We start from the raw sequence: 144,179 nt of genomic DNA on the forward strand, positions 1-144,179 counted from the left end.
ACTTTAACAAAGCATTTGCAGAGCTTTCCACAAGCTTTGTTGAAGATTCAGCTTGTAAACATTGAACACAGATCCTAACAGAAGTGCTGATTGCCACTTTAAACAAGCGGCTAGTAGGCTTCAGCACATCTTCAAAGCCTACTGAAACCTGCTAGCAGTTTTCTTAAAGTGGCAATCAGCTGTCCCATTCTAAACTGTTCCACATTTACAAACTGGTGCTGAGTGGTACTTTAAAAGCTTCAACAAAGCTTGCTAAAAACTCGGCAAATGCTTTGTCAAAGCTTGCTGTTCACACTGCTCTTATACAAGCTGAAGATATATGACAAAAAATGGCCCAGTGTAAATCCACTGGGACCACAGTGCTCCATAAAGCAGCCCTTGAATGGTTAGGTGACAAAATGGTAAAACCAAATGGTTAATGTGTAATATCAAAATTAGCAGTATACCGCCTAAGGATGGTAAAATCCGAATCCCCAGCCACCTGTTGGGGAATCTTATTTTTAAAATACCTGTCTTCCAACGATTCTCTACATTTTACTCCTGCAGCAGCTGAAAGTCAGTTTCTCCTCTCCCATCTGCCTGCATTCAGCTGCTGCAGGGGGGAAATCCAGGAGAGTGCTTCCAGTAAATGCCTCCCCTGCTGCCTCTCCGGTCCTTGTTCCTTTTTTTTCTGCTGCCCAGGCCCCCAGTGAGTTTTCCTTTTTATTAAAGACCCCCAACAGGGCTCCTAAAAAATATGTAAAAAATTATATTGTATAAAAAAATAAAATTGTAAAAAAGAATGAACAAAAAAACAAACCTTCCTCTGCCCTACTGACACCATCCTCTGCCCTACTGACACCAACCAAAGCTCTACTGACACCATCCGAAGCTCAACTGACACCGTCCGAAGCTCTATTGACACCAACCACTCTCTACTGACGCTGAACGCGCTCTACTGACACTGTCTGAATCTCTACTGACATCGACTGCGCTCTATTGACACCGTCCGATTCTCTACTGACACCGACCGTGTTCTAGTGACACTAACCACGCTCTACTGACACCGAACGCACTCTACTGGCACTGTCCGAATCTCTACTGACATCATCCAAAGCTCTACTGACACCGACCGCTCTCTACTGACACCGACCGCGCTCTACTGACACCGACCGCGCTCTACTGACACCGACCGCGATCTACTGACACCGACCATGCTCTACGGACACGGACCGCTCTCTGCTGACACCGACCGCGATCTACTGACACCGACCACGCTCTACGGACACGGACCGCTCTCTACTGACACCAACCGCTCTCTGCTGACACCGACCGCGCTCTACTGACACCGACCGCGATCTACTGACACCGACCGCGATCTACTGACACCGACCATGCTCTACGGACACGGACCGCTCTCTGCTGACACCGACCGCGATCTACTGACACCGACCACGCTCTACGGACACGGACCGCTCTCTACTGACACCAACCGCTCTCTACTGACACCGACCGCGCTCTACTGACACCGATCGCTCTCTACTGACACCGACCTCGCTCTACTGACACCGACCACGCTCTACTGACACCAACCCCTTTTAAGGTAGGCTAAATTCATATTTTTACAGTGACATTTGTTTTATCATGTTTTCTACGTTTTCCTTACTATTTAGTTAGGTCCTGTTAGTTCATTTCTTTTAAAAAGAAGGTCCAGAACCCTGGTGAGCTTTGAGGTCTTTCATGTGGATCAGGTGGATCTCCACCCCTCAAAGGGTGATTACCCTGCTCAGAAGTACAGGTAGCTTCAGAACAATGATTGCTTTATTATCATTTTGTGCTCAAAAAATCCTGTCCCCTGAGTGCACATTGCAAACTCTTCAGAATTTAACAAGCCAACCACAGAGTCCCATGTGCAACGTGCTCCAAGGAAAGAAATCACACGGAGGATTCTCACAGACTACTGCACAAGGACTGACAGAGGAGCCATCTCCAACCTGCAGGGAAGGACACCTGGCAAGCCACGCCTCCTCTTCTCATCTCTATGTACCTGACCGGATACGCCTTCCTCTCATCAGTGCGCTGTGTACCTGGCCGGGCCCGCCTTCTCTGATGTCTGCGCATGTGCGGCTCCCGTGCGCTGTTGGTGTTCACATACTATACACTGGCAGTGTGCAAGCATTGGTAGAGGAGCGGCTCCCTGGAGACGGACGGAGGCTTGGGTTGCTGTGTTCGGGGATTGAATGCACTCACTCGGGGACGTGGGTGCTGTGTACGGGCATGAGGAGTGTGAGCAGGTGAGCGGACTGTCATTGGTGATGAGCGGGGTCACTGTGCACCCTGGGGGGAGAGGAGTGATGGAGAGCAACTCTGATCCCCCCCCCCCCCAATCCGATCCCTATACATGACTCTGATCCCCCCCCCCAATCCGATCCCTATCCATGACTCTGATTCTCCCCCAGTCCGATCCCTATACATGACTCTGATTCTCCCCCAGTCCGATCCCTATACATGACTCTGATTCTCCCCCAGTCCGATCCCTATACATGACTCTGATTCTCCCCCAGTCCGATCCCTATACATGACTCTGATTCTCCCCCAGTCCGATCCCTATACATGACTCTGATTCTCCCCCAGTCCGATCCCTATACATGACTCTGATTCTCCCCCAGTCCGATCCCTATACATGACTCTGATTCTCCCCCAGTCCGATCCCTATACATGACTCTGATTCTCCCCCAGTCCGATCCCTATACATGACTCTGATTCTCCCACAGTCCGATCCCTATACATGACTCTGATTCTCCCCCAGTCCGATCCCTATACATGACTCTGATTCTCCCCCAGTCCGATCCCTATACATGACTCTGATTCTCCCCCAGTCCGATCCCTATACATGACTCTGCACCCCCCCCCCCAATCCGATCCCTATACATGACTCTGATTCTCCCCCCCCCCCAATCCCTATGCATGACTCTGATCCCTATACATGACTCTGATTCTCCCCCAGTCCGATCCCTATACATGATTCTGCCCCCCAGTCCGATCCCTATACATGACTCTGCCCCCCCCCAGTCCGATCCCTATACATGACTCTGCCCCCCCCCAGTCCGATCCCTATACATGACTCTGCCCCCCCCCAGTCCGATCCCTATACATGACTCTGCCCCCCCCCCAATCCGATCCATATTCATGACTCTGATTCTCCCCCCCCCAATCCCTATACATGACTCTGATTCCCCCATCCAATCCCTATACATGACTCTGATTCCCCCCCCCCTCAATCCCTATACATGACTGATCCCCATACCTGACTCTGATCCTGCCATGGGATGGATTGTTTATAGGTGAAGATGATGTAATGGAGATCTGATTACAATTTAATGGGCATGTGATTACAATGTATCGGCCATAGAGATCCGATTGCGATTTAATGGGGGTGTGATTACAATGTATCAGTGATTGGACAGATGGCTGGGAGATGTCCTGATCAGACTGGGCTGTGGGTATTGCGGATCGGCCGGTGTGTGAGCTGTCAGTGATTGATGGGAGATGCTGAGTGACCCAGATCTATGCTCCCTATTCATCCCCCATCCTGTGCCCTCTCCCAGCCTTCCTTGCAGGGGGAGGGAGGCCGGGCGATCATCAATGGGAAGATGGCAAGAGACTTCTAATAAGAATCACTGGAGAGGGGGTGACATCACCCCACATCCATCACTCTGCCCAGGGTCCTGATCACCTTCACCAGGACTGCATAGGGGACTGGCAATAATACATCAATCAACCAAAAATACAATGAAAGGGAAAACTTCTTTTTTTTTTTTTTTTCTCTCACATTTTGGATAGCGTGGACACGGATTACAACATCTGTCAGATTTTTTTATTGCTGTCTGTGCCCCTGTTGGGGAGATTCACCTTCCCTATTTGTCCTGTTTACCATCATCGCTGACAGCTAAGGAAAATTCCAGGTTTGGGTTGTCACCAGAGCAGGAATAGAGGGGATACTTGTTCTGGTGACAACCAGGGATCTCCACTCGCTTCCTATTTTGTCTGTGGGGCACAGCACCAACTGAAAGATCCAATTCTCCCATCCACACGTTCAATCCTCCAGCTGTGCTAGTGTGTTCTGACAACAAGGAGATTTCTCCACCATCAGAATACACTGATCAGTGCTATAGCCAGAGTCGGGAAAGGCTCAACAGGGTGGTTGTACAGAACTCGATCGGTAGATGGACTTGTGTACAACCAGGTAACCCACAGATGGATCGAAGTTTGACCAGTCCTTGCTGAACTGGGTGATTTTGGATTCATGTATGGCCAATTTTACTGTATCCAAATGTCTTTAGTTCTACTTTAAGCATCTAGTTCTGGATCCAGTGGCTGGGGGTTGTCTGCCATGGCACAGAGCCTTCTAGGAATGGAGACAGTCACTTCTCTTATTTCAGGAAGGAATCTACTAAGGGGGGGGATAAAAAAAACTTGGGGTACGTAGAATATTTCCTAAAATGTCCAGAGATGGAGGAGAAGAAGAAAGGTAGAGAAGGCCATGGGGAGATCAGAAGATGTGTACACATACTAGGGCCAAATTAGACAGGAGACAGTTTACATACCAGCATGTCTGGAGTGTGGGAGGAAACCAGATACTTGAAGAAAACCCACAGGCAGAGCATGCAAACTCCATGCAGATAGTGTCCTGACCAGGATTTGAACCGACAGCCCCAGTGCTGCAAGGCAGAAATGCTCACCACTAAAGCTGGCCACACACCTAAGCAAATTTTGCATAGTTATTGATGAACTGGCAAAAATGCAAGCCATAGGTGGTCCTGTCAACCTCCTCCTGCCCAACGTCCTTTAAAGTAGCCTGCAGAAAATTGCCAGTCGGATGCAGCCGCTGTGTGGGTGTTCTGACAGCCATCCATGGGAGCCAGCTGTCAGAATACAATAGCCCACACACTGCATAATCAATCCGTTCCAGCTTTACCATGCTGCCCGTAGTTATCAATACCTGTCTACGAGATGTTCAGTATTTGAGCATCTCTAGGCTGATGTCAGAATGGTGACTCTGCTGACAGTGATTTGTCTAAATCTCCAGTGGCAAGAGGCAGGATTGCTGATAAGCTTCTGGTTTGCCCCTATTGAAAGGCTCCTTCTTTAACTAGGCAGAGAGATGTCGCTCCCATCACTAGCGATCGAGGTAGAGCAGAGCTCCCTCCGGCAACAAAGTGGCATCTGTAAACAGAGGAGCAATTCCACAGGGATGGACAATGGAGAGGTGATCTCTATGGAGATCCTGCCACTGACGTTTTCTCTAGTCATAGAATCGCCCATCTGACATCAGCCTTGTGGTGCACGCAATCCGAAAATTGTATGAAAAATACTGCTTTCAAAGCGATCGTACAATAATCTGATCGTTAGTACACAGCTTTCGATAGCTGATCACGACAGTTCATCCAATATTATCCTATGCTGCATGCATGAAAATTTTTCCTTGTATGATTTTCGTTTAATCAGTACAGCTGTCCGAAAATTCAATACAAAACATGACATCACTTCCGTTTTTTTTTTTTGTGGTGTTGTACGAGAATTTTCGTAACTTTAGAAACCTTCATTTTTGATAAAATTAGCATGCAAAAAAAAAAAAGACAATCATTAGTCTGATAATCTCATCGTGTGTACCAGGCATTACTGTTCAATCGATCTTTTTCTTTTATAAAGGAGGTGTGAAGTACACTCGCACCATGAAATGCGCTTTAATTTCTAGTTGTCAGTCATAATGAATGTGTGAGAGTACTGAGGTCTGCTTGGTATGGATTACCCTTCGCACCGTCTTATTAAATGAGGCGGCGCAATGGATTCCGTATGACCATCTCCTATAATAAGAGTACACTACGGAAATAAGTATTGGTTACATACGGCGTGACTTCACTGCTCTTCCTTCCAGTATCGCATTGCTCAGACAGATGGAGTTACCTCTTCGGGGTTAACATTACTAGACAAATGTGCTTTGAAACGCGCGTCCTGGCCATGATCATAAAACAGGCTACGTTTAGCCTTTGCACAGGGATTATTTGAGTGCACCCGGTGGCAGATCCTGGCATTGTGTGTGTATGTGGCCTCAAAACCGTATGAGAAAAATAAATAAAAGTAAAGCCACTGGCAACTATCTATCCATCTCGGTCTTTAAAGCGAAATTCTTGTGTCAGGAATGCAGTGTTTTTATTCCCTGCCTATTGTTTATACTTGGGTATAGCTATAACGCGGGCACATGGGGGTATCTGTGTACACTCACAGTGAGTGGGCTTTTCTGTAAGGTATGTGTTTATTTTCATCCGCGTTGTCATTGTTTGTTCTCAGGGAAAGCCTCTGACACGCACATTCGCCTTCGCACACAAGGCTGTTGGCCCAGCTGTTTTACATGGGGCTTGGCATCTCACCTGTTTGGCACCTTTTTCCTGCTGCAGTGCCATGCAAAATAGCAGTTAAAGGAACCCTGTTATGGGACAACCATTGAGGCTGCCATTTCTTACCTTTCCTGAAAATGCATGTTGCCTGGCTGTTCTAACACTCTCTCTCGCTTTATTGTTCTGACCCTGAGCAAGTATGCAGATCAATAAAATTGTGTACGTGATTGTATGCACACAAGTGTGTGAATTAAAGCTGCTTAAATGTACACAGTATTGGGACAGCTGCCTTTACACACACATGAACTTTAATTGTCGCCTGCGGAGTGCAATTACGAGATTGGTGTAAAAGAGCTGATAGCGATCATTTTAGCCCTGAAAGAATGGAGATATCTCCTCGAAGGTACCACTGTGCCGGTTCTCATTCTTACTGACCATAAGAACCTCACATTCTTGTCTGAGGCTTAAGGCGTCAGCATACCAAGACATTTTAGACAATTTCATGCTTGAAACTTTGTGGGAACAGTTTGGGGATGGCTCCTTCCTGTTCAAACATGACTGCGTACCAGTGCATAAAGCAAGGCCCATAAAGACATGGATGAGCGAGTTTGTGGTGGAGGAACATATCTGTCCTGATCCCAACCCAATAGAACACCTTTGGGATATATCGAACAAACCATATTATGAGGTCAAACCTTAAGAGTTTCAATTTGTATGCAATCAGGCAGACCCTTGCACTACATGTTTTGCTAAATCTGAAGACAAAAATCTGCAAGAAATCGAATAGTGTGTATGGGGTGGTCTTAGTCTGTAGGGTTCAATATTGAGTTGGCACACCCTTTGCATCTACAACAGCATCAACTCTTCTGGGAAGACTGTCCACAAGGTTTAGGAGTGTTCCTATGGGAATGTTTGACCAATCTTCCAGATGCACATTTTGTGAGGTCAGGCATTGATGTTGGATGAGAAGACCTGGCTTGCAGTCTCCTCCTTAAATTTATCCCAAAGGTGTTCTATCAGTTTGAAGTCAGGACAGTCAAGTTCCTCCACCACAAACTCGCTCATCCATGTCTTCATGGACTTTTCTTTCTTACATTGGTGCGCAGTCATGTTGGAACAGGAAGGGCCATCCCCAAACTGTTCCCACAAAGTTGGGAGCATGAAATTGTCCACACTCCTAAACCTTTGTGGACGGCCTTCCCAGAAGAGTTGAAGCTGTTATAGCTGCATAGGATGGGCCAACTCAATATTAAACCTAATGGACTAAGACTGTGATGCTGAATGTGCGTGCCAAATGCCAATACTTTTGGCAATATAATTTATATAAAAGCATGCAGATCAGATCGTCTCAATCTTCTCCTGCATTCTTGTTCCAGGTCAGCAACTCGCATGTTTAGTGCCAGTTGGGCAGTGTAACAGCCAGGCATCTAGCATTTTTTAAAGTAGATAAGTAATTGCAGTCTGTGGTGTTTGTTTGTTTGTTTTTTTATATTTTTTTTTTTTTTTTTTCTTTGTTTTGTTTTTTTTGTTTTTTCTTCCCCTCTAATTGGAGGATTGTGTTAAGTGATTGTTCACACGGGCAATCGGAGGGAGATAAAAGCAGACAGTTGAGCCACATGTTAACTGCCCAGGTCAGAGGTCTCCAAACTTTCTAAATAGAGTGCCAGTATACCGTCCTTCAGACTTTGTGAGGGTGAGACTGAGGCCAGTGGGTGTAAACAATGGCTCATTGTTGGTGTCAGTAGTAGGAATAGTGTCCCATTATTGGTGTTAGTGGGAATAATTGTGCCCCATTATTGGTGTCATGAGGAGGAATTGTGCCCCTTCATTAGTGTCAGTGGGAGGACATATGCCCAACTGATGGTTGATCAGTGGAAGGAATAGTGCTCTGTTTTGTGTTGTAGAAATTGTCCCTCATTGTTGGTGTCGTTGGGAGGTATTGTGTCCCTTCACTTGTGTCATTGGAAGGACATATGCCCAATTGTTGGTGTCAGTGGATGGAATTGTGCCCCAGGGGCCAGATAAAATTAAGCAACAGCCATATCTGCAGTTTGGAGACCAGCTGGCCCAGGTAAAAAAAACAAACCAAGGACATGCAGCCTATTGGAGCTTTACATACGCTGCAGTTCTCTGCTTTGTGGTTGCAGCAACAATGAAATGACATTTTAAATTAGGAGGGCGGTACAGAATGGGACCCCTTAAAACTAATGAGGAGTGTCACAACCGCGTGCAATTTTTCAGAGTTAAAGTAGGCAGTGAGGAGGCAGCATTTCACCACCTCGGCACCTGTCAGACACCTTTGAAAAGCAGATTGCTTTTCGCAGGTACAGTAAGGGCTTCAGAATGTGAACATGCAATATGTACAGCACACGTTTATGAAGCAATTGTTTAAAGCCTTCAGCAAGCTTCAAGAAGCTTTATTGACAATAATTCCTGTATGACGATGTTGAGCATAGATCATATTGGAAGTGCTGACGATCAATTTAAACATGCTGCCACCAGGCCGTTGTGTTCAGACGTGGATAAATGCTACATCTGCACACAGCACTGCTATGACTGAAAGTGCATCCCTGCTGCAAGACCAGGGTTTTTATTTTATTTTTATTTTTTTAAATGTATTTATTTTGTTCTCCCAACTTTGAAAATGTATAACGAGGAACTGTGCCATAGTTTTCCATAGTGGCTCAGTGGGGCTGCCTCAAGCAAGTCATATTCAAAGTATTCGTCTGTGATAACACTGGATAATTATTAACCTTGACACTTAAATAAGTTCACCTGTACTCGATTAAAGGGCTTGTCCACTTCAGATCAACTCATAAATCCTTTCTCTTCCTATAGCAAACACAAGGATGACTAATTGACAGTTGGATAGTAAGAGCTGGATGAGGGTTATCCTCCCCTTTTTTTTTTTTTTTTTTGTGTTTTTAAAGCATTGTAGAAGGAGCTGACCACTGAGCCACAAAGTATCCTTAGTAAAAAATGCTTTCATTGCTGTAGCATTTAGGGTGGACTGAGAAGTACTAGTGCTTTGTAGTAGAGTTTTTTTTTTTTTTTTTTTTCTCTTTTTAATGTGAATGGAAGTGCACAAAAAAATGTAGGTAGATCTCTTCAATACATTTCTCAATTTTGTATCCTTTCAAAAGTTCCTGCAAGTACAGAAAAGTTCCCATTATTCTACAGATATGTACTCTGCTCCCTTTTTTTTTTTTTTTTTTTTCTGGCAACACAAAACCTGGAATTCATAAAGGGTAGACACTCCTTTTAGAATAATTGTACCGCCACGTAACGGGTACAAGAATCGTAGGAGGCATGAAGGGAGCTAAGATGTCCATAGTTGATGCCCCGTCCTCAGTGAAGCTCAGTAAGATTGACCTGGATACGGTGCCCATCACACATACAGGCGTAGTAGTGAGGAGCTGGTGGTTGGGCTGAGCCTGACGGAGATGCCAAGAGACTTGTTCGTAATAAGGTTTGCCTCTTTTATGATTAACAGTGGACGGATTCCAAATCTGCTAGACTAGCGCAATAGTGGCGGTTATATCTGCCGACTACTGTCAATCAAAGGGAAGGCTGACCTGATGAGGAGAGAGAGAAGGCCCTATTCAGCTTCCGGCTGGAAGATTCCCATCATTGACCAAGTATGGCCCTTGTCATACTTGAGTAATGTCAGCCAATCCCTGGCACCCTTGCTCACATTCATTGGATGTGTCAATTTTACTTCTGAATCTTTTTTTCCCCCTTTGTGAGATAACATTAATTTAACATTTTGTTTAATATTTGACATGAGCAGACCTGTCTCTGTTTGAGTTTTGTTACGTGAGTTGCATTTCTTACTAGATATCCAATTTATTATGCAGTATGTAATTTTAGCAAAGGTTACGGCCTCCTTACAAAATAAAAAATAAAGTGGCCTTGGCCCGCAGGACGCCATGTTTTTCTACAGTAGCAATATTTTCTTGCATAACTGCTTAAAGTTTTCACAAAGTTTCTTCGTGAAGAACATAGGATCTGATAAAGGTGCCCAGGAGGGTTTCTAGCTATGACATGCCACCCTTGCTTACTTTACAGGTAATGCCGCTTGTACGGTTCTAAGGACAAACACTCTTATGCAACCCACGCTTATTTAACACTTTGGTGTTGGGTATAAAAGGGCAGGGAGATGATAAAATGTGCTGAAATGTCAGAACCCTTCAGGCCAAAACTTTAATATATGTGGCTTTATTTTTATTAGCGTCTACTTGCTTTCCCAGTGTATTTCTTTCATTTCCTCTTATGAAGGAGATTGTGGCATTGTTCTCGTCTCAGGATTCCATGTGTAATCTCAAGGCTTTAAAGATTTAGCTTTGTTTTCAATTCATGGTGAAGTGTCGTCTTGATGGGTTTTCCATTGTTTGTTCTCCAGTCCACTCCCTGACTCTGCACTTGTATCTTATCAGTAGGAAGGATGTTATAATTGGCTTTTAGGACCTGAATGAGCAGTTTTACTATTCTTCCTTTTTGTTCAGGTAAAAAAAAAAAAAAAAGATTATTTTTCAGCATGTACCTGCAATTCCTAGAGGCTATACCCGACTCTTAATAAGGATTTTCGAAAACATGAGTGGATTTGCATCTATTTATTTTTTATTTTTTGCTCAATGATTATTTTGGAGGAAGTTTGAGCATTGCTTATGATGATTTGGCTTTGCAAAGTTAATATAGAAGTGACAAATGAGTATTAGTAGCAGGAACTAGTATTTGCATGAATTGTCCAGTGAATGGAAAACTCTCTGCATGGCAAATAGTAATCATCCTTTCCATTTTTTTTTAATGGAAAAAGGGAACAAGCCTTAACCAACAGTGTGACCCATAGTACCAGTGGCTAAATCGGGGATTAACTCAAGACTGGTCCTTATGGTGTACAGTTTGAACAAAGCTAACCAACTGTCATAGGTCACTCTGGTACTCGTTTATTTGATGAAGTAAAGCATGCACAATTCATTTACCTATAACAACCAATTGTCTTTCATGTTTCTAATTTCTTATAATAATAATGTGAAATTGGAGTGCATGCTATGAGTTAAGGTGGACATAATTGGATCGAAATTTGGCTTATTCAGCAGGGATTGGCTGAATCCATGTATGGGTAGGCTGGTTGTATACAATCAATTTATCAATCAACTTGTATACAGCCAGCCTATCAGGTTTTTCCTGAATGATTAGTGACTCTTGCTGTAGCCATCAGCACCAATTATTGTATTCTGATGGCTGGGAAGGCTCCCTGCACAAAAGCACAGCGGGAGGGATTCTCCCATCCACATTGAATGTGTGGATGGGGGAATCGGATAGGTTTTTTTCTTTCCAGCCAGCGGGTTAGAACAAAAAAACAAAAGAAAAATGGATTGTGCTTCCAATACTTCCACCAAATTGTCTCTTTTCAATCTATACAAACTGCTCATCAAATGACTCGCTTACAATATTCCTGAATACCCGCATACATGCAGGCACTTTTTTGCTTTATCTAATTGTTACCCCTGTGTGTAAGTCTTTGCATTTCAGGTACGGTTTTTATTCAAAGTTGAATTGGTCCAGATTGTACCAATTTAAATATACATATGCCATACCTGTGGGACCGATGAGGATTCGATTTAGAAGTTATTACTGCCAAGTTCTGGTCCAGTGCCGAACGGCTGCCCTTCTGCACAGTGAACACAGGGAGTTGCTTACTTGGCATGGCCGCCATCCTCGAACACTGCTTTCCAAAAGGGCAGCAACTTCGCAACAGGATGTGGAAGACCGTCGCTTTGGTAGCGGCAACTTCTACATTGATTCTGCGCTTCCACAGTGGTCACTCAGGTATGGTATGTATACTTATGCTGGACCAATGTAACTGCAATAAAAACTCTACCTGGAGTTAAAGTGGTTTCCCACTTAAACAAATTTTCTAAGCCATTAATTACACTACTAGGCTTGTTTTAGACTAGTTATCAAGACGTTCTGTGCTCTTTAATGTGGGATAACAGTCAGAGGGACTTCCCCCAGTAAATTATCTGTAGAGAGACATTCAGTAAAATGACTAATGCCCCATACACACACACACTATCCGATTTTCTGCTGATTTTTATTTTTTTTTCCGGATCAAACAGTCTTTTTACACAATGCAGAGGATTAACCCCTTAGGGTTTTTGCTTTACTGCATATACAGACTGATTGTACTATTCGGGGTTTAGTAACACTTTAAGCTTTGCATTTAGAGGCAGGGAAAAATATCCTTCTGGTTTGCGTTTTTTGATTGAAGCTTTCTGGCAGAAAAATTGCTGATCATTCAACGCACCTGAACGTGTGTACAAAATGACTCTTTAAGTGGTGGGTTTTGTTTGCCCAGTATGCAAGGAACCTAAAGCTTGTCTGCACTTTTTAATTTTATACAGAGTGGTTTTCTGCTATATACTTCTTCAAATGAGAAGGAAAGTGTCATCTGATTGTGCTAGTGAAATATGTAATAATGAACTAGGATTATGGGGAATGTAGCAGAATTTCAATTAAAGAGGGAGTCCACCCGAAAAAAATTATTAAAAGCCAGCAGCTATAAATACTACAGCTGACTTTTAATAAATGGACACACTCACCTGTCCCAGGGTCCGACCGCTGAGGCCGATCGATCGCACGGTTCTTGGCGGCTACCGCCACCATTCTTGGGGAGGGAATCGGGAAGTGAAGCGCTGCGGCTTCATTTCCCAGTTCCCTACTGCGCATGCACGAGTCGCGCAGCACAATGGGAATGGTCCGCGCTGTCTCTGGGACCCATGTGTGTCCCAGAAGACAGCGCGCCGGGACAGGAAGAGGCATAGATTCCCGTGGGAGTCTATGCCTGGAAGTGGGTGCAAATACCTGTCTTAGACAGGTATCTGCACCCCCCCCTCCCCCTGAAAGGTGCCAACTGTGGGGGGAGGGTTCCAATGATTACTTTAGGGTGGAACTCCGCTTTAAATATATACATTACCCAAATTCATTTTGTGATGCTTGTCTCCATAGATGTGCCAATTCAGATAATGCCGTTCTAACGGTGTGAACAGCGTTAAATTGTTATGTAGCATTTGCCCCGTATTAGTGAAAACTTGTTATTAGTAATATCCTGACTGGTTGCAATGAGCTTGAGTAACAAATTTGTGCGATTCATGTAATGGCTGCTTCTGCCAACGTATGTGGTCATTGTACAGTGCTTCTATTGCCCCCAGCCAGCTTTGCGAGTCCTTGCCAGATGCATCTGATTATGTCATTCACCTGTAAGAACACGTTTTTGGCACCCACTCAAGCTTGAATCATTACAGGCAGCCTAAATATTACAATAATTGTTTGGTACATTCAGTTCTACTGATACGCTTAGACTTTCAAGATATCGAGAGTTGCGGGGAGATTTGGGAAAACATAGAAATTTAACATTTTTCAAACCATTTCCCCTGGATCACACAAAATTGCCATCTTGAGTAAGGATACTAGGGTTGGTAAGCATTGGGATTCAGTAATGGCTTTATGTGAAGTACTTTGGCAAATATTCTAAGTATCAGCATGCTTATGTGGGGCACATACTAAGTGAAAGATTACTTGAAGCAGAACAAATAGCAGAAAACCCCCAATGGAAGAACTATTGACCTGTTACAACTGCTCAGATAATTTGGAATTTTTATTTATTCCCTGGATGGTCTAGGTTCCTCAAACAACATAACTAAAAGTATGTAATATTGCCTTACATAAGTCAGTAGATGGTTACCTGGCTTTTAGGATTTGTCTGTCTCTGGTAATTAGCATAAAGTGAACTTCTTGACCATTTAAAAAAAGTCCCACATAAGAGCGCACACAACACAAAGTGCTATTACTTTTGTTTGCTGATGCCTGCTACACACAATGAGATTATCAGACGAATGTTTTTTTTTTTTTTTTCATGCTAATCTCATGACTAAGAGTTTACTAAAGTTAGGAAAATTCTCGTATGACAGACTAAAAATTAGGAAGTGATAGACTGTTGAAGTGTATTTGAATTGTTTTTTCGAGGGACAGCTGTACTGATTAAACGAAAATCGTACTATCTGGTATCGAACGAGAGAATTTTTCGTGCTTGTCCCATCAGATAAAATCAGTTGCACTGTCATGATCGACTGCCGAGAGCTGTGTACTAACGATACATAAATACATTTTTTTTTCATTACCAAAAAAAAAAAAATAAAGATGGGGGGGGGGGGGGGGGAGCGGCTTTCTGGAATACAACTTTGAAGACAGACGCCAAGAATGGGTCAGTGACTGCATCCTCCTGATAAAATGCAGCTGCTCGGGCACGCACTTGTGATTCAGTTTCAGCTGTTTTAGCACTTTTCAGTTCTGCCTTGATCAGTGTCTACTCGATGATGTATGGTTATGGACTGTCCTGGTATCACAGGTGGGAAATTCCTGTTTCAATGAGCAGTATAAACACATTCATCTAAACCTCTGGCCATACACGCTTTCATCTCGCAAGTGAACTATAAATCGGAAGATGTCAATCTTCATCATACTTTCTTTGCAAGCGCTCTTTCCCTCCATGTGTGGTCACACATTAGGACTGGTTTTCTTCAGGGACTGACAGTACGGACAGTACTCAAATTTTCCCTTCAGGGACTGACAAATGGAAGTACTATAGGAAATGTAGAGGCAAGAGTCTACATCCCTGATGTTGAACCCGTAGCCCATTGCCACTATTTGTTTGGCCTTTCGAAGCCCACTGCAGACAACTGTCTGTTTTTTGTTGCTTACTCAAGCCAGTTAGTTTGGTTTATCTTTACCACAATATCTTTATTTTCTGTGCTTCCAAACCCCTTTTTTCCTTTCTTGTGTGTCCTTTTTATTTTGAAATGGATCTTGCTGAGAAGAATATCAATCTTTAAAAGGGGGGGCTGTAGGAAGCACCAATGTGGGAGCATTGAGTTTTAATGGGTCTGTAATAGCAGTGATCTCTAACAGTCTTATGTACATGTGTACACACATAGATATATCATTATTATACTGGGTAAAATAAGTATTGAACATGTCACCATTTTTCTAGGTAAATCTATTTCTAAAGGTGCTAGTGACATAAAATTATCACCACATGTCAGTAACAACCCATGCAATACAAAGAAACCAAAACAAATAAGTTCAGGAATTAAGTGTGTAATAAAATGGAATTACATGGTGGTGGGGGGGGGGGGGGGGGGGGGAGGAAAGTATTGAACACGTGAAGAAAGGGAAGTGCAAAAAGGCACGGAAAGCAGACACCAGCTGAAACCTACCAGTAATTGTCAGTGCAAATTATTATCAGCTGGTTCAGTATCAACTGATGGCCTATAAAAAGGCTTCTCGTTACCAAGGTGTCACACAAGACGCATCTCATGGTGAGTGAAAGCAAAGGGCTCTCAAGACCTTTGCAACCTTATTTCTGCAAAACTTACCAATGGTCTTGGTTACAGAAGGATTTCTAAACTTCTGAATGTTCCAGTGAGCACTGTTGGGGGCCATAATCCGAAAGTGGAAAGAACATAATCTTACCATAAACCGGCCAAGACCAGGTTTCTGCCTGAGAAGTGAAAAGAATTATTAGAAGAGTTGTCCAAGAGCCAAGAACCACTTGTGGAGAGCTTCAGAAAGACCTGGAATTGGCAGGTACAATTATTTCAAAGAAAACAATAAGTAATGCACTCAACCACCATGGCCTGTATGCGCACTCACCATGCAAGACTCCATTGCTGAAGAAAAAACATGTTGAAGCTCGATTACAGTTTGCTGCACAACATTTAAGCAAGCCTGTGAAATATCATGGAGGAATATAGTCTGGTCAGATTAGACCAAAATTGAACTCGTTGGATGCTATAATACACACCATGTTTGGAGGTGAAATGGTACTGCACATCACCCCAACATCATACCAATCATACCAACAGTGATGTTTAGAGGTGGGAATATTATGGTGCTGGGCTGTTTTTTAGCATATGGTACTGGCAAGCTTCTTGTCATTGCAGGAGGAATGAATGGAAACTGTAAGAAGATACAGTCTTGATAAAAAAAAAAAAAAAATCTGCTGCCATCTACCAGGATAATGAGGGTGGACATTTCAGAAAGTCAATGATCCCAAACACAGAGCGGAGGAAAAACTCTCCATTGGTTTCAAAGAGAGAGAAAATAAAGCTGCTAGAATGGCCCAGCCAATAGCCTGACTTGAATCCAGTAGAAAATCTATGGAAAGAACCAAAGATCAGAGTTCATAGAGTCCTACAGAACCTTTCAAGATTTGAAGACTGTTTTGTGTGGAAGAATGGGCCAAAAATCACACTGAGCAATGCTTGCGGCTAGCTTCTCCATACAGGAGGCATCTTGAAGCTGTCATTACCAACAAAGAATTTTGCACGCAGTATTAATACATTTCAGTTAGCGTGTTCAATACTTTTCCCTTGTGTCATTCCATTTTGTTACACTTAAACTTAATTTCTGAATGTATTTGTTTTGGTGTCTTTGTATGGAGTGCATGGGTTGTTGCCAACATATGGTGAAAATGTTACCTATTGGATTATGTCAGCTAGCCACACTGGTTTGTTAAAATGGTAACAGTGGCTGCATCTGTAGGGATGTCTGGCCAGCAATCTTCTGGCCATCTCCCTTTTTTTTGCTTGAGGGATGTAAGGTGGGAGATGGCCAAAAGGGCCACCCACTGAGCAAATTTGAAGGCTAGCTTGAACAATGGCAATTTCAGCATGGACACCCAGATAACAAAGTAATAAGCCAGCAACTGTCTATAAACAAACAACCCATCAAGGTTTATGGCTTCTTTAAACAGATATTATCACCCTCCTAGTAACAGCCTTGATTACTTGTATCCTGTTAAAACCCATGGTCTGTCCTTTGTCATTTTAAACACCTTAATTGCTGATGGTTATCTATTTGCCTAATGATGGAATAATCACCACCAGAAAACAAACACAATTCACCTGTTTTTCTGTGCAAAGCTGCATACACTTTGTATAAGAATGACGGGTGACGTTTCCTCCTACTAAGTGCACGAGCGAAAGTGCAAACCCTTCCTTAGAAAAAGACATTCCTACTTATCAAAACAGACATACAAATAAAATGATCCATAGTTAGCATTGCCTATGGGTCACCAGAGTACAATAAAAGGAGAGAATTCAATGAGTCTGGCTGAGAGTGGAAATGGGTGGATGTGGTGCCATAAAAGCTTTCTTTTGTCCACTGTGGGATCCTAGGCTTGTCTATTGAATACTGCATGATCAATAACCTTCATGGCTAGATTCCCAGATAGGCAGTCAAATGGCATCATGAACTTTACATGGACTCCTAGGATAACTACTCTTCCTTTTTTTTTTTTTTTTTTTTCTAAAACAAAAATCGGGATTAATCTTGCCAGATCACACAAACCAGGTTGTGCTTTGCTATAGATGTACATGCATTGAAATTTACTAATTTCCCAATGGGCGCAGATCTGTTGTCGGCTTGATCTACGCTGTGTGCAATAGTAAGCTTTGTGTTGATGTTGTTGGCTTGAACTACATTGTGTGCTACAGTGAACTTGTATTCACAAAAAGCAACCAGAATGTTAGAGACCGATTTTATTTTTCTGCAATGGGCCCCAGTTTTTATGATAAAACTCTATCTTCTTTTTGTTTAGGCATGTTAAACACTAGTGCTGTCAGTTTCTCCCTTAGCCAATGAAAATTCCTCAGCAGCCTGTAAAGATGATCTCGATGGACATGAGATGGCAGGTGTTGGGGCTTAGATGTAAATACAAAAAAAGTTAAGGACATCTGGGTTGCCCAAAAATCAAGCTTTGGGTGGCTCTGATTGCACCATGTGACTAAGCAAAGCTTGATTTTAAAATTTTGTAGTAGGGTAGATGAGGGGTGACCGGACAGTGACTGCATCCAATCGAATGCAGTCACTGTTTGGGTATTCAAGCTGCCATGGATTGTTTAACTTGGATGGAAGAATCCTGTTAATTTTCTCGATTTTACAGGTTGAATGAGAAATCTAGGCATGTATGAGGAGCTTTAGACAAGTGAAAGCAGATCAGAGGAGTACTAAAGTGAGACTTCTTATTGCTCATACATGATCATAAGAAAAATACCCTGCGTTCTGTCTGCAGAAAGGGATCCTGGATTGATCCCTGCTGTGTCCAGAATGGAAATGAATGTTCAATATGTGGCCCGTGTGTCCATTCTGTTCTGTTTTTTTTATTTTTTTATTTTTTTCCCCACGGTCTTGTGAAGGAGGAAAAATTGTATAATGTACTCCCTATGGGTGACTGGATGTAAGGTGGACGTGTGTCTTCCTGTATCCATCCACATCTGGTCAGGTGAGTAAAAGTGGACCTGGACATAAACTTGGTGTTTTGGTCTGAATAACCTCAATGGTTTAGGATGTGGCCGAAAATAGATGGATGTCCACTTTCACCCTGCCTACAAAAGGGAAACATTGGCCATTTTTGATCCATTTAATCATGGGTCAAAATGCAGTGCCAGAACGAACGTCTGTTTTAAATGGTATAGAGGAGACAATCTGTCCTTGATGATTGCCCTGTATATGGATGCTGACAGTCTTTCTGGGTCCTCTGTACCTATTGATGCAGTGTTTTACTTTTTTATTTTTTCCCTATATGCTTAAATAAAAACAGTATAGAGGTTGTTCACTTTGCAAGGTGTTTGTGTGTGTGTGTGTTGTTTAATTTTTTATTTATTTATTTTTTTGTTTCTCGTGATTTTGTCATTACCCTTGTTTTACCTTTATTTATTCGGATACACATTGAGCGTACAGCCCCTACTCCTAAAATAACCAAGCTGTGACAGAAGAAGAAAATGTGTGTGGTTTATAGCAGCCATAAAAAAAAAGTTGCTAACTTTTTTTTTTTCTCAGATTTTGGTAAATAACTAAAAATTATCTTTTAGGCCCCATGCACACGAGATGCTGTTAAACGCACGTTCAAAGGCAGTTGGACACTTTTTTTTTTTTTTTTTTTTCTCCAACTGCCCCTGAACTCGTGCAATGTTATCCTATGTGTCCATGTACACAGTCTCGTTTTTTTCCCATTTTTAGGCAGTTGCGTTTTAACCTCCATTTTTTTTCCAGGAGCAAAACTTTGCTTTTAAGCACGGCACCGCGTTTAGCCATATTTGCGTTTTTAAAGGTGTTTTTTAAAGGAACCCAATTTTTTTGGACCAGAAAACTCATAAATATGATGGTAAACCATAAAAAATATAAAAAAAAAAAATTGCCGCAAGACAATGTTAGATAATTTTAATAAATGTTATTAACATTTTTAAATTTGCTTCAAATAGACAATTGTTTAAAAAATAAAGGACAGATGAATAAATATTAATCTGTACATCTATAAATATATATTTTATAAATATATGCACATACCTGATCATCGCCAACAGGTGTTCCTCTGGCGGCACAGTTTCTCATTGGTGTCCATGCATGTCAGAACGGGTCGTACTTTTTCTAAGAGCAGATCAAATGTGACAATGGACATATGGGTAAAATTAAAAAAACTTGTCGGTAGGTATGCAGCTGCACATACATGTTTGAAATATCCAACGGCCATCAATGGATGGGTCCAATATCGACGAGCTCTGACTCTGGACCTCTCGCGCAATTTGCGACGATGTTGCTGCCTCATCAAGGGCAACATCAGGAGCATTTCCTTACATATATTCAATATGGGATCCATTTCCAAAATAAAACAGACAGAGCGGCAAGTGTACAAGTGCTCTCTCTCTGCTGCTGCTCACTCTGATCAAAATGGCAGAAATAGTTAATACATGCTTTCTGAGCTTGGGGAGGGTCTATGATATCTTTACAAACTCTTATAGATGCAAACGCGGCAAAACATGCCTTTTTTAAACGCAGGTTTCTGCTTTTTAAAACATGTGTTGAGCAGAGTTTGCACCGGCGTCTCATGTGCATGGGGCCTTATGGCGAAAAATTAAAATAAATTTTTACTAGATACAGGTTTATACGTTCTGTAGAGTTTAAGCAAGATTATATCTAATATCTATATTATAATTTGTAGAAAAATAATTTTTGCTTCCAGATTATGCATGTGGTGGGATAGAGTTAAACCGTTACTAAACCACAATATAATCGGTCTGTATATGCAGTAAAGCATGCTTGTTATACTCGCTGTGGAACCTAAGGGGTTAATCCTCTGCATTGTCTTCCACTGACCCCAAAACCAGGTCTGGATCAGGCCCTTTTCACACTTGTGCGACTTGTCCTGTGACTCGAAACTGCAGTCGCATGACAAGTTGTTCCCCATATTTTTCCAATGATTACCATTCATATCTGCGCGACTTCAAAGTAGTCCCTGTACTACTTTGATGCACGTTACACTGGCGTTCCCTGAAATCGCATCCACAAAATCACGTGACTTTGAAGTCTCTGTATCATGAAAGGGTCCTTAGAAGGAGTTACTGGAGTCAGGCTGCACATGCTCAGTTTGGTGTGTATTGCTAGAGGGTGTTTTTTTATTTTTATTTTATTTTTTTTTTTTTTCTGTGGCCTTGTGCTGATCACATGCACAGCGCTGTCCAGACTGAGGTTCAGTAATACTGCATCCTGATGGGACAGCTCATTGCAGTATGAAAACTCCTACAAGCTTTCACTAGACACTGATTAAAAATTGCAAGACTGCTATATGCTGCTGATGAGAAAAGGTATTCAGCAGTTTATATTTACTAAGCTAATTGCATTTCCATGCTCTGTGTACCGTGGGAGAGCAGATATAGTGAATGCAGGGTCCTGGGTTTAGTAACACTTTTAAGCGCTTTAATAATTATTTTTAATATTAAAAGTCTTTATATATTTTTTTTTTTTTTTTTTTGATTATATGTGACCAGTGATTCTATAATGAGAATACGTTTTGTTACATATGTTGCTTTGCATATATGTGCTATCCATTGATGGCTCCACCACTGTAAAAATTTTAATTCTACATCTATGAAGTAAACATTGTGATCTGCAGGTTTACATAATTAGAGGCTGGTTCTTTCTTGGAAAATACAGGCACAGATGGCTATTCATATGTGTATTTACATAAGTATAGACCTTTGTATATAAATGTTTGCTATATTTTGATACCCAGTCTAACACAAGCTTCTCAGCTGCACAGGGTATCTAACGTGTGTGTGTGTGTAAAAAATTTTTTATTCAATATAATAATGTTGAACCTCATGGACTTAAGGTGCGAGTTGCTGAAGGAAAAAGGGGTTCAGTGCTTATATCGCACAGCTTATTCTCCATTCTTCAAAGACTTTTGGCACAAAGTACATTTAGACAAACTGGCATCCCCACCATGCCTTCTGCTACATGGATTATGAATGGATGTCCAAAATGAGTTAAACCTACTACTTCATTTATATCATAGTGTAGATTTTAGGGTTGGAGAGATTTGGTAGTTGGCCTTTTACCAGTTGAAAAAAGACACATGTCCAGGTTCGACCAAGAAAGCTTGCATCACCCCACCCGAATCCTCAGGGGAAGGTAGTTGACAATTTTTATAATTATTTACAAAAAACATTGTAGTCCCTGCAATATATTCCCATAGCTGTGTGTTGCTTTGGCACATTTGCGTATTTAATGGCCTTGTAGCAAGTGACAGGGAAACACTGTAGCGGATAGATTTCCAGGATGTGTAAGTGCTACCTAGGAGTGGCAGCTCTTGTTTTCAACAATGTAGAAACTGACATCATGGAAAAGAAACCACTTTCAAACAAACTTTTGTGTCCCTGTCACCTTTTTATCCTTTATGCTGCTAGAGAACCAACAAAACAGCAACTGCTTGGATTTTTAGGCAGCTGACGGGTTATATCGGGTAACTATTTGCTTTGTAGGCTTCCCTAGTAGTGGAACATATACATTCAGAAAAGTCAGGGACTTGCATGAAAGGCAGAATCTTTGTATGTATTTTATCAAATGGTTTGGTCATTACTTTAGATAAGCGAACCGACCTACTGTGTTTAAAGATATTAAAATTGACCTCCCACTTCTTCATGACTTTGTTGTGAAAAGGGTTAAAATCTTCCATTCCAGTTCCCCGATTCAGATGCTGGGTCTCATGGTTATTCATAAAACACTTCTTGTGTTTCATTTTCAAGAGCAAATGCACTAGTATTGGATTTTGAAAGATTTGACCTGCTTCAAGCGGCTTTTGCTTTCTCCTAGACTTTCATGGGAAAGCAAAGCCCATTGACACAAGCCTTTACAGTGTTTCCTGTCCTAGGAAATGCATTTCCTCTTGCTTAACATTCTAAAAGTTATGAGTTATTAGAACCTAGATCCAGACAAAATGTTGTTAAATTGTAGACGGTGAATAAGGGTGCAAATGACTTCTCTCGGGTTTTTAGTGCAGTGACTCTTTTGGGCCAAATTCCCCTCACTTCCTGTCCCAGTAATGCAAGGACAAGCCTCTAGTCTCCTCCTCCCCCTTTCTTTTTCTCCTTCTCCTTCTCTCTCCTTTTTTTTTTTTTATTTTTTTTTTTTTTTTTTTTTTTGTGCTATGTATTTATTTAACTGATTCGGATACATTTTCTTCAGCTTCTCACCATGATGTCTTAGAATGTTTCTCCCCAGTAACTTCTTGATTACTATTGAAAAAGAAGGTGCATGTGTATTTTTGTGTGTCTGCCCATATTATTTCTTAACGTCAACTTGCATCTTACATATATAAAAAAACAAACCTTTTTTTTATTATTTTTTCTAGGTCTAGAACATGCAGAAAATGCTGAGACAATCTTTGGACTAGGATGCTGTTTTGCTGGATAATCTTCCACTCTCAGTGATGCGTCATATGAAGAAAGGCCTGCACCAAGATGCATGTTATGAACTGTGTCTCTTTGGTAAATGATAAAGAAAATGGTGACTGCAGTGTGGTCATCACAGACTTAATGCTTGATAACCCATTGCCACCTCCGCCTCCACCACCTCCTCCTCCTCCGCCACCTTTGCCTCAATCTGTGCCACCACCTCCTCCCCCTCCTGGAGCTCCTCCATTTCTGCATAATGGTAGTCATGGACATGGTCAGAATAAGAAGAAACGCATGCGGAGCTTCTTCTGGAAAACCATCCCTGAGGAACAGGTTAGGGGGAAAACCAATATCTGGACTATGGCTTCTAGGCAGCATCAATACCAGATTGATACAAAGACAATCGAGGAACTATTTGGTCAGCAGGAGGATGCAAAGCCTGGTGTTTTCCGGAGGACTGGGAGCACCAGGTCTTCTTTCCGAGAGCCAAAGGATGAGGTATATTTTTTTTCAATAATTTTTTATTTATTTTTTCTATGGCTGGCTTAAACTTGAGATTTATTGGGGTTTATAGCATTGTGAACAAACAAGAAAATCAAGCCTTTATTAAAGTGTCTGGGAGAAGAATTGTTGGTACTTCTGCACACCAGCCAGTCTGATGCAAAGCTGCTCTGGAAAATGTGAGATTTAGAATTAATTTGGATATACAAACAGTTATTTCGGAAAACTAGTGCTTGGTAGCAGTGACTGTTTTTGGCATTGGAAATGGTTGCCCCTTAACAGTGGCTCTTGTGGACCTGTATGTGGTTTGTGCAAGGAGAAGCATACAGGAGAATGTAAAAATGTTTTGCTTTACTTGGACTGTAATGCCAGGCTCAGTCTGACCTGCCAGAACACTGGAAGATCCTCCAGTGGGCACCTGCTGCCTTAGCAAAAAGTTCAGGCAATAGCATATTTGGTCTGTTATCATAGCATGCTGCATTGTTTGGTGTGATGGGTGTTGTTTCCGATGGACTTTCTAGCTTCTAAACAAATCAGAGGTGTACATTTAGTCCAGTCATATTTGCATGGATGACAGAATGAGTTGGAGCTCGCAATAAACCTTGGAAAAGGTGTATCTTAGTGGTGAGCCCAGCTTATGGGTATGTTCTGATACGTCAGGTTGGGTAAAAGTTTAAAGGAATCCTGTTATGATAGCAATATAAGAGCTAAGGATGCTGACCTGTTTCTGTTGGTGTTGGCTCCAAGACCCTTATCCTTGCTGTGTGGGTTTTTTATTTTTTTAAATTTTTTTTTTATGCAGGTAGTCGGTCTGCGAATCGCATGTAGTTTTGATGCGTTTGCACATTTTTAAAGACGAGTCTACAATGGCAACTCCAATATTTTTCTCCTGGCAGGATTTTTAATGGCTTACCGTCCATTTGAACCAATTTTACATATTTTGTCAATTTATTGAAAAAGGTTCAACATTTTTCATTAACATTTTTGGTATCTGATGGGAGTTATTATTTTTAATATTTTAGAGACATGGCTGCTTAAGGTCCTTGGTTCTGCCAGCCTTGCATTAAATCACACATGTCATGAGAGAAATATCGGGTCTTCTATTGCCAGTTGGCTTGCTATGTTTGCCAGGTCTTCAGGCCTGATTTCAAAGCATCTGCACAACAGCCAGGCAACTTGCATTTTCAGAAGGAGGTGTCAGCAATTGCAGCCCCCACTTTCTTGGTAACAGGTTTTGCACCATCATCTACCTTCAAAAGACTAATTATAATCTTTCCCATTTGTAGCACTTAGTAAAAAGAGGCACTATTACATAACTTTAATGAATGCCCCTTTCTCTGTGACATGTTTTGTGTTATTGATAATAGGAGGCATTTCAGTTTTGTGTGTAAACAATGGTTTCCTGTCCTTGATCCCACGTGAGAATATATCTACAAGCACAATGAGGACACTTTACCCAAGTCACGTTTTATTCAGTTTTATAGGCCGACAGGAATATGAATGGTGTTCTTCACTGTAAAATGCTTAGCTGATAAGAAAATACAAATCGCAGTGTGATGCAACTACCCAAAGCATCCAAGCGGATCCTAATAATTTTTTTTATTTTTTTGTGTGGAGCATCCACAAGTTGCTACATTTTGTATATTTGTCCTATTTAAAGAAGTACAGCCATTTGGTTGTACTCCTTTTGTGGATCACATGAGTGCAGTTCATTCTGCACTCATGTGACCCATTTTCAGCAGACAGCTGGCTGACATCACAGAGAAGGTCCAGGCTGGGAAAGGATTGTGAGCATATGGTCGGGATCTGCCCACATGCCTGGATCGGCACCTGGCTCAGGTACTCCTACTCCTACTACTGCTGAGAGCTTCAGCCAGCTGCTCCCGCCCACTCCACAGCCAAGCGCTCAAGGGAGTGCGGAGGGGCAGAGCAGAGAGCCGGTGACTGACCATCACCATTTCTCTGCTCATGGAAGCTGCGAGAACTGAGCGATTGGCAGTGTTTGACCACTCTGTTCTCAGTGTTAGAGCCAGTGAGGGACAGATGCAGCATCGGACCGATCCACCTAGGTAAGTATGATTCTGAAAAAAAGCAAATCCCATACTACTTTTACTTCTTTTTGGTACATCTCTGGAATGCATGCATGAAAGTCCAGAAAATTAGTGCCTTCCTCTTTGACGTGAAAATACAGTTCTGAATTCCTAAACATGTGGTGTCAGCCCTGCCTGCTTCAATTTTGATCGATTACCAATAACACAGACCTCTCCTCTTCTAACTCTTTAACTGCATTAAAATGTTTCATTTAAAGAACATTGTTTGTTTGATTTTCTGTTTGTTTTGTTGTCAACTGCAGTGACGGGAAAATGCAAAGGAGCAGGTTGGCATTACAGCTTACAAGTTTTGCACCCAGCTCCTTAAATTTTTTATTTTTTTTTCTGTCAGTTTGTCAAGTCTGGTCTTGCCGATAGAGCTCAAATTTTTGGCACTTCAGCAGGAATCGGCAAAACTTTAAGCCGTGCATGGTATGCTTAATGTGGAAGTAAACACCGCTTTTGATCTTGTACCTACAAGTAGGCCTACAATAAGGCTATTCACATAACATGCAGCCACTGACATCACCAGGGCATGCTCTCTGAAGGGATGGCATACTGTGCCAGACCTTCAGAGCTCCGTTCCAAAACCAGGTGCTCACGCATGTGCGGAAGTGATGTCGTCATGTAGCGGGAGCCTGCGAACCCAGAAGGAAGATCGGGTGAAGATGGCAGTGCTGAAGGGCTCTGTGTATAGGTAAGTCTGTCGTAATGTGCTAGTATCTGGTGAATAGTAGTACATTATGATTTAAACCTGCAGGGGGCCATTGTTTTTTATCTTTCTGTCGGTTTACCACAGTTTTCACCAGAACAGTCATCTCCTTTAGAAGATTTCACCCCCCACATCTTGTTCTAGTGATAACTTAAATGTTGGATTTCCCATCTCTTTCTGTCTGGGTGACAATGGTCACCAGGACAATTGGGGTGAATCTCCACAGCAGGGGCACAGACAGCAATAAAAATCCTTACAAAGGATGTTATTCCTTGTTGTTCCTGTATCAAAAAAGACAAAAAATGTTGGCTATTTATTCACCTTAAGAAGGTGGAGACGTTAACAGGCGTTGCACAGGGTGTAAGAACAGTTTATTCTGGCTTCTTGCATGTGGCACTACAAGGTGACTCACGTGTTTGGTTTGCTTTTCCCAGGGAAGCATGTTGCATCAACAGATGGTTCAAAACCACCAGGGGATAGAACTTGTTTCATGTTTGTAAGCCTGTCATGTTCAAGTAATCATTTCTGCTGTAACAGGAGTGAGTAAAGCACATATGTTTTGTCATCTATATATTCTACAATTTTCTGTATCCAGCCAGGCACCAGGACTGAAGTTCTACCATCATCCTACAATAAATAAATATCGGTGTCCTGAGATTTCCTTACCTGAACCATATTTTTTTTTTTTATTTTATTTTTTTTTTTTTTTTTTTATTTTTTTTTATTGTTGCCCCATTACAAGGGTTTTTTTTTTTTTTTGCTATTAAACAAATGGTTAAAAATAAAAAAAACCTTGACATTCACTACATGTAAGTGCAATAAATAATCAATCAGTGTGAGCTCAATAAGTAGAGATCTCTAATTTCAATTGAGGGGAGCAGTGTGAACATTTTTTGGCTCACACACATGCAGGTAGAGAACAATTGGCAAATTCCGTTTAAATGAAACGTGTAAATATCTTAACTATAATTTAATGAAGGATGCCTTTTTTTTTTTTTTTTTACCCCGCCCTATGGAGTTTATTTTTTTTTATTAATTAATAATGCAGTATCTGTTCTGTATTTCACTCCTATTGGGAAAATGAGAAGAAATTGTTGCTGCTACTGATGATATCATTATGTAATGCTGTCATCCGAATAGTTATATCATTCCCTACTGTAGTTGGAAAGTGTTTTGTATTTTAGGTACTTTTTGAGTTTGGCAATATGTTGCATTTTACCGCATGAGAAAAGTAAACATTCTGTGTTATTCTTCCTCTATAACATTTCGTTTTTTCATGTGTTGGTAGTCTTTTATGTATTGTTCTTTCAGATACGATGTAGCCATCTTGTTCTCTAAAGCAATATTAGCAGCATAAAATTGATTGAGTATATGCTGTGTGTGGGGTTTTTTTTTTTTTTTTTTTGTGAAAAGTTTGGAGTTTAAGTACTATCCTTTTATCGGGCAACTAAAAGAGGAGCTTCCGTCTCCCCCCAAAAAATGTATAATGATCAGGAACATACCGTAGCTGCTGGCGCTTTAATAAAATTACTTACCTGTCCAGGGATCCAGTCCTCACCTGGGCCATTTCTTTACCAGTCTTCAGGTCCCCAGTGTTGGCATGTTTGGACCTCACAGCCAGCTTTCCACTGCGAAAGCATGAGCCCCACTACATTTTGTGAATGAATGGTCCCACAGCCTTCTTGGGACCTGTGACATGTCCCAGAAGGCTATGGACAAAGGGGGGGGGGGGGGCAGAGGGCGATCAGAGTGGAAGTAGGAGCAGGTAGCTGTTAAAACTAGATACCCACTCCACCCTAAAAATTAAAAAAATAAGTGTACAAAGGTACCTAAAAGAGCCCCAAAACAATATATATTTATTGGATTCAAGGAATGGTAAAACCATAGATCATTTATGTATAAAGGGATCCAGTGTCTGAAAACATATAACGTATGTATATTTGCGTATAAAGCTTGAAGGAATCCAAGGGATGAAGGGATTCATTTTTGTACAAAGCCTTCCAAAGGGATCTCAAGCAGCTCAAAGCCATAGATGTTTATATACAAAGCCTGACAAAGGGACATAAGGAGTCCTAAAACATTAGATATTAATTTAATGTGTGAAGGGGTCTAATGAATCCCAAAAGCTTGCATCTTCAATAACTTAATAAAGGGTATCACTTTAACTTGAAACTTTCTAGATCATCAATGGATAGCGTGCTACAATACTCTACTACTTTTATTGCAATGCCAATGTAAACCATATTGAATCTTGGTCTGATGCACAGAATTCTGTACACACTACTGAGATGTTAATTACAATAGTATTGTCTTGAGGTGCCTGTTTACACTGTGATGTGTTACTAAGGTGATTGAATGAGGGAACCTCACACATGCACTGTTAGCTTGGTTGTTTACTCCCCTCCCCCATGAGACTTCCCTGTTCATTGCTGTGCCATAAAAGAGCAATAAAATAAGGTAAAATGGCAGTGGATGTGGATCTTCTTGGGAGTCCTGTGGTTATTTGTAGCATCCCCTTTGTTTCATTTACACCAAGAAGTTTAGCTTTTCTTTAGGGGATAGTATAAATTTAGTGGAATGTCACCATGCCCTCATTAAAGATGTCTGCTGACGTATAAGCCCTGAATGGATTCTCGATCACATCCTAGTAAATCATGTCCAGGAACACAGTGAATGTGTGTGGGCTTATGCGGCAAGTGATCGATTGTCAGTTTCGGCAAAGTGCTGCTTCTCAAATTCCATACTTTGTTCTGCTTTGCCTGTTGTCGGATATCATTTTCTAGTATATGCAGTCACTTGCACTAAAATAGCTAATTTATTACACATCTCCTGATTTTCTGGGATGTATTGGGAGTGCTGAGTGACTGTATAGTGAGTCAGAGCTTGCACAGCACAAGTCATCGGGTGGGAAAAAAAAATTGGCAGTTGTGGTGAGCTATTGTTAAGAAGATAACTTTCTTGGTCAACATTTTTCTTCTGTACTCTACTTGCAGTATGGAAGGCTGGGTGCCACTCTTGTAGCTTTGCAACTTTATTCCTTTAACACCACCCCACGGCCTATAGCAAAATGAGGGCCGGGCGTGAGTTCCATTGTTCTGACTGGACATCATATGACGTTCTTTAGAACAAGCTGCTTGTGTTCGCCTCCATGGGCGATCAGTGAGCACACCGCATCTCTTATTACAGTTAAGAGTCTATGACTTAGGCCCATTGTCATGTGATCAGTGTAAACAGGAAGTGCTGGTTATCGGCTTTCCTCTACTTGCGCCAATATTGATTGAGTGCAGTCCCATCAGCGATGTCTGCCAGTGCTGCACATCAATGTAGCCTCATCAGCGCTCATCAGTGTAGGAGGAAAAATTACTTATTTTACACAATTTTGTAACAGAAACTAAAACTTTTTTTTTTTTTTTTTCAAAATCTTTGCCTTTATTTATTTTTTCATTTTGTTTAGCAAAAAATAACCCAGTGATTAAATACCACCAAAAGAAAGCTCTATCTGTCTAAAAAAAAAAAAAAAAAAAAAAAGATGACTGCAATTGTCGTCCATAATGCGAAAACTGAAAATTTGCCAGGGCAGGAAGGGGGTGAGACTAAGCATGTTCTGTTGCTATTGAGTGGTTTGATTCCCTCAGTGCTTATCTTGCTTTAAGACAACCTGTCGCCAGACCATTTAGTTCAACAGCAGTATTTCCATGAGATTACATTGCATTTAAAAAAGTTTGTATAGTGTGTACACCACTTTGATTCAGACTTTCCAAACGAACATTGTCCCTTCGGCAAACTCCAACATTTTTCTCAGACGTGAACAGAACTAATAATTTTTCATACTGTTTTCGTACTCAGACAGAAAACGAAAGACTGCTCATGATCAGAAACAATTAAACAACAAAAAAAGCCTTTGACGTACGAGAATTTTCGTACATTAGTTCCTTCCTCTGTTTTGACTTGCTGTGAAACATCGAGGGGAAACCGTAAGCTCTTTGTGTGTACCCACCTTAAGAGCTTGTAACGCAAGTGACACTTTATAATCCCGTTTGCTCCCCCAGCAGCTACATAAACAGTTTGGGAATACCCCACTATGTGTTTAGGATGTGATCAAATTCACGCAGCATACATAAACCTTATAGAAAATAAAATTCTAACCCATTTATGTGTTTGGAGCAGGTCATGGGCAGTCTGCAAGCTACTCCTGAAAAATCTAAAAATGAGAGAACTCAAACTGTCCTTATGAAGGGGGACACTCTCCGTTTCCGATCCACACGAACATACAATGCAGGAGTCCAACTTCTAGATTTCTAACCATTTTGTTAGAACAGTGTTTAAACCTAGTTTACAACTAATAATGCAGTCTGCCAGCACAGTACTGCAGGTTAAAGACGTTCTATGGTCTCAGCATACACTTTCATTATCAGCACTGTAAGAGCAATACAAACAATAGGTATTCAAATTACATTATAAGCTTACTTGGAGGAATAAAAACTATATTCAAACCGAGTTCTGCCTGTCCGCATCTTTTCACAACTTCCTGGATTCCCTGCATGCTTTGCAGCTTCTCCTCTGCGGTTTACTTTCAATTTCTAAAGACTAAATATCCCATGGAACCTTGCTGCCTGTGTTCTGTCAGATTAGGCGACTCATCAGATTTTGTAATGGAAGTGACGTTCTGTCATGGCCACCTTGGTATGCCCGCCCTCGGCCACACTAAGCATACAGTCTGAAGTCGCCAAGAGGACATCTTTTTACACCCACTGAAAATCTTGCATTTCACAATTTATTTTTACCACTAAACTGAGCTTATATAGTCAAATACAGTATTTAGAAATCCGTGACAGTTTTGATGTGTTTTTTTTTTTTTTTTTTAAAAACAGCAGCAAGCCTACTGATATCACACGTTTGCTGATCTGACAGAAGCTTTTAAACAACATTCAACATCAAAACAGTGTCACGGACTTCTAAAGACTGTGTTTCACTATATAAGCTCAGTTTAGTGGTAAAAATAAGTGTGAAATTAATAACTTCGGTGGGAGTAAAAAGATGTCCACTTGGCGACTTCAGACTGCGGATGGGTGCAGGGTGTACCAAGATAGCCGTGACGGAACATCACTTCTGCTACAGAGTATAAAAAAAGAAAGGGCCATCTAAGTGTAGCAATAAGGTTCTGTTTAATGAAGGTACGACATTTTTAACAGCTTTCATGGTTGATGATTAAGAGGCACATCCAAGTATGCAGTCATCCAAGGTTAAGATGTCCACATAGATCATCCTCCACCGCCGGCTCTCACTGCTGTCAGTCTGTAATCGTGACCAGGAAAACTACCCTGCAGCGTGGAAGGGATGACTTCCATGGCGGTGCAGAGGATGGTCTATGTGGACAGCTTTACCCCAGATGCCTATTTTTAGTTATCAACCATGTGACTTGCTAAATGTTGGACCTTCATTAAATGTAACCATATTACTACATTTAGAGGTGCCACTCTTCTCTTTTATACTCTGTTGTAAGATGACGCTGCTTGTATATTAAGTCAAAATTAATTTAAATTTTGCTTTACTTTTGGCTTGTCCAAAAAACTCTCTCAAAGTTACTCTCAAACCAAGGTTTTACTGTACTATTATTTTATTGCTTCACACTGACCTGAAGATCTCTTCTTTCCTGCTGCTGGCACCACTCTGGAGACCGCTAGTTGGGAATAAGAGGTGGAGTACAGTTGGTATCACTCCGCAGGGGACAGGAGCCAGATCAGGGATCTACAGAGCAGGGATCGGTTTTATGTGGCTCTTGCACCCTACTACAGATCCATCTTTACAAGTAGTCCCTCTGCATTGTACTCTCTTTATGTTCTGGAATAGCGGGGAGCGCGTTCAACTTGTCGCCTGTTTAGGTCACAATCTATAGGTCGCTGACCCCTGAGCTACCGGTTCCTGACCCCTGTTCTACATCTATGACTGTTGGTTACATTAGGACCCCATAAACCATAATGTCTGGCTAGACAGAATTTTTTAGGGATTGAAGACATGAGCTTTTAAACAGGAGCAATGGATAGTAAAACAATGCTGTGTCCTCCGATAAAATCTCTTCCCAACGCACTGCTGCCTCAATGGTTTTACGTTTAAAGTGAACCTACAAGTCTGCAAAAAGCAATCCTTGACACGTCACAAACTGCAGCTGTTTAACCTTCATGGTGTTGCTTAGCCATTCAACCCCAAGGAAGGAGTTAAATGCGCCTGTGTTGCGGTGCTTCCGAATCGCATTTCAGGCACTTTGAAAGAGCTGCCCATTCATTTCAATGAATGTATACAGCGCTCCCAAACCACCCCAAAGATGATGCTTGCAAGACTTTTCCTAATGTCCCACAAGTGCACCACCCCAATGTGAAAAGTCATACTGAAATTATTGGGATGAGGTTTTCAGACGTTTTGAGGCTATTTCTAGTGCTAAAACGCCTGAAAACTGCCTTAGTTTGAAAGAGCTCTTAAATGTTAAGTTTTTTTTTTCAAAATCGCCTTCAAATCTATGTCGCTTTACTTAGGTGAAAGGGGCCTCAAAATTGTAAACTTTAACCACTTATGGCCCGCCATCGTTATACGTTGGCTGTTTGAAGAGGAATACCATTGTTATGGCCGCAGATAGTGACCATAACCCCAGTATCCTCTTATTCAGCGGGTGGTCCGCTTGCAGATAAAAGGGGTCGCAGCGGTGGATTCACGGCAAGATCACTTTTATCGGGGGAGAGAGAGGACCGCGCCCTCCCGCTGTTCTCCGGTTGTCTTCACCGGCAAAGTCGATCGGGTCCTCTCTCCTGTTTGGCTGGCTGCCGAGTGAAGGGAAGATGGCCCCCACTCGGCCCCATATCATTGATTGGTGGAAGCGAAGTCAAATGTCACTTACGCCCAGTGCTCCTAAAGGAGAATTTTATTTATTTGTCTGGTTAGAAAAATGTACAAACCACACATGTGAGCTATCACCGCGATCGTTGGAGGAAGAACAATAATTCTAGCCTTAGACCTCCTCTGTAACTTAACCACTTCCCGACCAGCGCGCGACGATGTACGTCGACAGAATGGCACGGGCAGGCATATTGGCGTATATGTACGTCCAATATTCGATGCCGCGCTCCCACGCTGGTCGGGACCCCCGTGAGTCCGGTCGCGGGACCCGCGGACTCGATCGCCGTGGGCATCCCCGCGATCGTCTCACTGAGCGGCCGAATGGAGGAAATGCTGTATAAACAACATTTTTCCATTCTGCCTAGCAACCAGTGACGCTGATCTCTGCTCCATGTGATTGGAGCAGAGATCAGTGTACACTAAATGAAAGCCCAACCCCCCCACAGTTAGTAACACACCCCTAGGAACACTTAACCCCTACACTGCCACCCACTGGTTAACCCTTTCACTGCCAGTGTCATTTACACAGGAATCACTGCATTTATATAGCAGTGATTACTGTATAAATGACAATGGTCCCAAAAATGTGTCAAAAATGTCCGATGGGTCCCCGACAATGTCGCAGTCACAATAAAAATCGCAGATCGCCGCCATTACTAGTAAAAAAAATAATAATAAAAAATTAATAAAAATGCTATAAAACTATCCCTATTTTGTAAACGCTATAACTTTTGCGCAAACCAATCAATAATCGCTTATTGCGATTTTTTTTTTTTTTTTTTTACCAAAAATATGTAGAAGAATACGTATCGGCCTAAATTGAGGGAAAAAAATGTTTTTTTTTATATATTTTTGGGGGATATTTATTATAACAAAAAGTAAAAAATAATGCGTTTTTTTTCAAAATTGTCGCTCTATTTTTGTTTATAGCGCAAAAAATAAAAACCGCAGGGGTGATCAAATACCACCAAAAGAAAGCTCTATTTGTGGGGAAAAAAAGGACGTCAATTTTGTTTGGGAGCCACATCGCACGACCGCGCAATTGTCAGTTAAAGCGACGCAGTGCCGAATCGCAAAAAGTGGTCTGGTCTTTGACCAGCAAATTGGTCCGGTCTGAAAGTGGTTAAAATGGTAACCTGTATAAATTTCTAAACGTCACCTATGGAGATTTTTTTTAAGGGTAAAAGTTTGTCGCCATTCCACAAGCGGGAGCAGTTTTGAAGAGTGACATGTTGGGTATCAATTTCTTCGGGGTAACATTATCTTTCACAATATAAAAAAAAATTGGGCTAACTTTACTGTTATTAATTTTTTAATTAAGGTGTATTATTTTTATTTTTTTTTTCAAAAAAGTGCACTTGTAAGATGGCTTCACAAATACGGTGTGATAAAGTATGACAACGACTGCGGTTTTATTCTCTAGTGCAGTGGTCATCAACCCTGTCCTTCAGGGCCCACTAACAGGCCAGGTTTTATGTATTGCCTTGGGGAGATGCAGACTTGTATACTGCAATCCGGGGGAGGAAATGATATCACTTATGATGTGTTTCAGTTCTCTTGCAAACCTGGCCTGTTTGTGGGCGCTGAGGACAGGGTTGATGACCACTGCTCTAGGGTGTTAGAAAGAAAAAAATATATATATGTTTGGGGGGTCTAGGTAATTATCTAGAAAATTGCCTAAAACTCCCAAACATATATTTTTTTTTTCTAACACCCTAGAGCAGTGGTCGTCAACCCTGTCCTCAGGGCCCATGAACAGGCCAAGTTTGCAAGATAACTGAAACACATCATAAGTGATATCATTTGCTGCTCGGCGATTGCAGTATACTAGTACTAGTAAAAAATGCTTTTAACTTGTAAACATCTGAAAAAGTGTCCTGGTCCTTAAGTGGTTAAATTGCCCCTGTAACCAAGTGCAATGGACACCTCTGTTCTAATCTGTGGCCATGTTATAAATTAAGTGTCTCTTTGCTGGTTTTAACTGCACCCTATTCTCAAGCCCAATTTATGGGCATTCCTGTGGGGAGAGGTACAGCCAGCACTGATCCCCCGCTCTCTAAGCTGAGTTTACGTTTACTAAATCACTTCTGCAGGGCTGTGTGATAGAGCCATCTTAGAGGGCATAAATAGGACATAAGCCTAATTGTTCATCATAGTAATAGATCTTCGTTCTTCTGTGTTATGATGAATGAACCAGTCAGGGCCGTCTGTGCCCTGTATGACTAAGCCCCGCAGTGCTGCCTGTTCATTCATAATAGTGAAGACCTAGTAGTGCTGCAGTGGTGTGTGTGTGTGTGTGTGTGTGTGTGTTCGTTCTATTGCTGGGGCTGTGTGTATAATAGGCAATGACAAATAACACAGTCTGTCTGTTGTGAATGGTGGTGCCGGACTCTAGGGTTGCCCCTGCTGTCAGAGATCAAAACTGTCACTCACAAATCCATCTCCTTGTCAGATCATGCTTCTTGGCAAAGGATAGACAAGCACTTTGTTCCCTAAGATTATAACAAAAAAGAAGTTTAAAATGGTTTGAGAATTCTTCTTTATGCAGGTTTTAACTTTTTGGGACATTCCAGGAAAACGCAGAATATACATTGAATAAAGTCACAAGCCTTCTCAAATGAGTATATAGTAGGTAATGTTTACAGAACTAAAGTAAATGACTTTAGAGAGCGACTTCTAACAGTATATTTATTTATTTTCATTGAACAATAAAATCCATTTTTACGCAGATCATCCTCTATTACATAAAGCCTTATTGATACGGTCTCTGGGAAAAGTCACTGTGTTCACCGGATTATCTCAACATACAAACACAATTTGATACACAGTGTAATTCTTTCTTTGTGTTCATCTTATCCTTCTATTGCTGTGCTAAGAACTGAATTTTATTGCCTAACAAAGATTCTGGGCAATGACGTTCACTTTTTAATCATGTGTATGCGGTAGGCTGAAGACTTGCTGTACATGGTGTACCTCTCCCTAGGTAGGCGTTTGCATTTTAGAACCTGGTTTCAGGACATGGCTGTCCTCCTTATATGTTTATTTACTGTTTATGGTGTTATCATTGGCATCCCTCAATGCCACGTGACTTGATGGAGTTTTAGTTTGCCCAGAGCTATCTCCGAAACATAAGTGAAAGTTATTCAGAATATTTGTTTACTTTGAATACATTTTGTGTGTTTATTAAATTGTTGGCTTTAGAGCTTAATTAAAACATGGAAGGTGCACTCCTTAATCAATAGGCTTTAGATTGTTGGCTTCATTCTGTTCGACATTTTGCTTAATGTGAAAATATTGATGTATGACAATCAGTAGTGACCCATGGCAACCAATAAGAAATCATCCTAACATTCTTAAGATGTAGTAGAAGTTGATATGTAGCTGTTTGTGCTAATCTTTTATAACATTTTATAGATAAGTGTTATTGCCATGCAAATTGCACATCGTATGCATGGCATTTTGGAAAAAAAACGTTATCTCTGACAATGTGGCATCAAGTAGAGCGGTGGTTCTCAACCCTGTTCTCAAGTACCCCCAACAGGCCATGCTCGCAGGTTTTCCTTTATCTTGCACAGGTTCTTTAACTCAGTCAATGGTTTGGTATTTTGGACAGCTATTTTTATCTAAGAGAATAGAAGAGAAATTCCCAAAACATGGCCTGTTGGGGGTATTTAAGGACAGGTTTGAAGCTCACTGAAGTAGAGGATTTGTGGTATCGTTGCTACGTCTGTACTACTTGGAGTATGTGCTTGAAAGACCTTTTTCTTTTGTCCTGGAAAACTGCATATGTTTTGGCTTGGGCCCCTTGGTTCCAATGAAGGGAACTCTTAAGGTGTCAGCATACCAAGACCACTTCATACTCCTAACTTTGTGGGGACAGTTTGGGGATGGCCCCTTCCTGTTCCAACATGACTGTGCACAAATGAAAAACAAGCTCTGGACTGCCGCACTCTTCAGAAGACCACTTTCTTTTATTGAAAAATCACATCACAGCTCAACAAACACAGTAAACAAGGAAAAATTGCTGATGTCTCGCACTAGCTGTAGTGCTTATTCATGAATAAGCGCTAAAGCTAGTGATAAACTTTTGACAAATTGTATTTTGAATGATTAAAAATTATAATATTAAAATATTTTTAAACTTTTGGTCAGATACCATCCTACTCCACATGTCGGTGCAGTTTTCAGATGTGTACTAGTACTGAAATAATTTCAGAAACCTATTTTGCATTTAGCTTGCTAACTGTGACCTTCATTATGCGGCGCTTCCTGTGCGCTGTACATGTATATATTACAACTACAGACTTGCTGTCCACTACATTAGATAAGGTCATGTTTTCAGTGGGCTCTTCTTAGTCTACACACTGGAAAGTGATGACACTGCAGGAAGTAGATAATATGGGAGGGGTGCAATTTACAATGACGTGACGGCTGAAATGACCGATGGCTGCTTTTTTGATGTGTGATTTGATCACTTTGAAAACAAACCCCATTCTAAATATGTACATCATCATCACTTTCTCAGAGTTCTGCCTGATGTGACTACTTTGTCTGTAGGCATATTGGGGAAATGGACAGAATCATCTATAGGCACTACCTACAGGCCTAAAGTTAGCTTTTCCGCTTCTATTATCCTGGATAAGCACCTGACCTGTGATTAAGACTACTCTTTGTAGTGATGGTTTACTTTTAGAAGAATTCTGGTTTAGTATCTGTATCCGCTTACAGGATGACAAATGTAATTATTGTACCTGTCATAGATTCTACTTCCCATTCATAATATCAGATTTCTGTCTGAGCGATCAGACCTAGTTATACTACAAATTTTCTTTCTCTCTTATGATCGTGGTGGTTTTTCACTTGCTGTACATTTTTAAATGTTTTTTATTTCATTTACAGGTTTCTCTTTTGGATTCAAAAAGAAGCATGAATATTGGAATATTTCTAAAGCAGTTTAAAAAGTGAGTTGCAAATTTTATATACATATATAGTAGCCAATCAGCTTCTAACTTCAGCTTGTTCAATTAAGATTTGACCAAAAAAATAAATACTGGAAGTGGATTGGTTTCTATGCAGAGCTGCACCAGATTTTGCACACTCCACTTTTGGTAAATCAACCCCATAGTTTCTGTAAAGTATTTAAGCCTTTGGCAGTTTTTATGCGGCATTAAAGTGCAACTAAAGGCAAAACGTTTTTTTTTTTTTTTTTTTTTTTTTTCCCCATCCTATCAGGAACATTTTCCTTCATTTCCTGTCCAAAGCAGGAAGGAAGAAATCCCTTCAAAGTAAGGGAATTCCTGATTGCCACCAGAACTGTCCCCATTGAAAGTTTTCCCCTCTATTCCTGTTATGCGATTTATCTTTCACTCCGGTGATAACCGTAAGAGACAAATTAAGAGGATGATATACCCCTCCAAGGGCACACAGGCCTTATTTTTTTTTAATAAATAAACATGACGCATTCTCTGGGCGAGCTGGAGATTGGGACTTCACTGCACCTCCTCTCCACCTCGCCCAATCAAAGGATGACTTGTGTTTAAATATACAAGGCTTTCTGTAAATGGTAGCAGTTCAGGGCAAGTGGGTTCCTGTGGTCACTATGCGGAAGTGAAGATGCTCAGCACAGGACTACTACAGTGATTGTCACTTTCCACAGTGGTCCCAAGCATGAGCTATGCATACTTCTTTTTTTTTTTCTACTTTTTTTTTTTTTTTTTTTTTTTATATATCTGACATCTCTGTCCTATTGATGAGATTTTGCTCCTTGTCCTGTAGACAGGAAGTGAGAGAAAATCGCCCTAGGGTAAGGAAAATTGCTACTTGGCCAGTTGTCACCGGATTAAATGTCTCCATTGATTTCTCCTCATTTCCAGTTTTGGTTACCTATCAAAATTTTGGCTTTTTCCTCACTTTCATTCCAGGTGACAATGGTCACCAGGACAATTAGAGAGGGTGCATCCACCTAGTGGGCACGCAGTCTGCCAAAACAACCTAAATGGGGTTCTGACCTCTTACCGCTCTATCCAAAACTAGAAAATAAGTCTTAATTCAGTAAAAAATACTTTTTATTTAACTTTTGTGTTCTCATTGCTTCTACTGACAGGTCCGTTGATCATATCATTGATGATATTCGAAAGGGACAGTGTGATTTATATGACAGTGAGGCACTACAAGACCTTCTTAAGCTGTCTCCAGAGCCAGAAGAGGTAAACAATTCTATATAATGTACATTATTCCACATAGTAGTATTCTTGTATGCATACCTGCACACTATGGCAGGCTTGCCTCTTAATTTTGCCCTCCTCCAGCACCGATTGCTCCATACTCTTCTTCACCACTGACACTGGCTTTGACCATTGGGTGGCCACTAATGATGGTACTCTTGTATGTGCAAGCTGGAGTTGCATAATCCTGACTCCTGTGTGGGTGTAGTACTGTATATGCTGCAAAAAGCATACAAAAAGAAAAACCCTAGTAGAAACAGAATGGAGTTATTGACAGACAATTGGCTAATAAACTATGATCCAAGCCCACAGCTAGGGTCAGTGGCTTATCCTCAGTGTACGCAGGTTGAGGATTCAGTTCAGCAGAGGCAGCCTATAGTCTCTGCCACCACCCCCAGTCTCTAGTAGAGGTTCTCTCTTGTGTCGTCATCCCGATTTACTGGTTGCTAGCACCACTAGGAAGGTCCTTCATCCAGACCTACTCTACCTTACAACTCCCACCATGCTCCAAGAGCCCTACAGTGGTGGGGAGCACTGTGTTTAAGACACTAATGTAATGGGGCCTCTGAGGGTCTTAATGTAAGGGGGGCACTCTAAAGGGGGACCCTGAGCTAAGAGGGGACTCCGATATAAAGAGGGACTTATTCATTTATAAAACTGATTTTTCTTGGCCTGTTAATATTGATAAATCGTACAATGTGGCTCTTGAATTAACACGTTTGGAGACCCATGAGTTAATGGATAATAGTGCATTGATGATTTTTTTGCTCTGCACCCTGAGATCAGCTTTAATGGATCAGATATGTGGTGGTGACGTTCTACATTAGTGCTTTAGCTGTGCAATGACTTTGCAGAAAGGTTGCTGTTCTTGGCAGTGAAGGTGTTAGTGATAAAGCTCTGATCTCATTACTGACGTAATTCTGTTTCTTTGATAGGTGAGCCCTGTGCTGTGTGCCTTTTATTCAATGTACTTGTGACTTGTATGTACAGTTACAGAGCTCTTCTGTAAAAGACCTGTATTATACAGACCTTAACCCAGCACAAGCGCATTTTGAAACACTGACACCTTGCTGTAACGTTTCAATTACCAAAACATTTTGGAGCCAAACCGTCTAGCTCTTTTCACTTTTTTTTCCAAGGTTATCTGTATGTCCCTTTTTGTTATGTGCTCATTTACTTTGTCCGAGCGTCAAATAACCTGTAATCAATATTTTAAGCTGGAAAAGGCAAATCCTGTTAGGTCACTAAATTCCAGTGTTAGTGTTTCCACTTGCTGCTCAACACCCTTCCTGTCTCCAACTAGATAATTCAGATGACAGTCACAGCAAAGTAATAAAATTCATAAAAATAATAGTGTCTGTTTAACGAGACAATGCTATTTTTACCAGTATAAAGCCATAAGGATGCCTGTGATATATTTTGTATTATTGTCGCTTGGTGTTTATCTTCTAGTCTAGATCTGGGGACTTGGGTTTTACCTCTTCTCCAGTGAGGTCCAGATACAGCAAGCAGTGTGAAGTGACATATTCAATGAACTAATGTACCAGATTTTTTGAAAGTGAGAGTGTATAATAGTGTAGATCTTGCAAATCCAAATCTTGTGGGCTCTGAAACAAATACAGCATTTTGTATGACTTTATCGATCTCGAAAAGAGCATAGACTGATTTTTAGGGTGTCCAGAGATTACTTCCTAATTTAAAAAAAAAAAAAAAAAATACATTTTATCAATAACCGTTCAACAATCACACTTAGAAAAAAGTCATTATGGCTCCATCGCTTGGAAATCCCTAGCCAAAATTTGTTGACAATTGAGAATTCACCCTAATGTGACACAAGTCAACTTGCTATATCCAATGTTCACCTTTTATGTTTGTCTATAACAATTGTTATAGTAGACTAAGGATCCTTATTCCTCTACGCGTTTTGCAAATGTAGTTTGCTTTCTCAGGAGGATGATTGATGCTAAGGCCTCGTTTACACGGTCCTCATACTACAGCGATCCATACATGCCCATGCAGGCAGTCCCATTCATATTGCAGCCACTACTCCCCAGTTTGACAGCTGTGTTAGTGCGGATGCGTGGGCCTGAATGCCGACAGAAAACAGACCTTGTTCACACAGGTTTACTGCAGAGTACACCTGTGCAAGGGCAATTTCTGTATTAAACACAAAGGCAATTACTAGAAAATACATCCGGTTTATGAATATCAATTCACATTTCATAATTGTGTGATGTCCAATGCCGAATTACTGCATTATGAATTTAGCATAACATGCTGACTGCATACGATAGGAATTCTCCTTAAAAGGAAACTGAACCAACCTTATCAAAATGGTCCTTTTGGTTTTTGGAGAGGGGGGGGGGGAAGACCATGGAGTGTCTAATGCTATATTCAGGGCTTTTTTTCATCAGGAACACTGTAGAAAGCAGTTCCGGCACCTCCAGGAATGAATAATGACAAGGGATGACGGGGAGTCTATTGTCGCTTTCTTGTTGAGGGAGGCTTTGTTACTGGGAAGGATTTACGGTTGAGGGAGGGTCTATTGTTACTGAATGGTCAATTGTTGCTGGAAAGGATCTACTGTTGAGGGAGGGGTCGATTGTTACCAGCTGCTGGAGGATCTATTTATGCTGACTGCTGGAAGATCTATTGTTCTTGGTGGGTGTCTATTGTTGCTGGGGTTATTTTTTTTTTTGCAGGAGGTATGTTGTAGCTATGTCTATCTGTAGACATATAGTTGCTGGAAGTGGTATTGTTGCTGACAACAGGGGGGATCTATTTTACTTCTGTAGCAAAGGTCCTGGGTACCCTTTGGTCTAATGAGAACCTCCAGAGTTAGGGACAGCTGACATCCTTCTGTTTAGAGTGGGTTTTATGGCATGGTGGGTGTAATGCAAGGTAGATTCATGGGCGCCAGACACTTCTTGAATGCTAAGAGATTTTGTTTTCTCTTGACTAGAACTTTGAGGTAGAGGGTTTAGGGCCAGGACACCCTTTAGTAGTTGCAATGGTAATTGGTAGATTCAGACTTCAATAGGTAGACAGCCATGCAGGGAAAGGCACCCAGCAGGACCACTTCTGCATATTTAGGATTGCTGACTCTTATAGCAATAGTCTTATATAAAATAAAATAAAATAAATAGTTTCTAACACAAGTTGTAAAAAACTTATGTAGTCCTTCACTCCACTGAGATCCCAGTTTCTTCTCCCTACTTCCCGATCCACTGAGCTCTGAACCAACCTTCTCACTAAGTATCTTCCTCGAGCGTCACCCTCGCTTCCCTGCTGGGTCCCTAGCTTTGCACTCAGATACTCTTTAAGCGTCACCCCTCTGGGCTGCTCTGTCCCTGGCTTGGCACACAAGGCTGCTCTGCAAGCCGCTGGCTTGAAACCTGCTGAAGTTTCCCAATTCTTCACCATCCCTGGTTGATGAGAATACTGCTTCAGTACTTGCTTCAGCTACTTACTGTGGTCCCTGGTAATAAGGTGGTTGGTCCCTTAGTGGCGACAGCTTCCCCTCTACCTCCGACCATGACGGGTTCTCCGGTCAGCATTATGGTTGGACTACAAGCCGCAGTCCCAAACCTATGCTGCTCTCTTGCTTCTGGATAGGCCCTCAGACAGCCTAGCAGACAGATGTCCCTGTGATAGGGCTCTGGCCTAGTAGCCCGGGGCAGCACAACACACATCCGCCCAGACAGCCATCTAGGTGACGCAGAAAACGCAGATCACCTGACCTCACCCATATAAATAGGCTCTTCCAGCAGGCGATGTGACCCAAGAAGATCCCTGCTCATTGGCTGAGATACCCCATCTAATCCTAATCTATCCTTTCAATGTCCTTGTCTTATCTAATGTCACCAGATACCCGGCCATCTAGTGACAGAAGAGAGAAGTGTAGCAATTCCAGAATTGGGGTGGAATCAATTGATCTCCTATCAATTGGCCAAGGCAACTATACCTGGCAGGTAAATTTTACTAGCAACCCTGCCTAACCTGCCTTTCCAAATTCCATACAAATAGTTTGCACCAAAAATAACTGGGAGGTAGGTAGAGGGGAACACGGGAATGGTGCTCGGAGGTGGGTAGGGGGCAGAGACAAGGGGTGGCTCAAAAGGGGAGGGGGGGGGGGTACCTGTGCATATATGAGAAAACAAGTCCTGGCTATAGCTGCTATAGAAGACTCAGGAGAATGAATTGTGTCCAACTTGATAGATTATAGCCATTTTAATAGATCCAGAATCTCTTGTGACGATTGTATATTTCATTTTGGCTTACATTTCCAAGTTGCTCAGTTCTTCTAGGTAAGAAAAAGATAATATGTACAGTAACATTGAATGAAGGCTGTAATGAAACCTCCTGTATGGTGTTCTATAGGCCTATTAATTCCACGATTTTGCTACACTGCAGCATTATCCTAAAGGTTTGTCTGCTGTCATTTTCAGGTTTCATCAGACTGTGTTCATCCTCCCCAGTCTAATGAGCCAGCATATGTAAAGTAGGGCAATTGAGCAAGTGCTTAATAAGAACCTTTGTAATTTATGAGAACATCCCATCCTTCACTTCTATAGCTTTACTTAGAATAAGTTATAAATATCCTAGGACTTGCATTAGGAGTTGTTGGAGATGATTCTTCAGGGCTGTCTGACCTTTTACGTAAGTTTTAATAGTTGAAGAAAATTGTTTTGTCTACGGCACTTATGTGTTTTGATCACATCTCCTCCTCTTCTATTCTCTAAGCTGAAAGCAATGTACTAAAATAACAAGCTAACTAGAAGAACTGTATAATGTAGAATAATCTTTCTCAACCTTAATCTGCATCTAAACCCAAAGACAAAAATGTTATTGCAGCTTACCGATCCTTAGACTAGCGCTTTTTTCATTTTATTTTCACGTGGTAATCTTGGGAATAATGTACTTCCTTTCCTAGGGTGACAACCTACACTTGGTCCTCTGTATCTGTGGAAGAGCCCTTGGTGTCACTAGGCTGCTCTCCAGATTTGGATGTCTTCCTCTCCATCTATATTACATTTAATTTCAGTTACTTTCACAAATAACAAGGAGGCTATATTTTTTTTTGCAGGATTGACAGTTTTCCGTGCTTGCTAAAAATGTTGGCTTGAAAAAGTAAAACGAATGCAGCCAGGACTTTCAAGGACTGATTAGTTGCAATACATTATTTGTTTTGTTTTTGGATTTAATACAGCATTAACAGTGGTTTCCTGGGTTTATCATTTGCCCTTTCAGAACCCCCTGTCGCTTTTGAAACGGCAGCATAATTTTTTTCACAGAGATTTGTAAATTAATAAAGTACAAATCCCATCTGCCACTGCAGCAGCAGAACTATTTCTCGGAGGGTTTTCTTGCGCTGAGCGGCTTGCACATGCCTGTTTCCCTTAGTAAGGACACTGGTACCTGCACCCGGAGCCCATTGGCTTCAGGTGCCAACATCACATGCTCCCTGGACAGGCAGGTGTCCTAATAAGTCAGCAGCTGCAGTGTTTTATAGCTGCTGACTTTACTTTTGTTTTCACCCAGGTTGGGTTTAGATGCACTTAAAGTGGTTGTAAAGTCAGAAGGTTTTTTTTTTTTTTTTTTTTATCTTAACACAGTCTATGTATTAAGATAAAAAGCCTTCTGTGTGCATCATTCCCCGCCCCCTCTCTATCTAGCAATGTCCACGAATGCCGCAGTCTTCTGGGACTCTCCCTCCTGATTGGTTGAGACAGAGCAGCGGCGCAATTGGCTCCCACTGCAGTCAATCAAACTTGGCAATCAGGAGAGAGGGGATGTGTGCCGAACCGCTGCTCTATGTCCGATTGGATAAACAGAGCTGCAGCTTGGTTTGGGTGCCCCCCTTGCTAGCTACTTCCTGTGGGGGGGCACGCAACAGGAGGGAGGGGCCAGGAGCTACATCCAGGGACCCGAGAAGAGGAGGATCTGGGCTGCCCTGTGCAAAACCACTTTGCAGAGCAGGTAAGTGTTACATGTTTGTTATTTTAATGGGGGAAAAAACACTTTACAATCACTTTAATGCAGCCAAATGTTCCGACGCTTTAACCATTTTAGGTTGTGATTCAGTGGGACCACTGCACAGGAAGGGTGGCTACACATGGCTCAATGCAACAGCATTAAAGGGGTTGTAAAGCTTTCCGTTTTTTCTTTTCACCTTTAATGCATCCTATGCATTAAGGTGAAAAAACATCCAATGTTTACAGACCCCCCAGCCCCCCCCCCCCCCCCCCCCGTTTACTTAACCTGAGCCCTCGAAATTTCCACGTCACGAATGCGCTGGCTTCTCAGCCCGGGCTTCTCAGCTCTTTACTGGATAGATTGATAGCTGCGTAGCCATTGGCTTGCGCTGCTGTCAATCAACTCCAATGACACGACGCACCAGGGGGCGGGGCCGAATCCTGTAGTTGGTGGTTATGGACGCTGAATACAGGACTCGGCAGCGTGCCTGCAAGGTAACCACTTTGGGAGAGCGCTTCCCAAAGGGGGTTATCAGAAGCAGGGAAGGAGCCAAGATAGCCGCTTTGCATGCTTCTAAAGAAAAAATAATGCGCTTTTTTTTTTTCTGCAAAAAATTTGTGCATTTATTTCTCCTCCCCTCCCTTCCTCCCTTAAAAAGTTCTTAAGAAATAAGCATTTTTGTAGCCATAAAATTGCTGCTCTTTCTCCTTTCCATGGTAAGAGGACCTGTCACTTGACCCACAGAGGTCTTGGTTATGAATGCAGTGCTTTAACTTATGATTAATTTGTATTGTATTATCCTCGGTTTTGTACTTCTGTTTTTATGATAAAGTGACCTTTTGCTACAAGTCATTTAATTCCTTTTTTGGAACCGTGCGCCTGCAAAATCGATGCAGGAGCGGTTTAAAAGGAAAAAAAAAGAAATCAAAGTGTTGTAAATAACCTCCTAAGCAAACATTTTCGAGATAGTAGATGAGGAGCTCCTATTTCATACTGCACGCCATGCATGGCCCCTGACGTGACCTTTCATACTGAAGTGTGTGATTGTGTTTAGTATTTTTTGTTGCATAAAAGCACGTTTTTGTGCTTTTTGAATTTCCGTTCCTGTCTTTTTTGAAATGTTTTCTTTATTCTGTTTTTCTTTGAGATATTGCGTGCAGTAGATCAAATTTGTTCATACATTTGTCAGATAGTTTGCATGACAAATATGACATGTATCTATATGGATAATTCTATAATAATAGACTGAGAAAGAAATCCCATTATTGAGATCCATTGTGATCTCCATACTATGGGAGGGATTATGTACAATTATATATAGTTGCAGCTTGTATAATTTATCTTGTTTTAACATGCAGCGATGGCTACAATAGAGATTACAAATAACCTTACAAGGCTGTTGTTTAAAAAGTATAAATAAAATCTTTTCAAAGTTTGGTGGAGAGGGGGAATTTTGAAAAGCTATTATCGGATTAGTGTACAGTAGAGTTTGGGAGTGTTCTTTCATGGTATGAACAATGTTAGTATTCTCTCTATATTTTATAAAATAAACCATCTGGTATATCATTGGGCTGATGGCTTTAATGTCTGGACATCATTGTCAGATAATACTGCGCCACATCATATGCAGGGAAATATGTACTTGTCAATAAATACACGGGTAGTATAATTTTTATGGTGAAATAACCATAATTTTTATTTTTTTTAATCTATTTCCAGGTAAAGAAGTTAAAAACATTTAGTGGAGAAATAACAAAGCTGTCTCTGGCAGATTCCTTTATGTACATGTTGATTCAAGTGCCAAAGTAAGTTTGCAAAGAATAAAATCTGTGTGTAATATTGTGTGTGTGTGTGTGTGTGTGTGTGTATATATTATTTTTATATACTCTGCTTCTTTATTAAAAATACATTTGAACTGTAAGGCCTCTTTCACACGGACGATCTGTACAGGTCCGCCTGTCAGTTTTTTGTTTTGTCTTTTTAGGCGGACCTGAACAGACGCTCCATAGACCTCCTATGGAGCGATGGATGTCCGCTGACATCCGACCCGCTGCGATCCAAAAAAGTGTGATGGAAGAAAAACCTACTTCTCCGTCTATCGTCGGATCGGGTGACTCTACGGTCATCTGATCCCACATAGGGGAGAGCGGCGCTCTGACAGGTCCATCCCTGCACCATGTGCAGAGACGGACCTCTCCTTTGCCTGCTCAGCGGGGATCGATGGAGCGATCCCTCGTTGTGCAGAGCGGGCTCTGTACACGGACACGTCCGTGTGAAGGAGCCCTTAGTGTCCTGCCACTTATTTTATTTTGCTTGGAATGGGGAAGAAAAGGCCTCTGCCACGTTTTTAGGTGTGTGTTTCAGGAAGTTTCTGCATTTTTTCCAGTGACACCTGTCAAGGGCTCCTGTTGGACCTTTGGGACAGGATCCAAGGGGAAACCTCTTTTTAGGGCTTGTTCCACTTGTTTTGGTTGCCAATCTGAATGCCGATTGTTCAGAGAACATTTGACAGGCAGCAAGGAGGAGTTGTATCGCCACCTTGCTGCGTTCGTCAACCCCTTGAATCCCTCACTAGTGCACCACAATCGCGTGCATTGCATGCAGTTGCAGGGTGCTTGCACAGGTGCTGAGAGCTGCTCATCTTTTCCTAATTTGCCAGACCGTTAGGACTTGTCACAATCATCCCCCTTCTTTGGCATACGGGCACATGCGCTTTTGACACCCCCCCCCCCCCCCATGCAGCATATCTCTGCGTTAAGCAGTTTTTAATAGCTGCTGTCCCATTTACTAGCTGCACGTGAAAAAAAATACAAATCTGAGTTTGTGGTGCAGCAAGCAAGTAAATATATTTACTTTCAGATAATTACCACAATGAGCATTTAACTAAATCCCTTTTTTAAAGTCCTAATTCACTTGCAGTATGGATCTGTCAGCACAAATATATTTGATATTCGGCGTCTGCCTAAATCCTTTTAATGAGATCATATTCTGAAGTCTCTCAGATACCCAGTAGCTCTATATTCCATGACATCAGAGTGGGCAGATAAGAAAATGTAAATTCTAATATCTGCTCATTAATTCAATAGACTAGCCCTGGCTGGGAAAGCTGCAAATAGTGATAGCTGTTGTCAGGAACTGCTTGGCATGGCATCACCAGCCATGGGACTAAAGGCTGCTGGTGTTTCTGATAATTATCACAGGTCCACGGTAAAGTGGTGGGCACATTATGATGACAGAAGTCTTAACACTTTGAAGAGGGTTGCAACTGCAGTGTGAGGGGTGCGTATTGACCTCCTGCATCATTGACACGATTGCTGTCACAACTGCCAACTTATGTGCATCCATTGTCTTCTTTCTTCAGACACCGATATTCCATGCTGGAATTACAAGGGCAGCACAGTGGCTTAGTGACAGCACTTCTGTCTTGCAGCACTGGGGTCCACTGTTTAAATTCTGACCAGGACATTTTCTGCATGGACTTTGCATATCTTGTCTGTTCTTCACATTTTAAAGACAAGCTGATAGGTTCATAGTTTCTGACTAAATTGGGTACACCGCCATGCATGTGTACACAGGAAAAAACACATGAATAGAAGAAAGGGTAAGGAGTCTTATAGCAGAAGAGACAAATGTTTTCCTACCCTGAATATATTTGAGCATGTGCTTGTATAAGAAACCACCATAGCTTTCCATATTTCCATTGGAGCAGAGGTAGCTACATATTCATAAAAGAGAGTATTTCAATAAAGTTCATAGTTTCATACAACTAAATAACTAAGTCAATGCAATTACAGAAGGATGGGCTCCTATTGATTATTACTAACCTCACACAGGATGACAGGAATTTGCTCATGTAGAAAAACTACTTAAACTTCATATTTTTTGAACTTATCACTGCTGTGTTTAGTGCACCTCCTTTCTAATTAACTTTTCAGCGCTTGTTTTGTAACCACTATTTGATCGTCATGCATTGTATGATTTATTGTTCTTTTTGTTGTCCCCTAGTTATTCTCTGCGAATAGAAGCAATGGTGCTTAAAAAAGAATTTTCTCCTTCCTATTCCTCTTTGAGTAAAAACATGATGGTTATCAGGCTGGCTACAAAAGGTGAGTGAATGAGTAACCTGGCAGAGGCTTCTTTTACTACTTGTATATGAACTAATTTGATCATAATCTGTCAGTAAATGGCCATAGACTGGACTATGCTGGCGTTTTTTAGGTTCTGTTTTCCAAGACATTTGTTTGATGGTAACATGAAGATCTAGTGTACATATGTGTGCGTGGTTTTCCATATGACCGCTTGTGTTTCCCCCCTCGCAGTCCAGAAGTTTGGCTTGGATGCCAAATGATCAAGCACATCTGGCTATATCGTGCTTAGCCAAATTTTGTTATAAATTTGGCTGCCCAAGTTGGGCTAGGAGTCCAGCTTGTACATGATCATTGGTGTTTTTTTTTTTTCGTTTTTTTTTAACCAATGTTAGAATATGACTGCAGGGTAGCATCGCACTGCAACCTACATCTTTAGTCATAAGATACAGAATTTGAGATCCAAGAAGCCAAGCTTTGAGAGGTTGCACCCTTTTTTGTCACCCTCTAAATCGGTGTTTCTCAACTCCAGTCCTCAAGGCGCCCCAACAGGTCATGTTTTCAGGCTCTCCATTATTTTGCACTGGTGATTTGATCAGTTTCACTGCCTTAGTAATTACCACAGCTGTTTTCATCTGGGGCAATCCTAAAAACATGACCGGTTGGGGCGCCTTGAGGACTGGAGTTGAGAAACATTGCTCTAAATAACCACAGTCACTTAAAGCACTATATATCTGAAGTATTGCTTCAATGTGTGGGTGCCTGTTAGCTGAGTATGTATTTTTAACTTTACTTTGTACAGTATCTTTTAAATATCTTTCTAGTCAGAAGGATCTAGTTCTCATTTGTAAATGTTAAAGCACACCCTTTGTACAAGGTGTCCATTAATTACAGCTCTCGGTGCTGCAACATCTTTGGAAGGGATCATTTAGGATCATTGAAGGGGCTTGACCCACATTTTGTTAGGGTGTGTAATTTGGGAGGATAGACAAAATCTGAATCATTCTTCTGGTTATATAGGTTACATGCTATAAATAAGTGCGGCATATATTTTATTTCTATAAACGTAACAATACAGTGTGTAAACCTTCTACAGACAAACTTAAAGTGGTTTTAAAGGTAGGGTGGTGGTGTCTTTTTTTTTTTATTTATTTTTTTTTTTTTTTTTAATACCTTGCTGCATTCTATACTTACCTTGGCCTGATCTCGACCAATTGATGTGGTTGAGAGCAGAGCCCTCTCATTGGCTCAGATACAGCAGCGGGGGAGGCATTTGCTCCTGCTGCTGTCCATCACAGCTATTGACAAGGGAGCGGGGGGTGTGGGCAAGCCCCACTCTATGTATTTTGGACACCCAGAGTGGTGCTCAGGAGCAAGCATGCACGAGTGCTCCCATAGCAAGCCCTTGGGGGAGGAGCCAGTAGTTCTGGTAGGGGGACACAAGGGAGTTTCTGTGCATGCTTTTTAAAGTTGGCCTTTACAATCACATTAAAGTATGCTTTCATTAGTAAATTGGGTAGAATGGTTTAATTTTATTAAGTGACCAATAATTCCTGAGCGCTATGAGTTGGTTACAAAACACGTAAAAGATGCTTACTTTCCTCTGAGGCACCCTTTCATTGGAATCAAACCTTGGACTGAGACCTCCAATAAGGGAAGGCATTATTTTGATCACTCATACATGTGTGTATAAATTGAGTATACATTTAGATTTTCTGAAACCCAAGGGTTGAGCAAAAAAAAAACTCCTCTCCGGTTGGAGACACTGTACTAACCATGCAAGGTTAGTAGAGGGATCTCCCCTGCTGAGCTGATGTGTTCTGACATTGGGAGAGCGCTGATTGGGAGTTGGTCAGATGCTGATTTTTCATGCACGTCCGACAGAACCCGGCCAGACCGACATACACACAGGCAGAATGTCTGCCCTTTTCTAGCCTTAAAAAAAAAAAAAAAACATTAAAGGCTGCTTCCTATGTACATAGACGAATACAAAAAAAATATTTTTTTTTTTTTGTTAATACATTTGTCTTACAATAATATTTCTTGCCTTTAAAGTCTTTTCTCTTTTTAAATGTATTTTTAAGGAGCTTTAAAGTTGTACAGTACTGCTTTCAGGAATTGTAGAGGCCAAAAATTTTGTGTGGACTCCCTTTGGGTTTAAACATTAATTACACACCTGATCTGATGAGTAATAACTTTACCTGACATTCATGAGTATTATGAGAAGTGAAGTTGTAGAATTTTTTATAGCCAAATTAAAGCCTTAAGCCACTAAGAATTTTGATGACTGGAGAAAAATGAATGGTGGGGTGGACTCATCGGTTGCAGCTGCAGTTGAAAGTACTCAATCTTTTTTTTTATAAACATGAAGTCGGCACACAGCTGCCACTGTTTGGACCTTCCTCAATGTAAGCTTTCAAAGTTCCAGGTATTCCTGGGTGTTCTGATATACACTTGCTTCTTGGGTTGATAGCTAGTGGTGGGCATCCATGCTCCAAAATTATCTCCTAATCTTCACTATGAACAAGTGCAGCTGCCCGACTTGGTAATGACACATTAATGAAGCTTTAAAAATGAAAAGGGATAGGGCCAAGCTTCTGCCCACATGTAGTCTGATATTCCCTTTCTTCCTAGGATGTAAGTAGCACTAGGGCAGTGATGGCGAACCTTGGCACCCCAGGTGTTTTGGAACTACATTTCCCATGAAGCTCAACTACACTGCAAAGTGCATGAGCATCATGGGAAATGTAGTTCCAAAACATCTGGGGTGCCAAGGTTTGCCATCACTGCACTAGGGCTTTCTGGGTACCTAGGACCTGACTTGCAAGTACTTGGGATTGTTCGTGCTGACCCTGCTGGTTTAGGTTGGCATTTAAAACTTGTGTACGAGGGTGTTGCTGAGTGCTGCCTTTAGCATATCAGTGCAGAGCTGCTCAAACATGCTCTGCAAAACTCTGCCTTTTGCATGCCAACCCACCTCAATAGGATTTGCCTCTTTCACAGAAATTCAATGCAAAGCAGGCCAAAGAATTGTCATCGATACTTGCCTATCTTAAAGGGCATGTATGAACTTTAAAATTTATAGTTTGTGAAAGAATAGTGAAATTATTCTCTTTTGTGTTTTTTGAGAGCTGTCATTAGAAACCTGATAGATGATTAAATGTAAAATAATGCCGTCCGTAGCTACAGCCTTGTAAAACATTTTTTTTTTAGAGCATCCTTTAAAAAAAAAAAAAAAGCATTGTATTGCTCTTTCAATCATGAATAATAAGTAGAGGATATATTACAGTTACCACGGTAGTGAGAGGTGTTCTATTACACAGGCTTGTACAGATGCATGTAGACAGAAGTGTCGGCCACTTCTAATACTACAATGTTTGTGCTGTTCTTTAGTGGTGTATTTTTAGGTGGGGTCACTGCACCATGCAATACACCATGTTTTACGTGTTATGAGAATTGAATACATGTGGAAAATTAGATTTTGCATTTACACCTTGTTCTGAGCATTCCATAGTAAATTGTGTCCTTTTTTTTTTTTTTTTTTTTTTTTTTTTTTTTTTTTCAGAGCTGATGTCATGTGAGCAGCTGCATTCCATTTTGTACTTGGTGCTGCAGGCTGGGAACATTATGAATGCGGTAAGGATGACGTCTCCTGCTGCACCTTGCATCTCCTTAAATCTCTTCTATTTACATATCTAGTTTAATGACTTTTTACATTTGCTTTGTTCTGCAGGGGGGTTATGCTGGAAATGCTGTTGGCTTTAAACTGTCATCGTTGCTTAGGCTTGCAGACACAAAGGCGAATAAACCTGGAATGAATCTGTTACATTTTGTGGTTTTGGTATGTATACACTATGTTCACTTTTCTCTCTTAAACTCTTGTATATGGTTTGCTGGGAGGCTGCTACTACCCACGTGTTATGCATCTTTGGCATAGCTTACAACTGTCCCTGATTTCGAGGGAGTGTCTCAGTTGGAAAACTGCCCCTCTCCTCTGCCCCTCTTTCTTCCTCATTTGTCCCTCATTTTGGTCTGATCTATATAGTTGTATATAAAATGCATTTTTTAGATTTGAAAAAGTGTTCCACTATGCTAAATCTTTTATCCAAATTCTAAATTGCTGCGTTTTTGTAAAATTTCAAAAACCAGTATAAAGGAATAGTAGTGGTAAAAAAGCACTTTTTAACCATTTTTTGTCTAATTCTCCTTTTTTAAGGGGGCGTGGCAGGGTGTGACCAATGCCTACATAATTTTGCTAATAGGTGTCCCTTGTTCCCATCTCAAAAAATAGGGAGGTATTCATCTATACTGATGTGCACAATAAATGGAAAAGATGCCACAAGTGCTGTTAGGCCAAAGGCAAGAGGCAGCCATGGGAAGTTTACTGATCAGATTTGGGGAGGACAAAATGTGCAGCAACCCTCAGAAATCGCTTTTTAACAATAGTCCATTTTTATAATCAAGCACATGTCCATCCAAAACCATTTATTGTTTATTTATTTTTTACTAGCATTATACCCAGGGGTAGATCCCCTGTCAGATTTACTGCTATCCAGAGCTTACAGGAATTAAAGTGTTACTAAACTCGCAACAGTAAAGGCAGTCTGTATTTGCAGTAAAACATGCTTGTTATACTTGCTGTGGAACCTAAGGGGTTATTGTGTAAAAAGCGGGTCTTTGTTTTTTTTTTTGTTTTTTTTTTGGGAGGGTGCATGCAATCAGCACAGGGCCAATCGGCACTGTCCAGACAAAGGTTCAGGGGTCATAGAGCCTCATAGGACAGTCAGGAGAATGAAAACTCCCCCTACAAGCTTTAACCAGTGCTTGGCCGGACAGAAATTATAAGACTGCTATTAAGATGAGATGTTTAGCAGTTTATATTTACTAAAATAATTGCATTTCCATGTTCTGTGTACTGTGGGAGACCTGGTATAGTGAATGCAGGGTCCTGGGCAGAGTATGGAATTCATAACACTTTTAAGGGAGTATCTGTAACAGACACAGAAAGCAATATAAACAAAAAAAAAAAAAAAAGGCTTAGTCTATGTTGCAGTTGGAGATGCACTCATTTCCAGAGCATGAATAAATGTAAAGCTTTATAACAGAGCACTAAACAGACCAGTAAAACCCTGACAGAGGGTTTTACATTTCCTGGCTCTATGCATATTGTAAAAAAAAAAAAAAGTTTTGGCTGGGCAATAACCTTAAGATGGTTTCTGATTTGGTTGCTAATGCAAACTGCACCTAGTGCTTTGCTTCATGCATCATGTCTAGAATCATTCCCAGAGCCCCAATTCTGCAAGGCAACCATTGTTACCCCTGAGCCACCTGTCAGCGTTCATAGGATGTTGGTGTATTTTAATGTTTCTGGTAATTCTAATAAACTACTTTTTTTATTTGTGGCTGTAAAGCAGGGGTCTCAAACTGGCGGCCCTCCAGCTGTTGCAAAACTACAAGTCCCATAATGCCTCTGCCTGTGGCAGTCACACTTGTAACTTTCAGCCTTGCAATGCCTCATGGGACTTGTAGTTTAGCAACAGCTGGAGGGCCGCCAGTTTGAGACCCCTGCTGTAAAGCATTCAACAATGCCCATTAACATGTTTTCTATGTATTCCAGGAAGCCCAGAAAAAAGACGCTGCTCTACTGACCTTCTCGGAGAAGCTGCCGCATGTTAATGGAGCAGCCAGGTAATAACAGTACACTGAAATTACATTGCTTAATTGTATTAAGTCAGAATGTCCTTTCAGGGCCCAGCATTATTAGGGGTCCAACTTGGGAACCTGTATTGATGTAGAGAGCTCCGCACTGGGATATCTGACATGTCTATTTGTGCCATATAAAGGAGGACAGACCAAATGTCAGTCCCACGGAAATTCTGTGTGTGATATTTTTATGCACTGAATACATCCTGCGAGTTGCTCTCATATGCTCTGTACATGGCAACATAGCCCTGGAGGAAATGAGATTTCTATTGTTTGTACATATGGCAAAGCAAAATACCAGTCTCCTGTTTACCATGTGTGGTGACAGGCGTCGGCTGCAATAAAATCAGTGTGTAGTCCTTGTGTGCTGAAACGTGCACACGGGGACAGGCTGATTGTGCCCGTGACTTTGACACCTAAGAAGATCCAGGTTTGTTTCATGGCAATGTCTTGTTTATATTGTACACACAACCTTGCCTAAGACTAAACTCTGAGCAGTCATACTTTCTCACATTCATTTAAGGTCGTATGAGCCAATGTGTATACATGCATTAAACCCAACACAAAATCCCATTGTGGGGGTTATGTTTATGCAGTTTGGACCCTTCTGTATTTTAGGAAATGTAACCCAGAGAATTTGTTTTATATATTGGGTATTTTAAAGGTGGCGATATACAACTCTGATAACAATCATTGCTCATGTGGTTCCATATTTTATTCCCTTTTCTAAATTCAAAAAGTGGCCTGTAAGCCTAGCAAGTAACGTGCATATTTTTCAGCACTTACCGCAAGAACACTTGTTGCCACCCCTAGAGAACAGATTTTCCATTAGTCTTTACATTGGGCCTTGAGCATTCTATGGCTACCAAATACAGAGAATTTCGTTTTTTTAAAAGTGCTTGTAGGCACTGGCTGGCTCTGGTGTAGAATTTTACTTAGTGTCCATATGCTAGGCAGGTATTTTATTACATGTTGAGGACATGGACTTAGAAAATATGTCTGTAGTCGTCTTGCTTTTGAATGACTAACTAGCTTTTATGAGCTTTCTCCATCAGTCTTTCATTCAAATTAGTGAGGAGGTGAATAATGCTAGATGGGGTTATGTGTTTTGTTAAGCATACAATGTCACCTCTATGCTACGCTTCAAATTTAATACTCAGCCTAGGTTCACACTACTACAATGCGATGTACTGCAAATTTGATCAGTTTTTTTTTTTGTCTTGTGTGAGGTGCGATTTTTGCCTTGCGTTTTGAGGTGGACAGGTGCGGATTCACCACAAATTTCATGAGTCAGACTGTGAACAGATGTGAGCTGTGTGCTGCGAGTTTACTGCAAGTGCACTTGATAAAATTCACACTGCACCATAGGAATTTGCATCGCACGCACAGGACCTTTTTTTTTTTTTTTTTTCTTGCACCAAATTGGCAACGCATAGATGTGAACCAAAGCTATAGAATACTATGCTTTTTTCAGAACCTGCAAATCTTTGTGTTCCTAAACGCATGAAACCCGCTGTAAATTTGCATCAGTGTGAACGCAGGTTGAGAACAGATCTTGGACAGTATCCATCTGAGGATTTGACATTAACCCTTGCATATATGTAGTAAACACAGGGATTCTTGCTTGCATAATTTGCAGTACATCTTTAAGCTGGCCAACTGTGTCAGTGTGATCCCTTTCTGGCCATTTCATTCCATACTCTGCAGTGCCAAATACGTAATTACTCCTAGTTTTTTCCTAGCCTTTCTGCTATACATTATTAATCTCCCTGCAGCAGCACCAGCCTGATCGAAAATGTTGCACATGTGCCTGGTTCATCTGTAGAGAATAATGGATGTCTTGTGTGCATATGCTAAGCAAGAGAGGAATACTGCCATTGTTTTTTTGTGTTCATCTTTACCTGGGTGCATCCATCAGATGGGAATACCTACCTGACTGAATCCTGTGTTTGGCCCAGAGCAGGCTGGGACAATATAAAAATTCCATTATATGTGAAAATACTGAAGTGCTGCTATATGTATAAAGACTAATACGGTGAAACACAGAGCAGCTGCACCATTCAGATTATCTCCAGCATGAAGGTGTAAAATTCCCTGAACAATGGAGCGCTTGCTCTGTGTATAATGTGCATAAAGTGAAATGTGCATAATTAAATAAAAAATAATTGATGGTGACAATTTCAAACATTGAATCAAAAAAAAAAAAAAAATAGAGATAATAAAAAAAAAAATTTAAGATGGTCCAACCATTTCCTTAGGAGACCCCCCTTTGATCATGCAAATCTCTAAATAATGTTTTAAAGATGGTCCAGCCATCTTTTAGAATGACTTGTGAAAAGAAAGTCTTTCATCGTGCAACAATGTAATTACACCAGGGTCATAGAGCGATATCTCACTTACATGTTGCATCATCTTGTATTGTATAAGGCTAATCGGGGAGACACTGCTCTCCTCCTCACCGTTACAACCGTGTGATTGAGACACCGAATGAACATGTCACCAATTCCTGTTGACGCGTTGCGTCACCGATCATGTGACTTTTTCAAGGGAAAGGAGTCTAGTGACTAGCGGGGGTTTTCGGCACTAGCTTGTTTGCATGTTACCGTGGTGACGGGTGACTCATTGGATCATCATGCCTTCCGTAAAGTAGCGATAACTATTGCTTTTGCATAAAAATAAACAACTTTTAATCCATATTAAAAAAACTCCCTATGCTAAAAGACCAATTGAACCATGAGACTTGTTTATAAATATGCAAGCATATATTTTGTACAGAGATGAACTATATAATGCTAAGTTAATGTTATAATATAGGTAGATATATATAGATACAGACCCCTACTGATAATACTTCACAACAGATATGAAGAAAAGAAAAAATAGAATTGTGCTAAATCTGTAAATTTAAACAAATATAAACCATAACTTAATAAATGAAACACATCAATAATGAAACCATTCACAGATCTATAGGAATAGACTAAGTGAGCAGGTGTATAAATGTGGTAATTGAGGCAGCAGTCTCAAAGTACCAATGTGAAAAATCTGTCAACCACGAAAAGTATTATAAATAGTGAAAAATATAAATAAAATTATTGCTCAAAGTCCAAACAGATCAAAAAATCTATGTGTAACAGGTTCTGAAAATATGACATCCGCAAAACTTAAGAAAAAAATTTCCATCCACAAATGAAGCGTATCCTCAATTATTGATGAACCAAACAGTTACTTTAGTGAGTATCACTTCTTACCAGATATCCGTGATTCCCCATTACAGAGGATCAGGGAGAGCATGTAATGCAGTCACAGCTGATCTCCAAAGGACCCCAAGCTCGCTTGCTATTCTTCAAATCTACTCATTGGTATTCAAGCCCATAGAAGGATGCCCGTACCATATAAAAAAAATATATAAATGCTCCAATAGTTTAAAATACCTTTTGAGTTTATTGGAAGATTAAAAACAAAATATTGCACTTGCAGTATTCCATCAATTAGAATGCCTAAAGTCTGAAGTGCCAGCCGGCGCGCATTCTGTGAAGGAGCACTTTTATTAATATATATTGACTATAGTTTTGGTTTTATCATATTTTTTTATTTTCTATGTTTTGAAATTGTCACGATCTATCTATTGACACTATCTATAGATTGTCCTTGATGTTGGGTTACCTGTGTTTTTTTTTTTTTTTGCAACCTAGCCTCGTGGTTAGTGTGTGTGTGTGTGTTTGTGTGTGTTTGTGTGTGTGTGTTATTATTTATTTATTTTTTAAATTAATTTATCAGCGTTGCAATGAAACGGAGAGTCTCATTGTCTGTCTACTTTTGATTTCACCGCATAAAGTTTTTCCTGTAGAATAAAGAGCAGAATTTAACCTCCTGGTGTCAGGCACTTGGCTTTCCCACATTGCTTGCTGGGGGCTGCTTTTACTTGTTACTATGACAGAGAAAGCAGGGTCAAAAGGCTGATTCATGCACAAAAGCCCAGCTTGTACGCTGGCAGTGAGCAAACCAGAGTCCTTCGAATAGTGAGGGAGTGTACGATGGCATGGTGAGAAGCATCAATCCCATTTCTCCCACACATCTGTTCTGTATGTATACAAGCCTCCACATTGTCTAGGCCTTGGCCATTGGTGACATTTCCCCCCCCCCCCCTTTTCTTTATCATGGTTAGATGTTCAGAATATATTTTATACAGAACCCATTTATATCTATTATTATTTGCTAGAGCCAGATGTGCCGAGTCGAGTCTGATGTCCTCTTGTCTGCAATAACACAACATAGTTCTAACAGGAAGCAGACCTTATTCCATTATTTCACTAGTTATTAGTTACGGAAATATGTTAAGCAATTAGTACCCTTACTGAATTGGTCCATTCTGCTTGACTCCAGAAACAGGTGATGGGTCAGGAGACAATGCTATAAATGATTTGGAAAGTTTTTGTTAAAAAGAGAAAACGTCATTGCTCTTCAGATTGTACAGCCACAGATGTGATTGGGTATCTGATGACGTTAAGCTTTTGTGCCAATTAATCTCTGCTGTCTGTAAAGTTTGTCATGTGAACGTTTTTTTCTTTGTTGGGGGGGGGGGGGGGGGGGGGAAGAAGCTCTGTGAGGTTACTTGCTTCCACCCAACTTATCTTCACTTTTTTGCTTTTGACAAAAAGGCACGACTTTGCTTGAGATTCAGGTGTTTAATTATTACAGATTTAGTCCGTGCTTTTAATAATTTTATTTTTTTCATTTTTTTTTTATTTTTTTAGGTTATCTACAGAAAATATGGAAACGGAATTTCATTCACTGTCTACAAAAACAAAAACCATTAAAGACCAAATCAAAAAGGACCCTGAACTGGTGCAACAAATGGAAGAATTTTTGCAGGTAATCAGTTGCATACACTTTAACGTCTGGGCGCTGTCACTTTTGTTTGGAATTGAAACTGTAATGTTTAAAGCAGTATTAAACCCAAAAGAAAACCTTTATTATATTGCATCTGATCAATTCTTAGATGTGATGGTTGCAACTTTTTTTTTTTTTTTTTATTTTTTTTTTTTTTTTTGGGGGGGGGGGGGGGGCGCATTCAAAATGAGCATAAAAAACATTCCCCAGCATTTATAGCTACAATGATAACGCCTTAATCACTTCAGCCCCGGAAGGATTTACCCCCTTCCTGACCAGAGCACTTTTATGGCACGGCGTTGCTTTAACTGACAATTTCACGTGCGACGTTGAACCCAAACAAAATTTACGTCTTCTTTTTTTTTTTTCCCACAAATAGAGCTTTCTTTTGGCGGTATTTGATCACCTCAGCTGTTTTTTTTTTTTTTTTTTTTTGTGCTATAAACAAAAAGAGCGCGACAATTTAAAGAAAAAGAAAATATATATATATATATATATAAAAAAAAAAAAAATTTCTCAAGTCATCTTCCAGGACAGCATCCTGACAGATGACTGGTCCACCTGACAGGAAACACCATCAATCAGAGGTTAAAATCCCCGGCCCTCCCTGTGCTCCTCAGTTGTGGAAAAAGTATTGACCCACACCAGTGCATGAGGGTGAAAATAAACGCCACACAACTCTGTACATTATAATACACCTAAAATGAGCGGGTGGGAAGTAGGCATGACGTCCTGGAAGACTTCTCTGAAACACAGTTACTGGTAAGTGTAACTGGTCATTTTTTTTTTTCCCCAGTGATTGGTTTGCGCAAAAGTTAAGCCTATAAAATAGGGGATAGATTTATAGCATTTTTATTAAAAATTTTTTTATTAGTAATGGCGATCTGCTTTTTTTTTTTTTTTTTTTATATCGTGACTGTGAGATTATGGCGGACACATCGGATACTTTTGACATTTTGGGACCATTGTTGTTTATACAGGGATCAGTGCTATAAAAATGCACCGATTACTATGTAAATGGCAGGGAAGGGGTTAAACACTAGGGTGCGATCAAGGGGTTAAGTGTGTCCTAGGGAGGTGTTCTAACTGCGGGGGGGGGGACGGGCTACCACTGACATGACGGAAATCACTGCTCCCGATGACAGGGAGCAGTAGCTCCCTGTCATGTCACTAGGCAGAAGGTGGAAATGCCTTGTTTACAAAGGCACCTCCCCATTCTTCCGCTCTGTGACACGTTCGCGGGCACCCGGCGAACATAGAGTCCGTGGGACCCGCAGACCCGATCACGGAGCATGCAGCGGGTGTGCGTGAGCCCACAATGCCGTGATTTAAAGGGGACATACCTGTATGCCCATTTGCCCAACCATGCCATTGTGCCAACATACATTGTCGTGTGCTGGTCGGCTAGTGGTTAAGCACTTTAAAGCAGTCTTCAACACAGAGGATGCCTTGAAATAACTTTTCGGTCTGAGAACCCCCTGATAAAAAATGACTATATCTACAACTCATGATCCATTAGTATGCTGTTAGTGGGAGGAATGCTTTCGAATCTTATCATTGGGAAAATGACCTCCTTACCTATAGCTAAATAGATCAATGGCGTCAGTGGGAACTTATCAAAAAGGCAGATATTGCTCATTGCAGGGGTTCCATGGAAACCTGGTTGAGAAACCCTGCCTTTTTAAAGTGTTATGTATATCCACAAAATGTTTTCTTTTACGCTTTGCATTGCGGAGATGCGGGTTAAAACTTCCATAAGGTCATCTTCTGTATTTGTCCTGCAGGAGGGATTTTCTTTCACTTGCACTCTTGGAGAAGCAACTGGAAGCGAGAGGTACTCTCCCCAAAGTGAGGGGGAGTTCCCCATCCACAGTAGTCACCAGAACATTTTTCCCCATTGGAACATTTTCCATCTCTAGTTTTCATGACACTAAATGTTATTTCCACTACAACCAAACCCATACAGGCTATTTGAATGCTGTTCAAGCATCATTTGCAGCAGTTTGTATGAAGAGAATAAGCTTTTTAGCGCAGCAACCTTTAGTAGTGTCATTAAAAGTAGGCTTTTACACACCACTAGTAGTGTGCTTGGGTGGTATTAATATATCATTATTGCAGGTTGCAGTGAAGGAGCTGAAAGAACTGGACACACAGAGAGCGGAGTTACAGAAAGAGGGTCACACCCTTATTGATTTCTTCTGTGAAGACAAAGAAACCATGAAACTCGATGAATGTTTCCAAATATTTCGGGATTTCTGTGACAAGTTCAACAAAGCAGTAAAGGTAAGACAACTACCTTATCAACATTTTAAATTGACAGAAGGTACCATCTTTTATACTCCAGAATGGAGCTCAAGTAGGGTGGAAGCTGACACAGATGTGTACAGTATCTCACAAGTGTGTACACCCCTCACATGTTTGTAAATATTTTATTTTAACTTTTCATGTGACAACACTGAAGAAATGACACTTTGCCACAATGTAAAGTGAGTGTACAGCTTGTATAACAGTGTACATTTGCTGTCCCCTCAAAATAACTCAAAACACAGCCACTAATGTCTAAACCGCTGGCAACAAAAGTGAGTACACCCCTAAGTGAAAATGTCCAAATTGGTCCCGATTAGCCATTTCCCCCCCCTGGTGTCATGTGACTCGTTAGCGTTACAAGTTCTTAGGTGTGAATGGGGAGCAGATGTGTTAAATTTGGTGTCATTGCTCTCATGCTCACTCTCTCATACCGGTCACTGGAAGTTCAAAAAAAAAAGGATTGTTGCTCTACATAAAGATGGCCTATGGCTATAAGAAGATTGCCAGGACCCTGAAACTGAGCTGCAGCACAGTGGCCTAGACCCTACAGTGGTTTAACAGGACAGGTTCCACTCAGAACAGACCTCACCATGGTCGACCAAAGAAGTTGAGTGCATGTTCTCAGCATCTTATCAAGAGGTTGTCTTAGGGAAGTAGATGCATGAATGCTGCCAACATTGCTGCAGAGGTTAAAGGGGTGGTGAGTCAGCCTATCCGTGCTCAGACCATACCTCACACACTGCATCAAATTGGTCTGCATGGCCATCCTCCCAGAAGGAAGTCTCTTCTAAAGATGATGCACAAGAGAGCCCGCAAAAAGTTTTCTGAAGATGAGCAGACTAAGGACATGGATTACTGGAACCATGTCCTGTGGTCTGATGAGACCAAGATAAACTTATTTGGTTCAGATGGTGTCAAGTGTGTGAGGGCAACCAGGTGAGGGATACAAAGACAAGTGCTTACAGTCAAGTATGGTAGTGGAAGTGTCATGATCTGGGGCTGCATGAGTGCTGCCGGCACTGGGGAGCTACAGTTCATTGAGGGAACCATGAATGCCAACATGTACTGGGACATACTGAAACAGAGCATGATCCCCTCCCTTCAGAGACTGGGCCACAGGGCAGTATTCACACAAGATGACGACCCCAAACACACCTTCAAGATGACCGCTGCCTTGCTAAAGATGCTGAGGGTAAAGGTGATGGATTGGCCAAGCATGAGGGTTAAGGCAGGGCTGGAAAATAGTGGTGGCCACACAAAATATTGACACTTCGGGCCCAATTTGGACATTTTCACTTAGGGGTGTACTCACTTTTGTTGCCAGTGGTTTAGACGTGTGTGTGTGTGTGTGTGTGTGTGTGTGTGTGTGTGTGTGTGTGTGTGTGTGTGTGTGTGTATACATACCCATATATAGGTTTCAAAAATAACTGGAAAGTTTATGAATTTTCTTTTAGACTAGGTATAAAGACATGTTGCAGTATTCTAGGTCGGTAACCTTCATCTGTGCATGAAGTAGGCATTTCTGTGTTGAATCGGGTAATCGTTCAAAAGTTTGTGGCCTTTGCATAAAACTTAATACAAACCTTTTTGTCATAGGTCCAACCAAGTATTTTTCATCTTTACAAAGTATTTGGAGAAAAGTTTTTTTATTTCCAGATTATGTAATGTAAAATGATGTACCTTTTTATATTCCTTGTCTCTTGTGGCAGGATTTGGTTACCCAAGTCCTTAGTATTTTAGTTGAAGATTCTACTGGCATCCATCAGTTGTGCCTTTTAATAGAATTGGTCGACATTAATTAGCTGTTGGATGTCATGTGAATGTCTCGGGGCTTCTATATTCTTGATGGAGAGCAGACAAGTCGCAGGGTTTTAGTGCCAAGTGCTTCAGGCCATTGGCCATTATATATGCTTATGGATTTGTATTGTCTAGAGCAGTCATGGCAAACCTTGGCACCCCAGATGTTTTGGAACTACATTTCCCATGATGCTATGCACTCTGCAGTGTAGATGAGCATCATGGGAAATGTCGTTTCAAAACATCTGGGGTGCCAAGGTTTGCCATGACTGGTCTAGAGTATTGCCAATGTTCCACTAAATATGATCTTTTATAATCCCTGCATAGTTGCGTATGTATTCTAATCGGTTTTGTTTGTTTATTTCACTTAGGAGAATAGGGAGAGAGAATTGCAAGACATCCGCCAGAAGCAGAGACTGAAGGAACTGGAGCTAAAACGTCAGTCTTGGGTCTGCATAGAGGCTAGAGGTTTTGGAAGGAGTAGCAGTGAAAATGATGTGGAGCTGCTGACAAAGAAGGGATTGGAGGAGTTTTTACTTCAGAGGCCCCAAAGTCCACTGAGTAGAAACTCTAGCACAAGGCGTTCTCGGCACTCATTAGGTGTAACAGCAGACCGAGAACTTCTGATGTACTTGGAAGCCCCTCAGGACGATCAGTTAAACAAATGTAATAGTCTTCCCAGAACTCACACTCGACAGTCAAGACCAACAATTGCATGGATGAAAGACAAAAACGAGGAGGACACTATGCACTTAAATAAAAATGAAGCCATTCAAATTTCCTCACCTTTGCCTAAGGTTCATATTGGTAGTTTTGGAGATGACCACACTGCAATAGCAAATAAAAAGAACAATCAGACCAATATAGACCGCAATAACAACCAGCCACAAAACTGCCAAGACTATGAAGATGATTCAGTCAAAAAGACCCCTTTAAGCCCATTAGCAGTCAGTATTCAGGAACGTGAATTGGTTAAAAAGTTACAAAAATTTGATCTTCAAGGATCTGTGCATGAAAATACAGAAGATGTTTGCTTTACAGATTTGGAGACATTTGCAGAATTGGGTATTGCAAACAAACTTCTTCCACCATCCAAAAATACCAAAGACACACCCTCGAGTATATATGATGAGGACATCAGTATGACTGAAAAATATTCAAAAAGTATAAGCACTCCTGGGTCACAAAATACATGTACTTCTGAAAAAGAACATGGAACAGTTTTCTATGTTGAAGATACTACTGAAGACTCCTTATCTTTGGATCATTCTGAAGCACAAAGTTTAAACTGTAAGAAGGGAGACACATCAGTTGCAATGGAAACTAAAAGTGAAAAAGTGAACATATCTGCTGATCGGCACAAAAATGTGGATGGTAGCACTGGAGATGCTGGCAGTACTAAGGAAAATACAATAAAAAGTAAAGATCACAAAAGACATAACGCTGTGAAAGAGAGGACTTCGAGCTTCTCAAAATCAAATACAGCTCGTTCAAATACTGCTACAACAAAACCTGTACGCATGTTGAATGAGTCTGAGCACGAGACAATGCGGAAGGTTGTCCCCATTTCTAAGGCTACCAAGTCGGGAAGTATAAAACGTACAGAGCTCAGAAGCTCGGTGCGAGATGAAGGGAAATCTGATGAACTAAAACAGACTTTTCGGCATTCCCTTAGAGCCAAAAATGATAATGTCCCAAGGAGTTCCCCAATATCCAGTCCAACTGCTGAAGAACCTAAGCTACAAAGAGGTTCAAGTTTTATAGCTAACACTTCACGTTTTCAAAGGGACCAAATCCAACGCAAAAGTTCTGTAAAAAAACCAGCAGCAAAACCAGTTAGGAATATTGCTAAACCAAAGACTGATGAAACCAAGATATGCAGGACATCTCCAAAAGAATCGAGTTCTACTGAAACCAGCAAACCACAACCAACCACACCTTTACCCAGCCCCAAAACCGTGCCCTCTACACCAAGCTTTGCTAGAAACACTGTTGCATCATCCTCAAGGCGTGCAACCCCAGAACAGTCCTCTCCAACTACAGGAAAGACGTCAACAATAACTAGATCACCATCAATACGTCAGTCTAAAGGAAAGTCTGAACCATTAACTAGGGATGCAAACACAAGGGAAAGTGGAAGAGTGAATACATTTAATAGGACCGGTAGTATGAGGACATCTGGGAAAGGGATGGTTGCTTGTGGAAACGGCACACCTGAGGCAGTTCAGAAAGAGAAGGGCATTGTTGAAAAGTCATCTGTGAAACTTAAAGATACAGGCAAAGCTACCTTTGGTAAAATACTTAAACCTCTGCTAAAGTAGATGATTAATTTAAAGTTCCCATTACTAACATGACAACCCCATCTGGGAGAGTTGGTAAAGACAATTTTCACTTCTATTTTGACGAGCTGCGCACATTAGTCGTAGCGATTTTAATATTAGAACATGGTGATTGTTGGTGTATCCAGGAACTCTGTGTGGCAAACGAATTTGACAGCCTCATGAAGGAATTTGTGCTGAATGTAATCTGATATTCGTGGAGCGCCACTTGATGGATACTTTTTACAGGTTGTGGTAATTGGAAAGCTCTACTTTCAAAGATGATTGCTCAGCTGTAAAACAGAACTCTGGTTAGTGTTTGACCTCCAAAGGTACAAATTATTCACTGACTTTGTATGGTTGGCTGCTTAAAGCTAATGGTATACTTGATCATACTGCCACTGGCATGGATATTCCAAAGACTCTGCTGGGAAGAGTCTTTTGCTTTACTGGATGATAAAATGACTGGCACAGGTGTTTCACAACCTCTCAAGGAAGCACACAAAAGGATGAATCATTGACGACAATGTTGCGTTCACGTACAATGGTATCCAGTTACAAGTGTACAAAAGTGCCATGTATTTATTTTGCATTTGAAAGGTGTTACTGTACTATATTTAAATGCTAAATCTTATTTGAGAGCACTTCAACTATTCAATGTTTCCATTATGATTGTTCTTTGTTTTATTAACATGTGAATCCTGCTGCTAGGCTTCTGTCCTGTAAGTTTTGATCGGGGGAAAAAAAAGAACTCTCTGTTCTTCGTATTTCTGATACTGTTGGCCAAACACAGTGGAGATCACGTGTAATGGATAATAATTGTTTTCTCCTAGAATTCTGCAACTGCACTCGGTGTAAGCCAGCCCAGAAATGTTTACACAAATACGTCATAACTCTTCTTTTGTAGATGAAAGGTCTTTGTAAAAAAAAATTTTTTTTATAAATAAGTTGTACTCTATCATGATAAACAAACTCTGTACAGTTCTAAAAGTAGCACTTGCTACAAAAATGGTAAAAATTAAAAAAAAAAATCCGGCTCTCAGCAACCTGTCAGGTTTAAAGCCCATCTTCAGACAGTATTTTTTCTAATCATGTTCAAGGGTTGGAACTTTGAATTATTATTATTTTTTTTTATTGCTTGCTTTGTATTTCTGCTGGGAAGAGATTCCAGTACTTCCTGTTTCAAGTGACGGGGAGTCAGAGGGACAGGAAGTGAAGGAAAATCTCTCCAGAAGGAAAGAACACCACATTCGTTTTATAGTAGTAAAAGGACAGAACCTCTGTGAGGTTTAATTTATTGTCTGTGCCTGACCCTATGACCTCTATTATATATATATATATTTTTTTTTTGTCCAGTTGACACAGGAATATAAAGCCAAAGTAAATGCCTCCAGTGGTGTCACAGCAATAAAAACCTGGTTCTAACCCTTCCCTACCACATTCCAATAGTTAATAGAAATAAAACACAATTTTGGCTGGAGTTTGTACTTTAACATTATAGAAGTCATAATAGATGGCTCAGGTTGTTCCAAATTAGTTGCAAAGGTTTCCATATGATTTGCAGATTTCTTTTTAAATATTTTTTATGGCATGTTAATTATGTAGCACAATGTGTGAATTGTCCAATGGACCAAATCTTTACCTAGGTTGAGAAGATCTTTGAAGATCTCTTTGTTCCTGAAATTGATTTTGGCCAGTCATATTATAACCACTATGGGATTCTTCGACCTTGATGGTGCTTTTGTTATGGACCGGATTCAGACTTCTGTATATGATTTGCCTTATTTGACAAGTACTTTATGGTACACTTAAGCATTTGGAGTCTTATCCTTGGATACTAGTAAACAGAAGTGGCCAAGTAGAAAAAAGAAATTGCCATTGATATGGTTGAAAAGCCTTATAGCATCCTCCTAAAACTGGACTGACATCACTAGTGTGTATTAAGTTAGGAGTTGTAGATTTTTTTTTATTTTCTTAGAAATACAAATATTTAACTGCTTTAATTGAAGGAAAGGGTAACTGTCTAACTTAGGAAATTCTTTTCAGACTCTTACTTGTTGCCTTATGTCTGATTGCTGCTTTCTAACTATAGATTTTGGTAATAAAATAGACCTGTTTCTTATTATACAAAAACAGGTCAAAGACTTACTGGAAAACCTGATCATTTACCTTGATGTTGCGTAGAGCATTATTAATGCAGCCTGCAGGGTTTTGATTCAGGGATTCAACATCCTGAAAAGAATCATAGGTAAAATAAAGTGGCCGTGTATCTACCTGGAATTGTGAAAGGACAAAGTCATCCCTTAGACCCACAGATGAGCAGATCTATCATAGAATATAATGGGCTGAAAGCAATGCCTATCACAACTGCAGAAACATTCATCTATTCATGAAATCAACATCTGGCAGACTTGTGTGGTAATGGGAGATCTCTTTTCTTTGGAGAAATAAGACTGATCCTTTATCTTTTATACAGCGTGTAAGGCCCGTATAAACAATGCAAAAATCTGATGTAAAATACAGATTTGGATGCGATCGTATGGATAATCGGATCGTTGGTACAAAGCTTTTGAGAGCCAATCACAACAATTCATCTGATGTTAGATCGGACAAGCACGAAAATTTTCCTCTTACGATACCAGATTGTACGATTTTCGTTCAGTATTGACCGAAAATACAATACAATACAAATACATTACAACATGTGACATCACTTCCGATTTTAATTTTTTCTGTCGTATGAGAATTTTCGTGACTTTTAACCTATTAAATTTCTACTTGCGACTATTAAGCAAAAGAAGGGACAGTCTGTCGTCCGATTTTCGGATTGTGTGTTTGGATCATTAATGAGCACTTCCAGCATTCACTTTCACACAGACTGTTATAGTGCGTAGAAAGATGGGCGTGAGGTGCTAGAAACAGATTTTTAACCTGTAACCAGGAATCATGAGTAATGCCAAATGGCTTGAACTCAGCGGCTCTCCACAAAGCAGGAGGACCCCCCCAAAAAACAAAAAAAAAACAGCGGTCACTCAAATTGTGAGAGTTCCAAATGATTTCTTGAATGTTTCCTTTTGTTGTCATTTACATGTAACAGGCCGGCAAGAACTGCTTATGCATTTTGGCTGCAAAAATACCCCTTCATTAGGGCTTCCACATGTAGTAAAAGGCATCTCCTGAACAAAGCTCTCTAACAGAATTGATGTGCAATTGTCCCTGCCTGTATGGTTGGGGCTGCAATTGCTCACCAAATCTATCTTGGTTATATTCAGAAAATAGATATTGTTTTGCCGCATTGTCTAAGTCCTAATGAAAGGGAATTTTTAACCTGCAAAATGCATTGGGCGGTCTTTGCCATCCTGTTGTCCTCTATAATAAACAATAAAGTATTTTGGACTCTGGAGATGGTCGCTTGGGATTGTTTGCTGCTCGCTCTTCCTGTTTTTCACAGTTACTATGCACAGGCCAGTAAGATTAATGTAAATGGGGGCTACCTGTGGTCCCTTAAAAAAAACCTGTCAAGAGAAAAAAAAATGGGGGCTGCCACTGCTGAATTCTGAAAATACTGTCTGCCGGCCAGTCTCTGGTTTCAGTACTTTCCAAATCAATGTTCTGCAATAGACATGTGGATCAGGAATTCGGCCTTTCTTTGACTTTTATGATATGCATTCTTGTTCCAGGTAATTTTCTCTGAAAATACTGCAGTCTGACAAAGGCAAATAGAATTTTGATGAGGTTTTTAAGAGCAACCCCTTTTTAAGTGCAGCTGAAGCATAGATGAGCTTAGTGTGACACGTTAATGGAAGTGGTTTCTATGCGGTTCTGCTAAGCATAGTCTTTACCCCCCAACTTCAGGCACTCCAAGCCATTTGAACTTGGTTTATCCCATAGACATTACATTGTTACAAATCTGGTTATGGTAAGATTGAGAAATGATCTTTGCCCGGGCATTCTGTGACTTCTACAGAGCCCAAAGGCCAATGCATCCTGTAGGGAAAAATCAATTGGCTAGGTTGGATTTTCCTGGCTAATTGCTATTGCTATACCTCAAAATTGGCAATGTTGGCAATTTCTTTCTACAGTGCCTCTTCCTACCCGATAGGACTAAATGGACATCATTTGGGTCATTCAAGCATTCATGTTTGTTGGCTAGAGCCTTATCGGTGCTTGCATAGTGAAAATTTATACCCTGCTACAAAGTATCTATAACCTCCACCTCACTCATCTGATCTGGTGCCCTTGGGCTCAGAGCTGCAGATTTTCCCCCAAAATACTTTTTAATATAGGCAGATCGTTCTTGTTGCTTGATTTCATCAGTGCTTTATATATGTTGCCAAGGCAATGACTCGAGCATGCACTGTGTAATGCTTTGCAAGTGCAGCGATCAGAAAAATATCCTCTATGTAGTTTGTTAAATGAGAATGTTGTTGAATACACTATGCTTTATATTATTATTATTTTTTTTTGTTCAATCCTCCAGTTAAAGTAAAACATACAGGTCAGTTTTCTTTCTTCCTGTCCTGGTCTCATTCATGAACTGTATATGAAAACCGATACTCAGGGGCAGGATGCACAGCATTATTTGGTGTCTTATGGTTTGTCGGTGCTCTCATTTGTATGTTTAACTACCGATTCTGACTATATAAGTTTATTTAAATGTGTTTAATATTGTAAATTTGTATACTAGAAGGTACAATGTACATAAGCGCTATATATATATATATATATTTAAAGGACCTTTACATATTTCAGAATAGTTTGCTAATAAATCTTTCAACTGACAATTACAAGGTCTATTGTGTTTTATTTAAAACGGTGGTAGTTTGCTAAGCGACACAATTTAAGAAATTTGTGTTATTTACCAGATGAAGCTGAGCTTTGTGAAAGCTTTTGTAACGAACTTTCTTGATGCCACAGGAGGATCTGGTTGGAGCGCAGGGGGCATTTGCTTCCTGGGCCATTACTAATACATATTGGGCTGCAGGCAATCGGAGCAGGGTAAAGTAGGTATTTTGTATACCGTATATACTCGAGTATAAGCCGAGATTTTCAGCCTCTTTTTTGAGGCTGAAAGTGCCCCTCTCGGCTTATACTCGAGTCATCGCTGTCTGCCTGCTCGATCAGCGTGTCGAGCAGACAGACAGCGGACATTCTAAAATTCAAAAGCCGCGCCTCCGCCTCCGCCTTCGCCTGTGATAGGCGGAACACTGAATTTCCCAGCAGTCAGTGTTCCGCCTATCACGGACATCCGCTCATCCTCGTACTACGGACGAGGATGAGACGATGTCCGTGATAGGCGGAACACAGGCTGCTGGGAAATTCAGTGTTCCGCCTATCACAGGCGAAGGCGGAGGCGCGGCTTTTGAATTTTAGAATGGCCGCCGAGGCGCCGACGAAGAGCGGCGATCCTGGCAAGGCACGGGACGGAGGCAAGGCAAGGCACGGGACGGAGGCAAGGCAAGGCACGGCACGGGACGGAGGCAAGGAGGCAAGGCACGGCACGGGACGGAGGCAAGGAGGCAAGGCACGGGACGGAGGCTCGGGACACAGGCTCGGGACACAGGTAGGCTGGACACACACACACACACACACACACACACGGACACACACACACAGGGATGGATGGATGGAGACACACACACACAGGGATGGATGGATACACACACACACACAGGGATGGATGGATACACACACACACACAGGGATGGATGGATACACACACACAGGGATGGATGGATACACACACACACACACACAGGGATGGATGGATGGAGACACACACACACACAGGGATGGATGGATGGAGACACACACACACAGGGATGGATGGATGGATGGAGACACACACACACAGGGATGGATGGACACACACACACACAGGGATGGATGGATGGACACACACACAGGGATGGATGGATGGATGGACACACACACACACAGGGATGGATGGACGGACACACAGGGATGGACGGACACACAGGGATGGACGGACACACACACAGGGATGGACAGGCATGTCTCACCCTCGGCTTATACACGAGTCAATAAGTTTGCCAGTTTTTTTGGGGGTAAATTGGGGGCCTCGGCTTATATTCGGGTCGGCCTATACTCGAGTATATACGGTACCTCTATTCTCTGCTCAGAACTGTGATCACAACCTCTGGCAGAGGGAAGTCTTAAAGTACCAATTTCCTTTCCTTTGCAGCTCTGCTATGCTGTGACTGCATTCTGAGAAATTTAAAGATGTGTCACAACAAGTCATGCCCTTTTAGAAACCCTTTTCAACATGGCACCACAGCACACTATGGGGTTGATTTACTAAAGGCAAATAGACTATGCATATTGCACTTGCTGCAGAGTTTAGTAAATGAGATGAAACTCCGCTGACTTCCGCCATCTGATTATGGGCAAGCAAAAATGCAGTTTCTTATTTTTCATGCATTTGATTGGGTATTCTTTGTAGAGTGAAGTAGTACCTAAAGCTCTGGAGCAACTGTACTTGCAGAGTGCACAGTCTGTTTGTTTGTCTTTTAGTAAATCAACCCCTTTTGTGTAGCGACCTTTCCTTAGCCCCATGCAACTCTCCTACCATGAACAGACTTGGTTTTATTATCCCCTAGGCCATAAGTCCCCAGTGCTCCCCTGATTGTTGCCCACAGCAGTCAATGAGATTTGTCTTAAAAAAAAATTATGCTACAAATCTCTAGTAATTTTACAGCCAAAACATATATAATATATATTATATTATATTATATTATAATTTAGTAGAGTGAGCAGGGTTGGAACCCCTGTGTGTATGTCTGCAGCACAGATGTAACCAGTATAAGAAGTGAGGAGAAATCTTATGGAGACAAACTGCAATGGAACACCTATCCTTGGTATAAAATTATTTGTTTCTTTATCAGAATTTTATTGCTTTGTCTTCCCACAGTAATGCCCCTCACTTTCTGTTCTACTGACATGCTGGAGCTGGTCTTTTAAGATACCTAAAATGACATGAACCGAATTCTATCAAAGATAGCCTTATGAGTTGTGTACAAGGGCATTATTGTCCTAAGATGCACATCAAAATAAAGGTCCGCAGATTCCAATTAAATGGAGTGGTGCACATCTTGACTATTCAGAGGCTTTGACCTGCTTTGAGTTGTGCTTTTTAGGACACAGCAGCTTGTATTGAGTTGCACTTGTATTACAGGCAAACACTATCTTTTCTTGTAACATCCAAATTATTTGATCCCCTGCAGATTTTGTAAGATTGCCCACTTACAAAGAATTGAAGGGTCTACAATTTTTATCATGGGCATATTTTAACCACTTAAGTATGGGAAGGATTTGCCCTTTTAATAATCAGGGCATTTTCTGCAATATGGCACTGTCGCTTTAACTGGCAATTGCGAGGTTGTGCGACGCCCTAACCCAACAAAATGTCTTTTTTTTTTTTTCACACAAACCGCTTTCTTATAGTGGTATTTTTGCGCTATAAACAAAGCGAGAATTTTGAAAAAAGAGAATTTTTACTTTTTGCTATAATATCCCCCCCCCCCCCCCCCCCCCACAAAAGAAAATGTAAAAAAACAAAATTCTCCCTGATTTTAGGCCCATATGTATTCTGCCATATGTTTTTGGTAAAAAAAAAAAATTTGCAATAAGTGTAATATACAATATGATTTGTTTGCAAAAAGTTATCGCGTCTACAAAATAGGGGATAGATTTATGGCATTTTTATTCTTCTCTTTTTTTTTTTTTTTTACAAGTAATGACAGTGATCTGCGGTGAAATTTTTTTGTGGGACTGCGATATTGCGGACAGATTGGACACTTTTTTATGTTTGGAACCACGGACATTTGTATAGTGATCAGTTAAAAACAGCCACTGATTACTGTGTAAATGACACTGGCAGTTAAGGGGTTAACACCGTAGGGGTGATCAAGGGGCGAAGTGTTCCCTGACGGCTGGTCCGTAACTAGTTAGGGACAGAATATCAACCAAAAATCCAGAAAAAACACATGTTATAAATTGAGTTGCAGTTCAGTTAGTAAAATAAGTATTTGATCCCCCTACAACCAACAATAATTCTGGCTCTTGTTTGGGCTCATATGGTAAACAGATTAGTCCTGTCAATTTTAAGAAGTTGCTCTTTGTGTATAATAGACACCTGTCCACAGAATCTTTCTTCCATTCAAACCTCTCCATCAAGGGCAAGACCAAAGAGCCGTCAAAGGATGTCAGGGACAATATTGTAGACCTACAAAAGGCTGGAATGGGCTACAAGACCATCAGCAATAAGCTTGGTAAAAAAAAGACACCTGTTGGAGCAGTTATTCGCAAATAAACAAAAATACAAAATAACAATCAATCGCCCTTGGTCTGGAGCACCATGCAAGAATTCACCTCATGAGGTAAGGATGATTGAGAAAGTGTGGGATCAGCCCAGAACTACACGGGAGGAGCTTGTTAATGATCTCAAAGTAGTTTGGACAACGGTCCCCAAACAAACCATTGGTAATGCATTACGCCACCATGGATTGAAATCCTGCAGCACTCCCAATGCCCCCCCCCCCTCCTCAAGTAGGCACATGTACAGGCCCATTTGAAGTTTGCCAATGAACACCTAATGATTCAGAGAAGTATTAGGAGAAAGTGCTGTGGTCAGATGGGATCACAATTGATTTTTTTTTTTGGGGGGGGGGGGTTTGTGCTGACTGACCCTAAGGACACCATCCCTACAGTCAAACACAGAGGCGGAACCAAATATGCTTTGGGGCTGTTTCTCTGCTAAAGGTACATTGAAGGGCTAATGGACGGAACCATGTATTGTAAAATCTTGGATTAGAACCTTCTTCTTTCAGCCAGAACACTAAAGCGGAGTCGTGGATGGGTATTCCAGCAGGACGATGACCCAAAACATACCACCAAGGCCACAAAGGAGCAACTTAAGAAGACTTAAGAGCATGGAGTGGCCTAGCCAGTCTTCAGACCTTTAGCCTATAGAAAATGTATGGAGGGAGCTGAAACTTTGAGTTGCCAAGAAAACCTAAGGATTTGGAGAAAATCTGTAAAGAGCGGACCTAATTCCCTCCTGAGATGTGTGTAAACCTGGTAACCAACTACAAGAACCATCTTACCTCTGTACTAAGTTATGCTTTGCTTAGGGATCAAATACTTATGTTACTCACTGAACTGCAACTGAATTTCCTGGTGCCTCCATGGCAGCATACTGATGATGGAGCTCTGCCTCGATTCTTCCCTCGGGACTAGTGAATAGCCTAAATTAAAGGCATGGGTCCCTACCAACATTCTCCTCCCCCCCCCCCCCCCCCCCCCCATACCTCTTGTGCTAGTGAAGAGTAGCAGTAGGTCCATACCTCTGCCTTTGACAGCGTCCGCTGGGTTTAGCCTTTCCTTTGCGCAGTCCCTGTTCTTGGGCTGCTTACAGTGCCGATAAGATTGGGAACCCCTCTGTGGATCTGTTGGTCTTCTTCTCGCAGAGTTTCCTCACTGGAACGCAGTGACCATAGGATGTTCCCAAGAGCGATATAATTTTAAAGCCTTGGAAGAGATCAGGGTATCAGCAGAGGTAGCAGCCACAGACACGATTGGGTGCTCAGCAAGGTCCATGCTGCACTCAGTAATGGCTAAGAGGGCTTTGTGGCTGAAACCCTGGACAGCTGACTTATCTTCCAAACAAAATTGGTGCAAAATACCTTTCGATGGTAAGCCATTATTTGAGACAAGATGGATAAAGCCATCTCCAGGTTGTCAGGAGGAAAGTCCGGTATGCTTCCCCAGGACAGAAATATTTAAACATTCAGAGGGGATTCTTCTAGATTCCGCCAGTCAAATCCTAGGGATTTTAGACAATCAAGACAATCCCACAGACAGCAGAAGACCCTGGAAAGGCACTCAGGCATCCTTCTTGAACAGAAAGACTAAGACCCTTCTGGCTCCACAGGAGCAGAAGCAGTCTTTTTGACGTCAGGTTGGCCCAGACACTCCCGGTGGGAGCCAGGCTACGGTTCTTTTTTCCGCTCTGGGCTGATCGTTGCCAGGATCCCTGGGTCCTGTCCACAACTCGATGGGGACACGTTTGGAGTTTTTCCTCATCCCCCCCCCCCACCTCAGATTTCCTTCATTCTACAAGGGCAGTCTCAACTTCCTGGGCAGCCAGGGCTAATGTTTCATTGGAGACGGTATGCAGGGCCGTCACCTGGTCTTCTCACAATACTTTCCTCAGACATTACCATATTAACCCAGGAACTCTGAGTTTGGAAGGATGGCAGGTCAGGCGGCAATGTCCCTTTCTAATTAAACATTTATTGTTGAGCATTATCCCACCTGTGTCAGCTAGTTATCACCAGTATGCTGCCATGGAGGCACCAGGAAAACGGAAAATTGTATCATACTTATCGTAATTTTCCTTTCCTGGTGCCTATCTATGGCAGCATACGCTTCCACCCTCAGTATTCTATATTATGGAGAATGTTGGGGGAGGGACTATGCCTTTTAATTTATGCTATTCACTAGTCCTGAGGGAGGAGTTGAGGCAGAACTCTATCACCAGTATGCTGCCATGGATAGGCCCCAGGAAAGGAAAATTACAGTAAGTATGATACAATTTTCCATTTTATAACATTTGTATTGTGTTTTTCTGGATTTTGGTTGATATTTTGTCTCCATTATTTAAAATACACCTGTGATAGACCCTTTATTTCTTTGTAAGTGGTCAAACTTACAAAATCTGCAGGGGATCAAACAAATATTTTCTCCACTGTATATCCAGCAACAATCTTATCTATAATTTACACACATACTGTGTCAAATAAAATAATATATTTTTCAGTTTTACAACATGGAAAGGGTGGAGATAAGTAGAATGGTACATGTGTATCAGATGTTGGTCTGTCTCATTAGATATATAATTTTCAAGATACTGACATTTTTACTCACTGTGAATGCAGAGCTAAAATTGATATATTGATCTGAACTGACAACGAAGAGGTTCATTATGCTAAGTAGTATTCAGGATTTATATAGCGCCAATAGTTTTCACACCATTTTACGACATAAGGCTTAACAGTACAGTTGCAATACAATTCAAAACAAGCAAAATCATAGGGCCCTGCTCCTTAGAGCTTACAATCTAAACAAGAGGGTCAAGGTAATAACTCACCTAAAGAGACAGAGTAGGAGATAGACCGCTTGCGGTAGGGAGTTCCATAGGTTGGGAGAGGCTTGGGAGAAGCCCTGGAGGCAAGCATGGGGGGGGGGGGTGTGACAAGGGAGTGAGTATGTTCATGTACTCTGCACAAGGGACAGCAAAACTACAGCAGCCTTTTTTCAACTTTTTTTTTTTTCTTAACATTAGTTGAACCATTGAAATAACTTGTAGGTCTCGGAGCACCCCTGCCAATCCTTACTAGATCTAAAACTCACAGCACGTTAGTCTAACACTCAGTAGAAAGAAAGCTTCTTACATTTGTGGTCAGGGGCAAGAATGAATGGCTTAGAGATGGCTAAAAAGACTATTGGTGTCAGTGATGACATATCTGAGAGGTACAAATTGCTCACTGATCAAATAACCTTTGGCAATCTCTGGAGAAACTCTGGGATTCCATGGAAACCTGATTGAGAGGCTGAACTATAAAACTTTATTTTGTTTTCATTAGCAGGGAAAGATTATAACTTCTTGAGGCTGAAAATGTGGTCTTTGTCCCTGTTGCGATACTTCTGAGAGATTGTAAATGTTTTTGTGCCCCCATAGAGGATGTTCCTGCTCACCCAACTAAGCAGTTAGGGGAACTTTCTCTAATAGGAACGCCGACGGCTAGAACATCATGGTTCTAAAACTTCAAAACACTATCCAAAACAAAACAAAAAAAAAAGATTGGAGTTCGGCATTAGCAAACATTGCCATGATGTAAATTTTATGCACTGTATATGCACACCGCTCATTTGCACCTCCAGTCTGCTACATCTTGCAAACAGGGCTTACTGCTCTTCAGTAGTTCGAGCTGGATAGGCTAGGCTTCACCAGTCACAAATTACAGTCCTATACCTAGAAGAAAGGTACTGTCCATGTGATAAAGGGGCGTAGATACTGGATGGGCAAACATCTGCCTGTTCTTGGGCCCATCGCTGTTTCTATGCAGAAAAACGTAAGAAGGGTAAAGTGGACCGCTGTATCTGTACCCCCAACTAAAGTTGGGCATAAACAAAAACCTGAAGTTCACAAACTAGGTGGCCCTGCAAGCCCCACTGAGTACACCAAAAGTCAGATCAACTTGTTGGAGGAGCCTGCTGGACAATTTTCCACCAAACTGTGGCTGCATCCACACGGATGCAGCCATGGACAGAAAACGGTAGCCTGGCAGGGGGATTCGTTCATCAGCGCTGAATAGAGGAATCTGTTACATGTCCAGGAAGCTCCAGGCGGGTGTATGGCTAAGAGCATGTTCTTGCCTAGGTGAGAATTCAGTAAGTGGGAACAAGTAGCTGTAAAAAAAAAAAAAAAACGTCAAAATTGTTCGGGTCAGGAGTAGGGAGTTGAATAAACAGCACTTTAAAAGGTCCATTTTAAGTTGTTGGTAAAATCCACCTAAATATTCTAGTGCATCTAAGACCCCATGCACACTATTAGATTTTCTGCAGATTTTTGTCTTCAGATTTACCAAAACCTTAAAATATGAGGTCAAACCTTAAGAGTTTCAATTTGTATGCAATAAGACGGGCTCTTGCACTACATGGTTTTGGTAAATCTTAAGGCAGAAACCTGCAGAAAATCTAATAGTGTGTATGGGGCCCTAATACTGCTCCTCCATCCAGAGTGGACAGAAACATCTTAAGACAGGAAATGCAGCCATCACAATAAAGAATTTTTAAAAGCTGCAAAATGTTACATATTTAATTTTTAGTTAAATGCCCTTTTAAATTTTTTATTGTTACTTAAAAATAACATTGGACACTTACAGTGGTGTGAAAAAGTGTTTGCCCCCTTCCTCATTTCCTGTTCCTTTGCATGTTTGTCACACTTAAGTGTTTCGGAACATCAAACCAATTTAAATAATAGTCAAGGACAACACAAGTAAACACAAAATGCAATTTGTAAATGAAGGTGTTTATTATTAAAGGTGAAAAAAAATCCAAACCATCATGGCCCTGTGTGAAAAAGTGATTGCCCCCTAAACCTAATAACTGGTTGGGCCACCCTTAGCAGCAACAACTGCAACCAAGCGTTTGCGATAACGTGCAATGAGGCTTTTACAGCGTCCTGGAGGAATTTTGGCCCACTCATCTTTGCAGAATTGTCCTAATTCAGTTACATTAGAGGGTTTTCGAGCATGAACAGCCTTTTTAAGGTCATACCACAACATCTCAATAGGATTCAGGTCAGGACTTTGGCTAGGCCACTCCAAAGTCTTCATTTTGTTTTTCTTCAGCCATTCGGTGGTGGACTTGCTGGTGTGTTTAGGATCATTGTCCTGCTGCAGAACCCAAGTTCGTTTCAGCTTGAGTACACGAACAGATGGTCGGACATTCTCCTTCAGGATCTCTTGGTAGACAGCAGAATTCATAGTTCCTTTTATCACGGCAAGTCTTCCAGGTCCTGAAGCAGCAAAACAGCCCCAGACCATCACACTACCACCACCATATTTTACTGTTGGTATAATGTTCTTTTTATGAAATGCAGTGTTCCTTCTACGCCAGATATACTTGGACACACACCTTCCAAAGAGTTCCACTTTTGTCTCATCGGTCCACAGAATGTTGTCCCAAAAGTCTTGGGGATCATCAAGATGTGTTGTGGAGAAATTGAGACGAGCTTTGATGTTCTTTTTGCTCAGCAGTGGTTTTCTCCTTGGAACTCTGCCATGCAGGCCATTTTTGCCCAGTCTTTTCCTGATGGTGGAGGCATGAACGCTGACCTTAACTGAGGCAAGTGAGGCCTGCAGTTCCTTGGATGTTGTTGTGGGGTCTTTTGTGACCTCTTGGATGAGTCGTCGCTGCGCTCTTGGGGTAATTTTGGGCGGCCGGCCACTCCTGGGAAGGTTCACCACTGTTCCATGTCTTCGCCATTTGTGGATAATGGCTCTCACTGTGGTTTGCTGGATTCCCAAAGCTTTGGAAATGGCTTTATAACCCTTTCCAGACTGATAGATCTCAATTACTTTCTTTCTCAATTGTTCCTGAATTTCTTTGGGTCTCGGCATGATGTGTAGCTTTTAAGGATCTTCTGGTGGACCTTACTGTGTCAAGCAGCTCCTATTTAAGTGATGCCTTGATTGTGAACAGGTGTGGCAATAATCAGGCCTGGGTGTGGCTAGAGAAATTGAACTCAGGTGTGGACAACCACAGTTATAGTATGTTTTAACAAGGGGGGCAATCACTTTTTCACACAGGGCCATGATGGTTTGGATTTTTTTCACCTTTATTAATAAACACCTTTATTTACAAATTGCATTTTGTGTTTACTTGTGTTGTCCTTGACTATTGTTTAAATTGGTTTTATGTTCCGAAACACTTAAGTGTGACAAACATGCAAAGGAACAGGAAATGAGGAAGGGGGCAAACACTTTTTCACACCACTGTATATGCTATAACTCTTCTGCCTAAACAAACAAAAATAAGCTACAATGCTCTTAAGCAAGGAGGTTAAAATGGTGTGCTGGTTATATACTCTGAAAAGGCAATACTGACAACAGATGGTATGTAATATTTGTGTGTGTGCTTACTAATATGTAGATGACAAAATTTCTAACTGCACACTTTATGTAGTAAAGTGTTGCAAAGATTCAACGTGCATAGACTAGACCAGACAGGTTTGTTTACAGACGTCCATTAGCTCAAAGTAAAATTTTGATATCTTGTAGGTTAGTGTTTTTATACTGAGTGATAGACATTACGGAATTTTCAGAAGTGCAGAAGCTTATTTAAGCTGAGTTCACACTGGCATTAGAACAGGCGTTTGAGGGGCCCCTCAAACGCCTATGCACAAGTTATAATAGATAACACATTTGTTCTGTTCACACTAAGCATTAGCGTCACGTTGCTTCAAAATTGAAGCCTCATGTCAAATCAGGAGGCGTTTGAAACCTTTCAACGCTTCCCATTCAAGTCTATAGTAACGCCTTGCAAATACTCTGGCAGGCAGTTGTGGGGCTCTAAGATTCGTTCATTTACTGTAATAAAATTACAGGCATTAAAGGCATTTGTAGAGCAGTTTTAATGCTTGTCAAACACTTCAAAACTGCATTTTTTGCCCGCTGCTAACAAGGCCAAGTGGATTTTTGTTTTCTTACCACTGACACCAGGGCATTTTTTTTTCTCTTCCTGACCACCAATATGGGGGCAGTTTTTCTTTCCTACCGCTGACACTGGGACATACATTTGCTTACTGACCATTGCCTTTTTGTCTCATCTCTTGGTTTAAAGGAAATCTATGGTCACGGCGTACACTCGAATTTAAACCATCAGCATTATAAGAACAGTACAAGCATTAGCAATATTTTACAATCCAATAAAAGCTTGCTTGAAAAATCTCCTTTCACAGTGGTGGCTAGTGCCACCCCACCTATTGCCCCCCCTGGCGGTCAGTCAGGTGGTAGGGCTTACCCCATCACCGGCGACTTCCCCCTGCTCTGCAGCGGCCTCCCATTCTCCATCACCAGCAGCTTCCCCTGCTTGGCTATCCCCTTTCTCCTGCTCTCCACGTGGGCGGCTTCCATTTCCTTTTTCCTTGGGAGTCTTCTCTTTTCAGCCAATCGGAAAACTGGTCTCGCACCTGTTTCTGATTGGCTGGATTCAGGATCAGTGTTTTAACAGCGAATATTAATTTGCTGTTGTAACACACCTGGATGGGCTCCAGGTCGCATGTTCTGCGACCCAAGCCCACCCTTTTTTTGAAGCCTAGTTGAGCCTATGGCTCTAATCAGGTACTTAAAAAAATCCCTGTCACTGTAATTCATGCGTCCCAAAAGGGGCCAAATGCATGAATACTGGGTGGCCGCGGCGGCAATGGATAGATTCATGCTATAATAATAATGGATAGGCTGCCACTGTCCTTTCATGTTATGGATTTTACAGGCCAATCCTTCCTGGATTCCCTGCATGCTTTGCAGCTTCTCCTTTGCTCCTTCTTTTGGATTACTTTTCCGTTTCTAAGGACTACGTCCCATGGCACCTTGCTGCTTGCCAGCACCGATTTCTGTACTGACTCCACCATCCTAAAAACTTTCCTATCAGCACCTCTATAGTTCAGAAGACAGTCTCTGTGAGATGTGTGACACAGCAGTGCCTCTCAACAGGGCATAGAGAATGCATGTCGCAGAATTCAAGGAAGTAAATGTGTTGGTATCTCTTCAAAGAGTTAGGCCCCTTTCACATGGGGTGGATTCCATTTTGATCAGCAGGGGATCAGCTTAGTTTCCCTGCTGATCAGAGCAGAGCGGGTGGATGACACATCTGTGTCTGCTCAGTTTCTGCAGAACGGACAGAGCTTGCTCTGAGTAAATGAACTTCACTGTCCATTTACACCTGACTACCCCTCGAGCCAATCTGCCTAAACTGAAGAGAACCAACCACCTTCTGTGTTTTTTTTTTTTTTTTTTTTTTTTTAAAGCTGGCCAGATCAGATCGGAGATAGGTGGGGGTAAAGGGCCACAAGTCAGTTTACACCTGCCTGCCCATTAGAATGCATTGACCTTCCAATCAGGTTCTCCTGAATGACCTGCTCGGATTGTCTGTGTGAAAGGGGCCTAAGTTTTTAAATTGCAAGATTGATCAGATTAAAAGGAGTAAGCTAGAAATAATTGAAATACGATGTGGAAATGAATAAATCATTTTACATTTTTATCATAGATACACTTTATGAATATAAATTATGACTGCTGCACCATGACCACTTGCTTTTGAAGGACACACATATTTAATGATTTTGTGATGGGGCGATTTGACTTCTTGTTACACCCCTGAAAGAGGCACATTTTAGACCTACGTACCATAAATGCTAATGCAATTTGATGAATTGTGGCCCAGAACCAGTATAGTTTATCTTCAAAGTTCTAACGCAGACCTAAAGTGAATGTTACCCAAGTTTTTTTTTTTTTTTTTTTTTTTTTTTTTTTTTTGCAAATATAAGTTTATTCAAGGTTTTCACATACATGGGGTAGATCCCCCAGGGGAAAAAAAAAAAAAAAAAAAGAGGGACAAAGAGTGACAATAAAGACAGTGAAGGTCGCAGCCTCCATAGTGTGCAGCACAGTAACAGGAAATGCGACTATCAACTACTTAATACACCTTCATATGTGATCGACCTCAGTAGAAGTCCCCCCTCTGCCAAAACCGGCAAGGGGGTCCACAAATATACCAAGTACAGTGAGTAACTCAAGGTCTAGATCTAGCGGCCGAACTCGCAGCCACTGTAGGTAATCAGTAGGTCGCATGCATAAGGGAACAGTTTGCAACGTTGTAAAAACATAAGATAAAGAAAAGAGGGGGGGGAGATGAGAAAAGCAGAAAAGGATGGGGGGGGAATGGTGTAGAAGAAAAAACTAATAAGCGGAGGGGGTGAAGAATTTAGAAAAGGGAGGATGGGGGAAGGAGGGGGAAGGAAAGGATTGGGAAAAGGAAACGGAGGAAACTCGGAGTCCCCCGCCTGAATGTTTGTCAGTCCCCCCGATTCCCCTTAGTGTCCCAAAAGGGCTCTACCTTCTGTCGAGTACACAAACACATTCCAGAGTGACCACGTTTTCCGGTATACTTCCTGCCTATCTTGAGCAGTCAGTATCAAATCTTCCATTTTGTTAATTTCTTCCACCTTCCTCAACCACATGGCTACGGAAGGGGGAGTTTGCTGTTTCCATAGCAGAGGAATACAAGATTTGGCCGCGTTGGTAAGATGGCGCAAGATTGACCGCGCATATCTCTTAGGGGGCAAGTCCGATAAGTGTAGAAGGAAAAAGGCTGGATCATTTGGGACCTGCCATTCCGTGAACTTCTGGACAATATTGCGGACTGCAGTCCAAAAGTCCAAGAGCTTGGGACAGGACCAAAAAACATGTAGGAGCGTACCCCGGTCTTCCCCGCAGCGCCAGCAATGTGCGGGCGTGTCCGGGAAAACAAGGTGGAGGCGGCTAGGGGTCAGGTACCATCTTGTGAGGATTTTATAATTCAACTCCTGTGTTTTGGTGCATATTGAGGACTTTAGGGTAAACCGTAAAACCCGCGTAATCTGTGCGGGCGTGAAGGTGTAGCCCAAGTCCCTCTCCCATTTCGCAAAACTGGAGATCTGGTGCGTTGGCGGCGGCGTGTTTAAGAGCCCATACATTTGAGAAAGAAGTCGGGGGATAGGTTCTGTGCCAGAGAAGTACTCCTCAAATACCGTCAGCGATCTAGAGTGAGCCAAGGGGTTCGGGATAGATTGGAGGAAGTGATGCAGACGCACGGCATCCCAAAAATCTAAACCGTAGGGACCCCTGCGGTCCATAAGGGCATCAATAGAAACCCAGCCGTCTCGTGTTACAAACTGAGATGCCTTAGTAAGGTCGGAGTCACGTAAACGACGAAACTGCGTCGATGGTAGGCCCGGCGGGAATCTAGGATTACCTAGAATCGGTGTCTGGGGGGACGACGTGGTCGTTAGGGAGCGTTGAAGCGCCGCCCTCTCACTCTGATACAGGGTGTTGCCTATCAGCGGATGGGTCTTCACTTCCCTCGGCAGCGCCGCCCTGCACCATAGGGCAGACCTCAGCGGGACCGGACACTGATGTTGTTCTATCTGGGCCCACAATTTAGTGGGAAGGTTGCGGGTCCAGTCAAGCACTCTACTCAGATGGGAGGCACTATAATACTGTCGAACGTCTGGTAACGCCACCCCCTCCGTGTCGCTTTGGAAGGGATAATTGGGAACGCGGTATGCGAGGCCGCTTCTGTGCCCAGACAAAACGGGTAAATAGCGCCTGTACCTGTTTAAAATAAACAGGGGGGATCCTGATCGGCAAAGTCTGAAATAAATACAGAAATTTTGGTAAGATGCACATTTTAAGTAGATTACATCTGCCAAACCAAGAATAGGTCCCCTTCTGCCATGAGTCCAGAAGCAGTCGCGTCTTAGTCAGCAATGGGGGAAAATTACATACGTAAAGGTCTGCAAGGTCCGGAGGAATAGTAGTGCCTAGATAGGTCAGGGCGGTCTGAGTCCACTTGAATGGAAAGCTGGATTGCAGGGCAGTGAGCAACCGTGGCGGGAGCAACATCCCCATGGCCTCCGATTTGTTAAAGTTAATTTTCAAATTGGATAACTTCCCATATATCTCAAATTCCTTAAGTAAATTGGGTAAGGAAATACCTGGGTTAGTTAACGTAAATAGCATATCGTCGGCGTAAGCCGATATTTTGTGTTGCACACCCCCCACGGTTACTCCCTGTATATCCGGGTTCAGTCGGACCGTGGCCAAAAAAGGCTCCAGAGTCAGTGCGAACAGGAGAGGAGACAGTGGGCAACCCTGACGTGTCCCGTTAGTGATTGAGAAAGAGTTTGACAGTACCCCATTAACCTTCACTTGTGCCGTCGGCGTGGAATACACCCCAGAGATACGCGCAATCATCCTGTCGCCCAGCCCCACATGCCGGAGTACCGCAAACATAAATGGCCAGTTGACCCGGTCGAAGGCCTTTTCAGCATCCGTGTTTAAAAGTACGCACGGCAATCCCGCTCTCCGTACCACATGAATCAGATTTAGCACCTTCGTGGTCCCGTCTCTGGCCTCACGGGACGGAATAAATCCAACCTGATCCAGATGAATCAGTTGTTGAAGCTGACCTGCTAACCTTGTAGCCAAAATCTTGGTGTAAATTTTGAGGTCTAAATTTAAAAGAGAAATCGGCCGATAACTGCCGCAGCATGCCGGGTCCTTTCCCTCCTTGTGAATCACCGAGATGTGAGCGGCCAACGAGTCCCTAGTAAACTCCCCGCCTTCCCCTATTGCGTTGAACAGGGCAAGCATGGGCTGCCCCAGGAGGTCCAGCAGACGTTTGTAGTATTGCAATGTGTAGCCGTCTGGTCCTGGGGCCTTCCCTGGCTTCATGGTCCCTATAGCTTTATGAATTTCCGCTAAAGTGATGGGGGAGTCCAGGTCTTCCCTCGCCGTCGGGGACAGGGAGGGCATTTGAGACTTTCCCAAGTAGTCAGCCAGGACGGTCGGGGATATGGGGCACGTACGTAGGTTGTAAAGGTCTGAGTAAAAATTCCTAAATTCATCAGCGATTTGCATGGGTAGATGGGCTCTCCGACCTCCCGGCGCCCCGACATGAGGAACATACGTCAGAAGCCTACGTTCCCTGACCAGTCTTGCTAAAAGCTTCCCGCATTTGTCGCCGGATTCATAGGTCATCCTACGGCAAGATTGGATGGCAGCTTTAGCCCTAAAACGTAGTAGGTCTGTAATCTGCTGTCTGAGCATCAGGAGGTCATTTTCTGAAGATTGGGATGGAGCATGTTTGTGTCTGGCCTCTACGACGCGTAGCTGTCCCAAGAGCTGGTTCAGCTTTTCCGCGCGTTCCCGTTTGATCCGTGCGCCGTGTCGTATCAGAACCCCCTGCACCACCGTTTTGTGGGCTTCCCACAGAACCCCCGGGGGGCAGTCTGGAAGGTCATTTTCCTGGAAATAACAGCGCAGCGTTTTGGCGACATCATCTAGAACTTCCGGGGTTTGTAGGAGACTTTCGTTAAGCCGCCAAAATCTATTCGTCAGGGAAGGAGCGTCAGTCAGCCTGTACGTAAGGGAAATCGGCGCATGATCTGACCAAGTCCTGTCTCCAATGGAAGAACATTCAACCGCGTGTAATTGGGAGTGGGGAATTAGAAAGTAGTCGATTCGGGTATAAAGCTTATGCACAAGGGAGTAAAATGTGTAGTCTCTCTCCCCTGAATGTTGTAACCTCCAAACATCTATAAGCTGTGAGTCATGCAGTGTCCTCGCAATACGTTTAAGCTGAGCAATCGGCAAAGACGTCCGGCCGGACGACGTGTCTGCAGAGGGGATCAATGGGACGTTAAAATCTCCGCCGAGTATCAATTGTCCAACCCTAAATTCCTGCAGTTTTTCCATGGTCCTCTCCAGAAAAGTGGCTTGGAGTTCGTTAGGCGCGTATACAGCCGCTAGAGTCACCTGCACTCGACCAATAAGCCCCTTGAGGAACACAAATCTGCCCGAGGGATCCAGCAAGGATCCCTGGCAGCGCCACGGAAGTCCACCAGAGAGGAGTATGGAAACCCCCTTGGATTTAGCGAGCGGGTTAGTGGAGTGGTATGTCCATTGGAAGTGTCTGTTGCGTAAGTATGGCAGTGCAGTCGGTTTAAAATGGGTCTCTTGTATAAAGGCAATATCAGCATGTAATCGTTTTAAGTCAGCTAAAAGCATGCGGCGTTTTTCAGGCGTATTGAGGCCCTTCGCGTTGAGCGACAGGACCTTCACGCGGGGTATGGCCATAGGGCAATCGGGGGGACCACCGAGTTAGAGAGAAGGGGGAGGTATAGGGCAGAGAAAGAGAAGGGGAGGGTACACCGGGAGGGGTAGGCGGGGATGGCAAAAGAGGGGGGAGTGAGGGTGTAGAAAGGGACAGAGCGGGGGGGAAAAGGAATAGGGGGGGGGGGGACGGGGTGGGAAAGAGGAGGAGGGGGGGGGGAGGGTCTGGGGCAAGGAATACAGCGAGCAAAAACAAAACAAAGAGAGGAGGAGTAGGGCCTGAGAGGTCAGGGACAGTAATAAATTAGAAGAGAGAGGGAATATAGGAGGAAACCACAGAGCAGGGAAGAAATAAACAGAGATACAAAAAACAGTACCTCGGGAGTGGGCCTAGTGCCCTCTTCTCCCTAGAAAACAAATAAAAGCATATAGTGGCCCCGGGGGGACTAACCACGACCCCCAGAGCAATATGCCGGCCTATGGGTGGGGACGAGACTGACAGGAAACCAGAGATCCGGCTCCGCAGGCACGTCCCCCGCCTCACAGAAGTTATAAGTGCACTATGTGCATCCGCAAAAAACATTCAACATATGTGTTAACAGTAGAAAAAGAAAGAACTAAACCATGGGTTAACAGTTTAAATAGACAGACAAAGCACGTGTCAAAACATCCGACCAACCAGTAGCCCCTATAGGGCCGACAGCTGGTTGCAGCACATCCGGGTAGGGCAACCCGAAGCCCCCCCGGCCGCGCCCAACCCCCACCCACCCCCCCCCCCCCAACAACCAGCCCCGGGCCACAGGGCACCTGCACAGGAATGGTCCCCCGTATATCGCGGGAACCTAGCGCCGGGCCCTCAGGAGGTCGTGCAAGTGATGTGTGTCAGACAAACCTCATATAATATGAGGAGCCAGAAATGGATTTGCAGACAGTTTACAGTATAAGATCACTGAAAACTGATACAATTAAGTACCAAGATCCATTTACCAAACAGTCCACACATTTCAACAAAGTTGCCCACCTCTTCCATTGCTATGCACACTAAGTCAATGAGAACCTGGTCTCCGACCCCGCATCAGCTATGGGCAGTTCCTGATAGACATTAAACTGGGGGATGGGTCCATGGACAGCCGGCTGAAAATGCAAGAAAATGACAGGCACTGAAGTACTTCAGGCCTACCCCCGCAGCGATCCACGAACCCATCCTCACCAGCTCCAAATTTATACATCTAGCCCTGTGCTGCAATAAGCTTGTTTTATCTTATGTCTATGCAAAAAAAAAAAAAAAAAAACATTTTGATATATGGGCTTACTGATCGTCTATTACGCAGCAAGCGTGGTTTGGAGTAACTGGATGCATAAGTCAGACACCAGTGGACCCATGATCTCAGTATGCACTTTAAAGAGTCAGAGTATTCAAATGCAGTGATTTACATTTTGCATGGGATACTGGTAAAACTTTTAACCTATCATACTTGAGCAAATTGCATGAAAACAAAAATAATAACAGCTGCAGTCCTTGTAGTCCAGAAACCCAGAAAGCCTCAGGAGAAAAGCCTGTGAGCGGCAGGATACAATAGGCAGTGAGGTTGTCCCAGCCAGGATAGTAACGTAGTTGAAAGGTCAGCAGACATGAAAGGGGAATGTTATGGGGACATTAATGGTGGAGGACCCGTAACACTGGCTGTATTCTGAAACTAATGTTTACATTGCCATGCGACAGTAAAGCCTATGTAACCTCAGTGCAAATATAGTCAGAGCTGGGTATGACAGGTAAGTCTTTGGCTGGAAGCAAACTGTTCCATGTTGAGTTCAACTCAAGGTGCAGGATCCGAACAAAGGAAAATGGAGAGCCTGGGGTCGAGCAGGTAAAACATCCACCCTCCCCCCGCCCCCTGAAACACTCCACAGCTAGGTCCCAGAGTTAGTTAGTGCAGCTCGTAAAGCAGGTATCATAATTCCATAGTCTACTAATGTCAGTACTCTTCTGCTAGGAACCTGCAAGCTGCTGGGCATCACATCAAGGGCGGCCTCAGAGACATCGGGCCACCATGGAACCTGCTCTCCGATCCCAGAGTGGGGCAGGCATAAGGTGCACTATCCCCGTGGGGTGTATGTATCGGGGAGGCTCCCCAAACGTCACCAGAGTGTTGGGAGATCGACTCGCCGTCAGCCCGGGGGCAATGGCGGGGGGGGGGGGGGGGAGAGGGAGGGGGGGGGGCCGGGGGGAACGGCAGCAGGCAAAGAAACACAATCAAAAAAAATACCTCAGAGCTCACGGGGTCCCCCCCCGGAGTGCTCCCTGGGTCTGCGATGCCGTCGCTGTTGTCTGGGCGGCTGATCACTGCTGCTGCCACGATGGGAGTCCGGTCCTGTTCCCCGCGAGCGAGGGAGAGCTGCCAGCCAGTTCGGGACTTCAATAGGCTCCGCATCCAGAAACCGAAATAGGGCAGGTAGGGAGTCCATAGCTCGCAAGGTGAAGGCACGTTGATCCTTGCGGAAGGTAACGGACAACGGGTAGCCCCATCGATACGTTGCTCCGCAGCGCCGTGCAAGATCCAGTAGGGGCTTCATAATGGCGCGTCTCTGGAGGGTGGCCCGGGAGATGTCCGGCAAAATCTGCACCTCCGCACCATCAAACTCCAAAGCAGGGGCCTCCCATGATTTCCGTAATACTTCCTCTTTGAGACCATAATGGTGCAGGCGGCATACTACATCTCGCGGCCTGGTGAGATCCGCAGACCTGGGCCCCAACGCACGATGTATCCTGTCAAACTCCAGGCGGGAAGGGAGGTCCACTCCAGGGATGCTGCCAAAGATCGCAGCAACAGTGTCCGCAAGATCCTCAGATTCCGTCGCTTCAGGCAACCCCCGCAGCCGCAGGTTGTTCCTGCGGCTGCGGTCCTCCATTTCCTCCAGGCGTAACTGCTGAGTAAGTAGCATGTCCATGGTCGCCGCCTGAGAGGCCTCCAGTGCTCCCACCCGAAGATCTAAGGCTGAGAGGGAATGCTCCCCCCCCGCAACCCTAGCGGACAGGTCCCTCACCTCACCCCTGACGAGCGCTATTTCTTTGCGGTGAGTTTCCTCCACTCTGTCGATCAGGGCGGTGATGTCAGCTCGCGTAGGGAGAGCCTGTAGTAGTATGCGGAGGTCCGTATCCATCTGTGGAGCTGTGCGGGGGGACTCCGCCGCGTCCAGGGCATTCCGAGGCGCTTTAGGTGTCTCCAGTTGCGGGGCGGGGAAGGAAGCCTGAGAAGCCTCCGAGTCTAAGTCCGGAGAGGAGCATGTCGCCCTCTCAGTCTCCACGTGGGCGCGCTCCGGCGCCATATTGGAATCGGAGGAGCGGTGTTGAGACAGGTGGAAAAGCCGCTCTATATCACCGGAATTCGCCGCCGGAGTTGGCGGTCTAGTAAGCCTGTTGGTTTTGTGCAAGTTCTTCTTCTTGGAAGCGGGCATAGTGCGGGCCAGCAGGAGGAATAGTCCGTAGAGGCGAGAGACGGCCGGGAGCTCAGGCAATGCACGTCTCTATCCTTCCATGTTCAGGCCACATGTTACCCAAGTTTACCAATACTCATACCTGTGGCAAACAAAATATGACTGCTATCATTTACTTGAGGATGCAACCGGTGCCAGGGTTGGCCACCTGTTCACCACCGCCACCTTTTATAAACGTAACCATGCACTGATATGATGTGAACATACTGTAGATACTTAAAGAAAAAAATATTCTAAAGAAATATTTGAGGGGTCTATATGTACCCACACATCTGACAATGGTCTTTTGATTAAGTCCGTCCTTGTTCGGCTGGGTTCAGTGTAAGTTGTGTTTTGTGTTACTAAATTATCAAGTACCAAGTGTGATCATAGTTCAGTGTATGTAAAATTGCAATGGCAGAGGGCCTGTATACACAAGTCCTATGGGTATGTGCCAGGCATTATGTCACTTAGATCTGTCATGCCCAGTGGCCTATCTTGATATGATGTACACATCAGTAATCCTATCTTTTACACCCTCTAAAGAAAACAATCGTAATGTTTCCTTAAATTGTAGATCCTTGTGCAAATAAGATATGAATCACACTTATTTATAACTGCTACGTTTCCTTAAAATTAACCTAGCATGAGCACAATTTGGGGGCTGTCCTAATTGCTTATCTCCACCTAAAATTCCATTTCCTTAAATCTTATGGTGCTTCTCCGGCCCTCCAAACTTTGAGTTACTAACCTGGGGCCAGCATGTCTTTTAAGTTCAACCATGGGCAAAATACAAAATTCCATATCTGATGCAGTCTGTCATAAGCATGGACAGTCTTTGTTTTTATGAATGCGGTTTTAATATCTGTTGATCCTGCCTGTGGGATGGGCTTAGCACACCGGATCATGGACCTTGTGAACATCTCGCTAATGCTTGCATGGGTAGATGGAGACCATGATCATGTGAATTCAGTATTCAATCAGTATTAAACCACCAGCACAGCCATCATGTCACCTAACTCCCAGTTACAATCCGTGACTTCTTGTTGATATTTAGCAATGAACCCTCTAAATTTACCCGAGCTTCTGCCTTCTGTCCTCTATGCCATTATAAGCCCAGTTCTTTTATATGCCTTTATTCTTTATATGCACTTTAGGAACTTTTAGAACATTTAATGAGTTCTTGCAGATACATATTTGTATAAAACTGTCCTTCCCAGTTATTCCATACAGAAACCTAATTCCAGACTGCCCTCATGAATAAAGTCTCTTCAATAAAATCAATGAGCAGTTTTCGGTCCTGTGATTGTGAACCCACCAAGGGAAAGCTCTAAAGAATAGAGTTAAGTTACATGTGGTTGTAGTTTTCCTTGCAGTTTCCCATCCAAGAACCCAGGACCCAGCTAGGTTACCTCCTCATGTATTTATAACCCACCACAAGGGGTCAGAACCATGAACACCTGGGAGCTGGCAGCCTTAACCCCTTCCTAGCTTCTGGGCACCCTAACCGACTAGACGTCACTAGTATACATTTTATTTAGTAACCGTACAATAACACAAGAGGTAGAACCTGGTGAAGTGTGTATCCCAAAGTAGGCACCTGCCTACATGCCAGTAGGTCTGTTATTTTTTAACTTCAACGGGACAAGAGGCAATTCGATGACTAACCATTTAACACTGACAGGAAAGGTCACAATAGTCATCTTTTGGTTAATGTTATCCAAAAAACATCTCAAGATTTATTTGATCAGTGTGTGGGTTCCCTGCTCCAAATAAATAGATTATATGATTAACTTTTATCGAAGGGACATGGTGGGAAAGGTTCCATGATTCAGTGGTTGACGGCAATGATCAGTGTATTATGACAGCAGAGAGCATTGCTTTCAGAATACTATGGGGTTGATTTACTAAAGGGAAAAAGGCCATGCACTTTGCAAAGTGCAGTTGCACTCTGCAAGTGCATTTGCTCCAGAGCTCAGTAAATGAGCAGAAACTTTGACTTCTATTGTGCCATCATGTACAAGCAAAAATTCAGTTTTTTTGTTTTTTTCCCTTGCACGTGATTGGGTACTCTTTGCAAAGGGAAGCTTTACCTCATTTACTAAGCTCTGGACCAACTGCACTTGCAAAATGCATTTGCCTTTAGTAAATCAACCCTAATGTCCCAGTGGAGCGATTTTCTCTGTCCACCGTTAGCTAAACTATTAAAAAACAAACCGTGTATGGCCAGCTTTACTCACTTATGTAAAGTCCATCTAAATCTACAAGTCCATCTTAAAGGATACCTAAACCTTTAAAAAAAATAACAAACGTGTCATACTTGCAACCTCTGTGCAGTTGGTTTTGCACAGAGTGGCCCCGATCCTCCTCTTCTGTGGTCCCCTAGTGATGCTCCTGGCTCCTCCTTCTTGGGATGTGTCCTGTATACCTCTGGATACATCCCATACTGCAGTACTACATGTACTGCATGGCCAAAAGAGCCCAAGATAACATCCCATGTCCATGCACAAGCAAACGTTACACTTACGAATGCAGTGTTCCGAACGGAAGTTAAACTTACAAATGCAGTGTAGTGACTTACGAACAACTTCGACTTACAAACAAACCTACAGTCCCTATTGTGTTCGTAACTCTGGGACCCCAATCTGTAGTGTCAACTTCACCTTCCTCTGGATCAATTGTGGGCATAAAATTGGGTATTTGGATTGTACGATTATTTTTTTATTTTATTTATTTGTTTTTAAGGTTGAACTGGATGGACTTTTGTCTTTTTTCAACCTAACTAACTATGTAACGTACATGTATAGAGGGTAAATTCTCCGCATTTTCTCTAGCATAGAGCTGTTTGGGATGAGTAAAACTTGGAAAGTTTAAACGGGGTAAGTTATCAAGAGTGTACTACCCTTTGGAAGCGTTCCCAATGGTTTACACACCTGGATGAGGTATAGGTGGTGGAGAAGGTTTTCATCCAACAAGCATCTGAGAAGGTTTACCCCAAGATTTCTTCCCATTTGACAATGGTGGTGGTTTTTGAGATGGAGTCTTGCACATTGTAAAAGTTATAAATTGGGAAGATTCCCCTTAGTGGGGTTGTAGGTTTGTGGAAGAAGATATATATTGAAACCAGGATTTCTAAATGTAGAGGTAGAGGTTTTTTTTTGGGCAGAAAGAGTGGACTTGTAAATGGGTAAATTGTGGAAGTTTAAAAGAAGTATGGGTTTGGGGGTTTTCCCCCCATCATACTAGGTGGATGCTGCATCTGTCCCCCGGTGCCTCTACACTGAGACCCAAGTGATCGAACATGGCTCGGTTCTCACTGCTCCTCGAGCAGAGAGCCACTGACTGTCAATTGGCATCTCTCTGATCCTGCACGCTCCCTGGAGTGCTGAGCCCGGAGGGAGCAGCCGTCTCAGCCTCTCAGTGGCTTGCTGAGAGGCTGAGACGGGTGTCAGTCCAGGCACCTGGCAGATCCCTAATTACATTGTCCGCTCTCTGCTGAAAATAGGTCACAGGAGTGCAAAATGAATTGCACTCCTGTGACCCATAGGAGAAGCTCATCCAAACTAGCTTAGGCTGGTCTTCTCCCTTAAAATGGGTAGATAGAACTTCAAAGGTGTGGAGAGATGTACCCTGGTACAGATCTCTCTAAGGAGAGTAAGGCCTCTCATTTTTTATGTGGAGGTCAATGCAGGGTATGAAGTGTTGGAGCACTGATAGTGGGGAAGGAATTTTGCAGAGTGATCCTTTAGATGAGTATAAAGGGGAATCTCTGACGACAATTTGATGGAGATCTGCACAGTCAGGATAGTAGAGATGGGGGTGGTGCTTCCAATTTACTAGCAAGGAGACTCTATTTAAAAACTTTATATAGGGGGGGCGTGGCCTGGAGCTTCATGGTGTAGGACGTGTTGAGTGAGAGCTCCGTCTGAGACTTTATCCTTCTACCTCATCCTTTGGGGATTTACCTTTGATACTTACCACAACGAAGCCCGGGGACCTTGTGATCACTCTGCCTCTCATGTTCGACTAAAAGACCCTCTGAGGCGGTCGCCAAGCTGGCTAAGTTCCACCACGAGGGCCAGGACGCGGCGGAGGAAGATGGCGCCGGCCCTGTTCGTACCGCGGAGGAGCTTCCCACTAATGACACCGCCAAGATCCTCGAGGCCGTCTCCTCCTGCCAAACCGCTCTTACTACCAAGATAGAGGAGGTAAAGGTGGACATCTCCCATATTCGGTACGACTTGCAGAAATTGAGGGACAGGGTGTCCGAGGCTGAACGAAGGGTGGACCACGTGGAGGCGGACATTCCTCCTCTACAAACTTCGGTGGAGCACCAGCTCAGTGTCGTCCTCCATAAACAGGACGACATGGAAAATAGACTCCGCAGGTGCAACCTTCGCTTCGTGGGTCTCCCGGAACGTTCGGAGGGCTCCGATCCTCCCACATACCTGGAAAACCTCCTCATTAAAACCTTCGGCAGGGAATCCTTCTCCTCCACATTCGTGATTGAACGAGCGGCACCGCCTGGCAGCTCGTCTGCCGCCAGCCCCCCCCCGCGGACTTTCATTGCTAAGCTACTTAACTACAGGGACCGGGATACAGTGCTTCGTCTCACCCGTGAACGGGGAAATATACCGATCGACAATGTTACGGTGGCGGTGTTCCCGGATTTTTTGGCGGAGGTCCAGCGGAGGTGAGCGCAATTTACCGAGGTCAAGCGCCAGCTGCGCGTTCGCCATCTACCTTATGCAATGCTGTTTCCTGCTCGGCTCCGGGTGACCCGCGAGGGCAAGACATATTTTTTCGAAGACCCTGCCGCGGCCTCTTCGTGGCTGGAACAGGGAGAGGCACAGGGCCCTGTTCAAAAATGACCGCTGCAGCCCCTGAGGAGCGCACACCTATTTACCTTAACAACCGTGAGTGACCCCTGCTCTTACCTGACTCACCTGTCGTATCCCCCCCTTTTTCTTCCACCGATCCTATGAACTGCCATTTCTGTTGCTGTTGTCACCCCCTGTCACCCCCTGCACCTGTGGTGCCCGTCACCAAACTCCCTCTGAGCCCCGGATATACAATTCTTGCTTCCCCCTAAATTGTCCGTCTCCTCGGCATAGCTGATCGGGTGGTGGCCGGTGGACGCATCCTCCTTCGCCCTATCTGTACCGGACGCCTGTGTGGAGATGGTGCGGATCATGCGGGGGGACCTACATCAGGATGCGATGCCTTTGCCCTTGCTCCACTTCACTTTTGTTTTCCCCCCCCCTTCCCTGTCCATCCCTGCTGGCGTATACGGAGGTACCCCTGTGTTGCTTGGACCCCTTATTTTTTTAAATTTTTTTTTATGCTTACCCGCCACCCCCTCCGGTCTACTCCTTTGCACATCGTGGTCTTCCCCTCCCCCCTGACTGCCCCCCATGATATGTTTCCTTTTGGTCTCTCAGACGACCAGCTGACTCTTGCTCTGGAAAATATACTCCCTGCAACCCGCTACACTGTCTGCTCTGCAGTTTGTTATAATTGCGCCCACTAATGCTATGTTTCCCTGGCCAGCAGTCACTACCGCGGCTGCGGAGAGTGACTGTTTTACTGTTCTGCCCCGCTGGTCCAGTGTAGGCACTGTTAAAAATGTTTTAAAGGTTATTTACGTTATGTACTGTGCTATTTGCAGCTGTAGTTTTACTAAAGATGTGTTCTTGTTTATGTGGATAATAGCCTGGGAGGATCCAGTGGTTGCCCATGCACCATGCCTGCCCGTACTTCCCATTTTGGGGGCCGGCAGTGGATTAACATATACCTGCATGTTCCATGGCTGCACTTAAGTTTGCAACCTGGAATGTCAGGGGCCTTGGAACCAAACCCAAGAGACTGGCTGTCCTTACCCACCTTAAACGCCTGAGAGTAGACATCTCGATCCTCGTCGAGACTCACCTCACAGGCCAATCCCAAAGGGCGCTCAGAAAACCCTGGGTCGGCTGGATGTACAGTGCCCCATACACCTCCCACTCCCAAGGAGTAGCCATTTTAATTGCTAAAACTGTGCAGTTCCAGCTACATGACCTGCACTCAGACCCACATGGTAGATTTCTGTTTTTACATGCCACCGTGAGTGGTCTGACGCTGCTTATCATTCTAGCATTCGCAGCATTCTACATACCACTGCCCTTCCAGTTTCAGGCCCTGCAAGAGGGTCTCACTTTTATGACCAAATTCCCCACAGTACTGGTAATCTGGATAGGGGACTTCAACATGACCCTTAACTCCGGCCTTGACAGACTTGGCACAACTGATCGAACGTCCCCACCCCCCCCCCCCCCCCCTCATACCATTAGGTTTGGTAGGTTTGCAGCTAAACTAGCCATGACAGACTCCTGGAGACATAAGCATCCGACCACAATGGCCTTCTCCTGCTTCACCCCCTCTCGCCGTGCTATGTCCCGTATAGACATGGCCCTGCTCTCCCCTTCCCTGCTACCCGAATTATTGGAAGTTGGATTTGACGCCAGGGTGCTGTCGGACCATTCCCCATACTGGTTGACGTTGAAACTACCTTTGACTGTACCCCCCCCCGCATATGGAGGCTGAACCCCTTCTGGCTTACGGTTATCCCGGGGTCAGAGGAAATACAGAGGGAAATGGCTTTCTTTCTCCGCTCGAACTCGGGATCAGCATCCACTGGGTCAATCTGGGAGACATTTAAGCTTCATGCTAGGCTGCTCTTGTCCACCCGTATCAACAGATATAAGGCTAATTCTAGGCAGGCATTGACACAGGCTGAGGAGCGCCTGCAGTCCCTTGAGCAAGGGACTTCGTCTCCAGTCCCGATTGACCGACCAACTACACTACGAGAAAGCGAAGCAGGGACTATTTTTCAGTAGACAGCGTGTGTTTGAGCATGGCGAGCGAGCGGGCAAACTGTTAGCCTATATGGCCCGGCTGGACCACAGCCCCCCGGTAGTGGTACAGCTCCGTAGCGATAACGGTGACGTGATTTCTGACCCCGACCTGATACTACAGGAGTTTAGAATGTTCTACTCCACCCTGTATACCTCCACAACACGACACTCGCACACTGACCTTACCCAATTTCTCCACACCATTAGGTTCCCCTCTATCGGCCCAGAACAGAGATCCCTCCTGGAGGCCCCCATCTCCCCCGACTGTATTGCCGAGGCGCTTGCCTCCCTCCCATCCTCCAAAGCGCCTGGCTCGGATGGGCTGCACCTGGAATTCTACACTCCTTTCCAAGACACACTAGTCCCAGAATTGCACACACTATACGCTCACATGTTTGACACAATGTCCCTTCCTGCCTCCATGCTTATTGTCCTTATAGCCAAGCCTGGTAAGGATCCCTGCTACCCGGAGTCATACCACCCAATCTCTCTCCTGCAACTGGACGTAAAAATCCTAGCAACATTTTTGGCCTTGCGACTCAAAGTTATCCTCAGCCTGATACACCCTGATCAGACGGGGTTCATGCCTAACAAGAACACCACCTTCAATCTGCGCAGGCTCTTTATGAATCTGCAGGCCACCCATGATAACACTGGCTCCCGGGTAGTGGTGAGTCTCGACGCCGCGAAGGCGCTTGACTCCGTTGAATGGAGTTATTTATGGGAATGCCTGGCCAATTTTGGCTTTGGTCCTAACTTCATCAAATGGCTTCAGCTTTTGTATAGCGCTCCCACTGCCCGGATCCAGGTTAATGGCAGGATCTCGGACTCCTTCCCTCTGTCTCGGGGAACTCGCCAGGGATGCCCATTGTCTCCCCTTTTATATGCACTGGCAGTTGAACCATTGGCTATTGCCATTCGTGCTCACCCGCACATTAGAGGCCTGCGCTCGGGCCCTCTGACGGAAACCCTCAGCTTATACGCAGACGATATGTTGTTGTATCTAGAGGACTCGGGTCCCTCTTTGCAGGCGGCCCTACGACTGATAGAGCAGTTTGGGGAATACCTGTCCGCTGACCAGGCGGGACTGCCCCTGGTCAGGGCAAGTCTGATAAAATATCTGGGAGTGCAATGTTCACGATCATTAACTGACTACACCATCTTGAACGTAGAACCCTTGTTCGCCCTGCTTAAACATTAAACCCAGACTTGGTCCCGTCTCCCCCTTGGGGTGATGGGCCGTGTAAATTTGGTCAAAATGATCCTCCTCCCCAAGCTGCTCTATATGTTCTGGCGCCCTCCCCTGTGAATCCCACTCAGAAACTTTAAATCCCTGGAGGCCCTCTTAAATATGTTCGTTTGGGGCTCATCTCGGCACAAGCTCTCATGGAGTGCTCTGAAATGTCCTTCACACCTGGGCGGCACTTCCCTACCAGACCTGTACTATTATTACCTGGCCTCCCAACTGTCCCACTTCTATTATTTTAATCAGATTGACAGAGATCGATATGCCACCTTGGTGTGTTCCCCTCACTCGGCTCCGGTCACGCATCCGCTCCATCTCATTATGCGCGGCCCCCAGGGACTACCCGCCCCGGGGAGTGGCATGCTGTCCCATCATTGCTTGGTCTGGCAGCAGGCTACGTCCATTACTGGGGCCCCCAGGTTCCACTCCCACACCCCCCTTTGGGATAACCCCTTGCTCCCCGAACTATCTACAATCCCCGGCCACTCTCTGTGGCTGGCCGGGGGCGTCATTTTTCTGTCCCAGGTCATTACCAATGGAAATATCAGACCCTTCCAAGCCCTCAAAGATGACTTCAGCCTCTCTAACCGAATGTTCTTTAGTTACCTTCAGCTCCGCCATGCACTTAACTCCCAATTTGGATCCCCTATCCCCAGACTTGACACTCCCGATAGTGACAGCGGTGCTAGGAGACGACCCTAAAAAACGGATTTCTTTCTTCTACAACAACTTACTCACGCCGGGGGCAACCACCCGTGCATATCGACTTAAGACTAGATGGGAGGCGGACATGGGGGTCATCGAGGACGCGGACTGGGAAAATGCATTAGATACTCCTAAGCTGGTTTCCCCTAAACTTTCAGACAGACTTACACACCTTTACATGCTACACAGGTCATATTTAACCCCTAGGCGGCTGTCCAAATTTAGGCCTGGCTACGATCCGACATGTCTTAAGTGTGGTGATCCCCAGGCCACGTTCTACCATCTCCTTTGGTCCTGTCCTGAGCTGCAGGCTTACTGGAAACAGATTGTTGACTTCCTCCATGACCAAATGGGCTCCCCGCTGATGCTCTGTCCCCACCAGTGTTTGCTGGGGATTCTCCTTGTACCTGAGGAGACAAGGATTCTGACTACCTTCCTGCAAGAGACTCTATATCTTGCCAGGCTGCAGATAGCCCGCACCTGGTTGAGCTCAACATCCCCCACTGCCTGGCAATGGAAGACGGCTGTTAATGCCACTCTCCCCTATAACAAATTGATGTATGCACATAGGGGCTGCCCGGGCAAGTTTGCCAAGATATGGGATAAGTGGGTGGGGGATCCGGATACATGTACTGCCCAGTGTAACCTGTAGCTATTATGCCCCCTAAACTATTAAGGTCCGGCCCGATGAGACCTGTTGACCCCCGTAGCTGAAGGAGGGGTCCCCGCCCCAGGATGGTTCCATGTTCCCCCCCCTCTGAACAACCTTGCGCAACCTGGGCTGTGGATTTGCCTGTGACTCCCAATCTCTGAGGTCCTCTTCCCCCCCTCCCTGAACACACAGCACTACTCTTGTTAATGTACTATTAAACTTGTAAACAAGGACTGTTTTCTCAGCCCATGCTATTGTTAACAGCTGGGTAACATAAGTATGAAGCGCATTGCCATGTGTTTTCAAAATGCGCAGCAAAGTGTGTGTTTTTTTTTTCAGGTTGCCGTGCATGCATTGCCATGTGTTTTTGAAACGCACGACAAGGTGCGTTTTCTGTGCTGGTTACATTTGGAAATGCGTAAATGAGAACACAGCCTAAATGGTAACGCAAGCGTTTTTTATTGCGTGTTGTCGTACCTTTGGAAACAGGCAGATGTAAACAAATGGTAACGCAAATGTGATGCGCAATGCCGTGCATTTTTGAAACATGCAGCAAAGAATGCGTTTTCTTGCGGGTTGTCATGCATTCAGAAATGTACAGATGAGAATGGAGCCTAAATAGAAATTGCCAAGTGCATTGCCGCACATTTTAGAAAAGCACAGCAAAGCATGTGTTTTCTGTTCGGATAGCCATGCATTTAGAAACATGCAGATGCGGACTCCGTGAGAGCAACACATGTTTTCTGGGTGTTGCCATACATTTTCTGTGCAGGTTGTATGAGCAAGCATGCATGAGTGACTCTTAGCAAGCGGCGGTGGGAGAAGAAGAGGATCAGGGCTACTCTCTGAAAAACAATTACACAGAGCAGGGAAGTATGACATGTTTGTTTTTTTTTGTTTTTAATTGCCCTTAGAATCACTTTAAATTTCCACTTCCTGCTTCTTCCCTATTCACTGCATAGAGGAATGGAGTGTGGGCAGGGATAACACAACTTCCATTCCTCCCCCAAACACCACCACATGAAGGCCCAGAAACACACAGAGTAACCGTTAGACCCGGCCGCATGAACTCCCACAGCTGCTACAAGTGACTTCCATAGTGTTCAATCAGAATTGGGGACCCATCAGGATAGGTAACGGCAGTGCCGGTCACCTTGGTACACCCCACACTCGTCCACCGTAAGCCTACAGTCAGAAGGTTTTACACCCACTGGAGTCTTACTTTAGAAATCCGTCTGACTGTTTTGATGTTGAATTTTAAAAGCAGCAGCAAACCTGCTAATCGCACAGGTTTGCTAATCTGACAGAAAGCCACTGCTTTTAAAATTCAACATCAAAACATTTAAATGGATTTCTAAATACTGTATTTCACAATATAAGCTCTGTTTACTGGTAAAAATAAGTGTGAAATGCAAGACACTCGTGGGTGTAAAAGACGTCCTCTTGCTGCCTTCTCACTGTAGGCTTACTGCGAACGAGTGTGGTGTGTACCAAGATGGCCGTCACGGTGTATGAAGTCAGAGAACTTAGAAATTCAGGCAGGAGGAGGAGTGACATCAGACACAAAAACCTGCTTTATACAGCTAAAGGAGGTAAGTTACACACACCCTGATATTGGGGTTGTGAATTATTTACATGCACAATGCATTTGTTGCTTTGGGGAGGAAAAGCTGTAATTCTTCTTTGACGCTACCCTTTCCACAGGTTGACAATGTTGCTGTCCATGAATGGCTATGCTCCTCTATAAATACAGTGGAGGTCTGAAGAAAGTCACTCTAAGACAGGTGCAAAAAAGGAAAAAAGCCCAAACCAAAGAAAATTTAGACAGCCACTATCTATGGATTGGTGAGCTGTAATATATACAGTATCAATACATTTGTGGGTTTATATACACTTTAAGGAACGTCAGAACTCCTACTCTGCATACTTATTCTGCCTCACTGACTTGGTAAGTACTAATGCCAATAGTCATAGGTCAATAGTTGACATAGGCCTACAATAGCAATATTTAGTTTCTCTGCACATTTGGAAATCCTGGTACAATAAAATGGGTAGCTCATGGGGGTAAAGTCTAGCCTAATGGTTGGCACAAAAGTAGAGAAGTATGAGTTTTTACATGGTGTTTGTCTCCATGTGGGGACGTCATCACAGAGCGGTCCTGAGAGGACGGGTGTTTCATGAGCCGGCCGGCTTTTTTATACAGTGCTTTGTTTAAAGCTTTCATTACATGTAAGTGGAATCCTTTATTAAAACAACTAGTACTTTACCTGATTTACACTATGGAGAGCCTTTTTTTTTTATTTATTTCCGGGTACATGTGTCTGATGCATGCTCATGAGCATTGGAGAGATTGAGGTATACTGGTTCCTGGTGTATATCCTGTTTGCAACATTCAAGTACTCCCCTGTGAGCTGACATGCCCACATTTCCAGGATAAAGGCCCTGGCTGGGTTGATGGGCCCAAGCTCATATTTTTTGCCTTCTGGTAAGCATGCACTCTGTGTGGTGGAGGTGCACGCGTTTTTTGTGGTGTCATTCGAGATCAAGTTATATTTTATACTGTTCATTGGACTGGTTATGTTCAATGCTGACTTTTTATGGTTTTTACGTTTTTTTTTTATTATCTCACTTATGCAGTATTATTAGCGCAGCTCCTTTTATTTATTTATTTATTTATTTATTTATATATATATATATATATATATATATATATATATATATAAATAATATATATATGTGTGTGTGTGTGTGTGTTTTACAGGAAGATGATGTACATAATATATTTTATGATGAGATATGGGCCCGGCTCACAAGACTTCTTTTTCCTTTTTCTCAAAAGCTTTTTGATGCCTTTAATAGTCGGGTGATAACTAAGTTACCCTATTGTTTATAGAGATAGCCATATCAGTTGAACTGGTTATACTAGGATCAAGGAGGGTTGCTTACCTAACAACCATAAACATGGTAGACAGAGAGACACCAAAGGGAGTCTAATGCTTATGTGAGAAGCATGATGGCCAACCAGGCTTCAGGTACAGCCAATCAGAATTTGATGCAACTCTGAACCAATTAAAGTAGTTAATGTGTGTCAAAAGACGGTAGGTTTGCGCTATGGATGGACTACAGAGAATGCTATATGACGAGAGGGCTGCCACTACCCAAGGTTCACAACCTAAGTTGGAACAATATATCAGTGAAAAAATAATGTAGGTAGTCAGGGCCCTCTACTCAGATTCCAAATGACCAATTTTTACAAGGTATAAAAAAGTGAATTAATTAAGTACTACATCTAAAAGCCTGTGCCACTAAATGTAAAATGCAATGTGCCAATTTTGTGAACTCCCATAAGGTGCGTATCTTGAAAACAGAAAAAAAAAAAAATTGTATTCCACAGTGTATGAAACCCAACAAATGCTTATTTATCACGTAAACTCTAATGCTGATTAGTGATAATAATAATTAATATACATCAAGTGATGAGAGCAAAAAAATAAAGAAAAATGTTGTGTTAATATCCACAATTAAGCTAAAAGTGACTAATGCCTAGTAATGTCCCATAAGGTCACACAAAAAGGCAGTGATAATAATGTCTATTTGCAAGTGTCCATAAACAGCAATACTGAAAAAAAAAAAAACACGCTTGTCCAAAAACAAAAACGTGCAGCAGACCCAAATGTTATACTACATTCAACAAAAGACAAGAAAAAAAGAGTGGGTTGCGCTAAAGAAATAAAATAATATAAATGCTAGATCACCAAAATTAAATAAGTGAATATTGACACCAATCCTATGCGGAAGTATGTGCAAAAATTGCAATGAGAATATCAGTATACTTATATAATTAATATAGAAAAATCACTCCTATGTAATAAAGAAAATACAAAGAATAATGATTAACCGGTCATGTGACAAAAAAAACACAATTGTTAAACTGTGTATGTATACTCTTTTTTTTTCTTGAAAAATATGAAAAGCTGTCCAAATAAACAAAGTGACTGGTGCAGGTGATCCTTAGGAAATAAAAAGCCCGGTGCGATTTTCGTGCAAGAGATGAATTTTGCACTCACCGACTTCCCTACCCCTACAGGGGTAGAAGCGCCTTCACAGTGTTAGCCCCTGTGTCGCTATATATAGGCAGGCCTATTCTGCATGTTAGCACCTGTGCTCAAGTTCTGGGCTCCTCCCCTGTTTCCAGAGAGAAGGTTCTGGAAAAGGGAATGGGCCTGGAATTGGAGTCTGAGTGAAGTGAGGAATGGCATGTTAGACAGCCGCAGTAGGCCATCCCCATCTGGGGGGGGTGCCGATCGCAGGAGGAGGCCCGGGGAGACCTGTGAGGGAACATTGCCTCTAGACAGCCATTGGCAATGTCTTTGTCACCACACGGCCGGTGGCAGGGAACTCCTGGAGCAGAAGGGCAGGTGAAGCTGTCAGTACGCATGGCCCAGTCAAGTTCCTCATCAAGCATTCAGGGCTTTTGGAAGGTTGGTGAGTGTTACCACAGTAAAGAGCTGGAGGTGCCAAGGAGTCTGTGAGGGAACTCTGCTATCACACGGTCGTTAGCAGAGTCTTCATCATACACACGGTGGATGATGGGGAGTCTTGGATCAGAAAAGAGACTGTGGGGATCTGTGTCAAGTCGATGTGGCCTGCGACCACATGATTTGCAAGTTGGGCTGGCTGGGAACAGTAGTCAGTTTTCCTAAAAAAGACATGCTTTTAACCCACTAGGTCTCCGGGGAGAGGTTCTGCAGACCTCAGGTCTAGTGGCAATGGGCAACCAGAGCCAGTAGAGAGGTTTATTCAGAGTGACCCCTTACTACTTAATAGAAGAGGATGTGTCATACTTCAGTTAGTAACTACACGTTTTGTGCAGGAGGAACCAAGTCTGTACAGGAGGAAACAAGTTTTGGGAAGGAGGTAAAGAGATCGAAGACCATCATTTTTACATAGTTAAAAGTGATGTTTCTATCCCTCACACGGTGACAGATAGAGAACTCTTGGAGACAGTAGTCTGCAGAGGTTGAGCCACAGGAGGAGCAACAGTCTGCATGGACATGCAGGAGGAGAGTCATACCCAATTCAATATGCACATTACATCTTCTGGCTCTAACTTGATCAGAATGTACTAAATCCTAAAAATATGATGGCAATAACTTATCCTATGTGAATCCCATATTCCTATCCCTATCCAAGTTGTACCCCCCAATAAAACAACAAAAACAAAACTTGCAAAAGTTTCATTGTCTCTGGAAGTGATGTATGAAGTCTGACAGCGGGGTGATTTGGCGGATTGTTTGTTATTAGCTGTAACACCATAGCTACAAATATATATCATGGTCGTAAAGCTGTATGATTCTGAATAAAATGAGAATCACAATTTTTTTTGCTTAGAATAAAGATTACGATTCTGAAGAACTTTTTTATTTTAGATTTACAACCCCCGAACATTAGGTTATCAAACAAGATGGCAATAAAATAAGACAAATAATAACGTAAATACCCAAGCTATGGAGACCATAAACTAAACAAAGTAAATAAAAACAAATATGTGTTATGGGCTGCTGCTGTAGTGCAAGGTAAAGCACCCCCAAGTGAATGAATGTGAATGTTAAACTCAGTGCTGCTCCAATAAACAATAACATATTGTATAAAGTACCTACATTAACATTAATATACAGTGTATACACAAGCTCATTAAAAAAAAAAAAACACAGACGGGAATAGTTATATTCCCACCTCAGGTGGCCACCATCCTAAATGGATTTCAGGTATACCTAAAAGCCAGCTAATGAGAGTGAAAAGAAACTGATCTCCAAGATTACCAAGTACAATCCAATATGTTATTAGACAGATTTGAGCAAAAGGCATACAAATGCCCACAGCTATACTACAAAAAGAAGTAGAATTAATGGATGGAAAATAATTACCCCCAAAACAAAAAAGAAAGAGGAATATGATTTAACCTTCTGTACAGAGTGTAATAGACAATATAAACAAATAGAAAAGATTTATTAATACACATTGGCCCATCCTGCTTAGAGATCCCGTGCTAGCCAAAACTTTACCCAAATGACCGAAATTCATTTTTCAGACGCCCACCAATATTAAAGAATAGAATTGTTAAAAGTATTCCTGACCCTCCTAAGAAAATGGTAACTTTTTTTGATTGGATAGGATTTTTCAAATGTGCAAATGTTTGACGTGTAGAACGTGACGTGAAGGAAAGAAGAAAACAACATATTTCCAATCCAGAGCCACTGGACAACTATATGAAATACCCAAATTTATCACATGTGGTACCACACATGTCGCATACCTCTTGGAATGTGAGTGTGGTCTCCAATATGTAGGTAGAACCACCAGAGAATTGAGAGTAAGACTACGAGAACACATTAATAACATAAAAAAGGGCTTCCGCAAGCACAGCTTATCATACCACTTTAGAAGGATCCCTATTGTGGAATCTCCTAAATTGTCTTTTTGTCGCATTGATAGAGGAGAGAGACACGGGAGGGGTACTCATATGAAACAGGCTATCTCACAAAACAAAACCCAATGGATAAACCAATTACACCGAAAGGGTTAAATGTAGATCTAGATGTCAATTGTTTTTAGTCATTTTTAAATTTAATTTAATTTTAAATGTTGTCAACTAATCTGAATATGCTATTGGTTTGTAATATGCACTAGATTGCATTTGTTGTAATAATGTTTGTAACATAGTATCATGAGTGATTTTGATATGTAAAGTATATTATTGTATTGGTTGCATAGTCCCTACCAACTACTATTAGGGAGAGTCAAAATAGCATTTTTAGATATCGTTTCTGGTATTGCGTTAAGATAAGATTTTATGTCCTAACAGCAATACCCAATAGATGTACCGTAGGAGTACTGAAATTACAATTATGCTGTTTCCTGCATAAATTATAAATAATTAAGCACGTCAGACACTCTCTATGTAAGCACCAAAATGCACATACAGTGGTGTGAAAAAGTGTTTGCCCCCTTCCTCATTTCCTGTTCCTTTGCATGTTTGTCACACTTAAGTGTTTCGGAACATCAAACCAATTTAAACAATAGTCAAGGACAACACAAGTAAACACAAAATGCAATTTGTAAATGAAGGTGTTTATTATTAAAGGTGAAAAAAAATCCAAACCATCATGGCCCTGTGTGAAAAAGTGATTGCCCCCCTTGTTAAAACATACTATAACTGTGGTTGTCCACACCTGAGTTCAATTTCTCTAGCCACACCCAGGCCTGATTATTGCCCCACCTGTTCACAATCAAGGCATCACTTAAATAGGAGCTGCTTGACACAGTAAGGTCCACCAGAAGATCCTTAAAAGCTACACATCATGCCGAGACCCAAAGAAATTCAGGAACAATTGAGAAAGAAAGTAATTGAGATCTATCAGTCTGGAAAGGGTTATAAAGCCATTTCCAAAGCTTTGGGAATCCAGCGAACCACAGTTAGAGCCATTATCCACAAATGGCGAAGACATGGAACAGTGGTGAACCTTCCCAGGAGTGGCCGGCCGCCCAAAATTACCCCAAGAGCGCAGCGACGACTCATCCAAGAGGTCATAAAAGACCCCACAACAACGTCCAAGGAACTGCAGGCCTCACTTGCCTCAGTTAAGGTCAGCGTTCATGCCTCCACCATCAGGAAAAGACTGGGCAAAAATGGCCTGCATGGCAGAGTTCCAAGGAGAAAACCACTGCTGAGCAAAAAGAACATCAAAGCTCGTCTCAATTTCTCCACAACACATCTTGATGATCCCCAAGACTTTTGGGACAACATTCTGTGGACCGATGAGACAAAAGTGAAACTCTTTGGAAGGTGTGTGTCCAAGTATATCTGGCGTAGAAGGAACACTGCATTTCATAAAAAGAACATTATACCAACAGTAAAATATGGTGGTGGTAGTGTGATGGTCTGGGGCTGTTTTGCTGCTTCAGGACCTGGAAGACTTGCCGTGATAAAAGGAACTATGAATTCTGCTGTCTACCAAGAGATCCTGAAGGAGAATGTTCGACCATCTGTTCGTGTACTCAAGCTGAAACGAACTTGGGTTCTGCAGCAGGACAATGATCCTAAACACACCAGCAAGTCCACCACCGAATGGCTGAAGAATAACAAAATGAACACTTTGGAGTGGCCTAGCCAAAGTCCTGACCTGAATCCTATTGAGATGTTGTGGTATGACCTTAAAAAGGCCGTTCATGCTCGAAAACCCTCTAATGTAACTGAATTAGGACAATTCTGCAAAGATGAGTGGGCCAAAATTCCTCCAGGACGCTGTAAAAGCCTCATTGCACGTTATCGCAAACGCTTGGTTGCAGTTGTTGCTGCTAAGGGTGCCCCAACCAGTTATTAGGTTTAGGGGGCAATCACTTTTTCACACAGGGCCATGATGGTTTGGATTTTTTTTCACCTTTAATAATAAACACCTTAATTTACAAATTGCATTTTGTGTTTACTTGTGTTGTCCTTGACTATTGTTTAAATTGGTTTGATGTTCCGAAACACTTAAGTGTGACAAACATGCAAAGGAACAGGAAATGAGGAAGGGGGCAAACACTTTTTCACACCACTGTATATGTATATATGCATATACACTTCCTGCAGGCATGGGAAGTGATCTCTCATAAGACACTTATATTGGATGTAAGGTTAAAGAATAAGTAACAACATGGACACATCCTGTGAAAGCAGGAAGTGACCCCACACCGAGCATACACATTATTGGGTGTAGTGAGAGGAAACAGGAAGTCACTGAACATAATACACACACTCCAACTAAGTCTACAGGAGTACTAAGATGGCGGCAACATCGCTTCCTGTTCTGGCAGAAACAGGAAGTGGTTGAATTTATACTGCAACACAAAGCCTATGGAAGTACTAAGAGGGCAACAACACTTTCGTTTACGGTGAAAACAGGAAGTGGTTGAATTTATACTGCATATACAATTAGAGGAGTAGGAGTAACTGGGTGTAGCAGGTGGGACTTAGCACATAAAAGGTACGAGACCTATTGACGGTTGTTTGCACCCCAAGGCGCCGTTTTTTTTTTTTTTTTGCATGGTTCTAATCTTTCGATGCAAGTGTAATGATTTGGGCTTTTAACAAATAAAGGGTGATACCTTCACCTTTATACAGAATACATCCAGCAGTTATTGGTGGAACGTGATATTTCCACTTGCACACCAGGCGTGTTTAAAGATTATTGTTGGTGAGCGGGGACCCAGGAAGGGAGCAGAGTGTCACCAAGATCTGCACCAGCCATATAAGTTGCGTAAGCTCAGCACACCACATAATTCTATGGATGGACTTTATATGATTACACCTCATATGTTTGCAATATATTTGCACTGAACACTTTATACTGTTAATTCTATGAGATTGATTATATTAATGTAGGTATTTTATACCATATTTTGTTACACTTCAGCTGTCAGAATGGTACACAGCATTGAAAAGTTATTTTACAAAATAAATACATTTTTTTTATTTTGTACTTCTTTTAAATATATTTAAATATATGTTAAAGGTGTAACAATATTCATGAACAAAGCAAACAAAAATCTAAGTTTTTATTATTAATAGTTTAGAAAATAGAAGTAAAAAAAAAAAACAGCAGGAAAAAAATAATTAAATGGGAAAGGAGAATAAGGAGTTAATATGGCTGATTAGAGCAAATTAAGAGAAACAATTTAATAAATTGCTTGACAAGGTTGACAAGGTTGCTTTAAACTGACTTAATTTACAGACTGAAGTTCATCCCTTTGATCTGTAAATTTACAGAAAGATACAATGTTTCATTTTATCTCTCTTTCAGCAGCTGTGAGTTGGGAACTGCTCTGTACTGTTTACATGAATCGTGGAAATGCTGGATTAGGATCGTTTGGTAGCTGAATCGAGATCACGATCTTTTAATGATTATTCGTGCAGCTATACATGGTAGCTTTTTCTCATAATCCTCCTCCCACACCAGATTATAAAGGGGCACAATACTTCATCCATTAGCATCACCCGAAGGCGGGACCTCAGTAAAGGGGGTACTAACCCCTGCCTACATGGTTGTAACACAGAAGGATCAGGACCCGGGTGGTGGGGGTTATTGCTCACTAAAGTCAGAGACAACAGTAAATAGTTGGTGGTTGATTAAAAAAAAAAAAGTCTAAATTCACAAAAAAAATGATTTATGTAACATTTCCCTTATACCTTGCTCCATAAAGAATGCAGTCAGACTAAAATATGCAAAATCGGACGCCTCATAATGATTTCATCATAGCAGCTTATCATGTCAATCGCTTTTAATGACACACACTCATGTCCTATTTCTAAGTTTACCTCTTTCACTTAGCTAATTGCTGTGTTCTTTCCTTATATGTCTAGCTAAGAGATGTTCCACCTAACAACTGAACAACTATGGGTGGAGTTCGATACAATAAACAAAACTTAGACTTCCTGTATTAAAATGCTTTTGCAACTTTCACCATTTCTTATTGATTTCCTAATCCATCATAGTTGTGTGACTTGTGTAAAAACTGCAATATCTTACAGCTAAGAAAATAAAAATTTAAAATAGTACTGCACTTCTTACACTTAAAAAATAAAATAAAAAAATCAGTAAATAACATACAGCCCTTCTAACACATGTATCCAAATGAAATAGTGCAAAAGAAAATATTAAGTGATACTCCTAATACTGCATATATAAAACGTGATAAAGTTGAATAACAATAAACACCATATGGATGTGCTAACACCTGTATAATAATAAAGTAGTAATGGCGATGTAACTAATCATCCAAATGATCAACTGAGTGAGATCAAACGAACCACATATGAAAAAAATAAGATAATGCAAACAAATCCTTAATAAACACTCTATTGCCCGCTAGAACATAAATAGAGCTAATGAGTAAAAATAAGGGCAGGTGAGTGGAAAAATCAACAGTTCATCAGAATACTGAAGTGAGTACAAATGAAAATAAATAGTCCCAATTCCACACAGAATAAGGCTTGACATTTATCACGGGTGTGAAGTGTGGGTAGCACAGTACTAGGTTCACGCATATGCGATGCAGGAACTAACTTGATTCCAGCGCCGGTTCCTACATCGCATCTCTCCCGCAGGCAGTTCACACTGCCCTCTGCGAGCTGCTGCGGGTGGCAATACAATGTTAGTGACACCCCAGATTGGTTCACATATATCAGTGCTAACTGTGAACTCACACAGGAATCAGATCGCATGGGTGAGAACACCCAATGCGATCCAATTCCAGTGCGGGGAACAAAAAAGTCCCTGCACTATTTTCCTGCGAATCCAATGTGCGTTCAGCCATACAATTGTATGGCTGAACTCACATTGCACAGACATCGCATGCGATCGGCACCGCAGTGCAGGTGCTAATCACATGCGATGTCTGTGTTCGCACAAGTGTGAACCTCAGGCTGAAGCTCGAAGCTCCAAAATACTAGAGGAGAAAAAAATCAATTATTCTCTATGGAGTTGGTGCACATCCACAAACCGAGATGCCTGAAGCCCAACGGCTGAAGCTCAAAAAAGTTCTGGAATTGTTTTTTTAGCTCAGATTGGGCAGATTTGCACGTTTTTGGTGCATTTTTATTCCCATAGAAATTAATAAAAACATGCAAAAGAAAGCTGGAAAAACACTCAAAAATGCTACACTTAGGTGTGAATGCAGCCTGCTGTCCCAGGTTTAGTTTTTCAGGGTAGCTTCTTTCTCTTGCAGTCTTCTATGGAGCCCCACTTTTATGCAGGGACCTGAGTTTTGCATCCATGCAAAAACATATACAGAAAATTCTATATCAGACTTTTGAGGCACACCCGGGACATTATGATAAAAGATATAATATACTTTTATTACAACAATGCTACATAAAACCATGATTGACCATAAGTCATTAAAACCAATCAATGGTAGTTACATCATATTTGCAATAAATTCATAAAACTATGAAATGTAGCTCAGTTCCTTAGCACAAGCTTGTCTTCATGGGTCAACATGTTTCACATATTCGCTTCCTCAGGACGCATGAAGAAACAAACAAAATTTGCTACATAGATAGAAAAATACCAAAATAAACCAAAATGTTTACCAAAATATACATTACAGAAGCATAAATAAATGTACACCTGTCATCATATACAATATATAGGGTGGCAGTGGGACCCTGTGCTACCTGGAAGATTGTTGGTTTATGCCAGGTTTTGGAGAGACAGGCACGCTGATACACAGCTGTGTCCTGTTGTGACCTGAATATGTCTCAGGGCTCCACCCAACAGACAGGAGGGGTCTGTGCATGGGCGTCCGGTGGACTTACATTTCTCTGAGAGGAGTCAGAGGCTGCATGGGGGCAGCCAGAGCGTGCATGTCTACAGGAGTCAGAGGCTGCATGTCTGCAAGAGGCAGCAAGGAGCTCATCATGAGTAAGCTATAAGAGAGCTTGGCTCCAAGGAACTCTTTTGGTCTAAGAAGCAGACTTAAGGCCTAAGCTGGAGGCCTGAAGCAGCCGTGTGGCAAGAGAGTAAGACAGCAGGCTGAAATATACTGATTATGCAAGATACAGTAATGGCAGAACCCCCTGCATGGGCTACTGATGTCTTTTGTGAACTTTTCCATTCTTTTAAATAAAAGTGGGCTACCATGCCCTTAAAAATAATTTTTTGAACTGGTGCACTCATTGAAAACGCACCTACCGCTTGAGTCTGATCGCCCCAATCTTAAAATAAACAGATATAATTTACATATTGTATGTCTAAGTGAGCACATGCATAGAGGTACTCTTTACTCTGTGTTTATCAAGATAAACACACAACCCTTTAGCCCAGGATGGCAAAGCACTCCCTGCTCCACCATGATTCTGCTTCTCTAAGCTAACAGACTGATGGACTGGAGACTGCACTGTCTTCTGTTAAAGTGGTAGTAAACTCAGTTTTACCACTTGTACCTACAGGTAAGGCTATAATAAGGCTTACATGGAGGTTCTGTGACTATCTCCTAAACGTTCATTGTTTAGGAGATATTTACACTGCATATAGCCAGTGACATCATTGGCGGTATGGAGAGCATGTGCCATAAACAGCGTCATCGTGCCCCCCCGCCACTCATGTAGCCAGAGGCTGCAAAGCCGTAAGGAAGACCGGGTGAATATGGAAGCTCTGTCAGCAGGGACAGCGCGCCTCTGGGGGACTTGGTTTAAAGGTAAGTCTCTCATAATGAGCTAGTATGCGATGCATACTAGCACATTATGACATTGCCTTGCAGGGGAAGTTCAGGGAAGCAGCACTGAGACAACAGGAGCCAGCAGCATTGAACGTTGTAAACTGAAAGTGTTGGGATAATAATTCTAACAAGTAATTTATTGGCCAAATTTATTTTATTGTGCTCAGTGTATTTAAAGCCTATGTTAAATCCTATATATTTTTTTTTAAATAGCACAAGGCATGGTACTTACATTTAAAGTGTCACTTGTGCAACTGCTCACTTCTTCCCCCTTTCCCACACACGCCCACAGCGGTAATCTTCTGGTGCTACGAGGGTTGATGCAGCTACTGTATATGTCAGAGGCACTCCTCAAGGGTAACAGTTATGCCCACCTCTTTCCACCCCCTCCTGTTCCATTCATAGCTTCTGTCAATAAAAAGTGCTCTATGAATGGAGCAAGCAGACATTGCATTCATCAGCTCATCATCCATTCATAGAGTGCTTTTCATTGATGGAAGCTATATTATAGTTTCTATGAATGGAGGAGGGGGGGCAGCAAATACAGAAAATTGGCACTCTTGATGAGTGCCTATGACAGGTCCAGCGGTTTTAATCCCTACAGCCCTAGTGGGGGGCAGAGGATGGAAGGTTTCATCTAAGAGAGCTAAGTAAGTACCATTACTTGTGCTGGTTTTTGTAAAAAATTATTTATCAGTGTATAACACGCGCCCCAATTTAAGAGGGAAGTTTCCGGAAAAAAAACTTTCTTATAAAAAAGAAATCACTTTGAAGCAAAATAATGGTCACTGAGCATCAATGCAGCCTGATTAGTGCCCATCTGCAGTCTAATCAGTGCCCATCTGCAGCCTAATCAGTGCTCCTCTGCAGTCTAATCAGTGCCCACCTGCACCATTGATCAGTGTCCATCTGCAGCCTTGCCGAAATATAGGCATCACGCCCAGTCCTGTCCCTTGGCCCGAATCCTATGATGGACATAACGCCAGTCCAATGTTGGGACGTCAATGCTAGGAGATGTCCAGGGGGCGGGACTGAGCATGACTGCGAGCCGAGCCGAGTACACAGGAGATCCGTCTCTATTTTGGCAGCAATCGTCCCTAGTGATGGACGAACTTCCGACGGGACGTTTCGCGAACGCGAAACGCGAACGGACACAAACGTTCGCGAAAACGACCGTTCGCCGCGGGCTCCATTGACTTCAATGGGAGGCGAATTTCGCAAACCTTTAGGTCGAATTTGCGGCCACGGGGTAATTATTAGGGGGTAGCACGTAGTCCCACCACCTGGACAATAGCATAATACATGTATGAGGTGAATTTGGGATCGATAACTACAAGCATTTTTTTTTTATTTGGGAAATTGTTCTGACAATTCAGGACTATGGAGCTAATGAAGGCAATGGAGGAGAGGGAAGGTCAGGGACCAGGGTAGGCAAACAAGAGGGTGCAGGAGATACAGAGCACTGACAGCAGCACCGTAATACAGAGCACTGACATCAGCACCGTGACATACAGCGCTGACAGCAGCTCCGTGACATACAGCGCTGACAGCAGCTCCGTGACATACAGCGCTGACAGCAGCTCCGTGACATACAGCGCTGACAGCAGCTCCGTGACATACAGCGCTGACAGCAGCTCCGTGACATACAGCGCTGACAGCAGCACCGTGACATACAGCGCTGACAGCAGCTCCGTGACATACAGCGCTGACAGCAGCTCCGTGACATACAGCGCTGACAGCAGCTCCGTGACATACAGCGCTGACAGCAGCTCCGTGACATACAGCGCTGACAGCAGCTCCGTGACATACAGCGCTGACAGCAGCACCGTGACATACAGCGCTGACAGCAGCTCCGTGACATACAGCGCTGACAGCAGCTCCGTGACATACAGCGCTGACAGCAGCTCCGTGACATACAGCGCTGACAGCAGCTCCGTGACATACAGCGCTGACAGCAGCTCCGTGACATACAGCGCTGACAGCAGCTCCGTGACATACAGCGCTGACAGCAGCTCCGTGACATACAGCGCTGACAGCAGCTCCGTGACATACAGCGCTGACAGCAGCTCCGTGACATACAGCGCTGACAGCAGCACCGTAAGCAGCCCCAGGAGGAAGTCAGCACAGCACAGGGATGGTGTGATCCCCTCATAATAAGAACCCCCAGGAGGAAGTCAGCACAGCACAGGGATGGTGGGAGCCCCTCATAATAAGAACACCCAGGAGGAAGTCAGCACAGCACAGGGATGGTGGGAACCCCTCATAATAAGCAGCCCCAGTAGAAATATGACACCGCTCAACCTCTTCAAAGAGGAGGGTAGGGGCATATAGTACGGTGTGCTTTTTTGGGTCAGGGAAGTGAGCCAAATGAATTAAGAAGGTCTGTGTGCTTGATTCCAAAAATTGTTTATAGACATATACATGGTCTACTGATCACATGTGTTGAATTCCTCCGAGATCCATGCCTCATTCATTTTTAGAAATGTGAGGTAGTTAACACTGTGGTGAGCTAGGCGAGTACGCTTATCGGTCACAATCCCCCCTGCTGCGCTGAACGTCCTTTCGGACAGGACACTGGATGAGGGGCAAGCCAACAGTTCGATTGCAAATTGGGCAAGCTCTGGCCAGAGGTCAAGCCTGCCCACCCAGTAGTCTAGGGGTTCATCACTCCTCAGAGCGTCCACATCGGCCGTTAACCCAATGTAGTCGGACACCTGACGGTCTAGGCGTTCCCTGATGCTGGATCCGGATGACACCTGTCGATGGGTCGGCTGAAAGAATGACCTCATATCCGAAGTCACCAACACATCTTCAAACCGGCCTCTTCTTGCAGGCGCTGTTGGATTGGTACCCGCAAATCCTTCTCTGGGAGTGGGAATTGCTCCTCTGCCAGCGCACGCAAAAGCAGAATGCAGCATTTCTCGAAGCAAGGCCTGGAAGTGCTGCATTCTGACAGCCCTCTGCGACGGCGGTAACATTTCCGCCATTTTGTGTTTGTACCGGGGGTCTAAGTACGTTGCCACCCAGTACTGGTCCTTGACCCTCATGCTTTTTATACGGGGGTCCCTATTAAAACACTGGAGCATGAAGGCCCCCATTTGCACTAAAGTGGAAGCGGTGTGGTGGCCTGGCTCCTGCTCATCATCCAGGATAATGTCGTCCTCTTCATTCTCCTCTCCCCATCCTCGCACAACAGGGATCCCAGAAAGGTTTAAAGCATGCTCTTCTTGCTCCTGCTCATCCGCCCCGGCACCATCCTCCTCTGACTCCTCATCAGACTCCTGTTGTTGACTTGTCTCAGATAGAGTAGCCCCCCCTGGGAATTCATCCAGCATTGCGACTTCCTCATCTTCCCGCTCCTGCTCCTCCACAGCCTGATCAATGACACGACGCAATGCACGCTCCAGAAAGAAGGCATAAGGTACCATGTCACTGATGGCGCCATGGCTGCGACTGACCAGTTTGGTGATCTCCTCAAATGGCCGCAGAAGTCTGCATGTGTCGCGCATGAGCAGCCACTGGCGCGGTGAAAAAAAACCCAGCTCCCCAGAACCGTTTCTTTCGCAGAGTTCATACAGGTAGACGTTAACTGCACGTTTCTGCTGGAGCAGCCTATCAAGCATATAGAAGGTTGAGTTCCATCGCGTCGGGCAATCGCAAATAAGACGTCTGACCGGCAGATGGTGTCGCCGCTGAATGTCAGCAAGGCGAGCCATGGCCGTGTAAGATCTTCTGAAATGGGCCGAGATTTTCCTTGCCTGCCGCAAGATGTCCTGGACCCCAGGGTATTTGACAAGGAATCGCTGCACGACCAAGTTTAAGACGTGTGCCATGCACGGCACGTGCGTGATTTTGCCCTGTTTCAATGCGCTAAGCAGATTGGCACCGTTGTCACACACCACTTTACCAACTGTCAAATTGAGCGGTGTTAGCCACTCATCTGCCTGTGAACGCAAAGCTGAAAGGAGTGCCGGGCCAGTGTGGCTCTTTGCTTCCAGGCACAACAGACGCAGCACGGCATGGCAACGTCTCACCTGGCATGTGGAATAGGTTCTGGGGAGCTTGGGCGGTGCAGTGGAAGAGACGCTAGCAGCGGAAAAGGAGGAGGCAGCTGAGGAGGAGAGGGAGGAGGATGGAGTAGGAGGAGGAGAAGAAGAGTCAGGCCTGCATGCAATCCGTGGCGGTAAAACCAAATCTACACGGGTGCCACGGGTTACATGCTTGACGGCCGTCAGAAGGTTCACCCAGTGGGCAGTAAAACTGATATACCTTCCCTGCCCGTGTTTGCTAGACCACGTGTCTGTGGTCAGATGTATCTTGGCACCGACACTGTGTGCCAGAGATACATTCACTTGCCGCTGAACATGGCCATATAGCTCTGGGATGCCCTTCTCTGAGAAATACTTCCTTCCTGGGACCTTCCATTGTGGTGTTCCAATGGCCACAAATTTGCGAAAGGCCTCCGAGTCCACCAGTTTATATGGCAGTAGTTGGCGGGCTATGAGTTCTGACAAGCCAGCCGCCAACCGTTGGGCAAGAGGGTTATCCGGCGTCATCATTTTTTTACGCTCAAACATTAGGCCCACGGAAGCCTGCCTTTTTGCAGAAAAATGTGAGCTTGGCGTGATGGAAGGTGGAGTGGAGGACAATTGTGAGGAGAGAGGAGAAGGAGAAGTAGAAGACGAGGCTGGACGGTGAGAGCCTGCAGTGTGGCTTTGTGTGTTCCGTTGCTCCCACTGGGCTCGGTGATGGCTGCTCATGTGCCTTCTTAAGGCGGTCGTCCCTAGGTGAGTATTGGGCTTACCGCGACTAACGCGTTGACTGCAAAGATTGCAGATGGCAACGCTATTGTCAGCAGCGGACACGTTAAAAAAAGCCCACACTGCGGAGCCATGTGCCGGTGTCCTGGGAGCGCCAGATGTGACCGTACATGGTCGATGACTCGCTCCTGATACATTTGCAGTCTGCTTTGTCCCTGCTGTGCAATGTAAGTCATTGCTGCTTCTCCTCCCTATCTGCTGGTCCATATCTCCCTCTGAACTCCCCTCCTCTTCCTCTCTTGTGGGCACCCACGTGACATCACTAGACACGTCATCATCAACGTCACCTTCCCCACCGCTATAAGTAGAGTAGGCAGCAACACCGGGGACCAACCTCCTCCTTGGGCTGATCTGGGTACTGGCGTCAGACTGCTGAGTAGCGCTTGTTGCTACCTCCTCTTCCTGATCCAATACCAAGAGTGGCTGCGCATCAGAAATGTCCTCTTGATATGGATCGGAAAATAATTCCAGTGACTCAAGCGGAAGGTATGTGGTGGTGGTGGTGGTGGTCGTGTTGTTGGTGGTAGTGTCTTTGGGGGTGCACATAGCAGAGAGTGAAGAAGAGGGTGCAGATCGAGAGGATGAGGAGGGTGCAGAAGAGTAAGGCTGAGCGAGCCACTCAACCAAGTCTGGTGCATCCTTTAAAGTAATTGAACGCACCTTCTGCAACTTCCCACTTTGGCTCAAGCCTGTTGCTCCTGCCCTACCCCTACCACCCCTGCGGAAGGGCCTGCCTCTTCCTCTGCATGTCATTTTTTAAATGACCCTGTGACAAAACTCTTAGTCCCTATACCGCTGAAGGACTGCTGCAGTATAGGTGAGCGGTCAGCAGTGGTGCACGTCAACCCTATCTATTGTGGACCTATAGCGGTCCTTACAGAACAGCAGACTGTACCGCACTCAAGCCTATGTACCGTAGCACCCTATACCAAGTTACCAGTCCTTATAAGAACTTTTGTGGACCAAGCAGGTTGTGTATTAGTGTTTAGCAGACTGTACGTCAGTCCCTATACCGCTGAAGGACTGCTGCAGTATAGGGCAGCGGTCAGCAGTGGTGCACGTCAACCCTATCTATTGTGGACCGATAGCGGTCCTTACAGAACAGCAGACTGTACCGCACTCAAGCCTATGTACCGTAGCACCCTATACCAAGTTACCAGTCCTTATAAGAACTTTTGTGGACCAAGCAGGTTGTGTGTTAGTGTTTAGCAGACTGTGCGTCAGTCCCTATACCGCTGAAGGACTGCTGCAGTATAGGGCAGCGGTCAGCAGTAGTGCACGGCAACCCTATGTATTGTGGACCGATAGCGGTCCTTACAGAACAGCAGACTGTAACGCACTCAGGCCTATGTACCGTAGCACCCTATACCAAGTTACCAGTCCTTATAAGAACTTTTGTGGACCAAGCAGGTTGTGTGTTAGTGATTAGCAGACTGTACGTCAGTCCCTATACCAATGAAGGACTGCTGCAGTATAGGGCAGCGGTCAGCAGTAGTGCACGGCAACCCTATGTATTGTGGACCGATAGCGGTCCTTACAGAACAGCAGACTGTAACGCACTCAGGCCTATGTACCGTAGCACCCTATACCAAGTTACCAGTCCTTATAAAAACTTTTGTGGACCAAGCAGGTTGTGTGTTAGTGTTTAGCAGACTGTGCGTCAGTCCCTATACCGCTGAAGGACTGCTGCAGTATAGGGCAGCGGTCAGCAGTGGTGCACGTCAACCCTATCTATTGTGGACCGATAGCGGTCCTTACAGAACAGCAGACTGTACCGCACTCAAGCCTATGTACCGTAGCACCCTATACCAAGTTACCAGTCCTTATAAGAACTTTTGTGGACCAAGCAGGTTGTGTATTAGTGTTTAGCAGACTGTACGTCAGTCCCTATACCGCTGAAGGACTGCTGCAGTATAGGGCAGCGGTCAGCAGTGGTGCACGTCAACCCTATCTATTGTGGACCGATAGCGGTCCTTACAGAACAGCAGACTGTACCGCACTCAAGCCTATGTACCGTAGCACCCTATACCAAGTTACCAGTCCTTATAAGAACTTTTGTGGAACAAGCAGGTTGTGTGTTAGTGATTAGCAGACTGTACGTCAGTCCCTATACCAATGAAGGACTGCTGCAGTATAGGGCAGCGGTCAGCAGTAGTGCACGGCAACCCTATGTATTGTGGACCGATAGCGGTCCTTACAGAACAGCAGACTGTACTGCACTCAGGCCTATGTACCGTAGCACCCTATACCAAGTTACCAGTCCTTATAAGAACTTTTGTGGACCAAGCAGGTTGTGTGTTAGTGTTTAGCAGACTGTGCGTCAGTCCCTATACCGCTGAAGGACTGCTGCAGTATAGGGCAGCGGTCAGCAGTAGTGCACGGCAACCCTATGTATTGTGGACCGATAGCGGTCCTTACAGAACAGCAGACTGTAACGCACTCAGGCCTATGTACCGTAGCACCCTATACCAAGTTACCAGTCCTTATAAGAACTTTTGTGGACCAAGCAGGTTGTGTGTTAGTGATTAGCAGACTGTACGTCAGTCCCTATACCAATGAAGGACTGCTGCAGTATAGGGCAGCGGTCAGCAGTAGTGCACGGCAACCCTATGTATTGTGGACCGATAGCGGTCCTTACAGAACAGCAGACTGTAACGCACTCAGGCCTATGTACCGTAGCACCCTATACCAAGTTACCAGTCCTTATAAAAACTTTTGTGGACCAAGCAGGTTGTGTGTTAGTGTTTAGCAGACTGTGCGTCAGTCCCTATACCGCTGAAGGACTGCTGCAGTATAGGGCAGCGGTCAGCAGTGGTGCACGTCAACCCTATCTATTGTGGACCGATAGCGGTCCTTACAGAACAGCAGACTGTACCGCACTCAAGCCTATGTACCGTAGCACCCTATACCAAGTTACCAGTCCTTATAAGAACTTTTGTGGACCAAGCAGGTTGTGTATTAGTGTTTAGCAGACTGTACGTCAGTCCCTATACCGCTGAAGGACTGCTGCAGTATAGGGCAGCGGTCAGCAGTGGTGCACGTCAACCCTATCTATTGTGGACCGATAGCGGTCCTTACAGAACAGCAGACTGTACCGCACTCAAGCCTATGTACCGTAGCACCCTATACCAAGTTACCAGTCCTTATAAGAACTTTTGTGGAACAAGCAGGTTGTGTGTTAGTGATTAGCAGACTGTACGTCAGTCCCTATACCAATGAAGGACTGCTGCAGTATAGGGCAGCGGTCAGCAGTAGTGCACGGCAACCCTATGTATTGTGGACCGATAGCGGTCCTTACAGAACAGCAGACTGTAACGCACTCAGGCCTATGTACCGTAGCACCCTATACCAAGTTACCAGTCCTTATAAGAACTTTTGTGGACCAAGCAGGTTGTGTGTTAGTGATTAGCAGACTGTACGTCAGTCCCTATACCAATGAAGGACTGCTGCAGTATAGGGCAGCGGTCAGCAGTAGTGCACGGCAACCCTATGTATTGTGGACCGATAGCGGTCCTTACAGAACAGCAGACTGTACTGCACTCAGGCCTATGTACCGTAGCACCCTATACCAAGTTACCAGTCCTTATAAAAACTTTTGTGGACCAAGCAGGTTGTGTGTTAGTGTTTAGCAGACTGTGCGTCAGTCCCTATACCGCTGAAGGACTGCTGCAGTATAGGGCAGCGGTCAGCAGTAGTGCACGGCAACCCTATGTATTGTGGACCGATAGCGGTCCTTACAGAACAGCAGACTGTAACGCACTCAGGCCTATGTACCGTAGCACCCTATACCAAGTTACCAGTCCTTATAAGAACTTTTGTGGACCAAGCAGGTTGTGTGTTAGTGATTAGCAGACTGTACGTCAGTCCCTATACCAATGAAGGACTGCTGCAGTATAGGGCAGCGGTCAGCAGTAGTGCACGGCAACCCTATGTATTGTGGACCGATAGCGGTCCTTACAGAACAGCAGACTGTACCGCACCCAAGCCTATGTACCGTAGCACCCTAGACAGACCAAGTTACCAGTCCTGATAAAGAGCTTTGTGGAACAAGTGAGTTGTGAATGATTAGCAGACTGCAGCAGAAGGGCAGCAGTCAAGTATAATATTCTTTCTATATTTGGAAGAAAGAATATTATACGTGTACAAGCCTATTACCGTACCACTGATACCAGTCCTGAAAAGAACCTTTGTGGAACTAATAGTAACAGCAAGTCTTTAAAATTATCCTCACTGCCTGACACACTGCTTCCTGCCTGTCCCTATACAAATTGGCAAAAAAGAGTAGGCTGGAACGATTAGCTGGAACAGCTCTTTTGTGGACCTGATAGTAACAGCTAATGATGATGATGATGATGATGATGAAGAAAGACTAATCTGGCTGAGCTGTCCCTAAAATAGCAGCATACAGCGCTCTGTCCCTTTATCTAAACTGACAAAAGAAACTCAGGCTGCTGACCTAACACCTATACCAGTCCTGAAAAGAACTTTTGTGTACCAAATAGCTAGCGTTTTCTCTGTCCCTACTCCACACAGGATCCTTTCCCTACAGTGACAGAAGAAAGAATGTAAAATGGCCACCGGATCGGGTGTATTTATAGGTTAGGGGGAATGTCCAAGTGTCCATGAGCTGTCATGTCTCAATTGGTTGTCCTGTAACACATGATAAACGTGTCACGAAAGGTTAAAGTTCTTGTATACATTAAACACGTAAGTCCGCCGGGGCGAACGACGGAAAAAGGCGTTCGAACCCGCGGACGGCGAAAGTCGGAAATTCGCCGCGAAACGACCGCCGGGCGAACCGTTCGGCCATCACTAATCGTCCCCTCCTTTCCCTCGGTGGCAGCCTATATCGGCGTATAATGCTTATTTTAAGGGGGGAAAAGTGTGTGTTATATGCTGATAAATACAGTAATTAAATTTAGGCTTTAAGTCAAAAAAACACTGAGGATTTATTACAACTTTATGTCATTAACCTAGAACAAGTATGGGCATTGTAGGTATAAAACTGATATGAATATGCTTTTTTTAGGTCATGGACTCACTAAGGCTCGATATGCATGTTGCTTTTGAGAGTTTTTGGACACGTGTTTTTACTGCGATTTTGCCGCATTTTGCGTTTTGCCGTTTTTTTTTTTCTTTATTTTTTTTTTTTTACATTGTGGTTTCTTAGCAACCAGATATATACAGTGAAAAAAAAAGAAAAAAGAAAAAAATACACAAAACGCAAATCGCGGCAAAAATGCGGTAAAAAAGTGGTACTTGCGTTTTTCATGCATCAAAAAACGCGTTAGTGTGAATCAAGCCTAAATAGTGAAGGAAAGATATAAATGTCACCCCCAGGGTCAGCAATGGTAGCTCGCACATACTTCATGCTGGCATTTTCCTTTTAAGAGACTCTCTTCTAAGGCCTAGTTCACGCCTATGCATTTTTTGGCACGTTTTCAGTTTTACAGAAACACGCTACAGTCCATTTAACATGGTTTCATATGGATGTAGTTCACATCTGTGCGTTTTATGGAAAGGGCCAGGGACGTTTTTTATGGTTTTTGGTTCCATAGACTTCAATAGATGATAACCAAGTATTTAAAAACGCAAAATGCATACTGCGACTTGCATAAGGCTGGATTCACACCTATGCATTTTTAGTGCTTTTTTGATTTTGCAGATTTGCACTACAGCCCATTTAATGGTTTCCTATGGAACAATTCACAAATTAAGTAATTAAGTAACACAATTCCACCATGGCAGCATGAGTTTAAAAAAAATGTAAGCTAGAGACCATTATCTTCTTGTATTTCTTGCTCTAGCATGCTTTTTTCTTTTTTTTTTCTTTTTTTTTTTTTTATGAAAACTGTGTGAAAGATTCACTCTCCACCAAATGAAATGGTGTGGTAGGGACACAGTATGATCCATCCCAGTTTGTATGTTCATTTGGTGCCATTTATCTTAGAAGGAGCCTGTGAAGATAAGCTGACATTTCTGACTTGTTTTTGAAGGTGGCACCAGACATGCACATATTTGTTCCAGATTAGTGAATCACCAGGGAGGGTTAAGGATGACAGATCGAGAGCACCTTCAAAAGCAAGTTATGGCAGCTCCTACTGTATATCTCTATACTAAAAACCTGCTAATAAACTGCTAACAATGCAGGTTTTCCAGTTGCCTTTAGAAAATCATCACTGAAATGATCACAGTGACTATTTTTAACAAATACTGAAGAAACACCATGTATACTTTTTTCCCATAAATTTGTAACATCCTAGAGCAGTGATGGTGAACCTTGGCACCCCAGATGTTTTGGAACTACATTTCCCACGATACTCATGCACTCTGCAGTGTAGTTGAGCATCATAGGAAATGTAGTTCCAAAACATCTGGAGTGCCAAGGTTCCCCATCACTGTCCTAGAGGTTACTGAAGACAATAATTTAGAAACATTGCAATATCCATGCAGTTTTTATAATTTTTGTGGTCATAGACCACAAATAAGGACCGCTTGCATGATTTTGTTTATCCCTGGTGCCCAACTTGTGGCCTGTGGGTTAGTGGGTACCATATAGATAGTCGAGTGGCAGCTGTGTTTCAGCACTTGGTAATGAAAGAAATCGTACCGCAGGCAGAGTTATTGTGGCCCAAAGTTCAGGAACAGTCCTGGCCTGGGGAGAAAGAGAGTGGCACGTGAGCACATTTTTACTTCCAAGACCACCAATGCAGGAAAGGGGGGTTCATTTTAACTGCTATGACCACCATGGGGGGGGGGGGGGGGGTCATTTTGGGATTAACTTTTATTGCCATGATTACCAATATGGAGGAGGTGAATATTCACTGCCACTGACTAACAATGCAGGGAGGGGGTTGGATTATGGGGGAGTCAGGAGAATATTATTGCATTCACTGACACCGATATTGGGGGTAATATTGTATCCACTAGCACCAATGTTGGGGATTTTTAATGCACTCACTGACACCAAAGCTGAGGATTACTGTATTCCACCTCTTCAGAGTGCATTGCAATTTGCTGTAAAAAACAGGAGTACCTGCTAGGGATCCGAGAAGAGAAGGATCTGGGCTTCTCTGTGTAAAACCAATGCACGGAGCAGATAAGTATAACATGTTTGTTAAAAACATGAAAAAACAAACAAGACTAACATCACTTTAAGAATGTGTTCAGAAATAGAAGTGTTTATTTTTATCAATTAACAAAATTAAAAATAAATCAACAGAAGAGAAATCAAAATCAAATCAATATTTGCTGTGATCATTCTTTGCCTTTAAAACAGCATCAATTCTTCTAGCTACATTTGCACACAGATTTTGAAGGAACTCGGCAGGTAGGTTGTTCCAAACAACTTGAAGAACTAACCACAGATCTTCTGTGGATATAGACTGCCTCAGATCTTTCTATCTCTTCTTGTAATCCCAGACAGAATCGATGATTTTGAGATCAGGGCTCTGTGGGGGGCCAAACCATCACTTCTAGGACTCCTTGTTCTTATTTATAGTGTAGATAGCTCTTAATGACATTGGCTGCTGCAGAATACATTTGGGGCCTATCACACGCCTCCCTGATGGTATGGCATGATAGATAAGTGTCTGCCTGTATTTCTCAGCATTGAGAACACCATTGATCCTAAGCAAATCTCCAACTCCATTAGCAGAAATACAGTCCTAAACTTGCAAGGAGCATGCAACATACCTCATTGTTGCCTGCAGACACTTTTTATTGTACCTCTCTTTAGTCCTTTGGCAAACAAATTGCCCCCTGCTACAGACAATTATTTCAGACTCATCAATCCAGAGCACCAGTTGCATTTTCTGCACCCATTTCTATGTTTTTGTGCATAGTTGAGTCGCTTAGCCCTTTTTCCACATCAGAGATATAGCTTTTTCGCCACAATTCTTCCATGAAGACCACTTCTAGACAGACTTCTCCAGACGACAGATGGTTTTATCTGGTTCCCACTGTTTTCAGACAGTCTTCTGATGTCGAAGGGAAGTAAGCATGCTATGCCTTTCATCTGCTGCATTAGGTTTCCTTGGCTGACCACTGTGTTTACAGTCCTCAATGTTGCATGTTTCTTTGTACTTCTTCAAAAGAGCTTGAACAGCACATCTGGAAACCCTAGTCTGCTTTGAAATCTTTGCTTGGGAGAGACCTTGCTGATGCAGCATACCTACCTTGTGCCTTGTTGCTGTGCTCATTCTTGCTATGAAACGGCCTATCACAACCTCACCTTAGTAGAAGAGTTTGGCTATTCCTCACCCAGTTTTTATCCTCCTACCCAGCTGTGTCTATTTCAGTTAAAGTGGTTCTAAAGGTTGAAGTTTTTCTTCAGTATGCAGCTCCCCCTATTTACCCAACCCCGATTATGATCCAGCGATGTGCATAAGAGGGGCTGCTCTCCTGGGTCTCTGTCCCCTCATTGGCTGAGAGACAGTAGCAGGAGTCATTGGCTCCCTCTTCTGTCAATTACAGCCAATTAAGAGAGAGCTGGGGCGGGGCCAAGCCCCGTGCTGTGTCTTATGGACTGACAGAGCAGGGCCCAAGAGTGAGCAGGCATGAGTGCTATGGGGACACTCAAAGAAGAGGAGCCAGGAACATTGGCAGGGTACCCTAGAAGAAATTTGGGTCTGCTCTGTGCAAAACCATTGCAAAGAGCAGGTAAGTATAACATGTTTTTATTTATTTATTTATTTTTTATTTAACCTTTAATATCACTTTAATGACTGTGTTTCATATGAAATCAATGATCATTAGTACCGACTTTGTAGGATTGTGTGATTAAACAATTATACCAACTGCCTGACTTTGTGCAAGTGTACAAAGTGTGCCAGTGTAATAATTGATGCTAGTTTTAAGCCAAAAGGTAGACACACAAATTATTGATTTGAATTCGATTTTTCTTCTGTTCACTCACTTTGCATTTGGTAAACGAATAAAAATAATTAAAAAATGTATTAAAATATATATTTTAAAACCATTTTTACTTACAGCATTTCTTCACCCCTGCCTAAAACCTTTGCACGGTAATGTATTCCTCAATGTAACAGGCATGAAAAAAGTTGAGCAATATTTTAATATGATACTCCTGTACAAATGTTAGTATTATTGTACCATTGTTATATCTAAGATCCAATAAAAGCTTATTGTTTAACGAAAAAAGTTGAGCAGGGAAAATGTTTTTGAGAACCTATGTAGCCTGCTTCTGACTTATCAGACTCAAAGGGGTTGATTTGCTAAAGACAAATACACTGTTCGCTTTGCAAGGGAAGTTGCAGTGAATTTTCCCCAGACCTTAGTGAATGCAATGAAGGTCTGCTGGTGTCCATCATCCAATCACCTGCAAGCAAATTTTTTATTTTTTTTTGTTGCTTTATCTATACATAATTGGGTATTCTTTGCAGAGGGAAATTTCAACATATTTAATAAGCTCAGGACTAAATTCCCCTGCAGAGTGAAAAGCTTATTGCCTTTAGTAAATCAACCCAAGACAGGACAATAGCATCTCACTCAGCTGATTTAAGTAGGCATGCTTATGTACCAGTAGTTCTCATTAATGTAGCAGGTGCCAATCCTCCCGGTGTTCTGCCTAATACAGTCCGCCCATCAAATGCTGTCCGCTCCGTACTGCGCATGCGCAGTACGGAGCAGCCGAAGCTTCGGAAAAACTCTGAAGTTGAACGGCGCCTGCGCCGTGAGTGGAGGAGGTAGCCCCACTATCCAAGCGGACATAGGGTTAAGAATTTTAGAGGGCCCCTCGCGGGCGAGCTTCGCTCGCCACGCTTCGGGCTCGGCCTCGCTCCGCTCGGCTCTTTTTTATTCTAACTCTATGTCCACTTGGATAGTGGGGATAGAACCTGGACTCACGGCGCAGGCGCCGTTCGTCCTCGGCAATTTTCGGAATCTGTGTTCCTGTGTACTGCGCATGCGCAGTACGCAGGGGACAGCATCTGATGGGGGACACTATTTTACAAGACACCGGCTAATCCCACTGCTTCTGCAGACACAGGCAGCAGCGCTGCGACACAGACAGGCTGGGGAGAGAAACAGAGCCTGTCACAGCTGTGGGGGAGTTCTCCTCCCTCCCTCTTCTCCCCACACTGCTTGACACAGGTGAGAAACTCACTCTGCTCCTTCCCCTGCTTCCTCATTGGCAGGGGTAGAGAGCCAATCCTTGGACAGGACTGCAGCAGCAGGAGTAAAAGGCATCTGGGACATGTATTCCCAAAGACAGGTGACCCCATTTTAATCCCTGCAGGGCGAACTACACACCCCAGCATGCCAGGAAGGGAAGAAGGAAAGAAGGACATCACAAGGCTGCCTGGGAGCAGGGAGAGACCACAAGGCAAGGAGAAGACTGGATGCTGGAGATAGGTGCTGCCATCCAGGGTCTGTGTACTTGTTCCTGTCACAGTCACAGTTCTTCATCACAGTTCCACGGCGGGTCATGGACACCCCACAGAGAGGGACCCCAGGTGCATTTCCAGGCACATTCCTGAAGGCGTGAGGCATTTTGGTTGTAGGGTAGCCAGTCGAGCAACCTGAAGAGCCTGCCTGCCAGGACATCTCCTTTGGGCCTTCGTTGCAGGATTGGTGAGCGGGCACTTGCCCATCGTACAGATACACAGAGACACTGCATGCAGACAATGTTGCTTATCTTTGCCTACATTAGTACACCACTGTGTTATACTCACCTCCCCCTGCCAGGTAGAAACAGTGTACATTCTGCTTCAGAGCTCTACAGTACACTCTTGTTCCACCCTGCTAAACAGAGTACCTGAAGTGCACCAACAAAGAGCTAGCTGAAGAAACTGAACATATACACTGTGCGGATTTACATATTTCTGCTCTGTATACTCAGGAACTCAGTGGCACTTTCACTCATTAAGAAGGAACTCTTACTTCCATACTAAAGCTAATATTGGTGCATATGGTGTTATGTTTATAAGGTCCAGTCCTGTGATTTTAGGATTTTAGGGAGACAGTCTGACCTACATCAAGCCACCTATGTTTCCCCTTGAGCACGTAGGCTATACCTGAGTCATTTGAAGTTGTTAAACTTTATAAGCTGCCTGTGCCTTTAGATATATACTGTTTATATCTGAGTTTTCAAGGTTTATTACTCTGTACCATTATGTCTCTTGTTCTAATGGCCAAAGCCACTTAGTAAAAGATACTTTCGGGCAACTACAATTTGTGTCTATTTACTGTTGTGCTGCAGTGACATTGTCTATTAGGTGTACCAGAGGGGCTGAGACTGTTCTTGGGGTTGAGAGGCAGAGCACAGAACCAAATATACTCAAGCGGCTCCTTTAGAGGTGGCACTACATTAATATTCATCATCACATTGTTGCAGTGTCCAGTAAAATCCATCAATGCTTGTAAACACCAGACGTAACTAGCATTTACTTACATTTAGGAGTGTAGCACCCTTGTCCTAAACAGGGCTGCTAGTAAATTTAGTTGTGCTAGGTGCTAACTAAGCCTGGCTAATTTGAATTCTTTGATCAAATGGGTTTCTCTTTTTTTTTTTCCAATACTTTATTTTTGCAAGAAAACATACGGTAAATTCAAAAACCATACAATAATGTAGGACTCTACAAACTTAACAAACATGGGACGGTCCGATTCACATAAACCAGTAGTCTTGTAATCTCAGCAAATAATTATGTTAAGGACTGTGAACGGTCCGATCTGAGAAGTCTCCGAATCCCGCATGTCGATTTTTTCCACGGTAGAGACCGTGTACTAGGGACAGCCGGGAATTATGGAAGACCGATAGGGTCCTAGCAGAAATATAAAAGAGAGGAAAACCAAAAGAAAAGAAGAGGAAAGAAAAAAAGAAAAAGAAAGGGGGGGCGAAAGGGGGGGGTAAGGATCAGGGTAAAGTTCCCTCCGCCCGAACCTCTTCCAGGTCGGAGGTTTCGCCAAGTTTCCTGGTGTTTAGCGAGGGTACATTCGATTATTCCCACAGGACATGTGCCAATAAAACCATCTTCTAGAAAATTTCTCGTTGAGGCCCTTTTCTGTGGTTACCAAATCTTCCATCGTGTGAATGTCAGTGACTTTTTTCAGCCAGACGGCAATCGAAGGAGGCTGTGTCTGCTTCCAGTAGAACTGAATGCATCCCTTCGCGACTGTGATCAAAAGGGGCAGAATGGACTTTCTATATGTTTTACTTTGTATATCGTGGTGGTGCAAGAAGAAAAAGGCAGGATCTTTTGGTAAGGTTCTATCCGTGAATTTTTGGACGATACGATGGAGTTCATTCCAGTAGGGCTCCAGAAGCTGGCAGGACCAGAAGATGTGGAGTAGAGAACCAACCTCCTCTCCACATCTCCAGCATAGATTCGAGCAATGGGGAAACATTCTATGGATCTTTTCCGGTGTGTGATACCACTGGGTCAGTACCTTGAAACTCACCTCCTGGTGTCTGTCACAGATCAGCTTCTCTGTTAGTTCTAGCCCCAGTTCTTTTTCCCAACTGGCGATGTAAGAAAGCTTATGGCCCGCTCGTGGTGTTATCAGCAATTGATATGTTAGAGAAACCGCATGGAAAGTGGGGACTGGTCTAGGCAAAGCATTTCAAAAGTGGTGAGTTGTCTCTGGAATGACTCTGGAGGGGGAAGGGATCTAAGGAAGTGAACCAGCTGTATTTTTTGCCAGAATGACAATCCCGCCTGATCTATGTCCGCCATCATTTGTTGTCTAGTCATCCATTGGCCATTGACAACAAAGTGTCGGGCCTGTGCACGTTCTTTTATTTTCAAGTCTTGGAATTTGGGGTCTCGGAGTCCGGGGGTAAAAGCCGGATTTCCCACTATGGGCGTAAGGTCGCTATGGAAAAGTCTCGGAAAGCTTTCTGGCTGATCTTCCTGTTCTCTCCTATCTTGGGGTGATCCAATACCCGCTGGGGTAAATCTGACTGGCACCAAGGTAGAGATTCAAGTGGTATTCCTGACAGAATCTGCTCCACTTTAACCCACTGTTTGAGCTCACCGTGGCGACACCAATCTAGAACCCGTGTCAGGTGACACACCATATGGTAGAGATTTGCATCAGGCAAAGCCTTGCCACCCCTGAGCTTCGGTAGTCTAAGGGTAGAATGTGCCAGCCGGGGAGGTTTTTGTGACCATAGGAAGGAGACCAGAGTTCGGTTTACCATCCTAAGGAAAGAGCTCGGAATCCGGATGGGGAGTGCTTGAAAGTGATACAGCAGACGGGGCATCACGTTCATCTTCACAATGTTGCAGCGTCCGAACCATGAGAACATACCTCTCTCCCTTGAATGTAGATCTTTTTTAATTGCCGTCAGAAGAGGTGGAAAGTTCAGCGAGAATGCCTCCTCTATCCATCTGGGAAGACGGATACCCAAATATTTAATATGCTCTGAGGCCCACTTGAAGGGGAAGTCCACTCGCAGCAGTGTCGATGTGGAGGCAGGCAAAATGGGTTTCTCTTAAGCTTGAGTTTAATTGTGATTTCTCCCTTTTGTCAATAGGTGGCACTGTTACCTTTGGCATTAGTATGATAGATTACAGTGAATTCAAGTTATGAGTGAATATGCTTTTCTCGGCCAATCAGCAGTAGTTTCTTTGGCTGCTGAGATAGTCTATTTATTTGGAGAGAGTCAGGTGATCAGGGTTCTTTCCACCCAGGCTGCAGCCTGGGTGGGTGTGTGTGTGTGTGGAGCAGCAGCTGAGGCGTAGGCCTGAAGCCTGGGGCCTAACCATGTGTAAAGGGACTCAGCCTGAGGGGAGCCTGATCACTGCCTGGAGACAAGGGAGAAGAAGTTGCCAGAGGGTCAACCCCAGCAGTAGTTGCTACAAGATACAGATTACTGCATTCAGCTTAAAGGCCCTTTTTCTGTATTGCTGTCTGCCTAGTTCTCTTTTTGTCCAAGGAGTCTACCAAGTTGATATTGCATTTGCCTAAGGGTGTACTGTGCCCTGCCCCTCTCTCACCCTGTTCCTCTTAAGATAAATAAAACTCTCTTTGTTCATTTGTAAAAGTGACTGGCTCCCATCTTTCCACCTTGCACTACACCCACCATGTCTAGTCTCGAGGAGGAATGTCAGCTCGCCCTGACTCTGAGGGATCACCACCATCAGGCCTATGGAGGTCACGGAGAGCACTTCAGGAACATTTCCTGAACATTCTGGACCAGGCATTTTTTCTGCCTCTGAACTACAGTAAACATCTATGTGCGTATGAAGTATTTGGGGCAAGTGTAGAAACCAGTGATCCTACCAATAAAATGCAGCAGGTTTCTACATGTCCCCTGTTGCTTTGCATGCAAAGATCAGCATCTAATGTTTATGGGTAGTAATGAGTATCCTGGATATAGGTGTGGAGTTTCCAATATTATAGAACAGTGCTTACTATATATTGAAACATACATGGCCAAATCCAAATTTACACAGAGAATTCATGAAGGGTGTCAGGGCTAATGATTGAAATCACGGGGACCCATACAGCCTACCTTTTTGCTAAATATTATGGCTGTGATGCTATGCTTTGTATCCATGGCAGAAATGATACCCTCTCCACTGTCACCACCTGTTTTTTTATGTTTTACTATTTTCAGTTGCTAAATAGTAATTTTACGTTGAGGGACCACGCTGCAACTGTGAGACAAGTGTTTGGAGCGCAGTTGCGGTTACAGAACGTCTTCATTGAACTCAGTAGGTAGTTTGATAGATGGTGCTACCTGTTAAACTCTGCAGTCTGCGTTAAAAATGCAGCAGATGTGAAGTAAAGCATCACAGCCAGGGAACATATACAGCCCTGTCTGATTGTATTAGAATTTGGGTGTGCAGTCAGGGATAGCGATAAATCCATGGCTCAGCCATCAATTTCAGAGTCCTTTGGCCGCATTCACACTTAGCGTTGACTGAATAAGTGACAAAGTGTACCGTAAACACACATTTTGCAGTACATTTCTGCATGCATAGCACTTAGGTACCATTAATTGTCAAATGCAATTAGCATAATTTGTTTTTGTTGTGTGGCAAACTTGCAAAGTTGCATGCATGAAAAGGTTCTAGAGCGTCTATGTTGCGTTTGTCGGATGTAGGCCAGCCCATTAAAGTTAATGGAATGTCCTATGTGAAAAGCAATAAAAAAAAAAATGCATGCAGGAATGCACGTGTGCATGAAGCCTTAGGGGTGCCTTGTAGAAATGGTTGGGCAGAGATGTATGTCAGCTGGAGGGAGGGGTGTATTCACTGGCCCCTAGCTCCTGGCACATTCACCTCCTCTCCGAATCCTGAACCATTCCAGTGTAGACACTCTTTAGAATTCTTTTGGGGCTCAGCACTGAAAATGATCATGCTTGCACACGGTTCATGTACCTGTCAGGTACAAGAATCTGACTGTGTCTGCACTGAAGGAGTATCTTTACAGGGCACTCCTTTCTTAGTACACTTACTCCCACCTCCCAGCCCTGGGCACTGCATCTGTCATGCTGACTGGGCAGGTGGAACCTGATGGGGAACTGAGATACTAGATCTCCTTCTAGTCCGCTTTACTTTGGATTGACAGCACACAGCAGTGGGTAGATCCAGAGCTGCTATTTAGTCCGATATAGTCTTTCAAATCCACCCACTGCTGTGCGCTGTCATTCACAGGCAAAGTGGACCTGATGAGGAACTAGTCTCAGTATTCCCCATAAGGCTTCGCTCACACCACAGACTGCAAATTTCAGTTGTTGGGTGGGCAAAACCTGATGAGGAACTCTGAGACTAATTCTCCATCAGGTCTGCCTCATCTGTGATTGACAGTGGATGGTAGTGGGTGGATTCCAAATCCACTATTGTACTTAAAGCGTGGCTATGGAATCTGCCCACTGTCCTCCTTGTCAATCAAAGGCACGGTGGAGCTGATGGGGAGCTACTCTCTCAGAGTTCCCTATGAAGCTCTGGCCTCTGTAAGTGCAGTGTGAGCTGCCATAGTTGGTTGTTAGAGTGTGGGCAACCTATGTGCTAGCAATTAATGCTCTAAATATAAATATATATATATCAGGGGCGGACTGACAACTGATGGGGCCCCCAGGCAATAGAAGATCATGGGGCCCCCTGCGTCCCAAGCCACACCTGCACAGGGGAACATTGGGGGTGAGCACACAGGGGAACACTGTGGGGGGGGGAGCACACAGGGGGACACTGGGGGAGGGGGAAAGCACACGGGGGACACTGTGGGGTTGGAGAGCACACAGGGGGACACTGGGGAAGGGCGCACACAGGGGGACACTGGGGGGGCAAACAGGGGGTCACTGGAAGGTGGCACTGGGGGGAGAGCACACAGTGGGACACTGTGGGGGGAGCACACAGGGGAACACTGGGGGGGGAAGCACACAGGGGGACACTGGGAGGAGCACACAGGGGGACCCTGGGTGGGGGAGAGGGCACAGGGGGACACTGTGGAGGGGGGGAGCACACAGGAAGACACTGTGGGGGGTGGAGGGCACACAGAAAGACACTGTGTGGGGTGGAGAGCACACAGGAAGACACTGTGGGGAGTGGGGAGCACACAGGAAGACACTGTGGGGGTGGGGAGCACACAGGAAGACACTGTGGGGGGGTGGGGAGCACACAGGAAGACACTGTGGGGGGTGGAGGGCACACAGAAAGACACTGTGTGGGGTGGAGAGCACACAGGAAGACACTGTGGGGGTGGGGAGCACACAGGAAGACACTGTGGGGGTGGGGGGCACACAGGAAGACACTGTGGGGGGTGGAGGGCACACAGAAAGACACTGTGGGGGGTGGGGAGCACATAGGAAGACACTGTGGGGGGTGGGGAGCACACAGGAAGACACTGAGGGGGGTGGGGAGCACACAGGAAGACACTGTGGGGGTGGGGAGCACACAGGAAGACACTGTGGGGGGTGGAGGGCACACAGAAAGACACTGTGTGGGGTGGAGAGCACACAGGAAGACACTGTGGGGGGTGGGGAGCACACAGGAAGACACTGTAGGGGTGGGGAGCACACAGGAAGACACTGTGGGGGTGGGGAGCACACAGGAAGACACTGTTGGGGGTGGAGGGCACACAGAAAGACACTGTGTGGGGTGGAGAGCACACAGGAAGACACTGTGGGGGTGGGGAGCACACAGGAAGACACTGTGGGGGTGGGGAGCACACAGGAAGACACTGTGGGGGGTGGAGGGCACACAGAAAGACACTGTGTGGGGTGGAGAGCATACAGGAAGACACTGTGGGGGGTGGGGAGCACATAGGAAGACACTGTGGGGGGTGGGGAGCACACAGGAAGACACTGAGGGGGGTGGGGAGCACACAGGAAGACACTGTGGGGGTGGGGAGCACACAGGAAGACACTGTGGGGGGTGGAGGGCACACAGAAAGACACTGTGTGGGGTGGAGAGCACACAGGAAGACACTGTGGGGGGTGGGGAGCACATAGGAAGACACTGTGGGGGGTGGGGAGCACACAGGAAGACACTGAGGGGGGTGGGGAGCACACAGGAAGACACTGTGGGGGTGGGGAGCACACAGGAAGACACTGTGGGGGTGGGGAGCACACAGGAAGACACTGTGGGGGGTGGGGAGCACACAGGAAGACACTGGGGGGTGGGGAGCACACAGGAAGACACTGTGGGAGGTGGGGAGCACGCAGGGGGACACTGTGGGGGATGGGGAGCACACAGGGGGATACTGTGGGGGTAGGGAGCACACAGGGGGACACTGTGGGGGGAGCACACAGGGGGACACTGTGGGGGGGCACACAGGGGGACACTGTGGGGGGGGCACACAGGGGGACAATGTGGGGGGGCACACAGGGGGACACTGTGGGGGGGAGAGAGCACACAGGGGGACACTGTGGGGGGAAGTGAGCACACAGGGGGACACTGTGGGGGGAGGAGAGCACATAGGGAGACCCTGGGAGGGGGAGAGGGCACAGGGGGACACTGGGGAGGGGGAAAGCACACAGGGGGACACTGGGAGAGGGAGAGGGCACAGGGGGACACTGGGGAAGGGAGTGGGCACAGGGGCATACTGGGGAAGGGAGAGGGCACAGGGGGACACTGGGGAGGGGGGAAGCACACGGGGGGCAGTGTGGGAGAGGGGAGAGCACACAGGGGAACACTGGGGGGAACACTGGGGGGAACACTGGGGGGGAGCACACAGGAGGACACTGTGGGGGGGCACATAGGGGAGCACACAGGGGGACACTGAGGGGGACACACAGGGGGACACTGAGGGGGACACACAGGGTGACACTGGGGGGAGCACACAGGGACACACATGGGGGAGCACACAGGGGGACACACACGGGGGAGCACACAGGGGGACACACACGGTGGGACACACGGGGGAGCACACAGGGGAACACTGGGGGGAGAGCTTACAGGGGGGACAGTGTGGGGAGGGGGGAGAGCACACTGAAGTGTGGCCCGGGCCCCATACATCTGTACTGCAGTCACCCCCCTTCCTTCGATGGTGGCCCTCCAGTAAAAAAAAGTTTCACTCACCCTGGTCACCTGATGCCTGCAATAATACCGCTAACAGTCCGCTGCTCCCCGCCGGCCCCTCCTCTCTTCTCGTCCGTCCTAGGTGATGTTGCGTACAGTGCATTCACCTGCGACGGACGGGAGGGAATGAGGGGCCGCGGGGAGCAGCACACTGTTAGCGGTATTATTACACCCGCTTCAAGGGGCCTCTCCTTGGGCCGGGCACATATATATATATACAGTATCTCACAAAAGTGAGTACACCCCTCACATTTTTGTAAATATTTTATTATACCTTTTTATGTGACAACACTGAAGAAATTACACTTTGCTACAATGTAAGGATGAGCAGAACACCCCCCTGTTCGGTTCGCACCAGAACCTGCGAACAGACCTAAACTTCGTGTGAACTTTAGAACCCTATTAAAGTCTATGGGACTCGAACGTTCAAAATCTAAAGTGCTAATTTTAAAGGCTAATATGCAAGTTACTGTCCTAAAAAGTGTTTGGGGACGTGGGTCCTGCCCCAGGGGACATGGATGAATGCAAAAAAAAGTTTTAAAAACTGCTGTTTTTTCGGGAGCAGTGATTTTAATAATGATTAAAGTGAAACAATAAAAGTGTAATATTCCTTTAAATTTCGTACCTGGGGGGTGTCTATAGTATGCCTGTGAAGGGGCGCATGTTTCCTGTGCTTAGAACTGTCCCTGCACAAAGTGTCATTTCTGCAGAAAATAAAAGTCCTTTAAAATCACTCGCGGCTATAATGAATTGTCGGCTCCCGTAATACAGAGAACACTCATTGAAAGTAAAAAAAAAAAAAGCGTGGGGTTCCCCCTAAATATCCATACCAGACCCTTCAGGTCTGGTATGGATATTAAGGGGAATCCCGCGTCAAATTAAAAAAAAAATTGACGTGGGGGTCCCCCTAAAAATCCATACCAGACCCTTTATCCGAGCACGCAACATGGCAGGCCGCAGGAAAAGAGGGAGGGAAGAGAGAGCGGTCCCCCCTCCTGAACCGTACCAGGCCACATGCCCTCAACATTGGGAGGATGCTTTGGGGGTCTGTGACCCCTCAAAGCACCATGTCCCCATGTTGATGGGGACAAGGGCCTCATCCTCACAACCCTGGCCGGAGGGCTTATCAGAATCTGGAAGCCCCCTTTAACAAGGGGACCCCCAGATCCCGCCCCCCCATTTGAAATTGTAAGGGGGTACAAAAGTACCCCTACCATTTCACAAAGAAAGTGTAAAAAATAATTAAATAAGACAACACACTTTTGAAAAATTCCTTTATTAAAAATAAAAAAATAAAAAAAAGATTCCAGTGGTGGTAATCGGAAACCTGCGTTACATCAGAGGGGGGACGGGGTCACCCATACGTTATTGGGGAAGCCCAATTTCCCCCACTAGCGTCAGAGGGGGTGGGGTCAGGTGACGGGTGGCCCTGCCCTGTCCCACAGTGTCTCCTCCATGGAGACAGAAGATGGATGGATGGATTCGCCACGCTGGACTAAGAAATCACCCGTGCTGGACTAAGAAATCACCCGTCAGATCAGCCATCACTGGACCCCGGAGAGATGATCATCAGTCGCTGGATAGCAAGAGTGGATTACCACCACTGGAAACTTTTTTTTTATTTTTAATAAAGGAATTTTTCAAAAGTGTGTTTGTCTTATTTAACTATTTTTTACACTTTCTTTGTGAAATGGTAGGGGTACTTTTGTACCCCCTTACCATTTCAAACAGGGGGGAGCCAGGATCTGGAGGTCCCCTTGTTAAAGGGGGCTTCCAGATTCTGATAAGCCCCCCGCCCGCAGACCCCCACAACCACCGGCCAGGGTTGTGGGGATGAGACCCTTGTCCCCATCAACATGGGGACATGGTGCTTTGAGGGGTCACAGACCCCCAAAGCATCCTCCCAATGTTGAGGGCATGTGGCCTGGTACGGTTCAGGAGGGGGGGCGCTCTCTTGTCCCCCCCTCTTTTCCTGCGGCCTGCCAGGTTGCGTGCTCGGATAAAGGGTCTGGTATGGATTTTTAGGGGGAAACCCACGTCAATTTTTTTTTTATTTGACGTGGGGTTCCCCTTAATATCCATACCAGACCTGAAGGGCCTGTTAATTGAATTTGGGGGAACCCCACGTTTTTTTTTTATTTTTATCAATGACTTTCAATGAGTGTTCTCTATACTACGGGAGCCAACAATTCATTATAGCCGCGAGTGATTTTAAAATACTTTTTTTCCTGCAGAAATGACACTTTGTGCAGGGACAGTTCTAAGCACGGGAAACATGCGCCCCTTCACAGGCATACTATAGACACCCCCCAGGTACGAAATTTAAAGGAATATTACACTTTTATTGTTTCACTTTAATCATTATTAAAATCACTGCTCCCGAAAAAAATGCAGTTTTTAAAACTTTTTTTGCATTGATCCATGTCCCCTGGGGCAGGACCCAGGTCCCCAAACACTTTTTAGGACAATAACTTGCATATTAGCCTTTAAAATTAGCACTTTAGATTTCTCCCATAGACTTGTACAGGGTGTTCCCAGCTTTTTTCGAATTTGCTGCGAACACCCCAAATTGTGCACTGTTTGCCGAACAGGCGAACAGGCAATGTTCGAGTCGAACTCAAAGCTCATCCCTACTACAATGTAAAGTAGTGAGTGTACAGCTTGTATAACAGAGTAAATTTGTTCTGAGTGGAATCTGTACTGTTAAACCGCTGTATGATCTTGGCCACCGTGCTGCAGCTCAGTTTCAGGGTCTTCGCAATCTTCTTATAGCCTAGTCCATCTTTATGTAGAGCAACAACTCTTTTTTCAGATCCTCAGAGAGTTCTTTGCCATGAGGTGCCATGTTAAAATTTCAGTGACCAGTATGAGAGAGTGAGCAGTTTAACATACCTGTTTCTCATTCACACCTGAGGCCTTGTAACACTAACGAGTCACATGACACTGGGGATGGAAAATGGCTAATTGTGCCCAATTTGGACATTTTCACTTAGGGGTGTACTCACTTTTATTGCTAGCGGTTTAGGCATTAAGGCCCCTTAATAGAATGGATAGAATGGTGCTTTTAGCTGCAGAGTTTCTAGTTTTCCACCGCAGCCAAAGGCACACAATGCTTTCCTATGGCCCTGTTCACACACGGCGTTTAACTGCGATTTCGTTACGTGCGGTTCGGTGCGAATAGAAGAAATAGAATTGTATGCGTCCAGGTGCGATGTAGCGCAGCTATATGCACATAACCGCAGGTAATCGCAGTCTTTTGTGTCAACTGCGCATAGCAGCGTGAGAAGGGATTCAAGGGACCAAAAAAATAAATTGAAAAAAAGGGTTGCTATGGGAACGACTATATTAGATAACTGCTGAACGCAACTGCAGAGAAACGCACATAAACGCAGGTAATTGCACTGTACAAATGCAGCTGATCGCTGTGCCTGGAGTCTTGAATTTCACAGAAAAAAATAAACATGCTGAACTGTGGCAGAACAGCCGTCCATGTGAAAGGGGCCTAATGGCAGTGTGTTGAGTTATTTTGAGGGGACAGCAAATTTACACTGTTATACAAGCTATACACTCACTACTTTACATTGTAGCAAAGTGTAATTTCTTCATTCAGTGCTGTGACATGAAAAGATATAATTAAATAATTACAAAAATGTGAGGGGTGTACTCACTTTCGTGAGATACCATATATATATATATATATATATATATATATATATATATATATATATATATATATATATACATACATATATTAATATACAAATTTAAAAAATGTATAACGTAATGAACACATGAATGCCCCATCCCTTATCTTAGTCTTGAGTTGGTCTTTATTACTGTTCATCTGAAAACTGGTTGTAACTCTTTTAGAACCTGCTGTAGCCAGAATGACAGACTCTATAAGAGGTGGTAGTAGGGAGTATATCTAGCACATGTCTTGGTACTTGTACCAAAAATGGGGCAAGGCTTTCATGATTTGGTGCAGACCAAGTTAAAGGGGCCATACCACTAAAAAAGTGAATTTCCTGCTTTATTGAATTCCCCTGACAGTGTTTAGCTCCAGACATCTATAGTTGTGCTTTTCAAAAGGCCTTAGTGCTGTTATGCTATACACTCTTACCTGGTTTCTTTGTTATGTTAGTTGACAAGCCAGTTGGGCAGAGGTTAGGACCTGAATGACAGAGGAATGAACTCTGATAAGATACAAAAAAGAACAATGAAAATCAGATGTAAAATATATACCATATGGCTTGAAATAAAGTGAAAGAAAAGCTGAAGGAATTTAAATGAGGCAAACAGTGGTGTGTCAGGAACTGTAGATTGGAATAACATGTTATTTTATTCTTCTTTTGCCTTATTTATGTTCCTGGATGATTTTACCCAGTAGCTCCCAGTAGTTTGGAGTCTTCCTATCATCATTATGGCACTTATGCAGTGTAAAGCACCATATAAGAAGACCACTGAAGACCTGCATTGCCACTGTTAATGATAAAAATTTCATCTGATATTGACTGTTGGTAAGATAATTGTATAACGTTATCTCCACAGGAGCCGCTTTGTCACGTACCTGGTAGGAGTCTGAAATGACAAGGTAGGCCTCTCTTGTACCTCCAGCCCAAGCCCCACTGAAGGTGGAACAGATGGTGGCTAGGATCAGGAGGAACACGAGTGCCTGTAAGTGTTGCTTGCAGAACTTGTAGGTGGAGTTGCAGGCTTTGAAGTTCAGGCAGAGCATCAGGTAAGGAGCTGGACCCAGGGGAACTGGGATGACAGGCAGCCAGCCCAGGCACTCAGAGACAGCGTTGGACCAAGCAGGAAACAGGAGTAAGGTCACAAGAATAGCAGGATTCAGTAGCAGGTGGGCAGTGAGGTAACAAGGCATTAAGCAGAAGCAAGGTCAGATGGGAAGCCAGGATCAGGAACCAGTAATCAGGAATATAACAGTGTCCAAAGGCAGGGTCGAGGAAAGCCAAGTTTAGCAAGGTATAACAGGATTCAGGATATCAGGACACAGCTGAAGACCAGTCAGCACTGATCAGGAGTCAGGGCACCCTTTAAATAGGCCATCTGGAGCCAATTGGGGCTAGGGGCGCGCTCCTGCGCCTGCACGCAGTGCATCGCTCATGTGCATTGGTGCATTTGGGAATCTATTTAAACCTATTTATATGTATGGCAGATTGACTTGATCCGGTCGGGTATACCCCTCTGTATAGATAGGATGTTTATCCTGTGTTTGGTCTTTGAGTTCTGAGTGGGTATTTTAGGGGGTGTGAGCTGTATATTGCGACCTCTTCTTCCTTAAAAAACGTAGTGTGTAGTGGCGTGGCACCACCGCCGAAGACGTCTATGACGAAACGTGTACGACGGAGCCATGCACACTACGTCACTTGCGGGTAGCTCGAGCGTGTGGAACGCAGGTGGAGCACACGCTGCGTATCCATCGTCCGGGCCCCGAATAGACACAATATCTGAGGTGATTATATTGCTTTCTCCCTCTTTTGCTTTGGAAAACTGCCAACCTATGGCCCCTCTTATTATGGACACATAAATTATCTGGATTGTTACAGCGCTTTTCCGGAGGATGGATACATGAGCTGAGGGGTTTTTCCTGTATAAGAGGAGAGTCTTTTTTATAATCAATTTTTATACATTTTTATATTTTTTGTTCTTTATATTTTTTATGCATGAAATTTTGCTGTTTCATTAACTATCAGTATTGAAATATCTGGACTGTTCTATTTTTATTTTTACTTTTGTATCTGTGTTCTTTGTGACTACGGTAAATAAAAAATGGTTTGTTCCAATTACTACACTATGGAAGCCATTTTCTATTGTTTTTTATGAGGAAAAATATTGGAGACCATTAAGCGTGATATTTATAAAGAAGGAACATACTTCTCATGGGTCTGACTTCTGGAATCGCATGATACGTGGAGCTGTGACACATCCAGAGGAATTGAATTATATGCACAATACCCCTGCAGGGGTGCAGATATCTGGTGAGTGGGGACCCTTGTGGGGGAGCACTCGAGTCACTTGAAGAGTATATGAGCACGAAAGTCACTTTATGAAAATTTCCCCTGCTGGATTTGCACAATCAAAGAACTATGCTTTTGTGGACATTCACCTAATTTATCACTATCTTTGTCCTGTTCGTTTTATATAAAAAAAATTTCATATATTTTTATTTTTGTATTTTTTTGCACAGTTTTCATATTTTCTATTCTTCTTTTTTATTTCTATTTTATGGTCATTTTTATTTATCTTTCATATATATATTTTTGTGTCTTTTTTGACTCTACCTTTGGCCATTTAATTTAATGGTCTAATAGGGTGCACTTTACTGTAGCACGTACAGGATTTTTCAAGTTTTTTAAGCACTATTTGCACTTTTCCACTGAGCACTTTATTAATATTAATACTTTGCACTTTACTATGGAATATTAACAACACTCACTAACTATATACAACTGTATACCACTGACTTCTTTATATAAATGACCACTG

General features: G+C 43.5%; 1 protein-coding gene across 2 annotated transcripts; it reads left to right on the plus strand.

The window, feature by feature from the left end:
- The first annotated feature begins 2,056 nt into the window (after positions 1–2,056).
- On the plus strand, positions 2,057–71,454 carry FHDC1 (FH2 domain containing 1). 2 transcript variants are annotated; one of them, XM_077477055.1, is made up of 12 exons: positions 2,057–2,273; positions 23,128–23,668; positions 38,261–38,322; positions 39,465–39,567; positions 47,281–47,366; positions 49,567–49,667; positions 53,212–53,282; positions 53,380–53,487; positions 55,264–55,334; positions 60,107–60,224; positions 62,361–62,525; positions 64,718–71,454. In XM_077477055.1, the coding sequence occupies exons 2-12, from the start codon at positions 23,237–23,239 to the stop codon at positions 66,665–66,667; spliced, it is 3,267 nt and encodes a 1,088-aa protein (XP_077333181.1). In that variant the 5' UTR covers positions 2,057–2,273; positions 23,128–23,236; the 3' UTR covers positions 66,668–71,454. The 2 variants fall into 2 exon arrangements, with proteins under 2 accessions (XP_077333181.1, XP_077333182.1); XM_077477056.1 differs by lacking the exon at positions 23,128–23,668 and having other exon boundaries at positions 2,058–2,273.
- Positions 71,455–144,179: the final 72,725 nt, after the last annotated feature.

The sequence above is a fragment of the Lithobates pipiens genome, unplaced genomic scaffold (assembly GCF_037356315.1).
Source record: "Lithobates pipiens isolate NorthernLeopardFrog02 unplaced genomic scaffold, aLitPip1_a1.2 Scaffold_13, whole genome shotgun sequence".
In the NCBI taxonomy this organism is placed as follows: Eukaryota; Metazoa; Chordata; class Amphibia; order Anura; family Ranidae; genus Lithobates; species Lithobates pipiens.

Excerpts from the sequence above, each read along its gene's own strand:
- FHDC1 (XM_077477055.1), top strand. The coding sequence starts at position 23,237 with ATGCATGTTATGAACTGTGTCTCTTTGGTAAATGATAAAGAAAATGGT. Across the intron at positions 38,323-39,464 it reads TTTCTAAAGCAGTTTAAAAA|GTCCGTTGATCATATCATTG; the intron begins GTGAGTTGCAAA and ends TTCTACTGACAG. Across the intron at positions 62,526-64,717 it reads AGTTCAACAAAGCAGTAAAG|GAGAATAGGGAGAGAGAATT; the intron begins GTAAGACAACTA and ends TATTTCACTTAG.